This window comes from Peromyscus eremicus, chromosome X (assembly GCF_949786415.1).
Source record: "Peromyscus eremicus chromosome X, PerEre_H2_v1, whole genome shotgun sequence".
NCBI lineage: Eukaryota > Metazoa > Chordata > Mammalia > Rodentia > Cricetidae > Peromyscus > Peromyscus eremicus.
Window position 1 is genome coordinate 90,787,236 of NC_081439.1, and position 144,179 is coordinate 90,931,414.

The 144,179-nt window shown below is 37.5% G+C and overlaps 1 protein-coding gene across 1 annotated transcript; it reads right to left on the bottom strand.

Annotated features, from left to right (window-relative positions):
• Nucleotides 1-3,806: 3,806 nt before the first annotated feature.
• Ammecr1 (AMMECR nuclear protein 1) lies at nucleotides 3,807-114,448 on the bottom strand. The gene is made up of 6 exons (XM_059250543.1): nucleotides 113,976-114,448; nucleotides 59,933-60,043; nucleotides 22,354-22,468; nucleotides 8,668-8,758; nucleotides 7,252-7,348; nucleotides 3,807-5,315 (listed from the first exon to the last, which is right to left on the bottom strand). The coding sequence occupies exons 1-6, from the start codon at nucleotides 114,437-114,439 to the stop codon at nucleotides 5,201-5,203; spliced, it is 993 nt and encodes a 330-aa protein (XP_059106526.1). The 5' UTR covers nucleotides 114,440-114,448; the 3' UTR covers nucleotides 3,807-5,200.
• Nucleotides 114,449-144,179: the final 29,731 nt, after the last annotated feature.

Sequence of the window (144,179 nt, forward strand, 5' to 3'; positions counted from 1 at the left end):
TACTTTATTCTACCTGAAACTATTAATATGGTCTAAATGATGAAGAAATCTTAATGTCCCATTAAATACAAATGAAGAAAATGAATAAACCACAAGCAGAAGATACTGCCTTAATAGAGTACTAGCCCAAACCACAATAGTTCTTTAGGGCCTGAGATGGCTGTTTTCAGCTACTGTGATTGACATAAGCACATGTTATAAAATCCACATGGTCCTAGGGCTTTGGGGCAATGTAACTGAAAATTGTCCTGTTTATATTCAAGTAGCAACTAAGGCTGAAACATGCAAGATGAAAGTGAGACAGCAAAAATGGTATGACTGATAAAGAGCCAAAGGTACTGTCCACAATCTGGTTGGTAGCCTTCCCAGAGGAAATAGACACATGGCAGCCGCTGCCAGTGATCCACACTCCAAGTGCCTCCTTTCTGGATGCAAGATTTTACCTGGCCCTTGAAAGTTGTGGCACCGGTTGCCCTACCCCTAAGCCCAGGCATTTTCCTCAAGCTGGCAAGTCACAAGTAGCACTCTGGAGCTAGCAATGTTTATGGTGCTCAGTCTCGGTGTGTAGAATGCCCTTTGTGTACAGCCCTTGGCTTGCCCCCATATTAAGAACATTTTCAGGGTCCCACCTATACTCTGAAAATGGGTAGAGACCGACATTAAAAGAAACAGTCTGCACTTAATCAGGCGTTTTCACCAAAACTGACCATGTCCTCCACAGCTCATGAATGATCACCCTTGACTACAAAGTGACTTTGAGGCTGGCCTGAGGCACAGGAGACCCTGTCCCTTAAACACAGAAGTTCCAATGGCTCCAACACCTCATCGTGAGGCAAGTTCAATAAATACATCCAAAACAAAGATTTAGTTTTAACATTTTATTGGGTAAATGATTTTAAAGGTAATAACAATAGTGTCAAAACTACTACAATATCTTTCCACAGCCATACCATACAGACCCACATAAACCTTTTCATATTTTTTTCTTTTTTTGTTCATTTTTAATATTTTAAAGCCATACAGGTCATATAAAATGCCCACTTCCAATAGCTTCTTCAAACTAGTAAGCAATTCAGTGTGGAAGGAGGGAGGACCTAGTTATAATGAAGGGGTTTCAGGTAATCCGTGATGTCTCACTGTAATCAAAACACCAGGTTATAAGAAGGGAAGGAGAGCTACTCCAGGTAGCATTTTGCTCATTACAAGTCTCACCACTGCATCACCAAAAACTCTTTATGCTGGTGACCGATTCAAAGTAATTTGGGGGAACATAGAAAACACTAAAATAACTTAGAAACTAGATCCCAATATCTCAAAAGTAATCAACTTTGATATACAAAAGCAGTCAGAGGTGGTTACAAAAGTATTTTTTGTTGGTTTGTTTGTTTTGTTTTTCTCAGTGCGTCTATGTACCAGCGCAGTTACTGGGTCTGGAGCAAAATAAAAGGTTCATTTTCTTCTGAAACAGTAATAAAAAACAAGGAAAACATATCTTTGTATATAAAGGATCAATGCTGGTCTTAAGAATAATGTAATCAGAAACCCTTAAATCGAGAGGCACACAATGGGTTTCCACTTGTAAAAAATAAAAGGAAAGTCACCAGTTTATTTAAATGGAGGAGGTGCTTACACTCCTCAAATAAACTTAATTCATTTTAACGTCACTAGCAAAAAATCACTTAGAAACTGTACAAAAATAAAAAAGTTAACACATTTAATCCTGCAAGGTTTTTGTAAGGACCGGAAGGCAGGCTTTTGGAGCAGCATTTGGGCATGGCTGGGGGCTTCTTTGGTTTGATCTAACACACATAAGAGATGGAACCTATTCCAGATGACAGTTTCGAATTCTTGCACATTTGAAGACAGGAAAAGAGGCCAGTATACAAACTTCCGGTGTGCTGGATGTGCAATGGAACCATCTGCATTGGACTGGACATCCTAGGTGAGGTTTGGGGGAGGGGAAAGAGCAAGCCTTGCACTTCCTCCATTGCTTTCACTGACCTCCTCTGGGTGGGGGCGATTAGAGAGATTAGAGAGGGTAGCTGCACATTCGTGCAGTCAGAAGGCCACTTGAGGGGGGGGGGGGCAATTGTTCTTATAGAATCTGGTACCTGGCTGACCTTGTTTAAGAACAATAAAACCTTCCAGAAGTGGAAGCCTTTTGCTACATACCAAAATAAAATACACACAGTTTTCCAAGAAAATACCCAGTTGCATTTGAAAAAAAAAACAAAAACAAAAACAAAAGAAAGAAAGAAAGAAAAAACAACCAAAAAAACCGGAAAACTTAACTTGGAACTAATTAACATTTAAAAGGGGATCTGTAAACTTTGTGCTACTCAAATGAAGTTCAAGTATTACTTCTGAGCTGTTTAAAGATCACGGAACTTATACAATATTCTGGTGATAAAGAGTGCAATTCACATTTGTGTTTCTGAACAAATAAACCACAACTGGCTGGAACACAACTTGTGCAATTAGAATCTTTGTCCGAGTTAAAGACACATGCTACATATTTCCACGTATTCAAAGTGATTTCAAACCACATATTTAACAGCTTTGTAATATACATCAAAAGTGAAAGGGCCTAGCATCTGTTTGTCTGAAGCACACCATTAGAGTTTGTATAACACCCTTTACACTACAAAGTCTTTTAGTCAACAGCTACTTAGACACGAAAATGCACTGTGCATCAACTTGAATACAAAAGGAGACAAAACTACCCTTTTTCCCCAAGCCATGGTGGGAAATATTGCTGACCTCGTCCTTTGAAGCCTGCAGGATGGTTATTCTTCAGTATAACATTATTACACTGGTAAGAAAATCTGTATAACATCTGCATATATCAAGGATTTTAAAAACTCTGATATGATTTTTAGAGTCCGCATGACCAGTCACGTGACCTGCTCAAGATTGATTAGCACCGTTAAATACATAAACACACATATATGCATGTATGCATGTGTAAGTATATGTATACATACATGCATATATGTATGTGATAGATCTTCTCTTTAAAAACAATAAGAACAGAAAAAAAACTAGCCATAAGCTCACCCCGGACGAGGAGCTGTTGAAATGATGAGATGATGGATAAGATGGATTTCACAACGATATTGGTCTATTCTGTCTCTCTTCAATTTGTATGTTTCTTACTTTTATCTTTCTCTTTTTCTTTCTTTTATTTACTTATTTATTTATTTTTTGCAGCAGACAATACCATTCAGCTTGTGCTCACTTTCCCTATAAGGGCAAGAAAATGTCAGGTAGCCGCTTGCTTTTATAACGAAAGACTAATCTATCCCAACATGCTTCCAAGCAGAAACAACAGGACTTAAAAGCCCATTCTAAAGCCCAGAAGCTTACGTTTTTCTGACGAATGCATTCAGTAGAATTGGCTACTGAGATTGCCTTTCAGGCTAGCAATTGGCTTCTTAGTTAAGGCATCATAACTGAAAATGGTAACTTCAACAATGGATGCTGTGGATGAAGGAATACCAAACTTCGAAGAACTCTCATCAAAAACTGAAACTGCGTACTTTGAGCGAATTCATCCAATTGTCTTACAAACTAGAAAATGATTTTCTGAACTACCAGTCTGTCATTTATCACAGCAATTAAATGTATAAGCTTGACCATTTCATTAATCAGCGGCATGTCATAGTTTTAGAATATACATTCTACAACATAATTTCACTCACCACTTGTTATATTGACTTCCTATTTGAAAAAAATTATTTATTTTCCCTATATATATATATATATATATATATATATATATATATACTACCATAAACAAAGGTCATCACTTGCCAGAATCATCTGTGGTTTTCCTGGGGATAAACATAAGGGCTTCCCATTGACATCAGTAAGCTTTCTTTGTTTGTGCCATGGGAAGAATAGCCCTGCAAATGAGCTGGGCTCTAATTAATATATCTGAATGCCATCTTCACAGGTCCAACATAATATCTGTCAACATAGAAATGTGTTTCTATCAAAAGTATGTAGTGCAGAAAGAGATTCAAACTCTTTATAGTATCTCTGAAACTCAGCATTGTCTCCATAATAGACAAATTTGAAATCCTAGTATATATGAACTTTTGTTTCACTAGATTATCTTTATCATATCTTAGATAGTAGCTAAAGTTGTCTCTGACCAATTATGACTCATTGAAACCTAAAGCTAACAAATTTAAATTAATACAAAATAGACAAGCGTCTTTTTGGTTATTTGCTCAAAATAATTTTTTCACCTAAAAAAATACTTTGGAGTAAGGAATTTTTGTAATCTGTTGTTTCTTATATAGAAACAATAAAATTTTACAAGAATATTTCTCTAAATTGCCTTTTTAAAACCCCTCTTAATTTGACTTCATTACAGTCTTCTCCAAGGCACTAAGTTCTGCATCTCATCTCTTCCTAGTCTTTGCTGCCTTTCGAAATGAATTCTGCAGCCCATTTGAAAGGTAGCTTATACTTTTCTAAAAGAGCATTTTAGATTGTAAATGGATTCGATAACTCGATGAGCTGTCTCTTCTACGACAACCAGCACAGAAGGTGTCAATGGTTTTCACTCTCTGTGACAAGCCCTATCATGGACCTTTGAATGTTCATTACTTAAACTAAAGCTCATTTATTTTAACCATGGGAAAAAACATGTACTTGACCCAAATACAAAGCTGTCATAGCAAAGAGAATTTTAGGCAAATTCAAGAGTAATATACAAATACCTGAATTTGTTATGAATTAATCCCCAACTCAGCTATCAAAAAATGACTACCTTACTGAGGAATACTAAAGACAAACCTAATAAATCCTCAAAAACTGCATACTTTCTTCCATCCACAGTCAAAAGGGAGGAGGAAGCAGGAAAAAGAAAAGGGATAGAAAGACAGAAACCTGACTGAGATAGCAAAGCAAAAATATACCTAATATTGTAAGGAAAGAAAACTCCAAAAGCTGTATGTGCTGCAAAAAAAAAAATCAATGATCTAAAATAATAACAAGATCTTCTTAACAAATGCCATTTTCCTACCCGTTACCATGATGGTCTTAACTGACAATGTCGAAGCTTCACCATGGCAACGGAAACTATCATCATAAAATGGTACAGTAAAAGAGATAGCTAGACCAAGAAGGTGTAGGGTCTCCTGGGAAGAGGTCTGCAGAGAGGCCCAGTGACTGGTTGTGCGGCTCAGTGTCAGGAATAATGGTTGTATGGCGGAAGGGGATGCCCGATGCCATTTTGGAAGTGATGATGCTGGCGATGAGCAAGGTATTCAGCATAACTCAAGGTCATCTTTTCACTACGGTACCTAAAAGAGAGTCAGGGAAGAGAAAAGTTAATATCAAGAAACGCATGATATGCTATTATCGAGCTAGGAGGACCCTGGGAGATCATTTTACATAGTAGAAAACAAGAAGCCCTGAGAGACCTTTGTTCAAGGTCACAAAGTTGGTAAGTAGCAAAGCTGAGATCAGAACACAGGAATCCAAACTCTGAGTCCAGTGCTGTTTTTTCTGCTCTACTGCTTGTTTACAGTGCTCCAGGAATGGCATTGCCCCTTTCACCCAATTTGGAGCAAGAAAGAACAGGGGAGAGCCAATCATTTACCATCGTGTATATATCTCCATCATGGATACATCTCATTCATTGGACCATTTTTCTTCAGAGATCTTCCATTTCTCCCTCCTTTACCATTCCTTTCTTTGTCCACACATGTTGGGTTGGGGTTTGTTTTACTGGCACTGGAACCCTCTCCTTTGCCTGTGTCTAGTTGTCCTTCCACTGCCTTGCTTTTCTAGAGGAATCATAGTTTCTCCCTTCAGTCTTCTTCTTTTTTTCTATCCATTGCCCAGCATACCTTGGTTCTGCCACTGTTCTTTCATGGCTGTCAGCGGCTTCTTTGGATTCTCTTGGACCTTTCCATGATGGTCCCACTTACCACTTGCACAGATTCTTTGATAACAGCAATGTTTCCTCTATAATTTACCCGTTCCAATCCTATACTTCCCAAGTTGACATTTTTAGACAAGGTCTCTCTACATAGTCCTGGATGTCCTGGAACCTATTATACAGACCAAGCTGGCCTTCAAGTCATAGAGATCTACCTGCCTCTGCTTCCTAAATGCTGGGATGAAAGCACCACCATATGTGGCCTGGAGAATATTTTTTAAAACCCTCTAATGGCTATCAAATGTTTGTAGATTCAGGTAGAAATTTCTTAGTTTGGAATACCAAGCCCTTGCATGATCTGACTCAGTCTACCTTCTGGGCCACATTTTCCCTTCATGACATTTCTTATGTGCACTGAAAGACTGGCCCAATCATAGTGCTTTGTATTCCTTAAAACTGGCTTCATACTTCGCCACCTACATGCTTTGATTCACAGCACATCTTCAGGGAATCCCTTTCCTCCCTCGCTTTCTACCTGTCAAATAGTCTACCCATTTTTCAAGCCCAGCCCTAAACCCACCTCCTCTTTGAAGTCTTCTGTCACCCACTGACTTCCTGGAGTTCCTCTCCCCCGGCATTATGATCCTACACATCCATACTAGTCTGCCTTGGAGTAGTAATTATTTTTATTCATTCCCTTCTAGTCTCCTCAAACTATAAACTTGGGGAGAGCAGAAATGGGGGCATTTTCAAATTTGTAACTATGCAGAGCTGAGAAAAATCCATTTTTAAACCACAGGCATATAATGCAATTTTCTAGAATTGAAATGAATGGAAACAGTAACCCATTTTCCTAAAATGTTCGATACTTTCTTTCTTAAGTAAGTATTCCTATTATTCCATGATGAAATTTATTTAGCATTCAAGTTCAGCTCAATTGTGTTTTTCAATAAGCCTTCATAGTAGACTCCTATCACTGCCAAAATTCTAAGGTTAAATTTAAATTTTAGGACTGCTTATCAGAATCCTGGGGTTCTGCTAGGCAATGTCAAAAGCTAGTGAATAGCTAATTCTGGCACTTTCTGCAATGAGGTAGTTTAAAGTCTCAGGGGGTTGGTTGTACAAAGCCAGAATAATCACACAGAGCCAAAGATGGAAAGGATGGGCTAATATATCATGCAGTATTTACTGCCAAGCAGAGTTCTATTGTATCCACTCTCAGTATGGCCCTGCCATTTGTTTCCACTATTTTAGACAAGAGAAGCAAGTGCTGTTTGAGAGACAAAGAAATCAAAGTTCTAGGCGTACACTTGGAAGTGTACTGGTTAGTCTTGTGCTACAAAATGCCATGGTACCTGGTCAGCTTTATGGTTTTCCTGAATTCGTTAGTAATCGGAGCTTTGTATCCTCCTTTCCTCAGTAAGGAATCTATGGTCTGAATATGGTCCCATCCTGTGGGGAGACAATGAGACAAAACATGAGTCAAGCACGTATCACAAAGCACCACTGGTTAAATACAAAAATGACACTGCAGAGGTCAGCTATCACTGTGACCAAATGCCATCAACTCCTTTGGTCCTAAACAAAGTCATACAGAAGAGCTATGATTTTATCCTTGTATAGAAGCAGGTTCATCACCACACGCCTTAAATTGTCTAAGAAACCGTTCAGTCATATCTCTGCAACAAATGTGCTCTTCTTTAATGGTCATACTTTCAAAAGGGAAAGAAAGCCTAAATAAATAAAACATGACTTGTGTTAACTCAGTAGAATTTGGGGCTCCCATGACTATTTCATGGTGATTGCTGGTCTTAATGGTATCTTCTATGCTCAATAATCTATACTTATGTGAAACATTCAAGGGTATTTTATTGTTTCTGATATGAATGCTATTCTAAATAGCCTTATGAAGTCAATGATTCTGCAGTATTAAGACATTTTCTAAAGCAATCCAAACAAATCTTCACATAACTGCCTTAAAGATTAACATCTCATTTGAGGATTAACACATTAAAATTTGTTGTTATATCTTTCATATTTGTATGAGCATATACAAGGAAAGCACATTTTAAATGCTTACTGAAAAGATAAGCCCTAAAGAATTTTTGAAAAGCATTTATTTAAACTAATGTGAGACTAGAGTTTAGTAGTGGCTAGAAAGGATGAAGTACTATAGCAAAGTTGTTTGGAGTCACCATATTGGTTCATAACGATGTGTGGCATATCTGTGAAGTAAGAAAATTGTTATTGATCATGAAGTAGAGACTAAACATAAAGTGTTACTTCATGTATTCACAAAGCTCCCAATCTTAATGGGAGACTTACAGTTTCAATATTAGCAGAATGAATAATAGCAATCACCTAAGAAGAACTGTTAGATATTGACAATGAATACCACCATCAAACTACCTGGCTGTCTCTAAGCCTAAGGCCTCTTTATACCACCATGCTAAGTGCTGCATACTGGTGCATGGGAAAATTGTGTTCCAAAGTAGTAACAAACTGTTGCTTAAAATAAACCCCAACTTTGATAAATTTGTGCTATTTTGAAACTATGTATTTATGAGTATATGCTGTCAAATGTCACTGTCAAGATGCAGATTCTGTGTAATTCACCAATTTGAACCAGACATTGCAGTGGCAGTCAGTGATGAAAGGGTCGGTTATTATAATGTGATGTCGATCAATTATCAGACATATCTGCAAGGTCGGCTACTGCAATTCAGTTTACAATCTTCACTAGAGCATATGAAATAAAGTACAACAATGACCTTGCTCCTTTGCAACCTCCGGTAGGTAGGTGGCGGTGCGTTTTGATCCTTTTTCATTGATGAATTCTATTCTAATGCCATGCACACCCACCTGAAAGAAATTGGCAGTTTTATTAGTACAGACTTCTTTATGGAAACAGAAAGAAAAGGTTATAATTTAATTTTCAATGCAATTCTTTCCCCACCCTTGTTTTTACTTATTAGTATTTTTTTTTTCCAGAGCTGAGGACCAGACCCAGGGACTTGTGCTTGCTAGACAAGTATTCTATCACTGAGCTAAGTGTCCAATCCTTTCCCCTTGTTTTTAGAAGTATGTAGTAGTTTTCTGTTTTCCAACACTTTGATTTTGGATTGGAAGGCCAGTATGATATCCATAGAGACTGAGAAAATGCTGACTTATATATGTCCAACATATACCAGGCTATGCTTTTTTTGTAAATAAATCTGAAACAAACTATAGGCACAGAGTAGGATAGTTGATGGCAAGAATCCTGCCACACTTCCCAACCTGGAATAAGGAAAAGACTTCAAGGAGATAGCAAAACCCCATGCAGTCACATTCATGACTTCAGGTTATAACCCCAAACTCCCTGTACTTATGTCCTCCCATTTAGTTCCTTCAAAACCTTAACTAATCTGGAGGCAAACTACCACTGTCCGATAGGTCTGAAAAAACAGGCTGGGCTGGGTGGTACACATGGAAGACAAGACAGGAGAATCATATTTGAGGTCAACCTGTGCTACATGGCGAGCTCCTGGGCAGCTTGAACTATATAGTGAGACCCCGATTAAAAGAAAAGACCAAAAGTAATGAAAACAATCAGACTGTCCATTTCATAATATGTGTCGATTTAACAGCAATAAAGACTTCCAATTACCTTCGGACAGGGCATTTTTGTAGTTTTTTTGTTTTGTTTTGGTTTGGTTTTTTTTTTTTTTTTTTGGTTTTTCGAGACAGGGTTTCTCTGTGTGTAGTTTTGGTGCCTGTCCTAGATCTTGCTCTGTAGATCAGGTTGGCCTCAAACTCACAGAGATCCGCCTGGCTCTGCCTCCCGAGTGCTGGGATTAAAGGTGTGCAACATTACTGCCCGGCCATTTGTATAACATTTTAAAGTGTGAAATAAACTTTTAGTGATACCTGAAAAGAGAAGTCCATTGGCTGTAGGAAGACTGGTTGCTAATGTTTTGGTTTTCATTTTTTATTTCGTTTTGAAGCAAAACCAATGTGCTTTCCCTTTGATTAGCATATAATCAAAAGGAAGTGGTCCTTTCCCCTCATAGAATAGTACACAATGCTGAAGAGAAATTATTCAAAGTTCTTAACTTCTTTCAAGACACTGCTAATAAAAATGTAAATTTTAAAGTAGGACCATCCTATTCTATTCTCTCATTTTTCGAGGTACCTCAGATTAGGAGTTCCCAAGAAGAGTATAAGGCTGCCTGATGTAATGGAGGGCAGATGTAAAGGCAGGGACACACCATTCCCAGACAGAGACTTCTTTTTAGAGCAGATAAGTGAAGACAGGCATACGCTTTCCATGTGTGTATACATGCTAAGGTTTTAGAGGAAAAAGGTACCAGTGAGAATCTCTTTTGCTGTTTCTGCCCTTCGGCAGAAGTTTTCTAGTTTTTCAGGGAATGAAATGTCCCCTGGGGAATGGATTTCAACCTGTCTTAATACATGTACCCTTTGAGCCTGTTAGATCTTTTGAGCAATTACTGTTTTAATTATTATTAAAGTGTGCCCTTGTGGCTAGTCTATCTATTAGATATCAATATTCCCATGAATCTCCTCTTGCTAAAAATGCAACCAGTATAGCTGTTTAAAAACCAGTGCAGTAAGGCCTCTCAGGCACTGTGGGATATGACTGTGGACAGCTGAGGGGAAACATGAATGTTTAGTTATCAAATTATTTCCAGGATGAAGGGCATCTACCAGTCACCCCAAAGTATGACACAGCATTGAGGCAATAACAGATCTGACACTTTCTCTATACTAACGTCCTGATCAGTGACTCTGAAAGTTTAGTCTCTGACAATATCAGATGCTTCATAATTTGTTTCTTCAAAATACACAGCACAGGTAATTTATGCTCTATCATTCACTGCAGTGAATTTTGAATCGTTACCTCTATTTATCAAAAATCTGTCATGTTAAAATTGAAAATAATTTTGGTGTTATTAAGATGTCTAGTCACAACTCTGAGACGGGTTCCTTATCTGCACGATGAGCGCGTCAGGCCAAGATCAGCGATATTTAACTGTCTCGGAGAGAGGAAGGGGATGAAAACATTATCGGAATTGCAGGGTTGCTCACGTTTCAGCAAGGATGGTTTGTACCTCCTGACAATTTTTAACATGCTAAACTAGATAATCTCTACTAACCATGCAAGCTCTGGCAAACCACAAGCTCTGTGCCTACATATTGGGGGAAAATAATTACTTAGATGATGGGATAGTTTAGACATATAATCCTCTATAGGAACACATTCTCTTCAATGAGAATCTCTGACATTTTAAATCTCAGTAATTTAATAATTAAAAGAGGCTAAGACTAATTGTATGGTATATATGAATTGTTTCTTGAAAAACCTGTTTATCTGAGAGCAAAACTTGGACATGTTGAATAAAATAAAAATTACTCAACAACAGGATTGTTTATTTACTTTTTTATTGTGAAAAGCCCAGGCATCAAATTTGATTTTTTAAAAAAAGCCATTTACTTTTCTGGGTTCCTATGATTTGAAGAACTGAAAGTTCCTATAAATATGGTCATTTTAAAGTAAATGCTTTGTGAGAAGCTTTCACAGGTCAGAAAGCTATTCCACAAAGCTAGAAGCCCAAACTAGGGTGACTCGTTTTTCAACTAGCAGAACACGGAGAATGGGAATAATGTTCTCTTTGGTACTTGTTAAGCAGTGGCTTTTTTATTGTACTTGGACCACGGATGCCAACAAATAGTTACATTGAAGAAGTAACACAGGAGAGCGGAAGCAGCCAATTCTGATCAGCCTATGGAAATCGCTGGCTTTGCAACCTAAGTCTTCTTCACCAAAGTGAATGATGCCGTGGTTTGAATATGAAAAGTTCCCCCATAAGCTCCTGTGCATGAACATGCGTGTCCAGCTTGTGACCTTTTAGAAGGTGGAGCCTTGCTGGAAGAAGTAATTCAAGAAACAATTCATATATACCATACAATTAGTCTTAGCCTCTTTTAATTATTAAATTACTGAGATTTAAAATGTCAGAGATTCTCATTGAAGAGAATGTGTTCCTATAGAGGATTATATGTCTAAACTATCCCATCATCTAAGTAATTATTTTCCCCCAATATGTAGGCACAGAGCTTGTGGTTTGCCAGAGCTTGCATGGTTAGTAGAGATTATCTAGTTTAGCATGTTAAAAATTGTCAGGAGGTACAAACCATCCTTGCTGAAACGTGAGCAACCCTGCAATTCCGATAATGTTTTCATCCCCTTCCTCTCTCCAAGACAGTGGGGGCGAGTAAGGCTTCGTAGTTGGACCTACCTCTTGTTCTCTCTGCCTGTTTCTCAACTGTTGATGGATGCACTGGAAGGTGCCCGCCTCATCTCCTACCACCCTGCCTTTGGTACTACAATGGACTGTATTCCCCATATAACTGGAAGCCAGAATAAATGCTTTCTCCCATAAATGGCTTTTGCTGGGCTGTTTCATAACAGCTATGGTTGACGTTATCAATGAGATATGGGATCAGTTACATAGAGAACTGGGGTTCCATGAAGTAAGTATGCTCTAAAACTATCTTAGTAACTGTCTTAGGATGAAAAAAGAGAAAGTATCTAGGAACAGAATGGCAATCAGGCAGTAATATATCCCTACCTAATTGTACCACTCTCCCCCAACCCCCCAAAAAATTAAAAAATAAAAAAAAGGCACGTAGGCAAAACCTCGAGACTTACAAATCTAGCTTCAAGGGACTCTGCAGGTCAGTTTCAAAATGATTAGAATGTCTGAGAAAAAATGCTTTCAAGGTCCATCAGCTGCTATAATATTGTTTTAGTCAAGACTGTACTTTTGCTAAGTAGAGCTATAAATCAACTAGAATTGTAGTATATTAAATGTAGGACTCATAGCTAAGAGGATATGGAGTTAAAGGGAGCTATATCTGTATGTCAAGTGAACATTCAGACCAGTTCAACAGATTTCTATTTCATGCTAAAAAGAAAGCCATATTTATTCAGAGCCATTCCATAGCAAGTCATTTTTACTAGTGATATTATACAATCTTTCATTTTTAAACATTGTTCAGAATAATTACATATCAAAATTAGTGTTAGTTATCTTGATTATTCCCTAGTTGATTATCCAGTTTGGAGTTTATGCATCCCCAAGTCTACCAGGCCTCAGTCTCCATCATCTTTTCTCTCTTGTCCATTTCTCTATTTGTTCATTCTATCAGTGAGCATGTGTGGGCAGGGAGAAGAAATACATGCAAATTAATCAATGTTGCTTCATAGTAAAAGGTTTGGTAGAAGAGATTATAACTAATGGCTGAAATGAAGCCCTGAGACTGCAGATTTCATTTATCCTCATTATCTGGCCCCTTGTTAGAAACGTGGTTTCACTTAAAATTATTATTCTCTAATGCAGTGACCCTCAACATAAGAGTATTAAAAAAAAGTGCCCTCTCCCACTCCATTATAATACATGGTCCATATTATGTTCTCTACAGCTGCATAGTCAAAGCTTAATAAAGCCTCATCTATCTGTAAGGCGAGTATTAGTCCTATAATACACAGGCAGCACTACAAAAGGGTCCTGCTTTTACTGGTGAGCCTAATCGGTGAGCAGACAATCTGAACAGGTTAAAACATGAAAGAGAAGAAAAAAGGCATCTGGCTAAGAGTATAATTGCCTATAAAATGTGCTCTGGTGTTGAGTGGGCTCCATGAAACCTTTGACCACTGGGGTCTACAATTATGTCCCAAGTCCTGACCTTTGAAGCTAACTCTGCACCTGATAGTATTTTGGCCAAGAATATTAATCAGTTTCCTCGGGTACTATCTTATCTCAGACAGTAGTGGCAGGACCAGTTAGTTCCATTAACGCCCATTTCAGGACCTCATGCTTTTCCAACAGGATGGCCATGGCTCACCATAAAGTGAGTTCATCTTGAATAACATAAAGAAACATATAGCAGGAGGTCAGAGAATTAAAAGTTGTTTGGCATGCCTTTTTGGATAAAATCTTTTGGCAAAATATGCTTTGTAATTAACAACACAGTCAGTTACTGGCCATTCACAAAAGACTGACCTGCCAGGCTTAATATACCAGCACTATTGAAGTAAATGAAAGGACTCAGTTCTTAATGAGAGGAACAGGGATGTCTGGCACACTCCCAACTCTTTCAAGGCTTGCATTGCTGATGACATACATATGCATCCAGAAAGCAGCCTAGGATATTGTGGCCAGAAACAAATGCTGCACAGGACAGTCCAGGGATCAGACCCAGACTCTCTTACTTCTGAGTAGAAAAACTTGATACCTCTTTTCCCTGAAAATACTACAAATCCACAGTGCTATCCATTGCTCTCTCAAACTCATCACATCACAACCAATGTTTTTCCACTCTAGCTCAGCCCTATCACAATAGTGACTTTTCCTAGTGAGAGAAAATTCAACATTAAAAGATGACAGTACCTCAAATGCGGGCCTACTGACTCCCAGTTTGCAATCTGGAATAACTCTTAGGGTGGAATTATTTAATCGTAGAAGCTGATACTGATCTGTATGGATCCTACTCAGTGCTTACCCCCAAACTCAGTAGGACGAAAAAAATTAGACTGTATATTCTCTAGCTCCTTCATTCAAATTCTCAGTCCTGTGGCTGGCTGCATGTCTTTGCCCACCAGTTTGAACAGAAATTCGGGAGTTCTGAAGGTGTCTTTCTGGTTAACATGACCCCACATTATAAAATGTGGCTAAATTACCAATTTTTAAAGTCTTGCTGAAATTTGGATTTTTTTCTTTGCTTTTTCCCTTAGTAGCTTTTGATTTGTGAATTGTAGCACTGTGACCATGAATATTTTATCAATAAGAAAAAACACACATGCAACTTCTCTTTAGAAGACTATAATGGAGGAAAGGTGGTGTATTAGCCCATAACCCCTAGTATGACTAACAGGCAACTTAGTGACTTAAAAATATTTTTCTCCTCAAGTGGGCCAATAAGAAGTACATCTTAGGCTGCTTTTATCTATCATCCACCCAGTTCTTAGAACAAACTCAATACCTCTTGAGAAGTTTTGTAGAAAAAAAACCAGGAATATAAATCAAAAGTGATAACTGACTATAAATTAATCACCTAGACATTAGTAATCTTTTAACATAGTTGAATATAAAAACTTGGCTTCATCATCTACCTCAGCTAATGGATTACTTTTTCCTGTTATGTAGCAACAACTGCAAGTATCCCCTTGAATAAAATACATATATGCTGCTATAGTCTAAAATCCCTGTAAATTAGTCACCTTAGCTTAGCAATAAATTAGTGCAGTTAGACCAGTCCTTAGCTGTTGTAGTAATTGTGATTCATGTAGGAGACTCAGACATCTTGTCTATAAAGAACACAGCCTGCCAATTTAGTCACAAAGGCCCATGAACAAAAATCACATATAGCATTTATTTTACCTAATAGCTTGACACTCTAAAGTGCCTGAACTCTCTAACAATAACCCCTATGACCTTTTAAAGAATCAGTTAAGATTTTAAATAAAGCAGTATTAATGAAGTGGTGCATTAAAAAGCTATGAAGCTGAACATATTTATATATCATTTTCAATGAAAGAAAATGCTCTTACTCAAAGGTTTACAGTGAACAAGTTATAGCTCAGAGTGTAATTATGGGGAAAATCACTTCCTTATTATGACTAATTATAATAAGCATTCAGAAAATTGAATACACTGAAGCTCCCCATGCAAAGTTCAGGCAACATACCTCTAAATAAAAGGCCCACTTTTCATCAAATCTTATAAAAATTCATTCCTACCATTTTTTAAAAAGGAAATGACAAAGTAGATGAAATTAAAAATGAGGAAACTGAAGTTATTTATATTTTTCAAAAGCTAGAGCTATGAATTAATTTACTCTTCAAAGACTGGGGTACAGAGGGTATCTCTGGTCAAACCTGTTCTGTAGAAAATCTTTGCTTGGTAAGAAATTAAGAAAAATCATATCCAAGTCCTAACTGTACATTGACTATGTAACTCAATATGGGTTAGCTCAGTTTATGGAAGAGGTTTGCTTCTAAACAGTTACACGGGGGTTGAATTTATGAAAATAAATTAATCTTGAAATCACAAGGAAGACAATAAAGATACTACACTGAATCCTTCTGCAAAGCAAAGCACCACTTGTAAAATGAATAATCTCTCCCTAGTGTGACTGTTTCCCTTACATTTAAATGTAAAATGCTGACTTAAAGGAAGAAATGACACAGTAATAAAACAGAGGCATTAATGGCTTAGAATATTTTGTTACCCATGAGAATTCTTTGTGAAAATCAAATGTAGAATGCATAATTTTAAAAAATGGACTCTTTGACAATTTTTGGCCAACATTTACATTGACAATGGCCATTTCAAAAGTTAGGGAACTCTTTTTATGATTTCTAAATAGCTGATTCATTCTCTGGATGTAAAATGAACCAGAAGCCATTTTTTTTAAGGGAGTCTGCCACAGAACCACACTCTGTCAAAGAGACCTTAGTCCAACCCTTTCAACTTCCTAGTATAGAAACTGAGGTCCAGAAAGGTCACAGAACTGGGGTAGGGGCAGCTAGGAACAGAACCCAAGTCTCCTTGTTCTCAGAATTCATCACTTTAAAAAAAAAATTAAATGCTGAGGATACATGCAAACTGCCGATGAAAGAACTGTTACTGAGCCTAGGCAAGCAGAAGGAAGACAGTGTGGATTCTAGGGAAGGAAACAGAAACTTCCTCCACCAAACAATACAGACAGGAAGGCAGGAGACCTGAGGATAGACTCTGTTGCCCATTCCCTAAGGGTCCAAATGAGTAATGCAAATATTTATGGACTAAATCCCCTTCTAAGAAGTTGCTTTAACTGCTTGCCTCCTCCTTAGGCTTCTTGTTCTGCACGAGGCCTTGCTGATACCCAGCAAATCCTCCGGAGATGGCCAGTAAGTGCAAAGCATCCCAATGTTCCATGACACTGAAAACAATGCTCAAAGCAGAGCTTCGGACAAGGACTGGATTTCCATAATGGCATCTTCCACTCCATCTCAAGGTCCTTCTGAAAATAACAATGAGGTGTAATTTCCCGAGCTAGGTAGACTGATTTATTTTTGTTGTTGCTTGTCGTGTGTTCATAAAGGCAGGAATTTTAAGGCAGGAGAAAAACAGAACATAATGTGCATCATAGTTGCAGAAAAATAATCAAAGGGAAAACAGACTGTATACATGCGACTAGAAGTCATTTCACTTGGTGACTTTGTGAGTCATGCTAGCCATCTGTGTATGAATGGGGACTCTGTTTTCAGTTGTACATTAAGAGGATCTAAAAAAAAAATTGGAAACCTTTATGGGGGAAGGAAAGCAAAAAAGAGAATATTAGCTTCTAAAATATGGGGGGGGGATAATGACAGTAGCCAATTTGTCTATCTCATCTGTTTATTCTCATGAAGGATGTTACAAAAGCACGCTATTATTAACTGCAACCAGACACATCAGAAATGGAACTGGGATCGCTCGAGAGGTGTGCATTAGAGGTGCTTTTGAAAATGAAGTACAGCTCTCTCTGAGTGGCAGGAGTCCTCAAGGCTCACATACAATGACAGACGCTTTGTTATATTAGGGACAGAGTGAGACTAGAGACATGAGGTCTAGCTTTAATAGTCCAGGGACAGATTTTTGAATTACACAAGAATCATGCTGGCCAGCCCCATTAAGCATGGGATGATTCCATGTAAGTGTGATGTACTAAAAATGAACCGAAAAAAAAGCTGTCTTCGAAGCCAGATAAGGAAGAAAAAGTCCCCAAGTTTGTGCAAGCATCATTAATCTATCTAAATATGATTTGAGCTTCCACTTTAGGATACGTTAGAAAACATTTGTTCTTCATGCCTTTAAATGCTCTTCCCTCTAAAGCTCAGAAGTAAAAATGCCTGATTATAACTTAGAAAATATTTTGACTTCTGTCAGTGATGTGCTTCTGCATTACATCCCAACAAAATCAGTTAGGATGTATGCCACACAACTTCTACAAACACAAGCCTATTCATTTAGAATACCCTGAAAATGAGTGCCTGAGGTGACTATCCCGAGAATCAACCTGTCAAACTCTGCCCATTGTCATTTGTCTTACAACCTTTCATACTGTTTGAAAGGGCAACATGACTCCCGAACAGTGGAACTATACTAGTTTCAGGCTATGTGTCATTTTGGAAGGTTCCGACATGCTATGTGCCGTTCTCTTTCTTTCTAAAGTGCCGTGTCTGTCAATAATCCTGTCATTTAGAATTAGCATAATGCTGTCAATGGAAGAAAACAGAGCAGTGGTGGTGATAAGTTTTTATGTTCAAACACAAGAGAGACTGTGTTAGAATTCTCCCTGGGGGAGTAATTTTTCTCATTTAACAATTATTTTAGCCTTGCAGGTGGATATGACAACACATCAGTTAATGAATATTTTCCCCAAATTACTCATTTTTCATACGTTTAAAAGATCCCTTTAATAAGGGATTCTACTGAAGTAATACACTTCATCAACGGCCCTATTCCAACTTCTGCTTATTTCAAATGTACTCTCTTATTTTTTTAACTTTAAATTCTCTACTAAAACTCTTTAATAATTTTGTTTTCCCCTATGGCATAAGCACATGCAGGACTCTGTATCTCATGTTAAAATTAAACACAGCAAATAGGGTATTTTATTCTGGGGAAAGAGTTCGAATTACTCGACAGTGTGAAATTTCTCCAAGAGAAGGCTATAGCTTTCATAATATAGTTTGACTTCTCCAAATAAAAGATCAAAAATACATAACTGACTAATATGCAAGGATAGGCCATAAGGCCATCTTCATAATTTTCTTTTACATAATAATCACATATATAACTAGGCATGTAAATGTACTGCTACACAAAGAATGTAAAGAAACATAGTTCAGGATACTCAAGTCTAGTGACAAGAGAAATTTACATATTTGGTACAGATGTAATGTTTTTCAAACATTTTCAGTCTATAGCTGGCTAGATCTGTGCTTATAGAGGCCACAGATGCTACTAAGGCCTTGACTGTATTAAAAAAAATGAAATGGTGAGATTATAAGGAACTTATTTTTCTTTATATTCTAAATTTTTTTTAGCGTTTTCTTCAGGAAGTCAAAATTACTAAAGATTGTGCGTGTGTGTGCACGCACACATTAGTAAAATTTATTTTACTATTTTCGTTTTGGTAAAACACAAGTAAAATTTACCATTTTAGCAGCTTTTGTTTCTATCTTTTCATAATTTTACAAGCACATAATTCAGTGACATTAAATGTATTTCTCCTCTCAGATAACCACCACTGATTCCAGAACATCCCCACTGCAAATGGAAATGCTGTACCCACTAAGCAGTTACTTCCCATCCACCCTTTTTCCACGGCCTGAGAACCACTAATCCAATAATATTCCTATAGGGCTGCCTATTCTGGACATTGGAATACAAATGGAATCATACAATGTGTGGCCTATTGTGTCTGGTTTCTTTCATTTAGCATGATATTTCTGAGGTTCATCCATGCTATATCATGGATTATGGCTGATATGGATATACTATTGGTAACCAACAGTTGGGTTTTCACTTTGTGGTTATTGTAAAAAGTACTGCTATGAGCATTCTTATTTAAGTTTTTGTTTCAATATCTTTCTTAAATTAATTTGGGCATAAATCTAGAAATGGAACTGTATCAGCCTATAATTAAAAATATTTTTACTTCCACTTTGACACCCTGTTTAAAGCAGCAATGGTTTTCATAATTAGCAAAGGCAACCTTTAGACTATCCTTCCCAAAAGAACAGCATTCTATTTTTAACCACAATAGTACACTTAAAACCAACTCACATTTCTTAGTTACAAAAGTAACTGTTACTCTTTGAGAATATATTTCTTGCAAGGTTCCAGTGTCTTACTTGAAACAGCGATGAAATAACAGAAAGAGACAGTCTTTCCCTCCTAGCACAGCCATTCTAGCAGTGTGTAATTCCCTTTCAAATGCTGGTATACTAAAAGTACAAACCCCTGGGTGTTGTTTGAATTTGACAAGAGAATGTTACATAATAAGTCGGGGATTCACGCTCCCAAACAGCAAGTCGAAGGAATATAGAACCCTGTAGAAATTCAAGCTGGCAGACAGTGACCACAAAAGACAAATAGCACTTGACAGAATACATAGTGCTACTATTTCAAGTGTTGTACTTCCCATCCACCTAGCAGAACATCAAAGCCACACAGCAAGGTGAAGTTTTGCTGTTGAGAGCTCTTGATGTGAACTAAAGGGGATGTTATTAACTCTGCCTATTTATACCTATTCATCAGTTGCTGGGGTCTCAAATTTTTCTTCCCCATGAAACCTACATACATTTACTCACTATGTACACATGAACAAAACGTATTCATGTGTTTATACATGCTCAAACCATATTTCCAACTCAGTGGCTGCAAGCAAGGGTAAAAGGGCTTCTGTAGCTTGGTCATCCAAGAGAAAAGCAAGCAACAGTCCCCCAAGAGTAAAAGTAACCATCTAGATTATATGTTCATCAGTGGGGACATGAATTGGAGCCATTAAATAAAAACTACTAGGAGATAGTTCCACAATATTGGTAAACTTCTCTTCAAAAAAAAAAAAATCCAAATAGGCCTGGTGTGATGGAGCACACATGAAATCCTGCTACTCAAGAAGCAGACAGTAAGAGATCTTGAGTTCAAGGGCAGCCTGGGCAACATGGTTGCAAACAAACATAAAGGTTGACAGAGGAAAAGAAGAGAAGGAGGGAAGGAGGAAGGGAGGGGACATAAATAGGAATGTTAAACTTCAACAATAAAGAAGGAAATTTTAGTTCTATAAAAGGGTTGACACTTTTCAAATTTTCTAATATGTTACTAGATTTTTTTCATTTCTTCCTTTATAAAGGTTGTACAATGCTTTCATATTCTGATAATGATACAAAAAGCCTGTAACAAAACCCAGAAGGGATACTTTCATCCTCTTCTATTCCAAATGTTATAAAATAGCTCTGGTGTCCCCAAAATAATTCATATCCAAGATCTTCTGAGATGATTCTCCAGAATATTATTCTGTACACAGAGTAGTCACCTGCAGTGGAGTAAACCATCTGTAGTCTCCCGAGGAATCATAGAAAAACCAAAAATAAAATTCAAGTCCAGTTAACTATGAGGACAAGGATCTGGTTACAAGGCAGTCTCAGTAACACTGGGAATGATTCTTTGAAACAACAGTAGAAGGAAAAGCTCTTCTAAGGATGCAGTGGTTCTGTTCCTAAGTGGCATGTGAGAGGATGCTATTTATCAACAAATTGCCCTTGTTTTGTTCTTCTACCACTAGTTTCTTCATACTCTGCATATAAATTTCTCTCTGCATCCTGGTAGAGACCCTATCTTGCCATTTCTGTACATGTAGAACACTGCCTGGAACACAGCTGCTATTCAGGAATACAGGCATGACCTGCACTCAACTATTTCAAGTGCCAAAGAAAATCACCATGAGAACCTCTGAATCCCACATAGTAAAGAAGAAAAATATAATTAATATAGGTTTCTCTCCTAATGACAAGGCACAGACATACTCTAGGTAGAACAACAGTATTCTCAGTGTAATTTCAAGTGTGTGTATTAATGTAGCTAAGAATGAATTCACACTTTTTTTTTCAAGACAGGGTTTCTCTGTGTAGCATTGGCACCTATCCTGGAACTTACTCTGTAGCCCAGCCTGGCCTTGAACTCACAGAGATCCGCCTGCCTCTGCCTCCCGAGTGCTGGGATTAATGGCGTGCACCACCACCGCCCAGCTGAACTCACACTATTGAATTCTAGCTCCTGTCACAAACTGCTTTCCCCCAAGTGGTATATTTTGCTAACTCTTGCTGCTTCTTCCTGATATGTGTATTCTGACTGCCTAATCATTCAGTGGTGGTTACAGCACACCACCCTGGAATGAAAATACAGGGAGAAACAGACTCCAGCTAGTCTTTCTCACTACTTATTAACAGCCTTATTGGGTACTTAAGTGATGTAGGAGAACAAAAGTAACACCACATTCAACTGGAGATTTTAACACCACAGGATATTTGGCCGTTAAAAAAATCCTCCAGCCCAGTGGTGGTGATGCACACCTTTAATCCCAGCACTTGGGAGGCAGAGGCAGGTGGATCTCTGTGAGTTTGAGGCTAGCCTGGCCTACACAGTGAGTTCCAGGACAGGTGCAAAGCTACACAGAGAAACGGTCTCCAAAAACCGAAAACAAACAAACAAACAAACAAACAAACAACCTTCACTCATATCTCATTGTTCAATGGGGAGCTTTATTTCAGTGTTAGAATGGACAGGAAGCCTTATATTCTGGGCTCAGTTGGTAGCATCTACTCAGGAGTTACCGTCATGTAAAGTATCTTATAATCTTACCTCCCAATCCAAATAGTCACAGACATCCTCAAAGTTAGTGAGCAGAGACACCGAACAGAAAAGCCGTGGCAGCTCATCCCTTGTCATTGGTGGAAAACGGCTGTCTTTAAGGGCACTGTGGAAGACAGAGCAGAGATTAAAGCCATCTATTGATATGAAGGTTCCTAAGCTCAAATACTGACCATCATTTGAAATAGGTAAATAATTAAGAATCGGAAATGTATCAAAGGTGCAAGTGACTGTCCAAGGCCTTTTCAGAAACCTAGAGATTTTAGAAGTCACTATTTTTCATTGAATAGATTCTGTTTACTGGCTAATCCTGTGGCTACTTCAACTGTAAAGAATGAATGTTCAATTCACTCTCCTAAGCAATTTTTGATGTCTCTCCATGTTATTTTTAAAAGCAGAACATGCTTTATTTTACATTTGAGGAGAATAAAAGCTGGAGGAGTAGAAACATGCTGGAAGGCCTCTGAATCAACGATTGGAAGAGAAAATGTATATATGATCACACATAGCTCTCTTTCTATATAGAAAATCACACTGTAAAACTAAAAAAGTTAATACAAGCTGCAACAGTTACCACAGAACATTAAATAACTCAAAAAGATGAATTTTTTTCATCAAGGAAATAAAATCAAAGAAAATGAAAATAATCATTCAAATCATAGACTAAAAACACAAGGATTTCATGTACCCACTAAAGGACAACTGAAGACAGGACTCAAAAACCATGGAACTACAAGAAAGAGGGCTCATCTGTGCGACAGAGGTCTGATTAGGAGATTGCGAGGTCATTAATCCCATCAGTGGAGTTCTGAGTTTCTGCATACATCAACTCTGATTAGACCCTTTAATCACACTCCACTGTGCCAAACTCTAGAGACCCTTGTAAAGGATAAAAATGGTCTTCTTCCTAGAGTAGAAGAGATAAATCAATGGTGCCCCTCCCACACACCACCTTACTTTCTCTCTGCCTGTCACACACACACACACACACACACACACACACACACACACACACACACCCACCATGTTCCTTGTACTTTGTAAAGAAATCATTTCCTGGTCAAGCAGAACACACCTCTGATTATCTAACACATAAATGCAACTGTTGACACAGCATCCATAATCAAACAGCCTAGGTAGCAGCCAGGCATGGAACACGTTTTCACTGTTTCCTTCTCACAGATTACAAACTCAGAAACATAACAAAGTCCCACAGCCTTTGGAAATAATTGAATTCCCTTTTAAGTGACTCATTCCCAAATCCACTATTCTTCAACTTTTGTATTTTTGAAACAGGCTCTTATATGAACTTTTTTTTTTTTTTTTTTACTTTTCCCTCCCTTCTTGACATTCTAAAACTCACTGCATTTATATTTTCAGTGATTCTGGTGCTACTGCCATCCCACTATACGAAAGAAAATGCTCTTAGGAAGATACAGATGTAAAAATTTATAAAGAACAAATGTTCATGTCATTCAAGAGGCCGCGATCAACCAAGAAAACCAGGAAATTGCAAACGCATACTCTGAAGGCAGCATTTCACTATCTTACAATTTAACAACATAAGTTTCCTATGGTTTGGCTTTATTTTCCTCCTGACAAATAAAATTCTTAAAACACTCTCAAGCTCTCATCCAAAGGCAAGCTGAAGACACACTTACATTTAACCACCTCTTTTGCACACAAATACTGGAACCAAATGCTAACACATTGTGTAAAGTGTCCCTGGCATAATTAAAAGGCCAATCCCATGTTTTAGTTTTCCTGTTAAAAGGAACCAAAAGAAAGAAAAAGCCCTTTATACATTAGAATCATGTGAAATACAAATTTTGTAGTTAGGGAGTGGGTTTTACTGTGATAAAATATGCATAAAACTTAACATTTTAATCATTTTTAAATAGCTCTATTTGGGGAGAATAAGTATATTCACAGCCATTACTACCATCTATCCCCAGAAATTCAGAGGTTCCCCAAGTGAAACACTATACCAGTTAAACACTAACCTCCCATTCCTCTCTTGCCTCCAGTTCCTGGCATAAAATATAAATTAAGTATACTATGATTTCAAATAGTTGTGCTAGAATAGAATACACTTACTATTGTTTTTATTACAGCAGTCACATAGCACTAAATTCACCCATTTAAAGTACACAATTTGATGAGTTTTAATATAGTCAGAGTTGTACAGTTATCAGTCTTACTCAATATTAGAGTATTCTATAACTTTATAAAGAAATTCTGTATTTGTCAGCAATGAATCCAAGTTTTCCCTATTCCCACTTTCCTGGTAATTATAAATCTACTTTTTGCCTTCATGGATTTGCCTATTCTGGCCATTTTATGCATGTAGATTTAGACTTACAAAAAAGTAAAAATTATATTTAAAAATAAAAATATTGCCTTTTGTGTTTGGCTTCTCTCACTGAGCATAATGTTTTGGGGATTTCATCTGTGCAGCAGCACTTTATCCCTTCTATTATCTAATAATGTTTCATTATATAAATAAACCGTATTTTGTTTTTATTCATGGGTGGATGGATATTTAGACTTTTTCTTTTTGCTATGCATTATGAATTATGCTGCTGTGACTATCTACAAAATTTTTAGTAATGGCATAATTTTTCATTTCTTTTGGATACATACCTACGAGGAGAATTACTGGTCATTAAGGTAATTCTGTTGAGCTGGAGAGATGGCTCAGCAGTTAACAGCACTGTGTACTCTTCCTAGAAAACAAGTGTTTGATTCCCAGCACCTATCTGACGGCTCATAACCACATGTAACTCCGGTTCCAGGGGATCCAATGCCCTCTTCTGACCTCTAAAGGACACAAGGCACACATGTGGTATGTAGACATACATGCAAGGAAAACACACACATCAAATAAGCAAATCTTTAAAATAAAAAAAAAAAGTATTTCTGTCTTTAACTTTGTGTGGAACTGGAATTCTCCCCAAAACAGGCTGAATAATTGTACATTCCCACCTGCAATATATTAAGGCTCCCACGTGTTTACATCCTCAACAACACTTGTTGTCATCTGTTGTCTGGTTTTTTGTTATTTTGTATAATTTGGGACCTGCTTTAAGGGAGATACATTTTTGCATTCAGCTCTATCTTTTTACTAAAAAACAATGCATGCGATGCAGTTATCATACACTTAATGTCTCAATACTTTGTGGTAAGTTATGTTGTGTGCCATATTTCCTAAACTGACCAATGACAGCATAATTCAAGCCCACTAAAATTCAATCTATTTCAAATGGATGAATATTTCAAGTACCTAAAATGGAACAAGTTTTTCTCATGCTGTGGAGCCTTGCTGTTCAGTCACTCTAGAACTTAAGGGAAAAAAAGTATTTAGAACAATGAGTGAGTCATGATGGAAATAGTCTGATTGTATCAAAGAATTCAAAGAAAAATTTTGGTATTCGCATTTTTCTTCCATCTCCAAGTAACTTTTTGTTAAACTTGTGAGCCGAGAAACATCAATGGATCTCTATGCAAATTCCTAGAGAAATACACTGGCAATGAAAGCCTAGCAAGGATTTAAGGGATCCTAAAGAGATAAAAATTCAGCTGGAGACTCACCTCCAAGCTGCCAGGCCAGTGTGGATAACTGATACACAAGAGAATTCAGCTTATCTCAACCAAGCTCTTTTTAGAATACACCATACACACTGTTAAACCTAGGGCTTTGGAGCGGATGCTGCATTTTGAAGTCGGGCAATGACTTATATGAGGTGTCCCAGCTAAGCCCAAAATTGAGGTATGTCTATAATCCAGATTTTTAGGCTCAAGTCCAAAAATTAGTATTCACACATTAGTCTTCACCTTTGAATAGATTATACTTTTAAATTTGAAAATGAAATATTTGTCTGACTTGGCATTTTGATCTCAAACCTGTAGTGTCTCTGCCTAAAAGAAGATATGTAATCATTCAGTAGCATTCTTTAGTAGTCAAATGGAAAGCATTCCTAGACTTCTTGGCTACTGGAAATCTGCAAGAATAAATTAGTAATATTGTCCACTAAAAATATTTTCTACCCAACAAGTATCTGCCAATTGAAATTCTAGGGAGTTTAAGAAGCTGACAGGGGGATCTTGTAGTAAACCGATCATGAAATTTCTCTTTGAAATGATAGAAAGCCATTTTCAAATGTTTAAATAGTACTAGGGAAAATAACCAAAACGTTTATGCCCAAAATCAGCTGGCTGCTCCATCAACCATATGATGGACAGGAAAGGTTTAAACATAATTTAGTTCACATACCAAATTCAAATGTATTCAGTTCAATCTGGCACCTTCCCAAGTAGACATTTCACCTAATTGAGAAACAGCATTAACATCTGTCAAAGTTAATATCTAATGTTAAATGGCACTCCAATGGATATATTAAGAAAATAAGACTTCGGCTATTGAGGAATCAAGGTTTGTGAGAGTAGCTGCTGAAAAGAAAGCAAACATAGCTGGAAGGAGCCACAACATTAGCTATTACAGGGCTCATCCTAAACAATATTATTACCTGCAACGGAAATGACGGAAGTGCACCTGTCGCGCTTCCTGAAACCGAGCCCATTAATCAGTTAAGTAGTGGGAAGTTACCAAAGTGACAGGGCTTCCCATTACAGACAATCACTCTGCAGCACAAATAATTAAATCCACAATTAAGCACTGCTATTGGAATAGATAAAGAGAAATGAATGAAGTGTGCATGATTTTTTTAAAAATCTTGCTGAAAAGTTTACACCATTAGGAAATTGCTTGTTCTGCCATTCCTAGGCATCAGGACCCCAGGACCAGTAATGCTCATGTGGTACATTTGCACCACACAAACTTAGAAAACTAGAATCTTAAACCCACATCTGAAAATTTATACACCGCTTATCTTTCTTATTGAATAGCGTATTTTAGCTTTTACAAATTCGAGAAACAATGGGACACAATCCAAAATTCAAACATGTAACTCTTGTTCAAACTTAAGCATACTGCTGGCAGGGGAGAAGAAAGAGACCCCGGTTTTGGTAAGGGCTGTGCAGGGCAAGGAAATTTCCAACTCTGTCATAGGTACACTGTTGCCTGACTGCGAAGTGTTATTTCTTTAACAGTTATACAGGCAACTTACTTGCTGCTAAAGAAACATTTCTGTTGGTAAATTTTGATGTCCATTTTAGTGTGGTATAATAATGGGCAATTCATGAGGAATAGAGAAAAGAACAGAGCTGGGACAAAAGGAAGAGGGCTGAAAGAAAGGAAAGAAAAGAAAAAGTGAGGAAAGGTAAATGGGAGGCAAAAAAAAAAGATACAAGGAAGATACCTAGGAAAGTGTCCAGCAGAGATACACATCAAAGGAAACAGAGAAAACACAGCAGGGAGAATTATACTGGTGAGGGAGATAAAGGGTAGTAGCTTCTGTAGGGTTTGCTACACATTTGGCCCCTATGAAATTCATTTAGCCTTCAAGAGTGCTATCGCCCATTGGCCTTCTATTGGAGTTCTTGGATTCTTCAAATGCCTACACATAAGCCGGGCAGTGGTGGCACACACCTTTAATCCCAGCACTCGGGAGGCAGAGCCAGGCGGATCTCTGTGAGTTCGAGGCCAGCCTGGGGTACAGAGTGAGTTCCAGGAAAGGAGCAAAGTTACATAGAGAAACCCTGTCTCGAAAAACCAAAAAAGTCTGCATGTATTTATATTATAATCTCAAAAAGCGAAAGAAGAAATACCTGTTTTAAAAACCTGTGCTCTTTAGCCGGGCAGTGGTGGCGCACGCCTTTAATCCCAGCACTCGGGAGGCAGAGCCAGGCGGATCTCGGTGAGTTCGAAGCCAGCCTGGGCTACCAAGTGAGTTCTAGGAAAAGGCACAAAGCTACACAGAGAAACCCTGTCTCGGAAAAAAAAAAACAAAAAAAACAAAAAAAAAAAAACAAAAAAAAAAACCTGTGCTCTTTGACACAGCCATGGCTATGCACTGGAAATTTCCTCTTTAGGCAAGAGTATCATCAGAATCTGCCTCTATAGGCTTGCAAGCTTCTCCCTTATAAATCAGACGAACTGATTGCAATTTTGATTTAATGGAGCAAGATAAAAACTGCCAAATACATGATACCTAAAGAAACAGATGGCTATATGGCAAATATGTCTCATTTCCTCCCGTGCAATGTCCACGCAATGCTTTCTCTGTGGAGTTTCTCTACCTTGGTTTTGGAAATAAACAACTTAAAAACCATTTTTTTTTCTGATGAAAGTCTTTAAAATATACTCTGCCAGAGTAAATGGTAATTTAATTTTCACTTTATGAGTCAGGTTCATTTTTAAGACTCGAAATGAGTTTGAGTCATCCATTACTACACACGATAAGAAAAGTACTCTCAGCATATTGAAAAGGAAAAGCTGTGTGGGTTTGGAAAACAGACCATAATATGGCCATGAACAATTTCCATTTTGGCAAATTTAAAAACAAGATTATTTCTGATTTCAAGTGACTGAAATACAATAATAAACTGATACAGACTAAAATCTTCCAAGGAGCTCACCCTCATTTAAATTAGGGCACTATAAAACTAAATGAACTTTTTTATTTTTTTTGAGATAGGGTTTCACTATGTAGCCTTGGCTAGCCTGGAACTCGCTATGTAGACAAGGCTGACTCTGAACTTAGAGGTCTATCTGCCTCTGCCTAGGATTAAAGGTGTGCTGGGATTAAAGGCATTCACCACCACACCCAGCTTGTTAAATTTCTTGAGACAAGGTCTCACTATGCAGCCCAGGCTGGCTACCAATTCACAATATTCCTGCTTTAGCCTTCCAAATGCTGAGATTACAAGCAAGTACCTTCACACTTGGCTCTGAATGAATTACTTCTTAAAATACTTAGAATTAAAACACTCTGTCTATATCCCTGAATGAATTATCTCTTTGCAGCCATGGAATGCATGTTTCAATGGTGGAGTCACTAAATACAGCACCGAAAATGAAAACTGAAGTCACAGTTAACAAATAAGCACTATTTCACAATTGTATAGAATCTAATATATTAACATGGTCAAGTGGGGCCCCGGAATCACAAATCCTTGCACGTGGATATTGGCTCCACTGCATACTAGCTATGTAATGTCTTAATCTGTGGAAGTTCCATTTATAAAACGAAGATAATAATAGTACCTCTGTAGTCCTCATAAATGACAGATAGTAAGTGCTTATTAAGTATTTTGAAAATGAGGGAAAATGAAACAAAGGCTTTTCAAAGATACTTGTTAAAATCTTCCCATAGTGTGACTAAAGGGCCAAGCTTAGTCCTAGAGCTCCCTTGCTTTCACCAAACCAGTCCCTGGCCTCATAGAGTTACTATGACAATAAAAGAATAAATAATATAAGTCCAGAAGTGACTTGCATACACTAGGTGCTTAATAAATAGTGCCTGTTGAAGAACTCTGACAGTGGGTGTATTTGATAAGTTTATACCCAGCGACTGGTCTGGTGAAAGGAAGGGAGCTCCAGGTCTAAGCTTGGCCCTTTAGTCACATTAGGCAAAGATTTTAACAAGTATCTTTAAAAATCCTTTGTTTCATTTTCGAAATACTTACTGAGCACTTACTATCTGTCATTTTTGAGAAGGACTACAGAGGCTATATAATAGTAATGGCTGACCATCCTAATGGGAACACCTAAAGTCCAAAATGCTCCAAAAACCAAAACCTTTTGAGCATCAACAGAGATTCAAAATGTTTCAGATTTTAGAGCATTTGAGATTTCAGATTCAGATTAGGTATGGTAAATACCCCATCACTGGAAAACCACCCAAAATAAGAAGCACATCTGGTCCTAAGCACTTCAGATACAGGATACTCAGCTTACAGTAAGTGGATTACTAAATAACACATGGATATGTGTAAAACACCCATTAAAATAATAAATTATAAAATGCTGAAGAGGAATAATCAGACTGGGGTTAACTCCCTTTTTGGAAAGATCTAACTACTAGTTTGCTAGTTTCCAAATGACCTAGAATTGTAGGTAACTTTACAGAAATGAACCTGTTTCATTAAGTAAGGTATGCCTTCTTCAAGAATTATATTACCACAGAAGAATGCAGTCATATATTATGTAATATTTTCTTGAGTTCCTGAACTAGATTTTTTTCCTAACTCTCTAGGGCAGATTTTACTTCTGTGCAAGGGATGTTCTCAAGCAATGAAGTTTGTACATACACTAACGAATACAAAGAAATACTGCTCAAGGAATTATAATCACTCTATTATTTTCTATCGTACTGGTTGCATTCTAAGAAAATGATCAGAAAAAAAAGACAACTCCCTAAGAGGCAGGAGATGGGGAGAGACAGAGACCAAAAGAGGCAGAGAGAGAGAAAGGGGACAGAAAAGCAGAGAGAAGCATGTGGGGGATAGGGGGAGTCAGACACCCCAAGGGCAATAGCTTCTTTCCTTATCTTTTCCAGTGATTTCCAAACTACTTGGACTGTGCATTTAAATAGGAGGGAAAAAAAAGGTTGAGCACACATTCCAATACTCTTATTCATTCTGTTGTAGACATCTTAAGCCATGTCATTTTGCTTAGGTTAGCTTCTCTAGCTTTGGATAAACTGGTTGAACAGCTTTAAGAAGATTGCTACAAAGGAACTGCAAGGTGAAGAATCTACCTAAGCAGCCATGTGTAAACTGAAATACACTGTAGGGTGCTAAATGTGGATGAAACAATGTGTTCCACTACCACACCACACCAAATGGTGGGTGACACCTTTCTTCTGAGTTCCTCAATTAGTGTTATGGTAACCCTCCAATGTGGAATGAATGAGAGTACTAAGGTCAACCCAATTACCAAATATTTTCACATATTCTAGATAAAACGATCCTGAAAAGAATTTCTAATATTTCCTTCCCATTCCTCACTTGGGCCCATCCGTCTTTGAAGCTGCTAACTGACTTTTCCTATCACGTGTAAAAGACTAGTCCTAATATACTTTCATGAAACTTTGAGCAAAAGCAGCTTTAACCACTAAAGAGTCGAGATTTATTGAGCATTTACTGTGAGCCAGGCACTATGCATGGAGAAGTCTGTTTAGTCCTTACAATAATCCCATTATGGATGTGAAGAAACAGAAGTTGACATTAAGCAACTTGCCTAGGTCCCAAAACGGGTGAGAAACTTGCTGCCTGAAGTTGACACTGCCCGTTTCAAAAGCCCATTCTCTTCTGAGAACCAACATGATTATGTGGCCAATAACCATAAGTATACATGCACTCCATCAGTTTCAAGAATTTCCTCTCACTGGAGGCTTCCTTTCAGGGAGTTTGGCTAGAAGCTCTAAGTACAAGTAAGAGCACGTTCCGAAAGTGCTGCAGCAAAAGCACTCACTTGTTTTCCTTCTCCTCTTCCTTCTCCCATTTTGATCCTGGTGATTCAGAGCTGTTGCCATTGAAAAACATCTGTTTTGTCTAAACTTAATAAGTCTTATTAGTGGGATACTAAGCCTTGCCTTATTCTGAAACCTTTCCACAGCTTGAAATTTAATCTGCTGGAAGTCATAATAGAGTTACCAAAGTACTAGGATTTGGACCTATCTAAGCTGGTGGGCCTGTTTCTGATTTTTATCTGCTATTTGGGCCTGAATAAGTTGTCTCATATTTGCCACAAATGTCATGTTATTTTTCTTCCTTTTTTCCATGACAATCAAATCTATAATTTGAATTTCATAAACCACAAGACATGTGTTATTACTCTAACTTGTGTGCCATGTTGGAGCCATTCAGTCTTACCTACTGATTTACTGTCCTTTCTAACATTATTGCCAGCCCTTGATGCTGGGGCTGGTGACAGAGAGCATGATGGTTTGTATTGTGTGGCCTGTTGGTAATTTTTATAGTTACCGCTGGCAAGGGGCAAAAGGTAACTAAGGGAAGAAGTAATGCTAACTAAAAAGATCAGATGCAAAGTGAGCTTGTGTGCTCTATCCTAACTAAGAAATAACGAGAAGGAGGTGAACCCCGCCTACTATTTCATCGTAATGTTTTCCATCTTGATTCTTCTTCCACTGTGCCATTCTAGATGTTTCCCTATCTTGCTTGCTTGCTTACCCTAGTAAGGTAAGGAAGGAAGAATAGTAAAATGCTAGAAAGAAGCCATGAAAGAAAACATTGGATATGGGAGAAGAGAAGAGGTGACTACCAGACAAAGATACACAGTGGCCACCTATAACAATATTCCATGTGCCTGTGAATACAGGTGGAAGAAGCGTCTGCGCAACAGGCTTGTGGTCCCACATTTTCCCACTGGGTCAAGATGACCTTTTCCCTTCTGAACAGGTTTCCATGTTCTAGCTCATTCTTTTAGGAGACAGGTGATAGTGACAGAGAAAAGTGAGTGATCCCCTGTCTACTTCTCTAGGGTTTTAGAGAAACCATGATTAAGTAGAAAGGGGCTTGGGAAGAAAAGTAGCATACCTCATCCCCACAGCCTACCTGTTTAACCAACCAATGGTAGGTGGTGCCTACTACACAGTTCATCTGTACTTTTTACATGGCCTGTTTCTCTACAATACGTATAAGTACACACAAGTTCTTAAGACCACTGTAATTTACCATACATCCATTTTAATTTAACTATTTTAATGTTGGCTACTACATCATATCTTTGGGGTGAGGCATTCTTTAATCCATCATCTTTCTCATTTTCCATGGTATTTCACTGTTTCCAAAGTATATTTACCTCTTTTATCATAGCTGAGCCTCAATGCAGCCTCATGAGGTAGACAAAGCTAATCATACATTTTGTCAGAAACTATAATAGGAGTCCTCTAAGAACAAGTCCCTTATAGTCATGGGTTCAACCAAAAGGTACTGCTAGAAATCCTTAGAACATGTAGTCTTCACGGGACAATTGACTTCATGTATCCAAAGTTACTTGGCTACCTGGCAGCAGGACCAAGGCTCTACACTCCTCTACATACATCTCCTGACTTCTTCCTGTTTCCACTGAGCGTTCCATTATTCTGCCACATACTACTTGATCAGCTCCACCCTGATCCAATAACACTCCATAGCAGATGTTTAAGAAGCAAAGAGGAAACCGGTGCCTTTGGCACCAGGAAGTAGCTAGAACAATAAAACAGTGAGTGCTGCTCAGCATAACTCAACACTGTTGGGCACCTGGTACTCGTTACCCTGCTGAGGCCAAGGACAACCTAGAAATTGAGCAGATGAGGGCATGGGAGCAGCAGGGCACCAAGTGGCCAATACAGTCTTAACTACTGCCCTCCTGCATTTCGTACCCACTCCTTTCTCTCCTGCTCTATGCTCTTATAGATAGAGTCCTTACACAGTCTTACACAGGGGGGCTCTCTCCCCCTCCTGTTCTTACACAGTGGGACTCTCTCCCTGTCTCCTGTTCTTACACAGTGGGGCTCTCCCTGTCTCCTGTTCTTACACAGTGGGGCTCTCTCCCTGTCTCCTGTTCTTACACAGTGGGGCTCTCTCCCTGTCTCCTGTTCTTACACAGTGGGGCTCTCTCCCTCTCCTGTTCTTACACAGTGGGGCTCTCTCCCTGTCTCCTGTTCTTACACAGTGGGGCTCTCTCCCTGTCTCCTGTTCTTACACAGTAGGACTCTCTCCCTGTCTCCTGTTCTTACACAGTGGGGCTCTCTCCTTGTCTCCTGTTCTTACACAGTGGGGCTCTCTCCCTGTCTCCTGTTCTTACACAGTGGGGCTCTCCCTGTCTCCTGTTCTTACACAGTGGGGCTCTCTCCCTGTCTCCTGTTCTTACACAGTGGGGCTCTCCCTGTCTCCTGTTCTTACACAGTGGGACTCTCTCCCTGTCTCCTGTTCTTACACAGTGGGGCTCTCTCCCTGTCTCCTGTTCTTACACAGTGGGGCTCTCTCCCTGTCTCCTGTTCTTACACAGTGGGACTCTCTCCCTGTCTCCTGTTCTTACACAGTGGGGCTCTCTCCTTGTCTCCTGTTCTTACACAGGGGGGCTCTCTCCCTCTCCTGTTCTTACACAGTAGGACTCTCTCCCTCTCCTGATCTTGTCCACTCCTTACACAGTCTTATACAATGGGGTTCTTTTCCTCTCCTGCTTTTCCCTTGCTCATCTTGTCCTGCATTCCATCTAGTCTGACGAATCATTTCTCCTTAGCTACTTAGTTACATAAAGGACCATTCAACAGCAAAAGTTACATATTTTTAAAATAAGACATTTAATTCCCTTTTATTAAAGTCTAACAACTGGAGTCTTGTCCCCATGGTAAAAGCCACTGTATGTTCTGATTGTGTGTGCACAACTATGTCAGACTATACGCTGGTCAGGGCAAGATAACCTCAGTGCTCATTTTCAAGTAAATAGCACAACGCCACATGTAGATTCAGTACAGGGGAAATATGTGGTGCTCGATGTACTAAAGCTCTCTCGGACTTTCATCCATCCTATCCCCAATCTCTTAAACTGGAACAGACTTTACTTCACTCCCTCTAATATGTTTAAACTGAGCCTGATAAATAGAAAAGGACATTTTAAGTCTTTGTTTCTTTTTTGGTTATAGCTTAAGAAACCTAATTTTCAAAGGCAAAGACAAATTTTGCTAGTATAGTTTTCCATTCTTTTACCATCAAAAATGGAATAACTCAACAAAAGGTACTCCTACTTTGATTTTGTTTCCATGAGAAAAGCACATGGGCTAATAAAATATATTGAAAAGGCTTCATAATATGCAGCTAAAATAACAGTTGCTGATTCTGTCCTATGATGCATTTTGGTAAAACCACAGCTGATACTGAAAGGGGCAGCATCATTTAAGGATAGGAAAAATGCAACAGATAAAAGCCATGCAACTTAAATCATAGTCATGTGACAGTAGCGGTATCACCCGGAGCAGAACTTGCCATAAACAGGTGGTAGCTATAATGACTATGGGAAGCAGGGAACATCAAGTGAACATGACTTATTTTAGCAGACATTCATGAGTGCCTGCTACAGGAAAAATGCAAGTATGTATCTAGGGTCATTCAATGTTCTTCTTAGTTTTGAGGAACACCTTGCTTTGTGGAGGTTTCACTACACTGCAGTAACATGACTAGATTTGAAAGGAGTTGAAATTTGAAAGGAGTTCTATTTGTATCTATGTACATATTATAATTTAGTTACACCCAAGGTGAATGGACATTATTCTTACTTTTGTTCACTGCTGTATATTTGCTACCTAAAATACTATAGCTGATAAGTAGATATTTAATGAATGAAATAAAAAATATAGGAAAAGCAGTCTCATATAGTTTCATTTTAATACACATTTATTGGTAATATAATAAGCATTAAAATAATTGTGCTGCATATACTTTATTAAATGGTTAATGGTCCCTTAAATTCTTTTGTTCTTATATTTTATGTATATCTTTTATTGCTCAGTTTAAAAACTATGCCATTAAAGTGTATCTTCCTTTTTTTTATAACCATTAAATGATGTTCATTTAGAATGTGGCAACTGGTCTTTCTAGTTTTTATTTAGATTAGTGTGCATTCACAATGCCACTGTTTGGCAATATTTTTCTATCTGAAACTCACATACTGCTATAAATAGATAATAATCTCCCATGATAGAGTCACAGAGTGGCTTTGATCTCACAAGCCTTTTTCCCCTTGAGGAAAACATGAATGTTCTCATCCTGACGGAGCTCAACAGCATCTTATGTTTATGTTGCTATTATTACCATTTTGTTGTAGCACGAAACATACAGGGACCCATGTTACTAACCTATTTTATGCTTTTCACACCTTCTTATAAAGGGACATATTATGAACTGAATGAATCCTAAGACATCAAGGGTAGGCACAGATGATAAAAGAAGCACAATAGTCTCTTTAAATGAACACAGACCTGGAGGAAATTGGCTAACAATTCACATAGACACACACTGTAAAAAAAAAAAAAATCCTGTGGCCACTTCCTGTTCTCTGGACATTGGACAATTACTAACCTGAAATTCATCAAAGGGAGAAAAGGCCTTGTTGAAAATCAAGCCTCTGAAGCCGTAAGGATTATTTAGCAGGAGAAAGCAGATTCTGTGGAAGATGTGTGTACACCGGGCAGGACTATGAAAATGTTGACTTCGAAGGTCTTACAACTCACCAGACTCATTCGGGTTAAAGTATTAGCATGCACTGGCATGCACTCTATCAATCACATTAGACTTTAACATTCCAAGGTCTCGTTTGCTTTTTATATGGAATAATATTGGCTTAGAATGCTGCTCAGAGCCTGCTCCACGAGTACGAGACCAGGTTATAGCACATCATTTTCATCGGCCGCTGCCATGTCCTCTCTGTAGCCCCATGAAACTAAAAGCCATTTCTTTCGGGTTTTTTTTTTTTTTTTTTTTTTTTTTTTTTTTTTTTTTTTGGTTTTTCGAGACAGGGTTTCTCTGTGTAGTTCCCCTTTGGTAAACAACATTAAGGAATCTGAGGGAATATTTTCTGTGGATTTAACTTTTCTGGAAATAATTATCAATGATGGAAAACAAACTCTCCAAACAGAATAAAGCCTCATTAATTTCAACTCTACTATTTCAAAAAATTGGCCTAATTCAAACAGACCTTGGCTGAAGGTTTCCTTTAGCAAGTCTGGAAAATAAGGATCAGCTAAGCAAATCAAGTCTGTAATTAAGGTTGTAAGGAGAATATAGAACTTGCTCAAAGAGAACAAATTATTTTCCTGACTTTACTCATCTACAAGCAAGATAACATCCTAGTTACAAGTCTTCTGTGGAGGTTAAAAAGGCAGGTCTCTGGCAAACTTGCTAGACAACACAACCTATTTTAAGACATCTGTGTCACTAAACCAAGCACAACTAATTTTAAAATAAATATTTCGTTCATTCTTTTTTGGTATGAATTTTTTTATTAGTTAATTTTTTTCATTTATTTTATATCCCGATCACAGTCATCCATTCTTTTTTGATTACTCTGGTCTTCCTGCAACTGTTTTGAATTTGGGAGCTTTTACTCACATGGTAATATTACTAGTCCCTTGCTTACTGTGGCAATGGCTACTAAGTTTATGGTTTACAACAGATCACTAATAACTCAAACAGAAAATAAAACTAAAACATGTGGACCGAGTTGGATTACTTGCTCACTATCCGAACCAATCCAGTTTCATATGTGAGATAGCTCTATCCATAAAAGGGAAAACAGAGGGTAAGAAGAGATTGTATTCCCTAGGTTAGAGATCCACATACCAAAACCAACAAAATAAAAAGCCAAAACAATGAATAAAATCCTTTGGAACACTGTATGTTAAGTACTAAATATCTAGTCATTATGAAATAAATACCAAGTAAAAACCCAATGAAATATCACTCCTGTCCAAAGGAAGCATTCCTGGAAGTTGTTACTCCTCATGCAGCTACACTGGCTCTCACTTCACCAGCACAGGGCAGTCTTCCAGCTCTCTACAACACTCCCTCTGCAAGTATGGCTCACTGCCTAGGAAGCTCTGTTACCCTGACAAAAATATACGTCTGGCTACCCTAACTATATTGCTAGCTCTTGGATTTATACAGGTTTCCCTAAAGCACAAGACAAACTTAACCAGCACATCATGGATATTCTACTAGTTTTGCTTGGTTGGCCAGGATAAGATGCCTCCTTTTCATATACAGAACTGTAAACCACAGCGATTTAAAAAGAAAAAAAAAAAAAAAGGCAACAAGATGTCCTGTTTCTATGGAAACCTTGAAAACACCAGAAACACCAAATGTGTTTGCTTAAGAAAATTTGGGACACTAAAATTGATAGGTATCCTTTTAAAGGCCTATATGGGAATACTGAATAAAATAATCACAGGTCAATGTTCCAACAAAAGTAAAATGCTAACCAGTACATTTTATACAGGGGAAAAGTCAAAACGGTTTTGGCCAGGAGAGTCACAAAGAGTCTCTGTTTTAAATGGAAGCATCTTTATGCTTTGAGTTAATCATTTAGGTCTGCTCTGTATTATCAGTCCAAAAATCATCTACAGCAGGACATCATAAGCTTGTGAACCTCGAGAAAGGAGACTTTTTCTTGGAACAATGTTTCTAAGCTAGTCAACATATGCAGGGCACAAACCAGCTGTTCCATTTAGAGATGGCTTTGCTACAGAGCATTATAAAAATCAGGAAAATTAAATGTGGACTACTACATAAATGTTAAAAATAAACTGAGCTATAAAATAATTGGGGCGCTTGTTTGAAGTTGTTTTACTATTCAGTGCTAATCTACTACAACATATCAGCATTAAATTAAGTAATCTGTTACTTGGAAATGGATCTGTTTAACAATGTGTATAGTACATCCACCCTCTCTTGTCACTAAATTTTAGGAATTTCCCTTTAGAATATGTGTCAATATCTGCACCTAATGAACCATCTAAATTTTTTTGTGGAACCAGCTATTCATTTGTCCTATATTTCAGGATCATTATTCAAAACTTAGAGACCCCAGCTGATTTCTGGAAATATTATTTTATTTGTTAATGTACATTACTACAAGGAGGGCTGAACTCTGCCTCCAAGAAACTCTCCCCATCTTGCACTCAAGAAGACTTGAAAGTCAAAGTCAAGAAGTCCACAGTGTCACAGGACATTACTCTAAAAACTGCAAAGGACCCAATTCTTTGGATAGAATTTTACCTCATCTAAAAGTTTCATCTTAGGACATCACTCAGCTACAATATACAAACAGATCTTCTAAATTTGAATCATAGTCACAAAACATCTAGAAAGTTCCCCAATGGAGAACAGATTACTCAAAAGTATTGCTAAATAAATGGAGCAGAAGACACTGACTTTTATAACAATCAAACTTTAGTCTCCATTGTACTACTCAAAGGATGTGCTGTTTACCTTTAAGGAAGCCTAGAATCTATTTTAATTCAGCCACAAACCTTGGACATACTTAAGTAATAAATATAGATATTAAATTACATAACAACCATCCACTATTTACAAATATTTATTTTCTTACAGATTTCTCATCCACAAATGTATTTTTGGTTAGAAATTTTTCTTCAGGGTTCTATTGTATTTTAACAAATGTCATAACATGTGGAGGTCAGAGAACAACTTTGTGGAATGTTTTCTCTCTTCCCACATTTACATCGGTTCTGGGCATCAAGCTCAAGTTGTCAGGCTTGCATGACAAGTGACTCTGCACAATGGGCCATCTTATCAGCTTCCCCCCTTTACAAACGTAATTTCATCTATAATCGGGAAACTAATTGTGTTTTTAAATTACTTATTATTTTTTAGATTATAATGTAAATTTTATTATTTCCCCCTTCCCTTTCTTTCAAATCCCTTCCATATACTCCTCTTTGTCTTCCAAAGTCACAGACTCTTCTTTTGTTAATTCTTGTTTATATACATACACACACACACACACACACACACACACACGTAAAAAACCTGTTCAGTCTGTATAATGTTACTCATATGTATTTTTTTCAGGGTTGATCATTTGGTGTGCTCTTCCCTGGGGCAAACTATTAAGAGACTCTTAAAAAGTCTCACACATGGGGAGGGGGCAGATGGGAGGTAGGGGGAGGGAGCAGGAAGAGAGGAGGGAAGGGAAACTGTGGTTGATACATAAAATAAATGAAAAATAATTTAATAAAAAAAAAGAGCCGGGCGGTGGTGGCGCACGCCTTTAATCCCAGCACTCGGGAGGCAGAGCCAGGCGGATCTCTGTGAGTTCGAGGCCAGCCTGGGCTACCAAGTGAGTTCCAGGAAAGGCGCAAAGCTACACAGAGAAACCCTGTCTCGAAAAACCAAAAAAAAAAAAAAAAAAAAAAATCACACACGTAGGTGCACAATACACATAAAAAGTAAATGTTGGGTATCCAGAGAGATGGCTCAGCAAGTACTTGCTTCTCTTTTAGATGACCTGAGTTCAGTCCTAGCACTCACACAAGGAAGCTCACAATGGTCTATAACTCCAACTCCAGAGGATCCAATGCCTTTTTCTAGCCTAAGCGCACCTGCATACATATGCATGAACATACATACACACACACACACACACACACACACACACACACACACACTCTTAAATTTGAAAAAAAAGATAGCTCAAGACAAATTCAAAATGTCTTTGACATTAGAAGATAAAGTAGACTTGTATCACTGTGCCCATCTTTGTTACTAATATCTGTCCTTTCCAATACATCTTATATGTGAGTAACCAGAGATATATCCCTGATAACCTTGTTCTTCTGCTAACATCTTCCAATGGCAATTCAATGCCTTTACAGTCTATCACTGTATCTCCCCCTGTTTCCACTAGAGGCCAAATCATGCAGCATTACTTACAATTCTTCCTCAAATAACATATACTTCTACCTTCTTAGATCAAGGTATTTTTTGGATATAGAATGCATATCCTTTCCATATCCCCACCCTTGGATATTGAAACTGAATCGTAAAATGTCCATAGAGATTCAGCTTTAAAGTTCATTCCTTAAAGCTGTCAATCTATTGAGCCCCATCTAATTCCTCCCATTTCTGTTGGCATGGTACCTCCACCTAATGAGGACGTTTCTACTTTGTTCATCATAGATCTTGTGTATATACACAAGTACTCCTTACAAAACTGTATGCTCCTTGAAGGTGGATGTGTCCTGATGGTCACCATTAGTGCTTGTAGTACTTAGTGATGTTTTCAGAATTAAGTGTTCAACCATCGTGAAACTGAAATGAATAAAACCTTAATTCGCTCTGATGTGATTAGGAAGTAAAACCATGAGGATTTATGAAAAAGTCTATCTTTAACTACAGCTGTGTTGTTATAACTGCTGCATATTTAGAGAAAACTGAATGTATCTTTCAATCAAGCGTTGGAACTCTAGCAAGTATTCAGAGTTGGAATTACCTTATTAAGAAAAGAATGAGCAAAAGAAAAGAAGTAGGAGAGCAAGCACACTGAAATCCTTAGTAACATGATGGTGGCTGGAGAAGGATCCAGCTGGACAAGTTCAACCAATAAGCTCCACGGGCCTCTTTTTTCCAAGCCCAGAATATAAAGAGGGCAATAGTAAGCACATGAATGTAAACTAACTAGAAGACTTGTGGACAGTGTATCAGTACTAACTCATACTGCTCTGTCTTGCAGCTAGGTTTCCATCTTCTCTCATTGAAGGGCTGAGGAGACCTGATCACACTTAATTTCCAAGTCTGACAAAATCACAACTTGCATGTGCCTGGCAGTTGGCAACTGTTAAACACAGTAACTCCCTTCTCTTTCTAGATACCCCTCTCAAATGTCTTGCATTCACAACTTTTTGCACCAGATGTTTTGTTGAAATTAACCCAGTCCTTATCAAATGCACATCAGAAGGCTATTTTCCCACTGCATCTCAGCTTTATTGCATTAAGCACTCCTTTTAACCCCCAAACTGTTTACTCCTCACACCGCTATTTACTGTGTGATATTTATTCCACCGGGAATGAGGAAGAAAGTCAAGTTCAGAAAGGGGTAGGGCCCTTTTGGGAATGGATACTAATGACTGTAAACAGGAGCTCTTAGAGGCTGGATTTCAAAAGGGCTTTTTTGAACTTGCTAATTTCAATGAGAAAAAATGACTCAATCACTAGCTCAATGCTTCTTCTCTGGGAAAAAGATATTAACTAGTACTTCATTTGTTGAATTCAAGTTTTATTTCTGTACCAACACAATCTAAGTGCTTTCATACCTTAGTAAAATTAAACATAATTAGTTAGCTACTGATAAATGGCACAATATGAACTCAGGACCTTGGGTTGCTTACCTAGAACTTCGGTCCTCCCAAATTGTTCCCCTACCACAGAAAGGTCCTTCTGTAAAGCCACCTTCACCTACTCATTCAAACTCTGTAAGACAGGAACTATAAACAAAACGCCACAGAACTGGCCTTTTCAATGAATAAAATGTCCTCTGCAAAACAACTTTAATAGTGGCTTGATGGCATCTTCTCTTATAAATGTTTGTGAGCTACAACTATATGCTATAGTGTGTACACAAACACACACACACGCACACGCACACACACACACACACACACACACACACACACACACACTGCACTTACCACTTCTTTTCCACCTACTGCTCTTTCTCATTCACCTTATGTGTAGACTACATATAGGTTTTTCCTTGGGAGCAGATTTCAAACGTATTTCAATGTGCCTCATTTGTAGAATAGCACAACTTCATTACCACAACGAGAACATCCAAATGTGAAAATCCCCATCCTTTACTAAAGGGTGACTGATGCTATTACAACACAAGGTAGAATGTCCATGATTTAAAATTGTAAGTATAAAACAAAATATAGATACCTCTCAATTCCAAAGTAAATCGCTACAAATGAAAAAAAGCTTGCTTTTGCAAACTGACTTATTTTCGTATGACTTACCTAACACACATTTTCAGAGGTTTCCTTGCTTCTCACATCTCTTATATAGGAATACAGTTCCCAGTGCTTTAATTGCCTTAACCACCTTATAAACAGATATTTCAATATACTGAGACAACTGGCTCTTAGTCAAACACTTATTTTGGTCTATACCTAACTCCTAACAGTTACCAAGGGAATGTAAAGGTGTGAAATATTTGAAATATTTGGTCTTGGGAGGAGATAATCAACCTAACTAGGGAACACAAGCAAGCAAGAAATGAAGCAGGCAAGAGGAAGCAAGAGCTATAACACAGGCACATGTAGTGTGATGTGAGCACACAAAGGAAGAACAGTAACTCTGGGAAGCTGGGGGAAATTTCGAAGTGAGTCCTTAGGGAAACAGAAAAGGAACTCTACACTATAAAAAGTATAAATAAAGCCACAAGCATTTACTTATTTATGTGCTTTGAGAAAGCCTGAGTTTCTTTCTAGAAATTGTGAACTGAAAATGGCATATGCCTTACACAAGAACAGAAGAGCAACAACCAACTCTGACATTCAACTATTTGGCAAAATTATCACTGTACCAGGTCTTATCACCCTTTCCTCCTACTTCTTCAGCCTATGACTTCAGGCTACAACTGACACAAAGTTGTGGGCTGGAGCACTTCAGTGGTGGGAAGGAGGTAACATGTCTGCACTGGGCCAGCACATCCTGTACAGCAAGCAGAGGCTGCGGGGGGGAATGTGGACAGTGAACCAAGCAAGGTGTTCTGGGAAGGAGAATTAAGACTCCTACTGAATCCACACACTAGCTAGCTGTTTCAGTTTCTAACTGCTACAGTTAGAGTACTGTGACTCAGCCAGGACCAGACCCATCCTAGGTCACAGAGACCTTTTAACCTGAACAAGGGAGGATGCATTTGAAGAAAGACTCCTGCAGAGTAGCTGTAGTATAATTTTGACCTTCATTTAGGCACTTGTCCTTCTATTAACTTAAAGATAGCTTGACTGGTTGTCTAGAACTTATACAACTTATAGCAAAATATCCTAAAATGCTGGGATATTGCCTACATGAAACCTAAATTAAAATTAAGAGTAGACTCCCAATCAGACAATAGGAACATACCTCATTTTGACAAGAAAGGACAACTAAGAACTAGCCACACATTGATTAATCTGTAATGTCAGAAGGGTCATAGATTAGAGGCCAGCCTATAGTACACAGTGAGACCTTGTCTCCAAAGCCAACCACAAAAATCTGAGTCACATGTCTTAGACCTTCGAAATGTAACTAGACAGAAAGCAATGGAGAAGAAGATTTTATATATAGTTACATGGACCATATGTCTAACTGGATGTCTAATTTATACTACTACTTGTATTCTGCTCATGGGGTATCCTTCAGTTGCAGGAACGTGGCTCTTTTATACCTACATGTTTCAGGAGCCACTTCCAGAATCTACATACCCATCAGCAATAGATGGCACAACACCCCAAATTCCTGAAGGTTGAAGAATGGACAAAACAAAGGGACTCTAAAGAGGGTCCAAAAGATTTATTTCAGGAAATTTCACAATGGGGATGAGTATAGGCCACTCAAGGGAATGTTGGTGACAGCAAAGAATTTTCTCACAGAGAAAGACTCATCTCCCAGTCCCAGCAGGCTGCCCTCATAGCTATATCTACAGATGAAAATTCTTACTTTTTGGTTCATCTTTTCTATAAATTGCAACTCTGCTACAGGCAAGGTCAAAACAAATTGAGAGTTTCTTTCACTCTGGTTCTGGCTAAAATTGTAAATAAATTCAGTTTTCCATCTTTCTTTATAACAAAGTGACATCTTACTGCTATCCTAAAAGAACAAAATGTTACCAGGTTCTGGGCTAGCATCTCCAGCCACTTGCTGCTTTTGCATTCGCTGCAGCATTAATTTGCCATATTACCATGAGCAAGTATGTAGGCCCTAAATATGTGGAATGACAGTATCTTACACTGGTGAAAGTCTTTGAAATTCTAAGAGATATGTAACATGGATAATACCCCAAATACTGCTATCAATTTCATTATAATTAACAGGCAATATGTGAATAAAAATAAAAAATATGTTTTCGCCGGGCGGTGGTGGCGCACGCCTTTAATCCCAGCACTCGGGAGGCAGAGCCAGGCGGATCTCTGTGAGTTCGAGGCCAGCCTGGTCTCCAAAGCGAGTTCCAGGAAAGGCGCAAAGCTACACAGAGAAACCCTGTCTCGAAAAAAAAAAAAAAATGTTTTCACTGCCAAATTTAAAAAATACTTAACCTGACAACAGGAGTCCAGATAATTTATTATTTGTCTCAGACATAAAAAAAAGTTCTTACATGGATCAGGAGAAAACCCAAAGGACACTCAATAATGCCTATATTTCTAAAGTTTCCATAATTCTTTAACTCAAAAATTTAAAGACAATCCATATATAAAACTACGACTATAATTTCAAAGTATTTTCCTTTCTTTTCTCTTACTCCTCAAATCTCTGCTACAAAAAACAAAAGACATATTCTAGATGATTTAATTACTTTAAAAATTGATTCTTGTAAATCCAAATATGGCAAAAGAGGCATAGCTTGTTACCACATACACACACTTCCTTCCTAAAATCCATTTTTTATTTTTCTGTGAGGAAAATGTCAGGCATAGGTACATTTATGTTCTACTTATATAACTGTTTCTTCTTTTATGCTAACTTTTCTTAAGGGACTTAAATTATAAGGGGAAAAAAGGAAGAAGAAAAGAAAATGAAAGCAATGTTTGACCTAAATTATCTAGAAATCTGGGCTATTTACCTAATTATAATTTCTAAGGAATAGACTAACTTCTTACTCCCCAAATGATGCCTCCTATATGAGCAAGTTGTAGAGAAGAGCAGAATCGGGATGACTCTGCAGTCCCCCTGTGGGAAACATTTCCCCAAGCCCTCAAAGTCATAGTAGATTGCAGAGCTGTAGAACTTGAGGACTGAACTAGTATTCCATGTAAATCTGTTGAGATTGGCTGCACACATTACACAGGCAGAGAAATCAAAACCTTCAGACTGCATATCCCCCAAATGAGAAGCTCTGATTGGAGTATGGGAGTTCCTAAGACCCAACTGCACTAAGAAGGTCACCGTGAACAAAAAAGCATGCCTCAGGATTCTAAAAGAAAAGACAACACAGGAGAGGCTAAATTACACAGGAATAAACAAACTGGGGATATAAGGGAAGTTGTGAGAAACTGAGAGTTGAGGAATTGAATGCCCAAAGGATCAGAATGCTCAAAGATTTGTTTTCATCTGACACAAGACCAAATTAGTTGAGTGAATGAAGCAAGTCTCTGTACAAAGAGGAGGGAGTGAAGTTACTGGGAGAAGAGCAGTGTAGGAATATGGTTTGGAATGCGAGTCAAATCCAGGTACTGCTGTGTATTTGCTGTCATTCAGTAAAGTTGAACTTTCCTAAGCCTTGGATTTCCCTAACTATATATAACATAAGCGAAATGACTTCAACTTGATAGGGTTGCCGAAGAGATTAAATGAAGCAATGTGTAAAACACTTAGTAAAGGTCCAGTACACAGAAAATAAAGGTTATTACTATGATTAGAAAACATAAATACTACTATGTTTGAGACATTGTTTTTATCATGTATTTTTATGAATACAATGTATATTGATCATATTCATGCCCCCAGTCCTCTTGCCCATATACCACTGGCTGTGGGACCACACACTGGAGTGTGGTTGACCTACTAGGAGCCATGCCCTTAACAGAAACTGACTCTCCCTCCCTCAGAAGCCAGCAACTGTCTAGTGGAAGAGTGGAAGTTTGTATATCTTTCCCACTACTGAAGATATTTTTGATAAAAAGGAAACCTACCACAATAAACAAGGTTTTGTTTCAAGTTCCTATAATAGCTTCTACTACTGCAGGTTTAAACGATGATTACATTTATTTATTTAGTGTGTGTATATACACACATGGCTGTAGAGGTCAGAGGATAAATTACGGTGGTCAGTTCTCTCCTTCTACCAAGTAGGTCCAAGGAATCAAATTCAGGTCACGCAGCTTGGAAGCAAGTGTCTTTACTCACTGAGCTATCTTGCTGGCCCAGTCTCTACAGTTTATGGAAATAGTGTCAAAAATGTGATGCACAGCATGTAGCTTGAGAGTTAGTCTTTACATTATGAAATGATTCTTTTATTATAGGATTCCTTGAAATCACATACATGTTAATATAAAACTAAAATACATAAATTTGCATACTCGTATGCCCTCCATCATGTACATTGAGTGGCAGTCCAAGACAGTGTCAAGAGGCTGTGTTCTAATGCTAGTTCCAATTCTATATCATAAAGTATTAGGGCAACTGAAAGATCTAATTCTTGTTCTAGCTTGAAATCTCAGGATTCTCTTGCCCATCTGACTCTAAAAGTTTAAGACAGACAGTGAAAAAAGTTGTGATGGCAGTAGCTTCAAAGGTTTCAATAATAAGGGGCCAGTTCAAATCCTTATGGGTGGGTAGAAGGAACTCAATTGTAAAACTTTGCCTCTTACCACTCCTAAACTTCTGAAGATGAGGATATTACTCAGAGGTTAAGTTTGACCACTGCTGGTTAATGTGGCTTTCATGAAGAAGAAGGTGCTAAATGCAGGCAGTCTGTAGCTTCTGGCATTCAAACTAACTGGTGCCCCATGAAAGAATAACTGGAGTAAATAAGGGTAGTGAGGTTAGAGGTGTCCAAAAATGAAATGGTCTGCTGAGCTGGTAGTGAGTTCCAAGTCAATGAAAATAATTGAGACAGAAACTAAATGCTCATTTCTTGGAAGATTTAAAGGCAAATCAAATAAGGGCTGGCCCAGAAGACTTCTAAGGGTCTCTTCCAGCTCTGTGGTCCTACAGCAAGCATCAGCTTACATGGAGCTTCTTCCATCACTTATGGCTATTAAAAGGTGGTACTAGTCTCGTGTTAATCTGTTCTGTAAAATGTTCCGCACCCAGTTCCTGTCCTACAGTTCAATCAAACTGCAACTGGCCTTAAACCAACTCCTATCAATCAACTTCAACATCTCTTATAAGTTGGCAGCAATGAAAGGTAACAAAAGCCAACAGAGGCAGATAGAAAGGAGGAGAGTAGACATGGCTATCAGGACCAAGTAAGGTTGCTACCAAGCAATAAGACTGGTTTCTGTTTATTGGCTCTGCCATGGCTTGGTAAACTACCATTAAGGGCAATTTTATACCAGAGACAAACATATAAAGTCAATAATGATAATCTGGCGAGTTAAATATTTACAACAGAGGCCCGAACAGAGTGCTGTGGGAACACAAACGACTAACCAGCTTTGCTGGGGAGTGTCAAAGAAATTTTGTAGAGGAAGTAACAAGCAAGCTGGGGCTTGAATAATGAGTAGGAGTTGACTGGGTGGAAATGGGGCAAGGCATGGCTGGCCGAGGAAAACAAATGTTCAAAACCAGAAAGACATGAAAGAATCTACATAGGAATTGGTGAATAAGCATGCATGGCTAGATTGTGAGGCTGGGGCTTTGTAGGGTAGGCTGCTTACAAGACTGGGCCTTCCTCTGTGCAGACAGAGGAAGAGTAGCTCCTCGAAGCAGTGCCATACATTGTCTGAACTGGTTTTGATGGGAAGTTAATGAACCTCATGAGTCAACATCAGAGCCTTGAGTAAAAAAGTGGCCTAAATGTTTGAGATCGAGAATCAGCTGAGGACATAGTGTAGAACGACCTGTGAATACTGACTGGTGGTGTTTTGTTCAATGGTCACATTGTGTGTGTGTGTGTGTGTGGGTGCATGCATGTGTTTAAAGGATTTCATAAACAAAAGTGAGATGGTGACAGATTATATTGTCATTGATTTATTTTTTAACGATGGTCCTGTCTTTTCATACAAAAAGAACTCCTGCTAATTTACATGTGCAAGAGATAAAAGAAAACTTCAATTCCTACAAGTATATTTAAATTTTTATTTGTTTATTATTCTTACTATTTAATTTCTGAAGTAGAAAAACTGCATAATCAGAACGTGCTGATACTTTATATCAATATGCCTCTTAATTTTCACAAGAAATCTACCACATTGGTATCATCTCTATTTTACAATTGAAGAAAGTAAGATTCCATAAAAGTTCCTTAGCGTCTCTAATTTCACAAAGTTAAAGACTTGGGGTAACCAGCACGCAACGCAGCTACTGCTTACTCTAAAGCTCAGGCTCTTGATATGCTCACACAGCCTCTTTTCTTAAAAATTAAGCATCAAACCCCTGTAAATTAGGAGGCAAATATTGCTATTATCAAAAAGACTAACACCAGACTATTCTATGTCATTTGAATTGAGACAGATAGAGAGAATGGGAGGCAAGTACATTGGTATCCGGGAGAAGATTAGTTGACAAAATGGCATGTGCAAAAGCTTTTAACAGGTTTAAAGGAAAACAAAGAAGCCAGCCGGGCTAAGGGCTAAGGCTAGCTAGGGGGGCGGATATGAAAAGCAAAGCAGAAGACTAAGAGAAGGGGAAGCAAGCAGAGCACTGGAACATTGTAGGATATTAATTTTACTCTGAGTAAAATGTAGACTTTATAATGAGATTGGCTTTTACTCTAGGCAAAGAGAGGTAGATGGAAATCTTGTCTCAGAGGGAGAGAGGTTAGCTATGCCAGTGAGTGTCTGTGGCTACACTGGCTAATGGGTGAAGTGTGCTGTTCTGAGCAATAATAAAACCTATGAAGTGGAAGAGGCAATTGCACAGGAGGGCACACAGTTAGAGACCACAGATAACCACTTTAGTGAGCTGCTACCTGAGGCACAGGAACATCTCCACCCACAACAGACCAGCACTTCAACATGGAGCCTTTTAAGATGTACTTTGAAATGAGAAGCAATTGTACTTGATGGAGTTTTCACACTGGTAAATTTAATCTAGTCATCTTTTCCCACTGAAATATTTAGCAGTGGCAGCAGCAGCGTACATCTACTATTCTCTGAGAGGACTCTCACTAATTCTAGCCACTACTCTCTACATTAAAGGTGGGGACGTAGCAGAAGGGAAGTAATAAACAATTTGTTCCTGAGGTTTTGAGTGCAGATTTTCTTTTCTTCCATAGTATTTTCAGGCTTGCTGAAGGTCAACCTATGTTCTCTGTTTTCCCTTCTACTCCAAAGAGCTAAACACTTCCCCCATCCCAAAGCCATATTGACTCTCTTAAGAGAGCTTTTGAAAATAAATCACCAATTTTTAATATGTGCACCTTTTCTTACAGAGTCAAAGCAATTATTAACTCTTCCCAGGATGGCTCGGTGTTAGAAGTCTTAATGTGGCCTGTCTGATATCATGTTTGGGTTTTATACTTGACCGTGCACAATCTCTGCCTGAGCTTTACCATGTCAACTACCTGGGGCACAGGCTGCTATGTGGAACAAACAAAGCGAACTGGCCCAAACTGGGCCTTGAACCAGCGACCTCATTAGTAGCATAAGCCTAGCCTAGTGAACAGTTTATTCCTTTTCATATGCAACCCTGCCCACTATTCCAAAGGCTTAGAATAGTTCTCTGGATCTAGCTAAGGAAATCAGGTCCTCTTATCTAGGAAGCAACAAAAGGTCTTAAGAATGTCTCAGGTTAAAAGCAGCCTGAAAAGTGGAAAGAAATCCTCTGCCCTGTCATTGCCAACGAAGCAGGTACAGTTGGAACCTTTTAAACTGAGTTTGTGGAACACAGAAAACAGGCCCGAGGGGAGCTGGGTATAGCAACAGGAGGTTGAGCTCTCAGCAATCCTTATAACTAAAGCTTCTGGAGGATTTTCTATATGGATTTTTCTTAGTTTTTTTCTCTAAGGAAGGACACAAATTAGTATTTCAATGTGGAAATGTTAAAAAAAAAAGTGGGTGGTGGTGGAAATGGGGACAATAATATGCTAATCTCATTTAAACGATGTTCCTACAGTGTGAGGGTGGATATACAGGTTAATTCTGTGAGCTGAAGTAAGGTTATACAATTAATAAAACGGGCTGGAAAGATGGCTTAGTTGCTAATAGTACGTGTTGCTCTTGCAAAGCACCTGGACTCGGCACCCAGCACCCCCATGGTAGCTCACAACTGCCTATAATTCCAGTTCCAGAGGATCCAGTGCCTATTTCTGGTCTCCCCAGGCACCAGGCACACATGTGGTGCGCATACATACATGCAGGCAAAACATTCATACACATAAAATAAAATACATAAATCTAAAAAAAAGCAATACTTATGTTTTCTGATCATAACACCAATTATTAGGCTGCATTTTTATATTCTTTGTGTTAAAGATTTTAAATATACTAAGAAGTGTGCTACATAATCTCTTTCCACATATATATGTATGTGAATACATGTATATAATTTATTTTGTTAACTAGAAGCAGTTCAAACAATGCAGCTCTTTGGTTCCCTCATTTTATATCCAGTATTTGTGATTTGTTTAAAAAGGCAGAAAAAAAATGTAAAACCATCTGGAAGTTGTTTCTAAGAAAAATATATTCTTGATGCAACATGAAAGGCTAACACAGTGTTTGGCCTTAGAAGGGCAACAAACTGTTATCAGCAATAAAATGAGAATTTTCTTCCAGTGACGGCTACTTTGAATATACACATATGAAACACTTTACAGTCTGAGAGAAGGACAAGGATCACAGAGAAAGACTTTCTTATTGCCTTTTAAGGAAATCTTTTTAAAAGCATTTCTCAGGCTAAAAAAAAAAACATAGCTAAAAATTTAATATGAAATTGCCACACCCAAACCTCAACATTCATTATTTTAAACCACTCAGATCACTAGTGGCATCTCCCCTGCCCCATCCCCAAATGTGGCAAAAGTGTATATCGTTTGTGTCAGATTCTAGAATAATCACTTTGAGCTTAAATCAACCTGATTATTTTATTCTTCCCGAATATCAAGACACAAATCTGTTTTCTGGTTGACTCAGGTCCTGCTGACTCAAAAACACTTTAGACATTTAAAAGTAGAACCAATATTTATCACTGAAATGTTCAGACCAAAAGAAATACGCTTTTAAAGCCAGCCATGGAGGCACAGGCCTGTAATTCCAGATACTCCAGAGACTGTGGCAGGAATATCATGAGTTTGAGGCTGGATTGCATGCATAATAAGACTCTGTACTTCCCCCTAAAAAAAACCAATATACATAGTAAGTACCTGAGTATAATTTTAAGCCTCATTTAATACAATAATGCCAGATAATATTTCTATTCTAACACTGCTTTATCAATTCAATATTTCATCAAAAGAAATGATAAGTATCTCAGGATTCTTAGAAAAGGAGGTGGATATCAGCTTATACTACAACAAAACGTGAATTAACTTTAATGTAGATGGAGCAGAGAAAAATCCGTTAACTTTTGTCATCATTTGCCAAACAACAGGCTTAATTCAAGTTGGTTCTAGATATTTTTAGTAGTAGTGTTTGTGTTTGCGTGTGTGTGTGTGTGTGTGTGTGTGTGTGTGTGTGTGTACACATACCTATGTGTGCATATACACACTTTTTGAAATAAATTATTTAATTTTTAAAAATTTTATGTGTATGAGTGTTTTGTCTGCATATATATCTGGTGCCTGTGGAGGCTAGAAGAGGACTTCTCTAGAACTGGATTTACAGATGATTGGAAGCCACCATGTAGGGGTTGGGAATTGAACCTGGGTCATTTCTCTTAACTGCTGAGCCATCTCTCTAGCCCAATACACATACACACACACACACACACACACACACACACACACACACACACACACACTTTTACAAGTTCTTTTATTCCAAAAGATTTTTCCATACTAAGTTCATTTCCCTTGACAGTGTTGCCATTAATCCCAGCTCTTAGAAGGCAGAGGAAAGTGACTCTTTGTGAGTTCCAGACCAGCCTGGTCTATATACCACATTTCATGGTTGTCAAGGCCACATATTGAGATCTGGTCTCAAAGAAACAAACAAAAAATATTAAATACTATTAATCTCTTGAAATATCCAAAATCTTATAAGGTTACTTGGTTGACAACAATTTGAATATATCCTTGTAGAAAAAAACTCATGTACAATAATTTATGGCCAGTAAAACAACTGGCTAGTTGAAATAATGTATGAATTGCATTAAATGTGTTTCAGTTTTATCACAATGCAAAGAATCTGTGTTCATCTTTTTTGTCTCTTTGGCAAAAATCTATTCTGCCTAGTACTGTAATTATTTATTTATTTACCTTCTTTCTCCTATGATGTCATAAATTCCTAAGGCAAAACACAGACAGATTTCAGGAAGAATTATTTAAACCTGATTAAAAGGGGGAAATATCAGTATCAGAGGAGCAAACAGGTTAAGTTCCTTGACGTATGTATGAATACAGTCAATTTCTTGTACTTCACTCTCTGCCTGTCAAACTCAAGAATCAAGAGGCCTGCCATTGAAAAAGCTCCATTTGCAGCTTCCCTCACAGCTTTTTTACAGATGGTCCTTTCTGCCTTTCTGCCCTAAGGCATTGTGCCTGTGGCACTTAATCAAAGCAGCAGGGGAATTCCAAGTGGAGACTCCAGAGATCTGAAAGATGTGATAGGGAATTAGAATCGGATACACTCAGTGCATTTAATTCCTATGGCAGGAGGTGCTACATGAGTTCAGACAATTCTCTCTAATTCAGGAGCCATTAGCCATACAGGGAAGGGTTTGTGCATTTTCCTTTTTCTTTCCACATTCCGCTAGCCAATGTTTTTGGACACATCTCTGCACATTAGCACAAACTTGGGATAATGAAAAGGGTACATTAACCCAGCAGCTAAAATGAAGATCTCAGATTTCTGCAGCTAAGTATCTTCATCATGCTTTTCTAAGGGTAATATTGAATAAAAAGCACATGACAATCTAGGTTCCAAATGGTACCTTAAGTTAAATACTTTATAAAATCTGAACAAATTTTCATTTGGTAATTGAGCTGAAATGACTACAGCAGCTGTAAGTTTTAGAACTTGGGCCATACTCCTTTTTGCAAAGAGTAAAGCATAGATTGTAAATTAAGGTAATTATTTTTGCATTGTATTTCTAATAAATCTACTTTTCCCAAAGCATACTTGAGCCAGGAGTCTTGCCATAGACACTTACCAAAAATAGTCTGTCCTCAACATCTCAGGAATGAGCTGCCATGACAATAATGTACAGTCAGAAGTGACTCATTGATTTTTCATAAGAAAAATCAATCTGGGTGATGCTAACATAAGGACCAATATTACATGAAAAGGAAGAATAACTTGTTTAATTTAATTATTCACAATGAGCCATGTGTATTACTAAAATAATCAATCATGAGAATTAGCACATAATAGTCTATTATGTCTGAGTGGAAAAAACATAATCACGGTGCTTACAATGGCTGTAAATGCTACAAAAATGAGAGATTATGCTACCAAATACAAAAGAAAATTCAGTTTACAACGCATCTAGTCACCCAGAAGTACCCAATCTGAATAAGACCTTTCAAAGAAAAGTAAAAAACAAAGCTTGTTTGGAATTTTCAATATCTCAAACAATCTAATCAAAAGCAAACACATTTGTAATGTGCAAACAATCCCTTGCTTGCTTTTCTTGTTATTCCATTTCAGCACAGACACACATATGTATGTGTACACTCCAGTCAGGCGCACAGAATCAAAGAAAAGAAAACTCTAAATCAAAACAAACTCTTCTCCGCCTTTTATATGGTCACTCCATTTCTTGGAAAGAACTAAAGCTCTACTGCTAATTTCTCAGAATTCAGAGCACAACAAAAGCAGTGTAGTGAAGACTCAAGCTCCAGGTCTGGCCGGCCACAACCTACATAATTACTTCCCTGCTCAGAGGAGACTCTGTGGACAATGAAATAGAGAAGAAAAAAAGATAGTCATCTTGTAAGTGTGCTGACTGGCCACATCCCTGTCCTCACAAAGTATCAGTCACTTCTGTATTCTAAAATACCATGCTATCATTATGAATTTATATAAAGAATTAGAGCTGTGCTTTCAAGAGCAATTTATAAGCCACCTTCATTGACTGAGATGATTGCATTCCTCTCTTAATCCTAATTCTCCTTCATACAAAAGTATGTTTTTTTTTTTTTTTTTTTTGGTTTTTCGAGACAGAGTTTCTCTGTGTAGCTTTGTGCCTTTCCTGGGACTCACTTGGTAGCCCAGGCTGGCCTTGAACTCACAGAGATCCGCCTGGCTCTGCCTCCCGAGTGCTGGGATTAAAGGCGTGCGCCACCACCGCCCGGCAAAAGTATGTTTTTAAGTAGCAAAAAAGAGAAGTCTTTTTATTGTCCAGCTTACAAAAGCTATACATCTACATAAATACTATAAGTTATTGGTTTTGAAAATGGTAAATAATAGAGACTACTCTTATTCACTGAGACAAAGGACTATTTCTACTTCAAAGTATAGGCACTGAAAAAGAACTAACTCCCATACTTCACCATCAGCCTGTAATTTATGAATGTTTATCTGTGACTCTCAGCTCTACATCCTGCTTCTTGTTCACTAGACTCTTTCCTGCTTTTGTCTAAAAGAGCCTCCCAGGAGAAAGGAAAGGTAGTCTTCTTCAGAGTCCCATATTGTAATTGTCACAAAGTTTTCAGTCTTTTTTTTTTTAATTTTTTTATTTTTAGTTTTTCAAGACAGGGTTTCTCTCCTGGAACTCACTCTGTAGCCCAGATTAGCCTCGAACTCACAGAGATCCGCCTGCCTCTGCCTCCCTTAGTGCTGGGATTAAAGGCGTGCGCCACCACCGCCCGGCAGTTTTCAGACTTTCTAATTATGTATTTCTATAATTGGGAGAAAATCACCAATTTATAAAGTCTTATTTCAATCTAAAATAAATCAAAATTTCAATTAAGCAAACACTTTGATGATGAAAAATATCAATTAAAAACTTAATTTATGAATCAAAACTTAATCCAGGGTAGATGTTTCATTAAAAAAAACCTGGTAATTTTTAAAGAAATATTTTAAAAGATTAATGGACTATAAACAAGCTATGTGACCGTCATCTAAAAAAGAGAGTATTCAGGTATTCGCATGCCCATTTTTAATGCAGCATTATTATTATTATTACTATTATTATTATTATTATTATTCATGATAGCCAAAAGGTAGACACTAAGCAAAGGGAAGATGAAAAAGTTCTGGAGATAAACAGTGGTGATAGTTACACAGCAACACGAGATGATTTAAGATCACAGAAGTGTACGTTTAAAAATGATTAAAATGATAAGATATGATTTTATTTATTTATATTTTATCAGAATAAGACAGGGTACAACTGAGTAGCATTCTGAAAAACTGAATCTCTACCTAATCACAGATGAAGATAACAAATAAGTAGATACTCTAATTTTTAACCCATCTGTTACTGAAGAGTGATTCATTCTACCGCTCTACTTGCTCCCTGGTTACCACCTCCCCAGGTCCCTAAGTTTATCTGATTCTATTAGTTCATTTTAGTTACAGACTTTATGATGGGAACACCAGACTCCAAAAAAGAATCACTACTTATTATGTTTAGAAATTCTGAATTCTTCTTGATGTCTAGACTATACAACCAAAAATTACAATTTCCTACCTCCAAGTAGTATTTTTATATAAGCATTTTCTTTTATATAATAGAAATTCAAATCAACTTTATTCGTAACTCTTCACTAGAATTTTTGAAGAATTATTGATCACCAACTCATTAAATTCATAGTAATCTTTTGAGTTCATTATTTTCATGATGAAGCTACAAATAAAATCAGAATAATAACTTGACTTCTGTTTATAAGGTCTTATTTTAATCTAACTTAATCAAAGTTTCCATTAAGGGAACATATGACAGAGAGTTGTGTATATATGTCACAATAAAAAAATATGTTCTTTGCAGTCCATGGCCTAAATTTGAATCTGAGTTCTACCACTTACTAGAAGCATGACTGAGTAAATTATTCTCGAATCTCCATTTCCTCACTAAAAATGTAGCTATCCATACCTAAGAGTTATTATGAGGAAGGCACAAAGCACCTCACAGATGTCTAACACAGCACTAGCCTGACTATTGTGGGAAAGAAAGGTACTGCTGGAGGCAGGCAAGGACGAGAGAAGGGCCCATAGGGCCCCAGCACCTCACTGCTGAAGCACTTCTGCCCGGGGATGGATGCTAGGGAAGGAGAAGTTATTGTCTTCTGTTGTGTACCCACTGGTGAGACCAGCAAGCTTCAACACACAGTTCCAAACTCACGGTCATACAGACAACCCAGGTTAAACTCATTGGGTCATAAACAAAACAGAGACATGGATGTGGGAAAGGGACCTGCAGGGAGGGTGGGGGTTGACAGTGATGAGAAGGAGATAAAAGAAAGTGGGGTAAGGATCAGGATGCATTATATAAGACTGTCAGATAACCAATTTAATTAATCAAAAATTATTGCCTTTAAAAACCCTAATTGAAAATACATTTCTCTAGACACTCACACATTGAAATACACACACACACACAGAGGGGTGGGTAAGCACAAGGGACTGAAAAGCATTATTATATTAAAACTTCTAAATATGCATTAAAATGAATTAAAATATTGCTTAAATTTCATAAAATTTCTTTTGTTTATATCTTTCAAGTAACAAGATTTATAATATGCTAATTAGATTATATTGCACAGAAAAATGGGAAACAAACCAGATGCATGTATGCGTATATAGAAAACACAAAGTAAGTATATATACATGCATTCTTTTGTAATGTGCTATATACAATTTAAGGAAGCTGTATAGAAATACAAGGAAAGGGTTGAAAAGTAAACAGGATGTTCCCATCCACAGAACACAATGCAATGAGAGTAAAAAGGTCCATAAATACAGGCAAATTTTAATTGTGGGAAAAACTCACTCAGTTCACATTGTCAAAAAAATTCATAAGCTCAGAAAAGTTGGACATTCTCATCTCCTAGGCAAAAGAATTTCCCTAAACAGGTTACTACTGCCACCACCACCCAAGATTTTTAAAGTATGGAATATCTGATAATGGAATTTCTTCCACAATTTCACTTCAAAGCACAAAGAACCTCTATACTATAAATAGTGTGTATAAACCTAAAGAAAAAGCATAATTTATAACATTTGTAAAATTTCATCACAGGCTCATGTTTACAAAGATGTATTCCTTGGAATCCTAGTGGCACAAGACACCAGAGTAGAAGGATAAAGGGGATCTATAGTCAAATAAACTGTAGTCTAGAAAATGCTGCATTATACAGTTTTCCAGATTTATAACAATACTTCCTCACAAGGGCCTGAAACTTGCTGCAATCAAGGAGAGCTTTCTACATTTATCAACTGGTGCTGGTGTTTCCCAAGTTCACCAAGCACAGAACTCTTTCTCAGGAAATGTCAAGGAGCCAGTATTCCTCATAGCAAGTTACTTTGGAGAAAGTGTAATACATTTTCCATTATATGTAGTCAACAAGCAATTTCATATGTATCTGTTTCCTCAAAAAGTAGTCACTTAAAGAATTTGATTAAGTCTTCAAGTGAATCTTATTTCATGTTTAAAATATTTATTTCAAGGGTAGCATTTATACTCTTTAGTGAGTTTGAGTTCTTTTCAGAAGATAGGTAGATAGGTAAGTAGGTAGATAAATGTTAGAAAGAAAGGAAGGAAGGAAGGAAAAAGGAAGAAAGAAAGAGAGAAAGAAAGAAAGAAAGAAAGAAAAAAAGAAAGAAAGAAAGAAAGAGAGAAAGAAAGGCAGACAGATAGATGATTAGTATGATAGATAGATAGATAGATAGACAGACAGATAGATGATAGAAAGATAGATAAGTAGATAGATAGAAAGGTAGATATATAGATACATAGATATATAGACTGATGATGGCTGGATGTAGAGATATAGATATTTGACTTCTCCCGAGCTTTGTGCTGTCTAATCAAGTCCAAGGACCCTGTTTCTCATAGTTGGGAAGAGACAACAATAGATATGTCCCCCCAAGCTATTGCATATTTTTTTCTTGTAATTCACTATAGATGGGGAAAACCTTGCAGCTATGAGATATTACATATCTTCAAACACAAGAATATTAAACTTAATTTTTTTATTAACTTGTGTCATAAGTCTGAATTTACACAATTCTACAACAAGATAATTAACTGTCACATTAATCCTGTGGTAAAATAATGATTATTTCTTTCTAACACCTATATTGAGTATATAGAAAAATACTTGAATTATTACTTTACCTATGGAAGTTATGCAACTTCCCCCAAGTACCAACAGTTAGTTAGCAAGGACCAATTTCATATTGTACTAATACTGTGTGGATTACAACTATGTGTCAAATAGCCACACTAACAATTGAACAAAACCAGGAAATACCTTTACTAACAGCTCATTACTTAAAGACATTTTCTTCTTATGAAATAATTTTGGAACACAACTTGCTAGAAGTTGTGTTTTTAAAAAATTAGATGGCATGTTAGATAGCTTGTTGTGACTAGAGAAATTAAGAGCAAAGTCTTAGTAAGTGTAATGGGGCGCTCATTACTTTCTCATTGTTAGAGGAAACAAAATCAAGAAGCTACAATGAACTTGAGGGTGAAGTGTGAATGGGAATGATTATGCTGCCGGGCTGTGACATCACTTTCTTCCTAGGATTTCTTTTCAAATTTTAAAGCACATAAAAGTGTAGCAAAATGCATAAATGAAGGAAAAAACAACTCTTTTTGAAAGGTCTAAAGGGGAACCAGTAAAGGCTGTTAAGATAGAAATAATACTTTTGGTAATTCATGGACATTTAGTCATTCGTTTTCAAGTTATACAAAATAAGCTGCCCACTGGAAGAAAAAAAAGATCATGTTCACAATCTATGGCAAGATATATGTCACCACAGCATTTTATATAATAATACATAGCAATAATACATTATAAGAGAAGTTAACTGGATACCAAGAAGAAAAAAAACTAACAAGAAAGGAGAGAGGAATGTCAATAATTTAGTAAATGAAAACAAATTAAAGTATTAGGTTCAAGTATTGTAAGATTTTTTTATAAGTAGACGTAAATGAAACAAAAATTGGTCTTCACCTGGTAAGTGTGTACTCCCTGAGTCCTGAATGCAAATTCATGGCAGAAAAAGTACCTATGCATCCACGCAATCTTTTGTCTCGACCAATCTTCCATGTTACAAACAGTGGGCTGTAACAGAACATAAAATAGGGGAAATCAATCAGTTGAACCAGCCAGCGTTTATTGAGTATATACCATATGCTAGGTTAGTTGACTGAGATAGAAAGACCAAGGACAAGCCTTCAAGGGGCTCAAGGTTTAGGTTAGGTGACTGAGATAGAAAGACCAAGGACAAGCCTTCAAGGGGCTCAAGGTTTAGCTCAGTAACAGTGTTCGTACATTGTATTGAATGTCTTCTATACATTAGGCACCAAAATTAACGTTTTAATGAAGTATTTTTGTTAATCTTCATCAACAATTCTTGCAGACTGAAGATATTAATTTCCTGTTTACAGACCAAACATAGTAAAATAAACACTCAAACTTGGTAAAGTTGAACACAGAACTTTAACTCATCATTGATGTCTGCCGGATTCCCTGTTTAAACCTAGGATCACTGACTGATTTGTAAGTCTGATTTAGAAAACTGGGAATGGGTAATCAACAACTTTAACAAGCACACTTTCTGAAAATACAGGGGCTATGAAACACTAAAAGGCAGTCATTAGTTTGTAGGAAGCCAGAACAGAGGCAGACACAGTCACAGCTAACTAACACAAGGCAGACAAAAACAAGCATTATAGGGGGCTGGAGAGATGGCTCAGCGGTTACGAGACCTGGGTTCAATTCCCAGTACCCACATGGCAGCTCACAACTGTCTGTATTTCAGTTCCAGGGGATCGGTCACCTTCACACCAATGCACATAAAATAAAGTGAAATAAATTTTGAAAAAAAAAAAAAAACCCAAGCATTATAAACCATGTCCAAAATGCCATAATTTAAACTATAGGGATAGGAAAACACTTCATCAGACCTGATAATCTTCAGTTTGCCCTAGTAAAATCAGGATGGTTTGGGTACATAAAGTGGCTGCAAACATTAACTAGCAAATATCCTTAAACAATTGAGTCTGAAAACAATTATGTTGTAATTGCAAATAACTTTATATAATCTATACATTTTAGGACATTCTGCAAAAATATAAATACACCACAGGTAAGGTGGTATGTATTACTATGAATATTCACAATACTAGAGGTATAATATATTTTTGTTTTCTAAAATATTTACATTTATGGGGTTATACCATATTTTATATATTTCTCATTAATCAGTAGTGAGTTAAAAAAGAACATTCTCTCCTTAAAATGTTCTTTGGAAACAAGATAGTCCCCTAAAACAGTTTAATCATCCACCTCAAACATTTAAATTATGACGAGTTCTGACAGATAGGCACAATGGCAGACTGGGTCCCAAACCAACCCCATAGGCAAACCAGGACGCACTATGAAAAGTTCCCTTCTTCCACAAACTCAATGTTCAGTAGCACTGAAAAAAAACATGACTGCAGTATCGAGGGAAAAATGACACTGAGGCACCAGATGACCTACACTAAAGTAAAAACAAAAAGGACAACCCAACTTTTCTGCTTTTTAGCTCTTATGTGCTAAATATAAATAACTTGAGATTATAATCATCCATTTGAAAATTTTCCTCTAAATGCTCTTGATTAGCAGTTCATAAGAAGACAAAAATTAGATGGGAATTACACTATCATGATCTCTTTTCATTACTCAGAGAAACACTAATATCAAAAGATTTATGCATTCTTTAGAATAAATTTCATCTCTTTATTTTTCCATCTTCCAACTTAGTGTAGTCCACATCTGCAACAATTCCTATGGACAGCAAGATCATCAACCCTTTCTTAACCTCTGAGCCATCTCTCCAGCCCCATCAATCCTTTCTAATCACACTAACTAGACAATATCCCTACATAACACAGGTCCTTTGACAGCTTTGACAGCTTCAGAGTGAAGTGAGTCATCCTGTAATCTATATAAAGCCATGTATTCAAAGTACCTTGACGACTTTTCAGTAACAGACCAACATTGTATATTCTTATCTCCAGTGACTTAAGAAACTTAAAAAGTGGGAATGAATTCACTTCTTACTAAAACACTTGAAATGAAAGTCATTTAAACGTGCTATACTTTCAATTATTTACCCCACTAGAATACATACATATGTCATTCTTACAATAATGTAACATCCTTTCCAGTAAATACTTAAAATATATAGGATAAATAGAACTACACATACTGATCACTGTACTGAATGATCAAATATGTTGGAAGGGATTCAACCACATGGTAGGGGAAATTACATGTCATTTTTTATAATGCTATGCTCATTCTTTGGGGAATTGTTCATATATGGCTAAGGGTGCTACAGGACTGCATTTCTGCAAGGCAGCCTGGGAAGCAAAGGCACTTCATAATAAATAACCCAGGGCATGGGGATGTAAAAAACTGCATAGGGAATGGGTTGTCTGATAATAGCCTTTAGAACTTGCTGTGGTCTCTTTCAGATTTAACATTCTTTGGATTTTTTGACATTACTGAAAATGTGTTCGTAAGCGTCCTCATAACCGGCAAAATAGATGATGCAAAATTATTTATGTTATTTCCTATTCTTTCCCTACCCTAACCAATACCCACTTTGGGAGTTAAGATTGCAGTAAAGCAGCTGTCAAGAATGGGAGGGAATGCCGACCCTACTAAGACAGATGTCTGAAGATGTAAGAAGTCAGACTTTTAGTAAACGGTATAAAGTTTTTCCATAAACGTCTGGGTCTCACAATTGTCATTTACAAACGTACATCCAATACCTTTTATCTTTAAAAAAAAAGTATTCACAGACTTAAAAATAAAGTGTCTAAAAGCATCACTTAATAGGGAAAAAGGAATCTAGGCAGTTGAGCATTTTAAAGTGAATTGACACACAACAAACCACTGAGCCCAAAAGATAGCATCATGTGCATAATAATGACTCTGCACAGGGCAATGGCTGCAAGAATATTCAATGCATATTATCTAAAAATAGTAACAACATATTTTCACTCCAAACAGAGGAAAGGAATAGGTGATTTCATTCTTAAATACGGTATTGAAACATGTATGAGTCCGCCAAAGTACATAAGCTAAGCCATCAGCATGAGCAGAATCAGATCAAAGGGAAAAGGGGTTTTGGAGCTTGCTGAGAGGAGCTATTCAATGACAAGGGAAAAAAGGAAAACAGTTCATAGTAAGACAAAGATTGAACGTTTTTGGAAAACGCTTTTGCCGTATGGTTTAAGGCCACCTACATACATTGAAAAAAATACTACAAACTACAAGAAGGATCAAAATGAGTTGAAATATTAATGGAAATATTTATCTGAGGGTAACCAGATGTAGCTTTTAAAGGAATTATCCTACTTCTGAACATTTTGTACCGGTATGTTCTGAGAAACAGTTGGAGAAAAGTAAACCCCATTTCCCCAAGCCTGTGCATAGAAACAGGAAACAACCACCTAATCTAGGTGAATCCTCTCTGCCAACTGGCAGCCAATACTGTCAGATCAAAAGTGGCTCTCCGAAATGTAGCTGTTATGGAACAATAATGGAACACAGAGCAATATAAATCTGCACAGGATTCTTCCCCTTTCATGCCACTTCTAATGCCCTCTTCTGAGACAGTCTATTGATTTAAGCCACAAGACATTAGAAATGTGTTTGTAGGACTGGAATACAATTACAGGAGACAATGAAAAAGATGTATTTACTTAACAATGGTGTCACTCAAAGCCTTTCTTTCTGCAACAGCATAAAATGGGAAGTCTAAAACCACAGTCCATGGTGAGCTTCTCCCTCTCCTGTTTAGAATGAAGCTTACCGGTAACAACATTAACACGATAATAGAAACCATACCTATTTGCTACAGGAATTCAACAAGATTATTTATTTCACAGAGAGATAAAAAGAACAAGAGAGAAGCCTTGTATCTCAGTTTGTTTCTTACACCACCAAATAATGGCTGTCAAGTGTCCTTGGTCTCATCAGCAACTTAGCTCAAAGATCCAATTATGCTCATTACACCATGCAACTAAACTCCAGGATCTAGGAAGCTTAAGTAAAAGCAAGAACGATGGCACCTTCTTTCCACCACCAAGCTAAGACATTTCTCTTCATATTTCAATGAAAAGAGGTTGTGTGTTTCCTTTCCAAGCTATATAAACTACAGTTTTCATGAATACAAAATATGCCCAATATCATTACATTCTGCATTAGTCAGCACGGGCTGCTATAATAATTCTCCTAGGCTGGACAGCTTAAAGAAACTTTACTTATAACTTTAGGAGCTCCAAATCTCATGATGCAGGTTATAATAGAGTTTAGTTCTTAGAACCCTCGTCCGGCATATAGAAAACTACTTTGCCCTCACATGCCATTTTCTGTGAGCGTGGCAGGGCAGTATCTCCAGGATAGGAAGTACAGCTGTCATGTAAATTACCATGTAGGAAAATTCTATGCATACTACACAGTTAACCATATAGATAGATGAGCAGAAGGGCCAGTCTCCTCCCATTCCTCCATCTCCTCTTCTAAGGACTGAAAAGATTAGCTGAAAAGATGACAGGATGCAGTACAAATGGCAGACCATCTAGAGCAGTGCTTCTCAACCTTCCTGATGCTGTGACCCTTTAATACAGTTCCTCATGTTGTGGTGACCCCTAACTATAAAATTATTTTCATTGCTACTTCATAACTATAAATTTGCTAGTTATGAATTGTAATGTAAACATCTGTGTTTTCCAATGATCTCAGGTGATCCTTGTGAAAAGGTCATTTGACCCCAACAGGACACAACCACAGATTGAGAACCACTGATCTAGAAAGACCAGCACCAATTTACAAGTTCTTATACTGTTCCTATTAGAAACCCACAGCAAAGCCTACTGTTTAATCCTCAATGGCTTACCAACACAAGGATGGCTTACCAACACCCTTTCTACCTCCCCCCTCCCCCCACCTTCTCATTTCATGTTCTCCTGTTATCGAGGCAGCCTTCATGAAATCCAGGTCTTTTGTCTATTCTCTACAAACTGTCCATCAAATGAAAATTTCCACTTACCCTTGTTTAATGATTATTCAGCTAGGGATGGGATCTGATCATTTAATTATGCAATTTATGTTATGGAATGAATAATGCTTAGGTTCCAGATAATCTGAACCTCAGAGAAGTTGGAAATGAGAGAAAATAGGCTAAACTGGAAGAGACAGGGGAGAGAAGGTAAAGTTCAAATGCATTCAACACTTTTTTGTTCACACCATTGTTTTCCTATAGATGAAAATATATTAAACAACAAACAAAAAACATCATAACTTTATACTACATCCCTCCCTTCAACCTCCGTATGTAGCCTGTACCTCATGGTACCTGGGAAACCAAAGCCATAAGGCTAGATAGCATGTATAGTATAGAAGATAATAAATATCTAAAGTTGAGAATCAAGAATTACCTTATTCTAACACTTTTTTGGTTTGGTATTCACAGAAATGAAATAATAACAGCATTATACGCTTTCCCCCCATGTTTATATTTCTAATTTAGTTGGTGAATGCCAGATGAAGGAGAGGCAAAGTCTACCAGAGCTGAAAATTCTGAATTCTCTTTATAATCAAGTCTAATCACACTGACATACAGTCACCCCAACCAAATGCATGCTATAGGAGATTACCATGATTCTGCCAATTTTTGAACTGAAGGAACCATTTCTTCCCCTTAGCAAGACTAAATCAACCATTTTCAGCAAACTTCTTTAATAATTCAGTTTCAGGTCGACAGGGTCTTATTTTTTATTACAGTCCAATTTAGATAAGAATGATTACCTAGACTGGAAAAAATAACATATCTGTGCATATTTTCTTTCCCTAATTTATGCTGCAGTGGGCATTGAATTTAATCCATGGCAACATTCTGAAAATGGACTAGCTAAGGCTTCTTTCCTGACAAGAAAAACACACCACAAATTTTTATCTAACTCGCTAATTTTAGGTGACAATTTACTACAGATTTCAAAAATGAAATGATTTCCATTTGAATTTCCTACTCTGAAAACCATTTTTCTCAAAGAGCTTTAAATCTTGCAACTCAGCTTTTGCTATGAAAAGGGTTATTTTAATATGTAACAGACTGAGCAAAAAGAGACTTTATTATTGACGTCTGAAGATTCCTTGACATGAACAAAATTAAGAAAATGAAAATTAGGTCCAGAAGTTTTAGGACGAATATTAATGGATACAATTGATGGATATAGTCTCCTCTTATTTTTCTTGATCACTAAGGATTTTGATGGGACTTTGCTTTGGCATTTTCTTGGGACTGAGTATGTAGCACAATCAGGGAACAGAAACAACTAAGGACTTGGAACTGGCAGTTATATTCTGCCTCCTCCGTTAATGATCTATACTTTACCATCTTGTCCTTGCTGTGGAGCCCACCCAGGAGAAGTGAAGTAGATAGAAAACAAATAAATATGCTGATTGATTTAAACACTAATGTAAAAGGAGCTGGAAAATCATTTTAGCTTCTTCATCCTAGATTTTATCTTGTTTCTCATTCCATGGAGATCTGATGAAATGTGCCAGCTTAATAAGTAAGAGCCACAATAAAACTGATGCATTTGTTTTTCACGTGCTTTCTGGATTTAGCAAGGTTAACTCTATGGATGTTAAGGTCTTTTCTTGGATTGCATGCTCTCATGGAAGAAAAAAACTGGAAAGACATAGCTTTAGAGCAGAAACTCAGCAAGACTGTCTCATTTCAGAGGGAAGAAAAGCAGATTCCAGCGACAAAGCAGACAAGTGGCACTATAGTTGTCCTCTCCTGCTTTCACCTTTCACCTTTCAGAGAACAGTTGAAATGTCCTAAAACCTCTACCATGAAATATATAAGAGGTTGAATGTGTGTGTGTGTGTGTGTGTGTGTGTGTGTGTGTGTGTAAGCACGCATGCATGTATGTATGTATATGTATATGTGTGTGTGTGTGTGTCTGTGTGGAGTTGAGGATTGAAACAAGGGGTATGTGTGCCTCTGTATGTGTGTCTATGTGTGTGTGTCTATATGTGTGTGTGTGTGTGTATGTGTGTGTGTGTGTGTGTGTGTGTGTGTGTGTGTGTGTGTTGTATTGAGGACTGAACCCAAGGTAGGTGTGTATGTGTGTATGCATTGGGGATTGAACCAAAGCCCTCATACAAGTTAGGTAAGCACTCTACCACTGGGCTATACTTACTGGGCCTGCAGGGTTTCTATAGGTAGAATAGATATCTTTCTTCCAAACTGCCTCTTAAACATCACCTTTACCAAAACATAATTTGCATACAAAAAATTACCAGGGTCAAATGTAACATTCAACAAACTGTGGCAAATGTACACATACAGGTAAGCTGAATCACAGTCAAGGTCTGGAACTCTTACTATTATCCCAAAAAGTTCCCTCATGCCCTTTAGTAATAGCTTCCTTCCTTGCAATCCTAGACCTTGGCAAACACCAATCTACTATCTATCACTGTAGTTTTGCCTTTCCTAGAAGTCCACACAAACCCATCTGTGGTGATATTGTATCCCCCAATATACTGTGCACCCTAATAAACTTATCTGGGTTCAGAGAACAGAACAGCCACTAGATAGACATAGAGGTCAGAAAATGGTGTCACACACACCTTTAATCCTATCACTTGGGAGGCAGAGATTCATAGGATCTCTGTGAGTTCAAGGCCACACTGGAAACAGCCAGGCATGGTGGCACACACCTTTAATCCCAGCATTTGAGATCTCATGTCTTGCTTGGGAAAGACACATGCCTTTAATCCCAGGAAGGAAGCAGAAAGGTATATAAAGCATGAGGACCAGGAACTTTAGTTTTTTAAGCTTTTAGGCTTTTAGTATCAGTTCTGCTGACATCCATTCCGATGAGGACTTAGAGGCTTCCAGTTTAAGGGAACAGGATCAGCTGAGAAGCTGGCAAGGTGAGGTTAGCTGTGGTTTGTTCTGCTTCTCTGATCTTTCAGGATTCACCCCAATATCTGGCCCCCTTTTTTTTTTATTAATAAGACCATTTAGCAATTTGTGTTACATCCATCATTCTATCATCCATTATGTCAGTATTCTTTCACCTAACATGCTGCTCTGAGTAGCTAAACATCTTGGGTGCACATTATTATTGCTTAGAATTCCACTGAACAAATACACCCAAAAAATGTATCCAGTAAACTGCTGATAGATACGTAGGTTGCCTCTAGTTTGGTGATCAATATGTAAGTTACTTCCAGTTTGGTGATGTACTGGTATGCAGGTGCCTTCCAGTTTGGGACTGTTACAAATAAGGACACTGAGATTATTTCTCTTCAAGTTTTTAACAGCGTTAGTTTGTGTGTGTGTGTGTGTGTGTGTGTGTGTGTGTGTACACATATATGCCTCTTTTTTAAGATAGGGTTTTTACTTAGCACTATGCTACTCAGACTTATGGTTGAATTTGAGATCCTGCAGGCTAAGACTTCCAAATAGCTGGGATTATAGGCACATAGCTCCTAGTCCAACAAAACTAAACACATTTAATACACACAATTTAATGAGTTTGTATAGTTGCAAACAACTATGATACCATCATCACAATCAAGGTAATAGACATATTCATCAGCTCCCCCCAAATAGCATCCTTTTTTTTGTAGTAGGGATACTTAACATGATCTCATAAATTTTGATATATATTAACTATAAGGCTACATTGCATAGATCTTTACAGCTTATCTCAACTGTAACTATAACCTAACACACACTGAACAACCCTCCAGCCCTGTAGTAAGCTTCCAGTAAGCACTATTACAGACTTCTCACATAAGCATCATCATGCGGTGTTTATAATCGTGGTGTTTGTCCTCCTGTGGCTGCTTTATTTCACTTAGCATAATGGTCTCCAGATTAATCCACATTGTTGTAAATACCAGGATTTCTCCCATTTTGAAAACTGTCTAACATTTCCTTTATTCACTTGATTGTTAGGAATTATTTCCATACCTTGGCTATTGTGACTAATGAGACAAGGCATACTAGACTCGGGATAAGCCCTGTTTTCAATTCTTTTGAATATGTACTCAAACGTGGGACTGTTGGAGCACTGCGGCAGTTTTGAATTAAAAATTGTCAGCAATTCCTACACTGTTTTCCATGGCTGCTGCACGTTCTCACCAACAGGTTCCAACATCATCTGCCTTGTGGCACGAATTAGGAATTATTCTATTGTCCTCTAGATTCCGAGTTTGGTTTATTTGTTCTTTAAACATTTGATAGGATTTACCATTAAATATATCAGAGGCTAAAGTTATAATTGTGGGATGATTCTTTAATTGTAAAGTTAATGTCTTTGACAGATGTCAAGCTCTTCAGATTTTCTGAGTCCATTTTGGTCAATTGTACCTTTCAATGAATCTTTTCATTTATCTACGTTGTAAAAATCCCTGGCATAATATTCAGAATATTCTCTTATTCTTTTAATGGCTCTAAGAGCTGTAGTAGGATCTATTACATTGTCTCCAACATTGGGCATTTATGTTAACGGGTCTTTTTTCCCTTTTAATTTTTGTAAGTCTAACCATAAGGTTCTCCTTTTAAAGTTGTTTCTATCCAAGCACTGTGGTACCTGCATCTCATAAATTTGCATATGTTATATTTCATTATTATTTATCTAAGATAATAATGACTTAAGACTTTGGCTCATTATCTTTTTAGATGTATATTAAAAGCCAAGTATGGCAGCTCATGACCATAATCCCAACACTTGAGAGGCTAAGGCAGGAGGATCATCATAGGTTCAAGGCCAACTTTGGTTACATAGTAAATTCTAGAGTAGCCTGGATTACACTGTGAGACTGTCTCAAAACAACAATAACAACAAACAAATACACTGTATAATAGTGGGAACTTAAATTGGGAAATTAAAGATATTTTTATTACTTCTAATTTCATTTTGGTCAAAGAACACACATTATGAATTCCTTGTTAAATGTACTGAAAGTTTATTTTATGGTTCATAGTGAATGTAACATGAACTGGAGAAGAAAATATATTCTGGTAGTGTTGTGTCCAATGCTTTATAAATGTCAATTAGATTCAGTTAGTTGTTATCTACCTTCCATCGACTCAATGAAGTTTTATTCATTAGTTCTAGTTCTACCAAGCACCAAGCTAAGACAGTTAAAATATCCAATTCTGATGATAATTTTGTCTATTTAGCTTATCAGAATATGCTTATTTTCTGTGTATTTTGAGGTTCTGTTAGGGGCATATTTCTGGTCATCAACTTCTTGTTGAATTGATCACTTATCATTACAAAATGGCCAGCCTTATTTCTGGTAATACCACTCTAACTGAAGACTACTTCATCTTGTATTAATATGGGCATTCTGGCTTCCTCGTGGTAACTGTTCACATTATCTTCTTCCATATTCTTGCTTTTAATCCGTGTTTATTCTTAAAGTTTGTTCTTATCTATATAGTATATTATTAGGTCTTGCATTTTTTCAACCTTTAATAACAGTGGTTGCATTACTTATATTTAACTATTGGTATGTTTACATTTAAGTCCACCGCACCTATATTTGTGTGTGCATGTGTATATGTTATTATATGCATATATATGTGAGAAGTGTGGGTGCCTGCATGTCTGGTGGCTAGTGGCTGAAACTATACGTCACCAAATCTGGAGCTCACCATTTTGGTTAGACTGACTGGCCAGCCAGCCCCAGGACCTACCTGTCTCTGCTCCCATCTGGCATTCTTCTCCTTCTAGCTAAAGAATGCCATTAATATTTCTCCCTCATTTCTTGTTCTCCTTCCTTTTGAAGATCCTTTCATGACTTGTGGATTTTACAGTCAGAAGTACTATTTGTTTTCTGTTTCCTCAATTTAAGTACTTTAAGGGATGTCAGTGTATCATCCTCAGTCACTGTTTTTGATGAGAAGTAAACGGCCCTCCCTGCACTTAATATGTTTTTGTTTTTCTCCAGCAGCATTTAAAATGCAATCACTGGTTTTTATCAAGTTGATTATAATTGCTCTACTCTGGTTTTTGCTGTAGTTTTTCTGTTTCTGGTTGCTAAATTTCTCAGATCTATGGAGAAAGTCTCCAAACCTTCAACGTATTTAGAAATTTTATAGTCATTACTTCACTATTTTCTGCTTATTCTTCTTTCATTGACTCCAGTTACATGGCATATAAGTCTGCTTGATATTGCCTCACCATTGGAATCTTCCCCCAAACTGGGCTATTCCCATTATGTCTGAGATTGGTCAATTTCCACTCATCTATTGAAATTCATCAGTCCTTTTCCCCCTGTAATGTTTCATTTGCTATTTATCTCATCTAGTAAATTTTCAATTCATGTGGTACACCTTTCACCTTCAGAAGTTCCTTTTGGTTCACTACAGTCTTTAATTTCTTTGTTATATTTATGCTTTTCTTTCAATCATTCATGTATTTTCAGAGTTGCTTTAAAATCTTCTGTTAATTCTCTTGCCGTCATCTCTGGTTCTATTTCTATTGACTAACTTTCTCCTAGCTACAGCTCATATTTCACTGATTCTTGGAAGATCTAATAATCTGGGGCGGAGTACTAGATCTTTTAAATATTACACTGCTGAGTATCTGGATTTTGCCCTATTCCCTTGGGGAGTATTAAAGTTTTACACACAGTTAAATTATGTTAGAGTCATTTGTCAAGGTGTGGTTTTGTTTTGTTCATTTGGGATCAGAGTGGCCTTGCTATAGGGTTAATTTAAGTCTGCTAATATTCTAAGAGCACTCTTGGGTCTCTATTGTATGCACATGATATTAGACATAACTCCTGGTATAGGAGCTCAGAAGTCCTTTATGACACATGCTCAGATTTACACAGATGCGGAATTTTAGAGTTATTCCTGTAAGTGGCTCCCCATCTCTAATAATCTCCTCCACCAATTCCTGCTATCTACTCCTCCCTGTCTCTGACGTTCAGCAAGATCACAGGCTCACAGATCTTAAAAACTGTCATTTTGTAGACAAAAAGTCAGGACGACTGAAACACTCATTTCATTTATTCGTTCTCTTTCTTTTAGAGATTGCCGCCGTGAGGAATGTCTGAACACATTTTTTTTCATATATTTTGTCTAGTTTCCAGTTGTTATGGGAGATAAGACTTGAAAAATAACCAGTCATGTACCAGTTACTCTTTCATGAACAGAAGTGGAAGTCTCGAAGCCTTTGAACCCTGAGTCACTTTAAGGATCAAACTCTGGTAGGTTTCACATCAGAAATGTGGAAAAACTTGCCACACATAATAGAAGATTACTACCAGCAGGAAAATGGTTCAGGAAGCAGAAGGGGAAAGGGACAGCTCTCTTCAGCTTTGACAGGTGGTGAAAAATATTAAGTGACTCAACCAATTTCAGGGGCAACGCACTGCTCAGACCTAAAGGTTAGAGATGTCACTGTTACAAATTTCACTTTGAAAACTCTAATGTCCAAAGTAATGAAAGAAAGAAAGAAAGAAAAAAAGCCAAAGCACTCAGGTAGAAATTGAACTTGACAAAAGTGTCAGTTAACAGTCACACTGATATTCCCTTAAGTCTCTACCAAAAATAGATCACTTTTTATTCTCCTTTCGTAAGTTAAAAAAAAAAAAAAATTCAAACAATCATATTTACAAGACCTGACATACTTGAAGATGTTCTTGGTAATCATGAACAATGTCTGAGGTATATGTCTCTTTTATTTCTATTTTTAAATGGCTATGTTAGCTGGGACTATTTAAACAGTCTTACATCACAGCTACTTACCTCATTGTGTCCAGAGACAACACTAAATGTATCAATTTTACTAGTACAAATCCTTCAATACCAATGTCATATCTATAAAGGAACAGTTACCTAAGGACAGGAACTACATATGAAGGGAAACAGATATGCAAAGCCCTTTATCATAAAAAAAGCAGAATGAGATAATATCGTTAAATTATTATATCCAAAAATTCATTTAAGAAGTACCCTACTAACACATCAGGCAACATTATGATAGTTCAATATTCATAGAATAACATGAACTATTTTCTAATTTGGGAGACAAAGAACAAAGTAAATTTCTACAGAAAATTAGGACAGCAATAAGAAAGTCAATGCAGACATGTGAGAAGAAAGTAAAATCCATGAATGACAATGGCTGAGAAGTCCAGGCGGTAAGATGGTAAAATGAGGATACATACCTGTTTACGTATAAAGCAGCCTTTTTGCTTCACCCTTCTCTCTAATGGTCCTATATAACTGTCTACTTCAAAGCCTGCATCTTTGTAAACAAATCAAATAGAAGCCCAACAAAGGGGCCAAGTCCCCTGGGAAGATAATAGAGAACAAAAACGAAAAAACTAGTTCTACCAACAACCTCTAATACAACAACTTCCTGCGTGTATTTAAATGCTTGGGTTTAAAAAGTCTCCACTTGAACTGCTAGGTACATGGTAAAATAGAGATTAGTATATGGTCTAGGAATGAAAGCAACCTACTTTGATTAATCACAGCAATAACAGAAGAAAGCACAATTTGTCAGTCCTGGTGGCACAGGCCTATCACTTCAGCTATTCAAAAGGCTAAGGCAGAAGGATTGCAAGTTCAAGGCCTGCCTGGGCTCCGGTGAGTTCAAGAGCAGCCTGGGTAACTTAGTGAAAACCTTTCTTAAACTAGAAGGTAACAGGAGAGCGAGCTGGGAATGCAATTCTGTGGAGAGTGCTGGTGTCCAGTATCGAAGAGGCAGGAGGCAGGCAAGAAAGAAGGGAAGAGCAGAGGCCATAAAAGAACCTCTTCTTCACTGGAAGGCAACAAAGCAACGGCCAAATTAATTAGCTATGAAGAACTAATTATTCAGTACAAATAAACCGTTCGAATTACGTTAAATTCAATTGTTTTCTGTAGGAACACATTTGTAATTTTCTAATGGAAGAGTACAATTTCCAAATGATTGTTTTACTTAAAATAGTTCTTGTAGTAGACTGCAAAACTGTAAGACATAAAAAGTCTAGCCCAATGACTGATTCAATGAAAGGTAACTTTCTTTACACTATCAATATGTCTGGGGAGAAGAGATTACTTTAGAGAAATTAAGATTGTAGCATTTTAAAAGAAACAAATATAGTTCTTCTGGAATATACTGACATCTGACCTTCTTCACTTTTCCCACTAAAGTAGGACTTTAATGTATAAGATGAATAATAGATTAGAATAGCTGGTATTGTATGGGGGGGGATGGTACTGTGTACTGAATCCAAGGCCTTGCATGTGCTGGGAAGCACTTTTTGGCTGAAAAATAGTCTTCCAATGTGGAACTGAACTGTTGTTCCTTAAGGAGACTACTTAGAAACTGGAACTAACAAAGATAAAGCCATATCAAAAAAATCAAACATTAGAATATTAAAAACTCACTACAAAGAAAATGTTCTAAAGATAAAAATGTAGAAAACATTTGATTACAGTAACAGAAATTGATTGGATAGTAATAAAAATTGTCTCACTGAGGGTAAGGCCAGAATGCTTATAGAACATGTTCACTCACTATGAATTTAATCCATGCTGGGTATCAAAAACTAGATAGACAAAATAATAAATCTTCTAACACAAAGAACAGGAAAATTTATAATGGAAATACTATCTACAGAAGCAGGCTGGAGGTACAGGTCAGTGTGGTAAAGTGTCTGCCGAGCACATGTGAGACCCTGCGTTTCATTCCCAGCACTGGTTTTATATAGCTTTTTTTTTCAGTTGAATTGTATAAACAAGTTCCTGCATGGTTAATATTCTTTAAAAATATTTGAAGGGCTCTGTGATATTTCATTACACAAGTTTTCCAGACCTTAGCTAATCATTTCCCCCTTGTTAAACTGTTGGGCAAAGCATCTGTGCATTATGGTTTATCAGGATTTCAGATTTATTTTCTCAGTACAGATTGCAAAAGGAACGGAATTACCAGATCAAAGTCTGAAAATATTTTACCATTCTACGCATTTTATCAAATGTCTTTATCAGTGCTTTCCAGAAAGACACCAGCACTAAAGAGACAGGCTTTAATGAGTTAAAATTTCAAGTGTATTTTTTTTATGACCAGCACTTATGGATCAGCTGAATCAATGGCAGTTGTGTTAAATGTTTTTCTCATTGTTAAAGAGGCTGTCTTAATTAATGGTCAAACCACAGCTATAGTTTAAAAATTAAACTCAAGTATATCTACTCCATGGTAAAAATGGCTTCTTTCCAACTTATGGGCTCCCTCTTCTTCAGAACCTATATCAAAAAGAATTTATTCTATGGTCCTAATGCCACAAAACTAAAAGCATCCAAGCAGAATGCTTTTTATAGGATCTTTTTTTTTCTCTTTTTCTTTTTTTTGTTTTTTCAAGACAGTGTTTTTCTGTGTAGCCCTGGCTGTCCTGGAACATGCTCTGTAGATCAGGCTGGCCTTGAACTCAGAGACCCGCCTGCCTCTGCCTCCTGAATGCTGGGATTAAAGGCGTGCGCCACCACTACCAGGCTTTATATGATCTTCTTAAATATAGCAGAGCTAAACAGGTATTTTGAAATATGTCAATTTTCATTGTTCTTAGTATAAGACACTACAAAGAATAAAGAATAAAATAACTCTGAAATGATATGAAGCTGCTTCTCCAAAACTGTTTCACTCCTAACTTCCTTTCTCAACGACCTGCCTGGCCAGCCCTTTAACTCCAATTGGATCAAGGTTGTCACTATACAAGGAGTAGCCCAAAGGACAGAAAAGAAAGGGAGCCCTGCAGAGAGCTCTCACAGACAACAATGCTCCTCCTCTAAGGCCATTTTCCCAGGGTTAACTTTGTAAAAAGGGGTTACCAGAGGCAGCTGCTATAATTTAGTAAGATCCTAACATAAGCAAAATTTGAAGTGCTTCATTTTTCTTTACAATAATTATCATTTTTTATCATCTATCTTGCTAGATTGTAAGTCTCAAGAGGACAGAGAGCCCACCTTTTAAATGGATATAACCATAGCCCTGGTACATAATAAGGACTAAATATGTTTGTTGAAAGAAAAAGAGATGAAATAAATTAATCTAACAGTTCTAACAAGAGTCTGTGACACTAAAAATCACTTCTGTTACAAATCTAATTCCAACAAATACTGCTTTTGAATGTACAGTGCATGTCTATCTGTAGCACACAGATGCACACCAAAGGCACAAGTAGCATTTACTGAATTTCTGAGTCCCACACTTTAGACTATCTTAGGGAGAGAAGCATCGCAGGGATCAAATTGAGAGGAAGCAAGGAAATACTTTATTCTTAGAAATCCAGTAATTATATAATGTACCAGAACCTCACAGTTCAAATCACTATGGCTTAGTAAGACAAAGTTGATGGAACAGGGCAGGAAGGAGAGAGTTATCAGAAGATATGTGCTTAAGGTTCACATTCAGTCAGAAGAGTATAAGGATCAACTCTCTTGATCCTCAGACATGGCTATTCAAGATGGAGGCCACACATCTGCTCAATTGTTGTAGGGATCAGTTATTGTTTGAATGTAAGATGTCTCCTGTGGGCTCGTATGTCTCAACACCTGGCTCCTAGCTAGTGGCACTGTTTTAGGAGGCTGTGGAACCTCTGGCAGTGAGGCCTGGCTGTAGGAAGCAGGTCACTGGAGTCGGCTTTGATGTTTATAGTCACATCTCACTTCCTTTTCTCTCTGCTTCCTGGTCCTCAGAAATGTGAGCACAATATCTCCATAGCTAAGCTGGTTCTAGCTCCCTGTCTTCCCAGCCATTGTGGACTTAGATCACTTGAAACCATGAGCCAAAAGAAGCCCGTCTTCCCTTAAGTTGGTATTTGCTCATAGGGATGTGAAAAATAACTAATACATAATCCAAGGACATTACTGATTAAAGGGATTTTGCAAATTGCCATGTAGGTAAATCCACATCAATAATGGTGTAACTCTAAATGTTACTATCATTTTGGGCCAATGAGACATCGACTAAGTTGGTAACCTCTCAATTTCCTTGTGTAGATACCTGGGAGAATAAGGGGTGTTCTAAGTACTGTGATTAATCATAATAAAAATAACTTAGCAAGTAGTTCATGAAAGGATTCCATATCTAGAAAATATAAGCTTTTGGAGCCAATATGAATGCAATACAAGGGAATGCACCTTGATCAGTCAAATGGTTCAGAGTTAAGAACATCAAGAAGGAAAATAAGAGTAAGCAATGAGTAAGAGCACACTAGGTTTAAGTACTATTGAATACTTTCATATGTGTTTTAACCTCCATAGCAAGACTGGTTTATGTATGTACAACTGTTACATTTTTATATAAAAGATAAAATAAGTTTCATTTAAATTTTAAAGAGACTAGTTTAGTTACCAAAGACATAATATAGAACAGACATAATATGACCAACCAAGGCTATTTGACTTCAAAGACCCAGAAAAGGCTTCTCATTTCCAGATATGAGAAAGCTTGCACATAATTTCTCCTTCTGTTATTTCACTCAAATCAGTTAAGATATGGGTTCAAATATATGTGCACACTCTATGCCACCAGGACCCAAATTATTCAAAGGAAACTCTGAATTCATGGTAAACACTGCTTCTCAATCTGGGTAAAGTAGTTAAGTCTGGCCCCTTGGTGCTGGTGGATGGAAGACAGTCTACAAAATATGCATGAGAAGTCTTTTCAAACTTGAAATATCTTTGTCAACCAGAAACGTCCATTTCCAGTATTTTCCATCTGATAATATTTTTTGGTTTAGGGATTTATAGACTGCTGATTAAGTAAGTACTCTTCTTAGAAATACCTAAAGAAAAGCCTAGTCCCTTAGTTCATTTGGATTGCCACAATAAAATAACACAAAGTAGGTACCTAATAAATAAGACAAATGGATTTCTCACAGTTCTGTACACTGAATTTGAAGATAAAGTCACCAGCGGAAAAGTTGCCTGGTAAGGATCAGTTGCTCATAGGCAGCAACTTCTCACTGTATCTTCAAAAGGCAGAAGAGACAAATAAGCAATCCTTGGGCCTTCTTTCTATAAGGGCACCAAGTCCTACTCATGAAGCTCACAAGAAAGAACTTCCAATCATCTCACAAGATCCTACTCCTTAATTCCACCAACTTGAGAGGAAATAAATATTTATGTCATAGTGCTTGGTGAGAGACCCCTTTCCTGCATAGGGACAGCATACCAAAGAAACTTTAATCAAAACAAAATAAAACTGGACAGCAAGAAAATAGTTCCAGAGACAGAATGTTCTAAACAAAAGCCAATTAACTCAAAGCACGGAAGGTCCAGAGCAAGGGGAAAAAGAATATATCATCAAACTTCAGAGCTAAAAATCTGCCATCAAAAGATAAGAGCAGGTGGGTAGAAAATATCCCTAAATTAGATCACAATGTAATGAAAATAAAAATTATTAACAGAATCTTGGAAAACACACATAGAGTGGGACATTAAACAAATGTTCTTAAACAACAAATGGGCCACAGAAGAAATTTTAAAAGAAATAAAAATGTTTTAGTCAGAAGAAAATGGAAGCCAGGCATGGTGCCATAAACACCTACAATCCCAGCACCTAGAAGGCTGAGGTTGGAGGACTGCCAGGAATTCAAGGACAGCCTGACTCTATAGAAGACTCTAACTCCAGGGGAAAAAACGGAAAAACAACATACCAAAACCACATTGAAAAAAACAACCCTATGAGTGAAACTAATAGCTGTCAAATATATCAATAAAGAACAAAGATCACACGCGAGAAGCAGCATATATACAACAGATCTTCCACAACATACACTTCGAACATCTAGAAAAGTAGAACAAACCCCTCAAAACTTCGTAGAAGACTCAAGATCAGACTGGCAACAAAGGAAACATTCTAAAAAAAAAATCAAATCAAATAGAGCATAAACAAGGAGAAGACTCTGGTTTTGGAGAGATAACAGACAAACCCCTAGCTCACCTAAGGAAGAGAAGGGCTGCTGAAGGGCGAGCAAGAATGAAAAACGGCACTACTGACAGCACTGAAAACCAGAGGCTCCAAAGAGCTTTCCATGGACTATTCTACGTTAACAAACTGGATGGTGTCCAAGCAGCTTAATTCCTAAAGACATAAAGCAAACCAAGAACCAATTATGAAGGGATAGAAAATCGGAACACATCAGTAATAAGCAAAAAGATTAACACAATAATAAAAATCCCCCACAGAAAAATAGTCAAAGACGGGTGTATATATCGCCATGACCTAGGAAACCACAAGAAAATCATAAGGCAATGTTTCTATGAAATATAAGTTCAAAAATCTTCAGAAAAATATTGGTCAAACCAAATTCAGGAACACATGAAAAGAGTCAGGGCTGGAGAGATGGTTCAGCAGTTAAGAGCACAGGTTGCTCTTGCAGAGGACGTGAGCTTGATTCCCAGCACCCACATGATGGCTCATAACCAGCTTTAAATTCAGTCCCAGGGGCTCTGACGCCCTGCCGTCTTTTGACCTCTGCAGGCACCAGGCATGCATGTGGTGCACAGACATACATATAGGCAAAGCACACATATACATCAAAAAATACAATAAAATAAAATTTTAAATATATTTTTTAGCATTTTTAAAGAAAACCTCACTTTAATAGCAACAAATTTTTTTTAAAGATTTATTTATTTATTATGTATACAGAAGAGGGTGCCAGATCTCATTACAGATGGTTGTGAGCCACCTTGTGGGTGCTGGGAATTGAACTCAGGACCTCTGGAAAAGCAGTCAGTGAAGAGAGTCAGCCATCTCTCCAGCCCAATAGTAACAAAATTTAAAATATTTATGCACAAATTTAAACAAGGAGATAAAAGGCTGTGTATTAGTTATAGTTCCTCTTGCTGTGAAAAAGGTCACTAACCAAAGTCCATGAAGGGGCTATTGTGACTCACAGTTTGCTGGTGCAGCCGTCCTAGTGGAAGCATGGTGGTGAGAGCAGCTCTAGCTGTGGGGCAGATGTGTGAGGAACCTGGCCACATTGTGTCTGCAGTCAGGAAGCAGAGCAATGACTGCTGGAGCTCAGCTCACTTGTTCCTTCTTACGCAGCCCAATACCCTTGCCCATGGAATGATGTCCCCACACTTATGGTAGGTCTTCCTCCTCAGTTAAACTTAGCAAAAATCCCGAAACACTCCGAAGTGATTCTAAATCCACTCACACGTTTATGCTCAGCTGATTATTTGTTTCTTTGTCTCTTTTACAAGGGGGCTAAGAGTAAGCAATGAGGAGTGGATAGTAGTCTTCAAAAATAGTTTAAAGAAAATTGGATGTCCATGTGCAAAAGAATGAAATTAGATCTTCACTACATGCAACATACAAAAATTCCCCCGACCAAGGCTCAGGGAACAAACGCAAGAGGGGCTAAAAGAATGTAAGAGCTGGGGCTGGAGAGATGGCTCAGTGGTTAAAAGTACTTTGCTGCTCTTCCAGAGGACCTGGATTCAATTCCCAGTACCCACACGGTAGCTCACAACTGTCTGTAACTATAGTTCACGGGGATCTAACACCCTCACACAGACATACATGCAGACAAAGTTGGTTGGTTTTCCAAGACAGGTTTGTGCTACCTGTCCTGGAACTAGCTCTGTAGACCAGGCTGGCCTCAAACTCACGGAAATTCTCCTGCCTCTGCCTCCCGAGTGCTGGGATTAAAGATGTGTGGCCCCATTGTCCGGCTTTTTCTTTTTGAATATGATCCTGAAAGCACAGGAAATCCAAGCAAAAATAGACAAATAGGAGGACAGCAAGCTAAAAATGTGCTGCACAACAACAAAGTTCAATTCTTTCCTTATTTCATTTTAATGTTAGTTGGTTCTTCAAATTGTGATATGTAAAAAATGAGCAGAGTAAAAGGCCAACACATAGAATGGAAGAAAATATGTACAAACTATGCGACTGATAAGGAACTAATAAATGTCCAAAATATAAGAAATTAAAGAAACTTTCATGACTCAATAGCAAAAAAACCTGAGTTTTAAATGGGAAAAGAATAGAAACATTTTTCAAATGAAGAGGTACAAATAGCCAAGGGATTCATGAGAAAATGATTAGTATCATTGATTACTGGTAAAGTGTATCAAAACCACAATGAGATACTACCTTGTGTCTGTTAGAATGGATACAAATGTGACACAGGGTATACCAATACTCAAATATTGTCAATAAAAATGTAAATAGGGCAGCCATTGTGAAAAACAGTAGAGAAGGTTTTTTTGTTTGGTTTGCTTTGTTATTTGAATTGAAAAAAAAAATAAAACTTACTATATGGGGCTGTGGGTCTAGATAGCTCAATGGTAGAGAGATGCCTAGAATACATAAACACACTGGCTACATTTCCCAGCACTGCAAAGACAAAACAAAACCAACCTACAGTACAAAACAGTATTCCCATGGCTGGGTCTACATCCAAAGGAACTGAAATCAGGGTGTTTAAGGGATGTCTACCTTTCTGTATTCCTTAAAAAACTATTTATAACAGCCAAGAAATAGAAACATCCTAATTGTTCATCAATGGATAGATGGATGGATGAAAATATACATGTTCCATGCACATGTTGGAATACCATTCAGCCTTAAAAAGGTGGTATAGAACCTTGTCTTTTGCTACAACATGGATAAATCTGGAGGATATGCTATGTAAGATAAGTTTTTCACAGAACTATAAATACCTCATAATCTCATCTCATATGTGAAATCTAATATATATAGTTGAACTCATGCAAGAAAAAAGTGTAAAACGATGGCTACTGGAGGCTGGAGGGAGGGAGGGAATATAGATTTGAACACAGAGTACAAAGGGAAATAGGTTCTGCAATCTATGGTGCAGCAGGCTGGCTGTCTACAGTCTATAACAATGTATTATACACTTCCCCATTACTAAGAGACTAAATTTCAGTCATCTAGTGTGACTGGGAGCTACAAGGAGTCACTAAAACAAAGGCTCTTTCCCCTCCAGACCTAGCTCACTAAGAAGTGTCAAGCAGTTCCAGTTTCTTCTCCAATTTTGAAAAAAAAAAAAAGGTCACCCTGTTGCTATGAGAGAAAGGACACCTGGCTATCAGTATGCCAGTCACAACAGTGATAAAAGCTGGTATGACTTATTCTAATTTCTACCTGAAGCAGTTGATTCCTTGTTGGATGACTAGGAGGATCCTTGGTTCCCGAGTTACATTCTTCTGGGGACAGAAATGATTGTATATCCTGCTGCTCTGAATTCCTTGCCTCAATCACTACTTGCACTTCAATCTATATGCACCATCTTGTACATGGTGGGTTACATCCATGGAGGATTAGTGTGTTACTTGGAAACAAGTCACAAGTATTTCAGACATAGGTTGCCTAGATTAAGATAGACTCCAAAGAAGCCTAAGGAGTTTTTCTTTATAGGCAGACTTGGTTCGAGTATGCAGATAATCCCTTAACACAAACAAGATGAAATTCCAGGTTGCAGTTGATAGGGTCAATTTAATATAAGAAAGCATTATGGGCTAGAGAGATGGCTCAGCACCTAAGCACAGGTACTGCTCTTGCACAGGACCTGAGTTTAGTTTCTAGCACCCACACCAGGTGATTCACAACCACTTGTAACTCCAGTTCCAGGAGATCTGATGCCCCCTTCTAGCCTCCACAAACACTGCATTCATGTGCATATAAATACACAGAAACATATATGCATAATTGAAAGTAAAAATTAATCTAAGAACGAAACCATTATGAAGCATTTTCTCTATCATGTGCCATGTGCTAGTCAGGAATCAAAAATTAAAAGGTCATCCACCATCCCTAGTTTTTAGGAACCAGTACAGGATGGGAGAAAAAATAAACAGAACTTTGGTATGAAAGCAATACATAGTAAGAATATAGCTATGAGCTGGGCGGTAGTGGTGCATGCCTTTAAGCCCAGCACTTAGAAGACAGAGGCAGATGTATCTCTGGGAGTTCTAGGCTAGCCTGGCCTATAGAGTCAGTTCCAGGGCAGCCAGAGCTGTTATACCAAGAAAGCCTGTCTCGAAAAACCAAAAATTAAATATATATATATATTGAGAGAGAGAGAGAGAGAGAGAGAGAGAGAGAGAGAGAGAGAGAGAGAGAGAGAGAGAGAGAGAGAACACTATGAATGAGGAATGTGAAGAAGGCCACTTACCCAATTTTCCAGTTCAGGTAACTAAGGAAAGAGAGGATTACTAAGGAGGAAGTATATTATATCTTTATTTATGTGTTTGAGCCATCAGAAACCACAAATCAATAGAGGAAAAGGGGAAAAAAGGGCCAGAGTACTTAACATTTTTAGAAGATAGAGGACTTGATAGAATGGGCAGTTTTCTTTCAATGAAGTGTCCACTCACTAACACATGCCCTCATATGTATTGGCTTAGTGGAGAAAAATAAAAATAGGTATGTGAAACATCCAGCCAGGCACACATCATACATTATATTCTCATCCAGCAGCATTCATTTCTTTTGATTTAGCTTCATAAGCTGCATGAGAACTTCAGAGGTTAGTTTGTACACTGTCAAGAATTGATAGAAAAGAATTGATAGAAAACTAGAGATCTGCAAGATATACCTGGCAGCAAATTACAAACCATGTTGTACAGGGCTTCAATAGTGTGTGGCTGGCCAAGCTCTCCAAACTCTCTACTTGAAAATGGCACAGCCCTTCTCTTTGGAAGAACAGAGCTAGCCTATCAGGAACCACCAAACTATCACCTACATTATTCAATTCAATTCCAAATGATGGCCTTCCTTTCTTGTTCTTCTCAAATCTAATTTCACAACTAAGTCTTATGTAGACCAGAGTCATCTCTGGGCTGTACACTTCCCATGTCTTTAACAACAAGCTGGTTTTATATATGACTTTTCCTCACTCTGATTCAACCATATAACTCTTATAGCATTTCCCAGTAAGTCAGAAAACAAAGTAAACATGAATAAACAAATGCTGTAATTTCAAGTCATTCCAATAAGAATATCAGAAGTCACTTGATTCAAGAATAATCAAACTGGACGGTGGTGGTGCATACCTTTAATCATAGCACTCAGGAGGCTGAGGTAGGCGGATCTCTGTGAGTTTGAGTACAGAGCGAGTTCCAGGACAGCCAGGGCTACCCAGAGAAACCGTCTCAACAAACAAAAACAACAACCCCCCCCAAAAAAAACCCAACAAATTCTTAAACATCCCCAGTACCCTATAGTTTTCTGAACAAAACTAGTCATTCAGCCCTGTCCATGATCCTCAATGACTGGAATGTCTAGTCATCTTCCTCACAATAAAATGCTAATCACTATGACTTGAGCCATAATTCAAACCCATCCCTGAATCCTTCCTTAACAAATAAGTTCATGAACTATAAAATACCACTATGTACACTGCCATTCCCATGGTCTATCAAATTTATTCAATTCACCATTTCCCGTCTATGAGTTTCCTACTTCTAATGCAACCCACTCCACTGAAAGCAACGGAGCAAGATTCAAAAGGCACACAAAGGTACAGGTCAAGAAAAGGAGGCAAAATCATAGTTATGTAGCACTGTTACCTAAGAGGCCCTCACAAAAGTCAGGATAAAGGCAAATGACAATCAGCTCTCTATGTATTAAGTCTGAACTGTCATAATTAAATTGTACTTTTACACATATGTATATATATATAGAACTGCAGATATGTGGATATGTGACATCAATTTTTATCTAAAATTGACATATACCACAGTCATAGAAATAGTCAATCACTCAGTTCCATAGAAGAGATAGCATGTTTCCCTATACTCTACTCTAAGACTAATGGGTAAATTTGATGGATATGCCAAGCCCACAAACAAAGATCACAAATATGTATGCATAAAAACATATAGTCACAGCACAAATATACCCATCCTAGTCACTACTACAAAAGTTTGTGACACAAAAAAGATACTGTTCTATTCTCTAAATTCTGATTAGTCTGCAATAAGCTGTCAAATACATACATGGCATTTGAACAGTAGTTGACAGGAATAATTCAAATGCAGGAGAAAATTAATGTTTAATCATAAAAATTCTTAAAAAAAGCATCCTGCATGTTAAAGCCTTCTTATAATTATACTGAAAGTTATACTGTAATTTACTTAGTATAGCCAAGAAATTATAGAATAATGATTCAGAGTTGCAAACAATCTGATTTTAGCACTAATGCTGAAAAATAAACTTACTGGAACCAACCCAACTTGCTGTATTTCCTGGACCACTGGTAAAAGCCTGTTATAATTAAGAGCAGGTTAACAGAGCTTCTATGCAACAATGCGTAGTCTCACACTGAACCCACAATCTTTTGTTGCTTTGGTTTAAAGAAAACTGTTTATAGAAAATAATCAGGAAAAACAAATGTTTTCTCCAATTCTCTTTAATAATCATCCTTTATAATGAAAAATATTTATGCACTGCTAGCTAAGCATTTCTCACTTGAGAATTCACTGTGATAATTACAAATGAAGAGCAACCTCTCTCACAGCCTTCCAACACAACTTCTACTATGATCTCATTAACTATTACACGTAACTGCCCATTATGGATGTCAAGTAACTCCTTCCCTCATTTTAGGCTTACTTTTCAAGTCATGCCATTTTTACAACTATGTTACCTCTATTAACTATTGTTACCTGTTATGTCACTTGTGTAAGATATGCTGATCAGAGCCGGGCGGTGGTGGCGCACGCCTTTAATCCCAGCACTCGGGAGGCAGAGCCAGGCGGATCTCTGTGAGTTCAAGGCCAGCCTGGTCTCCAAAGCGAGTTCCAGGAAAGGCGCAAAGCTACACAGAGAAACCCTGTCTCGAAAAACCACAAAAAAAAAAAAAAAAAAAAAAAAAAAAAAAAAAAAAGATATGCTGATCAGGCTGAACAGTCAATCTACTGATTTTATTTACTAATATGAAGTTTATATAGAAGATATCTTTAACAAAACATTAGTTTCCATTCTTCCTTGTCTGTTTACAGCAATCATATATATAAACATATATGTGTATCATGTGATTCCAGTGATGTTTTAATGAAATATTTAATATAAATTCATAAAACATTTCTAGTGCTTAACAGTAATGATAAATCCAGTCTTAAAAATACAGCTTCCTTCCTAAATCAATGTCAAAATTAAGAACTGATAGAATTGGGTATTTTTATGGCATAAACTTGATGCACTATCTCAGAATCACACTTAACATAAGCATACAATGCATGTAATAGACGTTAGATTTGTTCTGAAAAAGCTTGATATGCTTTCCTTGACCTATAACAATATACAATTCTTTCGCATACATCAAGCTCTTAACACACTCTTGTGAAAAATTCTTCTTCCAATGGTATAACATTCAGTGGAACCAAAACTCAACAACCTGCTTACAAACTCAGAAGGAGTGCTGTTCCTCTGGTTTGTATTGCCAAAGCTATAATCCTTCATGCTTTTGAAACTGTAGTACCCCATCATTAGCTGCTTGATTTCTCAGCATACCCTTTTACTCCCTTGCAAAAATGGTATGTGTGGGCATTTTAATTCAAATAATTTGAGTTTTCAAATTTCAAGACACTTTCTTGAAGTATTGAGAAGCAGACTTAAAATTCATTGCTCATGGCTTACTGAAGAAAAATGTCAACAAGAATTCTTTTAGCACCTTTATTTGAAAATAATATTCAGAGAGGAGAGGAGAGGAGAGAGGAAAGGAGAGCAAAGCTAAAGACATAAGGTCTCTGGTGTCAAAGAAGCTCACAATCCAATGGACAGACACGTACAGGGTAGAAAATATACAACACCTGAAGTCCAAGTGAGGAAGACATGTGTGCTAAGTCTTCAAAGTTTTAAACTGAAACACTAATATCAAGTTGAAGAATTTCAAATTATACTCCATTATCAGATTTGGGTTCTCGCATAGATCCACAGAAATACCCATGTAGAACTGCTAAATGTAATTGCTCTGATTTTATTTCACTTTCCAATATATGTGCTTATAGGACTACATACATTGAGAGCATTTTTTTCTAATTGACACAGGTAACATATGTTAGTAGTGGCTGTGAATACACAGATGTGTCTTGTTTCTTGCCCTTCCTTGTGCCAGCAACACTACAATATAAATGCACATCAATAAAGAACTGATTACATTATGTTACACCATATAATGGAATATGTTGAGGGCATTAAGATGAGAGACACAGGGTAGAATAGTTAATTAGATACTTAAAATTAATATCTTGGTACTGATAATGTATTATATTTCTGTAAGATATCACCAATGATGGAAGCTGTGATGAGTACATAGGATCTATTTACAATTTTTACAGTTTCTTGTGAGTATATAATTATTTCAAAATAAAAAGTAAAAGTAAACAGAGAAGAACTGGGCATTGGTAAGAACACTGATAACATACGTATGTACAAGATCTGGAGTAACAACTCTCACTCATTACTGGGTGGTGGGAGGGGAGAGAATGGTCCAGCCAACTTTGGAAGAATTTGGCTGTTACTTGAAAGTTTACATATGGGTCTACATAAAAGCCATACACTGATGTTTAAAAGTGGCTTTATGCCTAATTGCCAAAATCTGGAAACAGCTAAGAGGTCTTTCAGCAGACAAATGGATAAAGACAGTGTGTTACATCCAGATAATGAGGTAATATTCAGCACTTGATAAGAAATGAACTCTTGAGCCCCAGAAAGACATGGATGAAACTTAATTACAATTACTAACTGAAAGGTGGCAACTATATGTAATTCTGGAAAAGACCAAAGTATGGAAACATCAAAAAAATCAATGATTTCTGGGGAGGTAAAGATCAGAGGAGTTTTAAGACAGAGAAACTATTCTACATGAGCCTATGATGGGATGTTCAAGTCTGTAAAATTTATACCCCTAAAATTGAGCCCCACAATAACTGAATTGGAGATGATGATTTGTCAATGCAAGGTAATACAATTTTTAAGAAATGTACTCTTGATAATTGACTTCATGTATACTGGGACAGAGAATAGGATATGTGGTATCTCTCCACGTCTCTCTCTTTTTTTTTTCCGCTGTAAAATGAAACTGCCCCCAAAATAAAATTTTATAAAAGTAACCCCCAAACCAACTCTTAACTGCTGAGAAGAATGCATAGAAGAGTATGTATATAATATGCTACTTTTCAAGTAAAACACAGTAAGTATATGTACTAATCTACACATAGAAACTCTCTGTAAAGACACATGAACAATCGGCAGTAATGATAGTTGCCTCTGGAGAGGGAAACTAGGTGGCTGAGAGCTGGGGTTGGGGAGGGGAGGTTACACTGAATTTTCTTCTTACAATATCTGAATATACTACGTTTCCATAATGAGCATATACTATTTGCTCAAAAAAGAAGTCCTTTCTGTGGGCACATTTGTTTTTCCTGTTACAGACTTCTTAGGTATCCCCTCCATCTGGCACATTGTCTTTTTTACCCAACTGAGAAGGTCTGGAGCTCACGGGATGGGATTTGCGGATAGGTTTTCCCACGGATCCGGCATTCTGAGTTCTGCTACCCTATGAGCTACTCCAGTGTAATGTACCACTCACTGTATGAGCTGTTCTTGTCCCAACAACTGACACAGTAATAGACACAGATCTTCAGCAATTAATTCAACCTATTAGCATTAACGTTCCATTTGACCTGCTCTTAGAACCCCAGGTCCAGAAAAATTCCTTACCAATGGTGCTGTCCGTGGGATGGCATTGTTAAAAACTTAAGTTCTCCCTAGCATAAGTCATTCCCCAGTCAACAACTGCCTAACCTTAACCATCAATACTAGCAAAGATGTAAGCTTTTATCGTGAAGGCAGAACTTCATGTGGAAGTGAGTTACTTATACATTTCTTTATGTTAACATTCTGTATGTTGGTGAAGCATTTGGCACCTTAGCCAAAATTCCCCAAACTTTATTTGGACCTCTATAAGGCACTCATTGGTTTGCTGAGCTTATAGCTTAGTTCTTGTGCCAGAGAATAACCTTCTTAAAGGCAGTGAAGCTTTAGTATCCATTACAACATTCTTCACAGCAACTATTATGTGTAGTTCATTTGTCTTTGAGGATAGTTCATTTAACATTACAAACCTTAAGAATTAAGTAACTTTAAACATAGAATTTAAAACCAAACTAATTTGTTGAAAATACAACAGTGGTATTATTGTAAAGACAATGAAAATGATTCTAGAAGTACATTATAGAAAGAAATGACGTGCTCATAACTAACAGGCTTTATCCCTTGAGGATGCTGTTTTGACTTTGTGGGTGGGAGACCAGCATTTTGTGCATTAATGAAAACTGTTTCCCTTCTCCTGCCATTCACCATGCAGAGCTTGCTTCTCAGCTGAAACATTACTACAAAATTGCTAAACTCCTCTCTTTAAACTCGGTAAACAAATGCTACATAAGGAGATTAAGATCCCTGGAGACAGGTGGAAGATGGTAGTCCCTTCTGAGAGCACAACTTCTATAGCGTCCTACTAGCAAGGAATCTTGCTTTGTCTGCTTACATCCCAGATCATGAAGGCCCCAGAAGCATGCAGTCCTTATTTGGTGTTACTTGCATATAATGTTATAAGATAACATTCAAAATTATTCAGTTTTCACTCATTTTGTCACATTTTCCCCCTTAAGAACTGAAAACAAGCCAAAGGAGACCAGACTTTCTTCCCATAGGAACAAATCAACAATATTGTTATTTAAATATTAATATTACTTATGATACGAACTTTGTTTGTATATTCTGTAATTAAGTTATATAAATTTGTGTAAGTTCCAAGCAGGCAAAGATTAAATTCTCCTCAACAGAGCTTTATCAACTTCACATTACAAGAACTCATAATTCACTTTAATGTTCTGAGAATTAATTGTTGTGAATTTTTAAGTATTTTATTAAAGTTTATCCAGAAAGAAACTATTCCATTTGGGTAAAATATTTGTACATAGTTATAAGAGATGAAATAAATTGTCAAAGATTAATTTTGGAAATACCATTTATTATTTTACTCTCAGAATCTAGATTCTGAGGATATGCCAAAACACTGAGATTCTAATGCTAAATACCAATTCTTAAGTCATTTTCTTAAGGGTTACCATGGTTAGGACAATATCTTAAACCCATCCATTTTAGATTAACACAAACAACATCAGTAATGTACTCTTCCTCTATATCTGCTCATTACCTCCTCCTTTATTTGTACTCTCCTGCCATTCAGGTTCCCTTTTTTCTAAGATAGGATCCCAGGCTGGCTTGGAACTCACTATATAACCCAGACTGTTTTGGGAGATATGATCCTCTTGCCTGAGCCACTCAAATGGTGAGATCACAGGTGTATACCATCATAACTGACTTTAAATAGTGTATCTATAAGTGATAATCCCATCAATAGTTTTATGATCAGTGTGTTATGCAGCTTCTGTCTTTTAAATCAGAGAAAGCAACTGTAATCAAAACAAAATATTTTTATTTTTACATTATAGTTAATTTTACCAGTTCTTTGTGTGCACATAAGTTTATATCTACAGATACTCAACTTATGTGGTGTTAACATCCAAATAAACCTATCATAAATTAAAACATACCATAAGTTAAAAATATACTTCATACAACTAGCCTGCCCAAACATCATAGCTGAGCAACAGAGAACATGGTAGAGTCTCAGTTGATCACATGGATCAGTGGGAGCTGGGATTGACTATTACTGCTTGGTATCCTGAGACAGCATAATACCTCATATCCTTAGCCTGGTAAAAGTTACAAATTCAAAATTCCAACTAGGGTTTCTACTAAGTATGTATCACTTTGATATCAGCATAATGACTAATAAAAACAAAACCAAGAAGTAAAACTCAAGTTGACCTACTGTAAACTGAGGAATGCATGAGTTTCCTATTATTTCAGTCTAAAGGATTCCTCCCCACTTCAATAACTTCTTAGAGGACATATAGCAACAAATTCTCAGTTTTTAGTTAGTTGAGAATGTTCTTATTCTCTTATTTTTTAAATAAAATATATTCTTATTAGACATAGAATTTCTGGCTTAAAATCAATTTCTTTCAAGGTTTGACTATTTTATCCCACTGCTCTTCTGGGTCAAAAATTTCTGATGTGAAATCATCTGTTAATCTCATTGAGAGGCCTCATCTATCATCAGTTTCTTATCCCTTACAAGACTTATTTTGATTTTGTCTTTCAAGAATCTGAATATGCTTTGGGTTTACCTGATTTGAATTCACTGGACTTCTTGGACATTGAGGAGTATTTTTTATCTGTTATTCCTTGAAATATTCTTTCTGTCCATATCCCCAGTTCAGGGATATTATGTATATATTGGGACCCATGTTACAACACAGGTCTCATAGACGGCCAATTTTCTTCATTCTATTTTTTTTTGTTCCTTAAATATAATCATCTAAATTAACTTATTTTCTTAACTTATTTTCAATTTTCTTGATTCTGCCTGGCGTGGTGGGTCATACCTTTAATTCTAGCACTCTAGAGGCAAAGACAGGTGCGTCTCTGTGAGTTCAAGGCCATCCCGGTCTACATAGTGAGTTCCAAGCCAGCCAGGGTTACATAACAAGGTTCGTTTAAAAAAAAAAAAAACTAAAAAGTGGGGACTGGAGAGGTAGCTCAGGGGTTAAGAGCACTGGTTGCTCTTCCAGAGGACCCGTGTTCAATTCTCAAAACTCACGTAGTAGCTTACAACTTGCTGTAACCTGACACCCTCACACAGACATACATGCAGGCAAAATACCAATGCACATAAAAATAAGTATTTAAAAAAACTAAAATAAAATGTATTGATTCTTCTTCCTGTTATATAATTTTAGTGACATTTTCATTTCAGTTATTGTACTTTTTAAAGTACATTTATCGTACTTTTTAAATCCAGATATTTGTTTCATCATAATTTATTTTTCTCTACTCTATTAGTCAAGACATCATTCTTATAATTCTTTGGATATGGTTTCTTTTAAAGGAGTTTGTTTATAATATCTAAATTAAAGTATTGTCTAATAAGCACAATATCTGGGCTTCCTCAGAGACAATTTCTTACTAGCTGCTTATTTACTTGTGTATGTGTCCTGCTTAGGAAAATTAAACATTTAAATAATATGATGTAGAATGTTTGAAAATCATATTTCTTCTGTCGTCATAAGTTTTTCTGTGTCCTGGCTGGCTGGTGGTTGGGACAAATCTATCCCACTCTCATCCTGCAGCCTTTTATAAAATAATCACACAGAGACTTAATATTATTTATAACTGATCGACCATTAGCTCAGGCTTATTACTGATTAGCTCTTACACTTAAAAATTAACCTATAATTCTTATCTATGTTTAGCCATGTGGCTTGGTACCTTTTCTCAGTTCTGCCTTGTCATCTTGCTTCCTCTGTGTTTGGCTGGCAACTCCTGACTCTGATCTTCCTCTTCCCAGCATTCCTTTAGTCTGCTCGCCCCACCTATACTTCCAGCCAGGCTACTGGCCAATCAGTTTTATTAAACCAATGTACAAAAGCATTATCCCATAGCATTTCCCCTTTTCTGTCTAAACAAAAAGGAAGGCTCTAACTTTAACATAGTAAAATTGCATATAATAGAACAGTTATCAAGCAAGAATTACAGTTACAATATCTAGGCTATTTGTATTTAGCAATATTAAAGAAAATACTCTATCCTATATTTGTGAGTCTAAAGTTTCATATCTAACTTATCTTTTATCATAACCAAGGAAAATTATAATCATAACTATCTAACCTTCAACTACATCAAAGACCCCAGAAGGATATAATATTACCTAAGTAAACAAGAAATGCATTGAAAGCAACTTCCAAAATTCTGGAAATGACAGAGACAGCTGCCTGCCTAGACACTCATCCAAAGTTCCTCTGTAACGTTGGGGCATCCAACTTCAGCCTATTGGCCTTGAGTTTTTTAATCACTTCTCCATGTGGCCTGTAGAACATCTGGCAGTCTCCTCTGCAAAGCAGGAACCTGAAGGACCATCTCGTCTTGCAGAGTCCAGTGGTCACCTTCCTATGGGTCCTGCATGTCCAGTCAATACAACATTTTGTCAAGCAGTCCAGGTAAGAACAGTTTCTTGTCCAAATGGCTATTTTTGCCAAGAAGAAGATAAACTCCATATAGAGTGTCTTCAATGCCCATCTTTCTCTATGAAGTAAATAGTGCTGCCAGGAGCAGATGTGTCTCGTAGTCCAGAAAAGTCTAAGTTTTTAAAACATTTTAAATGCCATATTCTGTAGGTCTTTGAAGTGCTTGAAGATTACCTAATTAACTGAAATATATCTATGTATACCTAGAAAACTTAACTAATATGACTATAAGTTTGACTATCATGGATGACTACTAATCTGTATTTTTTAACTATACATTACAATTTCAAGTGAGCTGTACAAACATAATACCTTAAACAAGAGTAGAAATATATATAAAGTAAAACAAAATTAACTTTAAATTTGTATCAATAAACTAAAATCCATAGCATTATAAAACATTTTTGAACAAGTTGTTGCTCTTTAAAAGTAGATTCAATAATCTATCCTTTTATCCTATCATATCTATATTATCCCCCTTTCTTTTTTAGAAAGAGATTGCATTTGTAATCAAACCCCTTGAAATAAAAATAAACATTTGTAAACAATATTTTGGGAATCTGGGCATAGCTTCTCATACTACTTCCTGTTATATGAGGGAGCTGGCAATCTTTGGGGATCCTGAGAAAAGTAAGTCTTGACTCGAATAGTCTGTGAGGCTGCATTCTCTGAGCCAGTTACTTTGAAGCTGATTTTGGATGCTGGATCATCTGGAGACCTCTCAAGGGGTCTTCCTTGATCAAACCATATGAGCTTGGAAGCAATCCACAGGTTCTCATCTTCTGTGGAAACAAAAGCAGAACCTCTTTTCCAAAGCAACATATCCTTAGACATAAATTTTGAAGTCAAGGTACTTTTAAAATATATATATTGGCTTAATTCAGCAGCTTTTACAATCAAATGTCTTTCTGTAGTTAAAAATACCAAAGACAACATAATTCAGACTCTGTGTGTGATTTCCATCTTTGCATGGCTTTTTTTTTATATTTTACTGTCTCTTTAAAGACTTCATTTTAAAAACTATTTCTTTATATAACTGTCTATATTCATTTTCTTCTCTCTTCCAAACCTATGTACATTTTTACATACACTGTAAACTGTTTAGGGTTTATCCCATCTGAATCTGTTTTATTGTTAATCAATTGCTTTAAATTGCAGCATGACTAGGGCTGAAATGGCAGCTTTGGCTGCTGGCTCTGCCCACCTCAGCTTTCCAACATGGCGGAACTACGTTTACTGCCAGCTCTGGAGGAATCATGCTCATCGCTGACTATATGAAGCAGTGGGTCTATTCTTCCATCCAGCAGCATGTAGCCCAAAAATCTTTTCTTTCTTTCCTTTTTTTTCTTGTCTGTACTGGCAAAAGCTATATCTACCATGCACCATGCTGTGCGGCTTGTAGATGCCTCTGTACTGCAGTGGGAATTCACAGCCATGCTGCTTAGCTCATGGCCACTGGCGGCCAGCTCAATCTTGTAGCAGCTGTTGGCATGAGACTGTGAGACTAGAAAGCCTAGTGTGGCTTCATTTCTGTACATTCAGAATCTTTAAGCTTTCTTAGGTCTATATGGCTCAATGCCCGATGGTGAGCACCAAATGTAGTCGGAAGTTTTCCTGTGTCCCAGCTGGATGGCACTTGGGACAAATCTCTCCCACTCATGTCCCACAGCTTTTTACAAAATAATCACATAGAGGCTTAATATTATTTATAACTGCTCGACCATTAGCTCAGGCTTATTACTGATTAGCTCTTACACTTAAATTAACCCATAATTCTTATCTATGTTTAGCCATGTGGCTTGGTACCTTTTCTCAGTTCTGCCTTGTCATCTTGCCTCCTCTGTGTTTGGCTGGCGACTCCTGACTCTGCTCTTCCTCTTTCCAGCATTCCTTTAGTCTGCTCGCCCCGCCTACACTTCCTGCCTGGCTACTGGCCAATCAATGTTTTATTAAACCATATACAAAAGCATTATCGCACAGCATTCCTCCCTCCTTTGTTATTGTTGTTTGTTTAGACTTTTCTGGACTAAATCTATAAAGCCTGCATTCTCTGTCATGTCTGGCCACTGAACTCTCCCTTCTGTTACCTTACTAGTCAGTTAGTGATGAGGATAGGGTTTGTTTGTTTGTGTTTTTTTTAAATCAAAAGATGTTCACACTCCATCCAGGTGTCCTGTACAGGGATGTACCTTCAATAGTGTGGGAGATAAAATCCTGTCTTAGCTTTTGCTTCCTCCTTACACAAAGGTCTCAAAGTCAACCACTTCAGAAGATTCAGGGGGTTAGAGTACTGTCCCCTGATGATTTTCAACAAATGCCCTGGGCTTTTCCCAATGAGTGAGGATGAGAAAGATAAACGCAAATCAGACAAATACAGCCTTTTTGTGGTGCTATCATATAGGTCAAATAAAGAAAATGATTTGAAGACAGGGATACTACAGAGATTTCCCCTTGAGGTGACTACATACTTCCAGTTACCATGTTTGTGAGGTTGCTGGCTTTCAAGGCTATCATGGAAATGGAGACAGAAGACACAATTACGAGAGATTAAAACACAACAGGGGCCAGGCGTCAGTGGTGCATGCCTTTAATCCCAGCACTTGGGAGGCAGAGCCAGGTGGATCTCTGTGAGTTCTGTGGTCTACAGAGTGAAATCCAGGTCAAGCACCAAAACTACACGGAGAAACCCTGTCTCAAAAAAAAAAAAAAAAAAAAAAAAAAAAAAAAAAAAAAAAAAAAAAACCAGGGCTTACTGTTCTAATATTAGCTATTTTATAGAGTAGATGTTCTTGCATGCTGCTAGAAGCATTTGATTAATTTTTTAAAACCATAAAATATTTTAATTACACTCTGTATATATGTGTGCATATGCACGCCATGGACTATGTGTAGAGGCCTGAGGACAATTTGTGGGAGTTGGTTCTCCTCTTCCACCATGTAGGTCCCAAGGACCAAACTCTGATCATCAGGCTTTTCAGTAAGCACCTGATAAGTCATCTTGCTGACCCAAACAAAGTTGTCGTTGACAACTGTTGTCAATAGTCACATTGATTTTATAAAGGAGTAAATTTTCTAAGGTCTTTATTCCTTGAGTTTGAAAATCATACTGGTAATGGGATCTTTTAAAAATTACCCTTGCCGGGCGGTAGTGGCGCACGCCTTTAATCTCAGCACTCGGGAGGCAGAGCCAGGCAGATCTCTGTGAGTTCGAGGCCAGCCTGGGCTACCAAGTGAGTTCCAGGAAAGGCGCAAAGCTACACAGAGAAACCCTGTCTCGAAAAACCAAAATAAATAAATAAATAAATAAATAAATAAATAAATAAATAAATAAATAAAATTACCCTCAGCTCTTAAAATTACACAGCAAAATATGTAGGGTTCCAGGTGATATCACCACCTAAACTGCTATTTGAAGGTATTCTTTGACTGTCCATAAAACCAGTAGAGGAAAAAAATAGGACCTGCCTTGATTGCTATTCTTTTTCACCTTTGGTGACTACAAAGAAATAAATGTGGCATCCAGTAAAAGATATAGTAAAAGAGTATGTTTTATTATCAGCATTCTGCTATGGTTTTAAAGATTCACATATGTCAATTTTATATAAAAGAACATGATAAAAAATAACCGATGCTAGCCAGTCAGACTAATTACACAATACTTAGTTCAATGCCTAACACTGTAACTCAAGAGATGAAAGGTTTCCAAGAGGAATCAATGCATTTCTCTGATGAAATGAAGAACACAGTAATTATAAGCTCTAAGTCTTGATTTTTATCAACAATCAAAAATCTTTAAAAATTCAATACAGAAGTTACTGTTTTATCCACTACAATTGACTATTCATGAAGTCGCCAAAACATATTTGACTATGAAAGTTTGACAACAGTAACATCATCTTAATGCTACATCAGGAGATATAAAACATAAAAGTGACTCTCCACTTGGATAGCTTTGAGGTTATGTTTAATAACATAAATACAATAATGTGTATGTGCATTCATATGTGCAGAGAAGGAGAGGTGGGGAGGGGAAGAGGGTGAGAGAGGTGGCGATACTGAGAGGCAGGAAGAGGAAGAAGAAATAATGGGATTGGAAGGCAGGCAAATATGTAACATTTTTTACCCCCATGAAAATAGCACCTGGAATTATACATGAGAATAGTTGGGAACTCATGTGGCGGTGTACAGATTTCTGCTGCAGGCAGAAAAATGTTGAAAATCAGTGGCAATGTATTAGTGATTACAAAGTCCAAGACCTTTTCTGGGAAGCCAATTTAAAAGAACAGATACTGAATATAAGAAATCATTCAGAAAATCAGCAATAGCAATCTCCTGGGAAGCCAATTTAAAAGAACAGATACTGAATAAAAGAAATCATTCAGAAAATCAGCAATAGCAGTCTCGATACTTATGATGCTGTCACCTTTTCAGTGCTTCATTGTTGTATTCCATATGGACTTTACAAAAAATCCATGGACACACAATGCATGATGCACAACATATATTTTCATTACTAAACCTTGAGGAGCTATGGAATTAAAATATGCAATTCTAAAAACTTATGAGCAAAAACATTTATGGATAGCCATTAAGGTCCTTGATTAAATAATTTTTTTCACTTAACTGGGGCATTAATTTGAAGAATGTAAATCTTACTGTTTACAGCTAATATGTGTGAATGAGTTGTTTAGTGAGTCTGTCATATCATCTGACCAGACTTGGCTGTTTTCTTTGCCTTGTAAATTATATAATAACTCACAATGTGATAAAATTTTCTTTTTACAAACACTTTTCCCAAATACCGAGTACAGGCGATAAACATCAGCAGTCATTTAAAGGTTGTAAATTATTGCTGGTTCTCAGCCAAAAGATTAATTTTGGATAAGTTAAAGACTAATGCATTGAATTCATTTTTGATTCAGACCTATGAAATAAACAAGTCAGCCATAAAACATTTTTGAGGGAGATTACATATGAAAATAGTATTTGTGCTTTCAAAGATACCTTATAATCCCTTGGATGAGGCTTCCTCAAATCTGTTTTTCTACATTTTATTAATGTGAGTACAGACACATCAAGACTTTTTATGTAAACAAGGTTGGGTAATGTTTAGGTAAAGAGCTTGCCTTGAAAGCCTGGGTGCCCAGAACCCTCCAAAAACAAACAAAAAACAAAAACCAGAACAGTGTTACATGCCTGTAATTCCAGAGATGGTGAGATGGAAGGCAGAAACAAGATCCTTGGGAGCTTGCTGGCCAGTTAGCCTGGCACAGTTGGCAAAATTCCATGTCAACGACAGACCTTTTCTCAAAACAAAAGGTGGGAGAGAACCAGAGAAATGATGCCCAAGGTTGTCCAATGACCTCCACACACACACACACACACACACACACACACACACACACACACACATATACACACACACATATATATATATACACATGCCCCCCCACACGAACATACACAAAATAATTTATACAAAACCAAAGGCATATGTTTTTAAAACATTCAATTAAAAATACGGTATAGCCGGGCGGTGGTGGCGCATGCCTTTAATCCCAGCACTCAGGAGGCAGAGGCAGGTGGATCTCTGTGAGTTCGAGGCAAGCCTGGGCTACCAAGTGAGTTCCAGGAAAGGCGCAAAGCTACACAGAGAAACCCTGTCTCGAAAACCAATATATATATATATATATATATATATATATATATATATATATATGGTATAAACCTGACATAGCGGCTCACACCTTTAATCCTAGTACTCATGAGACAGAGGCAGGCGCATCTCTGTGACTTCAAAGGCAGCTTAGTCTACATAGCAAGTTCCAGGATAGCCAGGGCTACACAGTAAGAACCTGTATCAAAAAATAGAGTATACATTCATGGTATACAGTGATTATTTATGTATATGTTATATAATTGTTATGATAATCAAATTAACATATCCATCACCATCCATGCTGTACATCAGATCCCTAAAACTTATAACTAAGTTTATATTCTTCAATCAACATTCCTCTCATCCCTCCCCTCGACCTTGACATTCTACTCTATATTCATGGTTTACTACATGTTTGGTTCTACATAACATGGCATTTTTGTGTGTGTCTGGCTTATTTCACTTAGCATAATCTTCTCCAGTTCCATCTATGTTGTTAAAATAGAAAGATTTCCTTCTTTTATGCCTAGATACCGTTCCAAAGTATGTTTGAGTCTGTATGTGCATCAATTTCCTTATCCATTTTGTCTGTACACACTTAGTTCATTAGGTTGAGTACTGTCAATTATCTTGACTATTGTCAATAATGTAACAACCTACTATTTTTGTTCTCTTCAAATGTATACCTGAAAGTACTTTAGCTGAATCATATGGAAACTATATTTAAGAATTTCTATATACTACTTTCATGATGGTAATTGACTGACATTGATTCCAAAAGTATGTAAGAATTTCTTTAATCCACATCTTTGTCAATATTTGTCAACATCTTTTTTATAGTAGCTATCTTAGTAGGTATGAGGTAATATATATTATAATGGCTCTGATTTGCATTTCCTTGATAGCTATACTGAACATCTTTCAATTACTTGGTAGCTATCTGTGTATCTAGTTAGGAGAAATGTCTATTCAGGCTGAATTTTTCTCACAAAATGCCGGCTATCCCAAATGTGGCAATAATATAATGACAAATGAATGAATATGAGTATATGGTAGAAATCAGTTTTCTATACAGAGCCTTGTTTTTTTTTTCTGACAAAGGATTCTTACTAGTCTATAATCACTAGGCCAACATATCATAAATCTTTTAAAACTATTCAATTTAAGTACCATGATGTAGAGAAAGGATGAAAAGTCTAAACAGGTCAGATATGGTGAGAGCTGCAGTGAGTAGCATTGGTCAACTTTGGGTTAGGTGACAAAATGCCTGAGCTCATCAACTTAAGCAGAGGAAAGGCTTGCTTTTGGCTCACAGTTTTAAAGGTTTTAGTCAACAGTCTTCTGCGTCTGTTGTTTTAGGCCTGTGACAACAAAATATATTGTGATGGGGAACACGTGGAGCAAAGCTACTCACCTGATGGCAGCCAGGAAGCAGAGAAAAGGAATAAAGGGGCCATGACCCCAATACCCCCCTTTTAAGGGTCTGTCTCAAACAACCTAACTTCCTCTTCTAAGATCTATGTCTTCAAGGTTCCACCACCTCTCAATATCACCAAGATGAGGAATAAACTGCCTTTGGGAAAAATTCCATGTCCTAACAATAATAGTGGCCCATTACAATGGCAATTTTCTTTGTATCCTCGTGCATTATTTTTGTGAATGTATACGATATACTTGTTCCTGTGTTTGTTTTAGTATCAAATTTGTGTACTGAATTTTAACTCTAGAAAGCTGTGTCTTCATTGATCTTCTCACATGTGTTGTTTATCTTTTACTTGGTAGTTATGGGTATCAATATGTTCAGACAAATGCTTGTGTCTTAAGGTTTCTACAGTCAGGAAGTTGTAATCTAGAATCCAAACATAGAGTCTAAGTATTCATGTTTGGATAAATGCTCCATTCTTTCCTAATATGTCTATATTCAGGTATCCTTAGTGTCTAAAAGTAGATTTCAGAGGTTTGGCAAACATAATGAAAGCTTATGCAATATAGGGCATCTCATTCATTCTCTGCTTTAAATACTGTCTAGAAAAAATATCTACAAACTTTTCATAATTATATTATCACTAACTCAAAACTGATCCCATTAAACAGTGTATACACAGTGCTTTATATATTCAAATCCTTTATTTGAAACAACTTGACAGTCAAAAGTTTTTAATCCCTTCCACTCATTACTCCTCTAGGTTCCACAAATGGAGGAAAGAGTAATCCCAGGAAATAACTTTCCATATGCTATAAAGGGGTAAACATTGCTAGACTTAAAGTCATAAAAACTGTATAATGCAGGTGTTACCAGGCTTCTAGACATTAAGACTACTACTCTTGAAGTTGGTGAAACAACAGAGGAACTATGCAGTGGAAGGGGAAAAGGCTCTTCCTAAATTTATATCTCAAATTTAAGGCGAGACAAACTGGGAGAGGAAAGTTATTAACATAGCAATTCTGAGTACATGAAGGCTGCAGAGGCCATCTTGGGTTGATGAAAAATTATTTAAGTTAGCAAATGGTTGTAACTCTTCATGAATGTGAAAGAAAGCTTCAAGAGCAAATGACAACTCTCCTATAAAAGCTGACATGCATGTTGCTATACTGAGGTGCAATAAACACGAGTCAAGGTTTTAGGAGCAGCCCAGTCAAAACCGGAATGAGGACCCACGAGACCCAAGCCCACTTTTCCATTTTAATACAGAATTTACTTGTTTTACTACTATATTCAAAAATAACTCTTTCTTCACTACTATGTCTAACCTATGAAGGCCACTGACAAATAAAAATGCACATTCTCTGAAACCTGGGAAAAATAAAATTAGCTTGTATATGATTCAACCCTGTACAAACAGTATTATCTCCCACTTTCCTGGGCTGGGGATGAAGTTTGGGTGACAAGAGTTCTTGCCTAGCATGCACCAAGTCCTGGGTTTGAATCTCCAGTGCCACATAAACCAATCGTGATGGCACATGCATGAAATCCAACACTTGGAAGGTAGAGGCAGAAAAATCAGGAAATCAAGGTCATCCTCTACTCCATAGCTAGAAGCCAGTCTAGAATATATAAGACTGTCTCAAAAAAGCACAAAGGAATGAAAGTTGTCATTTAACTGTGATCACTTTTTGTGTCTTAAATATAAGACTGTCTCAAAAAAGCACAAAGGAATGAAAGTTGTCATTTAACTGTGATCACTTTTTGTGTCTTAAATTTGTGTCTTAATATAAAGATAAACCTTTAGCTAACAGATGGAAAGTTTTGCTTTCTTTCAAAGAGTAATCATTCTTCATTATGAAATAAAGTATTGTTCTATTTTAAGAAACAATTCTAAAATTTTGTTCTAGAATAATGGGTATAGAGCCTTTATAAAGTTTGCTTATATGGACTGTCTCAGAATTGAAACATTTTAGAGTGTTAAGAACTACAATGAGCCCAAGCATTAGACTGATATTTAAACCAATTTCAAAAATATTATTCAATAATTAGTATACAGTCCTCCTATAGTTGATGCAATTCTCAGTACTTTCATTATATTAAATTTTGAATATTCAAGCAATATTTCATTATGGAAGAAAAAAGTGGTTTGAACTATTTAATTCTATAACTGCAGTGGTTTATTTTTTTAATTACATAACCTTTGTAGCAAGTCAGTTTTTCCAACTTCACATTTAAGATGTGGACGTTTAAAAGAAAAGAATACTGGACACAGAAAGCACTCAATCAGAGTATGCCCAATGTTCTAATTGACTTATGCTGAATATGTATTGATGAATGAAAGAAAGCACGTTGTCACTTTGTCTACACAGCGGACTCCTGCTTGTGTTACTTCCCCATGTGTCTTATCCAGAGCTGGTGAAGCATAATTAACTGAACAAAAGGGAAGCTTTAGCAAGAAAGGGGGAATTCCTAGGACCATTACTAGCTTAAAACTGTCAACTGGTAGACTATCATATCCCAATGCCTGAATTACAACTAACTCCTTTCGTGCCTAGGTTCTCCATAACTTCAATCTACCTTTGATTGGTATCCAATGACAACTGCATAATACTCACTCTGATCTGTTTCTTTGTTTCCCCACCTAGAATGCTTTTCTACTGCTTTTTTTTTTTTTTTTGGTTTTTGGTTTTTCGAGACAGGGTTTCTCTGTGTAATTCTGCGCCTTTCCTGGATCTTGCTCTGTAGACCAAGCTGGCCTCGAACTCACAGAGATCTGCCTGGCTCTGCCTCCCAAGTGCTGGGATTAAAGGCGTGCGCCACCACCACCCTAGAATGCTTTTTCTGTGTATGAAATTTTACCCAGATTTGATTCCACCTTGTCTGTGAAGCCCTCCTATACAATTCCAGCCCACATCAGTCAGTCCAAATTCCTATGCACCTCATTGTCTCTAACATTTATTCAGTCACTGAAGGATATGTAACTTCATTATGCATTTCATGAACCTCAACTCCTCAATATGACTACAAGTTTTTTTAAGGACAGGAATGCCTTTTTATAGACCTCTCACATCCACTCAAAAAAACCACACTAGTACAGTTTTCTGCCCACAACAACTATACTGTTTAAACTGAATGTAGTATTACAACTAACCATAACATAAAGAATATACTACCCTAAAATAGCATTGGCCAATGCATCTTAAGGTTTGAAGAATACTCATTTTTAAAAGTCTGTTAGAAAAAGGATAATCATGGTGGAAATTCTATTTTTTTTAATTTAGAACTGAAAGCCATCATTAAATGGAAGAAAAAATGTTTCCATATTCAAACCTACACTTTATAATTCAACAGTAATGCTTTAAAGTATCTGCATATCCCCACTAATGATAATCTCATGTTGGCTGGGTAGCAACAACAGGGGGAAAATAAAACTTTCAAGATCCATGGCTTGATCGCATTTATTATTTCATAGGTGCTACTCCCACATTTAAATGACATTTTCCCTAGAAACAAGTGTGTATAGTGTAAGAAGCAATCTCACGAAGTACCTTAATTTAAAGTGGCCTACAGTACACATATGGACTTAAAGGCCCTACTTATAATACTCATTATGCAATTTATCTTCCAATTCTCCATCTCTCTAGAAAGCACATTTTCTCAGACAGATTTCTTAGAAACTGTCAAAAATAATTTTCTCCTTTAATGCCTTAGTCCTTGTACCTTTGAAAGTGGGTGAACAAAGGCAAAGCTTCTACCTGTCAAAGACATTTCTGTATATTATTATTAGCAGATTCATCATAAAACCCTAAAGGACAGAGAGGAGAAAAATAATCTAAAAGAAAGCTATAAAATCAAGTTTTTCTCAAATACAAGCACTTAGAATTAAGTATAGCAATAAAGCAAGTGATAATTATGAAGCCAATTTGGAAATTCTAGTAGTTTAAAATATTTCAAATGTCTACTTGTGGTTATTATACTTTTAACCTAGTTTAGTCATAATTATCAGTAAGTTTAGAAAAATATCTTAAACCCTAAATTGAGCTATACTGTAAATATCTCTGAACCCTCTACTATATGTTTATAAGTTTAATTTTTTAAAGTATTCCCAAAATTCTTATGAAAAAGATGAGTTGCTTTTAGGTAGAACCTCTATCATGTATCATTGGACAATAAGTACTCTTTAATATTTGTTAGAGATCAATCTTGTTATGTCTTTACTACAACAAAAATTTTAAAGTAGCCAGGCATGGTGGTTCATGTCCATACACATGTCATCTTGAGAGTCTGAGGTAGGTGGATCACCATGAATTTGAGGCCAACCTTGGCCTACAGAGTGAGTTCAGGTCAGCTTGGACTAGAGCAAGACTCTGAATCCTAAGGAAAACAAAAATTAGGCTGGGTGGACAGCTCAGGAAGTAAAGCCCTTGGCACAAGTGTGAGGGCTGGAGTTTGGACCCCCTACACCATGGAAATGTGTATGGTGGATCGACTGTAATTTCTATGTTTGGAAAGTCGAGATAGAGGATCGCTGAAGCAAACTGGCTCGTTACACTAGTCAGAATTAGGAAACTACAAGTTCAACTGAGAGATTCTGCCTCAATGGATTAAGGTGGAAATCAACCAAGAATGTCTCCCAACGTCAGCATTGGGCCTCCATAGGCACATGTACACATAAACACAGACCACACATACACATGTGCACACACAATCCACACAGATGCTAAAAATGAAGAAATTTTATAAAAACCAGAAAATAGGCACCTCCTTGCCACAGCAGGCAGAGCTTCAGTCTCATATATGTAAAATAAACTAAAATCAGCAACTTGATTATGATTAAAGATGGTTGACATATGGGAATGTTATGTGAAAATTAGCTTAAGGCTCATAGAAAAAAATGTAGAAGACATAGGGATGAGTCTTCACATAGCTTTATTATACAGCTGTACAATCAGAAATTATAGTTTAGGGGTAGGGATGCCCTACATTCAGTCCCCAGTACTATGAAAAGGAGGGAGGGGTGAAAGAGAAAAATTACAGTCGGCTCTATCCTTTAATATTACCTGTCCCATAATCTCTGTTATAAATAATAAGTAGGGGCAAACTAAATAAAAGAAACATCACACACATCCAGTAGAGGCTATTACTTTATAAATATATAGACATAAAAATAAGATATAGCTGAATACTCAAGAATCTATAACTATATTCACAGCAGAATAAAAAATAAGGGTAATGATCAGAGACATTTATAACTAGGGTAAAGTTATTTGTCTTATGGCTTTCAAATATTTGCAGAAGCATCAGTCTGATAAATCAATGCTAATGGTTTTCACTGTGGTCTACTAAAAATACACAGAGGACCAATAGTAGGCACTCTTATACTCGTTTCTGATAGAAATAATTATTTTTTTTTAACAGCAGTGCCATGGTCACTGGTTCTTAAGGAGAAACATCTCAGTTTCTATACTATAAAACATGTGCCAGGAGGTGGTGGCGCACGCCTTTAATTCTAGCACCGGGAGGCAGAGCCAGTCGGATCTCTATGAGTTCAAGGCCAGCCTGGGCTAGAGTGAGTTCCAGAACAGGCTCTAAAACTACACAGAGAAACCCTGTCTCGAACAACCAAACCAAACCAAAGCAAAACATGCTAAAACATGCTTTTTAGCTGGGAGGTGGTGGTGTACACCTTTAATCCCAGTATTCAGGAGGCAGATATCTGCGAGTCTGAGGCCAGCCTGGTTTACAGAGCTAGTTCTGGGACAGCTAGGGCTGTTACACAGACAAACTCTGTCTCAAAAAAACAAAACAAAGAAACAAAGAAAGAAAAAAAGAACAGCAACAATAAAAAAAAATACATTCTTGGAGCTCTCCTCTCCAGACAATGTGTTCAGCCTCCTGTTTTGGCCCCAAATCCAGGTTAGCTTGCTTACTACAATTCATTTTCACCCTCCTTGATTCCCGTGAGCCTTGTATTCCTGCCTCCAGCTAGCTCTATGTGACTCTCTTTCTGCAGATACCCAATGTTTTCAGTGCGGACGAGAGAGAAAGTGAGACAGGGCAATGGTTGGTACTAGACGCTAGTCCTTCTAGCCCTTCCTAGTGCTTCCAAATTTTCCTTTAACGGAAGTTCTGAAACTATTACATTCCTTGGATAGTCCTCCAGGAGACAATTTTGATGAAGGCTGTATTACTGTACATAACAAAGAAAACATAAGAATCACTGACTGCTTTACAAATTGGCAAGCCTCAAGACTGAATGTAAAACTCTACAATTTTTGGCCAGTTATTTTTACAAGCAGTACAAAGCTGAAAACTATCTCAGATCTCTGACCATCTGAGCAGTTCAAAATCACCATGTGGCTGGAGGAGCAGAAGTGATGCCAAGAGACTAACCAAAACATCCCAAGAGCTCTGTGGCTGCTCTGTGGTTTTGATAATTCAAAAAGCAATGGCTTGGGCAAAGGTGCTTGCCATGCAAGCCTGGTGACCCAAGATCAATCCCCAAAGCCCGTGGAAAGGCAGGAGAACCACTCCACCAAAAGAAATGACATTTAATAAGGGCTAACATGTGGAACTATACATACCAAGAACTACCATTTCACCCGTGGGACCACTTGTTTCTTCCCATTTTCTCTGGCGCCTCCTGCCACAAGCTCGGAATCACGTTCAAACCCTCTCCTCCTCTAATTCTCCTATCCCAGCAACTGGAATTCTGAAGAGTGCACTGTCTCTTTCTCATTTTTGTTGACTCACATGCAGTCACCTGGCTTAGGATCTTCTTCCAAAAGCTAGCCTACCTTTAGACTTGATCCAAATTCTATAAACCAACGCCTTCTTTCTCCTAGGACGTGCTCGTGAGCAAATTCACAGCATTTCCAACGGAGTTGCTTAACAAACTTTTTTGAGCACGAGAATAGCTAGGCAATGATGGAAGCTGAAAAACAGGTGAGCTGCGATCTTCCCACTCCTACACAAAACCTGGCCTGAGAGTAGGAATGGCTGAAATACTGATACCTTCTTCCAATTCTTCAGTTTGCAACATTCCCACAATCACAATCTCGGCTCAGTGTCAACTTTCCCACTTTCCAATACCATTTTCCTACTACCAGATCATCTTAAATTAACTCTAGCTGGTCTCTCCCACCTGAAGACTCATCCTCCAATTCCTCTTAATCTACAAGACTCTCGTATGTTCCTGATCTCTAATACAAAAAAAAAAAAAAAAAAAAAAAAAAAAAAAAAAATGATCATCTAATTCTAATTCAAAACCTCTTATCCTGACTTCCCTGGGAACTTCCAACACAAAGTACAATTTCTTTGAAGTTTTATGAATTAAAAGAGACCACAGCAAAGCGGAATGGTGGGAGAATGCTCAAGAGTGCAAGTTGCTGACTGAAGACAGCTGCTGGGAATCCCCGAGTACTGTGGAAAGGGTGTGGTGCTAACAGCAACTGGTTTGAGAACACCCAAGTTAGAGTTCAAAATCTGTTGGCCATAAAAGCTCTTCACCAGTAATCCATGGACTTTTTCCACTGAAAAAAGCGATTTGGAAAGTCACTCCTTTCCAAGTATCTTTTTCCTGGTCACTCTTTTATGCCATGACTTTTAATTTTGCTTGTGTCTTATGGATTATGTATGCATAATAATTTTAAGCAACTTTCTTATTTGTATCATTGCATGAATAAGATAGGAAGCTTGGAGGGGATGGGCCCATTTCTTCCATTTCACTGGTATCTAACCACAGACCTCAGCAGAATGTATATTGCTTAACACACACACACACACACACACACACACACACACACACACACTTTTCCTCCAGTGACACAGAATTTCCAGTCAGCTACTCAACACTAACATATTTTAAGGTTGAGCAAGTTTTAAAATATGATACATTAAGAAATGTAGAAAATATGCCCACATTTGATACAAAAGATGCCACTTACAGTTGGACCAAACAGAATCTTCCTGCACCCAACCAACAATATACTATTAAACCATACATATTCTGTAGGATTTTTTTTTCTTTATACTACATAAGCTCTGGTTCATTTTTGCTCTTAGCAACAATAACTACAGAAGCTCAACTCTAAATAAGTTTACTGTTGGGAATCTAGTCTTCCCACCTACACAACCACTGGCTTCCCACAGTCTCCAGTGTCTTGTGAGCAACCGCCCAATTACTGAATGTGGAAAGACAGCAAGGTCCATTCTTGACAGCCACTGGTTTTGACTGGTAGTCCTCACTTACTTAGCTTAATTGATTCAGAACAGTATAAAAAGAGACATGATTACACAAGTTTGAAACAGAAACTACTTACAAAATGTAAATGTAAAAGCTCTGCTCATTGTACTGCTTTAAAACAGGCAAGCATGTGTGACATGGAAAGCACAGAATAATGCCTATTGAAATCAAGGAAACCTGGGAACTCTGACTAATCTCATTACACAAGTTTAGTGTTCCATACGTATACATTCTCAAAAAGTGAATTTATCCATAGAAAGGGGAAACACAACTGACTTCAAAATACAATCCATTGTAGCAGAAGGGTTTTGTGTCTGACACAACTTCAGTCTCAGAAAGTGTAGTTTTCAAAAGAGAGAAGCATACTTTGAAAAGCAGCCCATACATGTGTTAACAAAGTACCTTTCACTTTACTGTTTATGATCTTCCCATCGTATTGAAAGATCTTAGCAGAGATTCCTTCTGGCCTGCTACGTATGAACTGGAATGTAAACTCAAGCACAATTTATAAGTAGGAAAAAAATTATGGGCTAAATTATTACTCCTTTTAGCCATATGGGGAAGAATGAAAAATAAACACAGCTCTACTTTTTTAACTAAATATACTTAGGTGTACATACACCTGTATGTACAGATATAAAAATAATTTTGTAATTATGTTTATATATCTTTCTGCGTCAACCACTGATGGTTTTGTGGTACAAGCAATAACTGAAAATATGCCTATCTTCTCTATCAGTAAGAAAAGACATTAAGTTGTTCTCCAATGTACACCAACATTGGTGAAAAGAACCATATTATACCTTCAAAAGGCTCAATAACTGTCAGAAATGTTTTTCTTTTACAAGAAAAACTATACAATATGGTCAGAGAAAGGAAGTTAGTACCATTATGTTAGCATGGATAAGGAAATCTGTCATGGTCCAGTTGTATCGTCTGCAGTAGAGATACACTTTCTACTTATTTTAGTCACTCTTCATTCAAAAAAGACAATAGGAATGAAATAGCTTGTGTTTAAAATGCTAATTCACTATCATTTGAACCTGAATTGCATTATCAAATCAATCATCTTCTTGATAGCTCAATAAACAGGATTGCTGCTATTCTGGTAGAACAAAATTCCTACATCTCTACCACAATCCACTGCCTCACAAGCATGATGAAAACAATAATTTTATCATTCTGGTAAGACAAGAGTTAATGCTCAGTCCTCTGACTTGAGCCTTACAAGATCTGCATGTCTAAGAGTGGATTTAAAAAAAAAGTTTTATTCCTTGCAATAGAAAATAACACTGATATTTAAAAGCAAAATATCCATGTGCAATTGTCAACACAAATTCTAGTATTAATTTTCTAGATGGTAAGGTAATTAAAAGGTTCATGAGATATAATACACACCACAGCATTAAAAATCTAAGACTGTACAATCTTAGTTTTAACCAGGACCCTTTTCATATTTCTTTACTAATGAGGGAGATTCTTTAAATGAGTTTCAGCAAACGTAAGTATAAATGAGGGCTTTGAAAAATCTTATCACATCCTGTTATTTAGGGAGCCAATCATAATAGTACTTTTCATGAAAACAAGAGGGGTCTTTACTTAAACTCATGTTAAGATATTCTCTTTGTGCTGCTTTTAACTCCTGAAATACACCCTTCACATGAAACAATTTATTTTAAAAACCATATAACCAGTTTCCTAGAGTAATCCCATCCCCAGAATCTGACTCCTCCTCTTGGTAGCATTTAGTTTCCCTAGTGTTATGTGAGAGTGCCAAAGGACAGAAAAACAGAATGAGGATCATGCCAGTCCAAAATGCCTCTGACAGTCCCTCAAGCATCCATATAGGCCCTCATTTCTCTCTAGCCCACAGTTACTCAGTGTGTGACCCTGGGAACTGTAGCATCAGCATCACCAGGGAGCTTGTTAGAAATGCAAATGTACAGCTCCACCCCAGAGCAACTGGATCAAACTCTGGGAAAGTGCCCAGCAACTTGCAGTTTTAACAAGCACAACAGAAAACTACAATGTATGCTAAAGTCAGAGAACAAGTCCGCCACAAACTTTAATGTGCTTGAGAATCACCTGGGGAGCTTGTTAAAATGCAGATTCTAATTCAGGGGGGTTGAGGTGGGGCTTGGGAGCGTACATTTCTAATAAGTTCCCAGGTGATGTCTTTTATGGGCCACATTACAAGTGTTTCCTAAATCGGTTCTTTGCCAAAATTACTCGATGCTTATAAAATATGGAGAGTGGCACTACCCCAGATCAAATTAATCCAAATCTCACGAGAAAAAGCTAGAAAGTATCCAGCAGTTCTCCATTCCAACTACACATTAAAATTACCTGGGGAGATTTGAGTAACTCTGATTCCCAGGTCCCATCCATGGTCGACTAAATCAGGATCTCTGGGGATAGAGTGCAGGTTTCCACATTTTGAATACCTTCCCAGTGATTCCGATGGGCAGCCATGGTAGAGAAGGAATGTTCTGGAGTCTAACTGGTTCAACACCTGCCACAGTGGAACCTTTATAGCAGCCAACGTATTCGTCTAAAGTGGCTTATGTGAGCTTCCTCACCTATAAGTGCTTTGATTGTTGAACAGGAAAATGTACCTAAAATTATGGTTTCCTTGTGTCTTGAATCTTATTTTTTGAGGAAAAAAATGTGCTCTCTGCAATGGTTAGTATTCAAAAGCCAGGAGCAACCTTGAAGTATTTGTGTCTACGCGGCCTTTCATACGATGACCTCTTTCTTCCCCAACCCTGAAACACATAAATAATTGAAATTTCTGATGACCTTTCAGAGTGGCAGGGTAACAGATGTATCTGTAACTTCTAAACCTATAAAAGTCAGATTCCACCAGTTATAGGCATTCTAACTGAAAGGTCTAGACGGAGATGACAACACTGTGCTTTTACATATGACAATTTGAAATTGTCAAAAGCACGTCTTCGGGTAGACAGGAAAATTAAAAAAAGACCTTAAACACACTGTCCATAAAATGATACCCATACATCAGTGGGGATGGGGCCATACAATGCCACACTAATAAGCACACAATATCATCAAATAGGTAAAATGGAGAAAAGTGTGGTGTTACCAAGGCACTGTGAAATAATCAGTTATTTCCTTCCCACAATTAAGAGTTTCTTGAATTTGACATCGTACACCTTAAAATTAGTTTAAATGAAAATGAGACGCAGTCCTTCATCCTCTGGTTGCTCAGGTTCAGCGCCTTCTATAAACTAGTTCGTCTACAGAAATGTGACATACTGAAAGCCTACTAACCATTCATACCACCATCTCAACACATTCACAGTGGTCAGATGGGTGTCTTATTTATCTGCTTAATAACTTGAGAGGCAGAAAATCAGCGACTAGAGTATGAAAAAAAGAGAAACAACCTATGTATGTGTGCAAAGTGGCCACTGTTTAAACCATTTTTTAAAGGATTTCCTTTATGAACTGGTCAAGCTCATTTTCCTCTTAACTGTTGCTATAGTCATTCAGTGAACCCAAACTCACTTTAAAATGTGCGAAAATAGCACCTCCTGAAAGTGTGTTCTCATATGCTTTGGAGCAATGGAGCGTGAATGCTAAAACAGCCTTTGCCAAACTCAAGTAATAGCTCAAGAACTGAACAGGAGTAAATTTTTACAGTCCCATGACTTTACAAAGCCAACCTAAGAATTACCCCAGGTCTAGCTTTTACTACATCACAGCCATCCAAGAGAAGGCAAAAAAGAAAAAAAAAAGTCACAAATAAGTGACTTGAACTAGTGAGTATTTCATAGATTTTTTTTTAACATGGCAATCTTTTTAAAATGAATTTTACTTCTTAATGAAAAAATAAATAGGCCAAATAAAGGTGTAGACTTAGGATTTAAGCTCCTAGAATGAACACTAGGAAATTTACAGAAGTACTTAATTCACTTGACAGTGTCCACCTGGACGCCTTTTCATACATTTCTCATGAACTGATGCCCAAAGATGAACCAAATCTAAAGAAATGCACAGAGCATAGCAGAGTCATAGAAAATTAAAAACATTTAAAGAATGAAAGCAAAGAAAACAAACAATACAAAGGCACAATTTCCAGGACACTTTATTGTAATTTTCACTTTACATATTAATTTAATATTTTAGTAGAGTCAGGCGTGTTTATAATCATCCAGTGGTAGTTCATTCCTCTAATCTCACAAAATGAAAAGCAGCAAGTTAAAAGGAACATCAATTCAGGTATTTACGCTGTGGGAAACAAGGGGCCCTTAGGCAGAAGGGAGGGGGGCGTTGATGGTTTTCAGTTTGAGGGTACTGAAATTTGTTTCTGTATTTTTCTTGTGGATGTTAGTAGTCATAATAAAAACAATCGTCCTTTTCCCCATTCTGCCTTCTTGTGGACTTTACATTCTGTCTAGCATTTAACTCAAAGTCAGTTTACACTCAGTTTACACATTTTTAAAGAAAAGCCATATGCCCCATCTCCCACACATCCAAATGGACAGAGATTAGAAAGTAACCTGGCTTTTAGCTTGTAACAGTGCTAGTTTAAACAATTTCAACCATATACTTGAAGGGTAAAATAACGTAAAGTACAAAAACCAAAGGAAATTGTAAAAGTGCCTACACATTTACTGGATTGTTTAACTGTTCCCCCAATCATTGAGTTTAACATAGGTTGCTTAAATTGAAATCTACACAAAAGCGCATGCACGCTTAGTACAAATTGACAGTGCCTTCTGGGGGGGGACAACGTTCTTTGAATGTGCTATACCAGACACTGGAAGGAAGAAGAAAAAAGGTCTCCCTCACTCTTCAAATGTGAGGAAGCTGGTGGTGCGCTAGCTTCACTAGAAACACGTTTTAATGGGTACGTTCAGTTAAAAATAGGTAGGAAGCCAAAAGGTGTTTTAAGAAACCTCTCCCCTCCCCAAGGAACAGGGAAACCTGGAGGAAAAGATGGGCAACCTCCCTGGAGCTCAGGAGCTAAGTTCCATCACTAGCTGAATAGAAGTTAGATCACTGCTATTTTTCACCCCGCAATGGGATAGTAGCTCTCCATGTGCAAGGTACGCGGGGCGGGAATACTCGCGGGGCTTTCACGTGGGGTAATGGCGAGCAAAGTGAGGAGAGGTCGGTACCAACAGTGATCCAGAGCTCCCAAAACGCTGGTGGGGTGGAGGGTGAGGGGTAGAAAGGATCGAAGGAAAGGGTCAAAACTCCTGGAAGTTAGCGCAAAGAGGAAGCGGAGCAGTCTGGAAGCCAGGGGGCCATGTCTGGCAAGCAGCCCCCTGCTCCAAGTGTGGGGTGCTCGCCTCGTGGAGCAGAGGAGCGCCGAGTGCCCCTCGGGTCGGGCGGCTCTGGGGACCCGAGCGGCGAGAGGGGCTGAGGGGCACCCGCGAGCAGGAGGCGGAGGACTTGCACTTTGCCTCAACTCTGAGCCCCATCCCGAGCCCGGGGGAAGAGGGCGACGGGGAGCGCGGTACTCACTAGGGCTCGTTGGTGAACCGGGGGGTCCGGGGCTGCTGATATCCATACAGGTGACAGTAGAGCACATCGAAGCAAAAGCAGCACATCTCCGCTGACACCACCATCTTCCGGGAGCCCGGGGATGAGGACGAGGAGGACGGCGAGGAGGCGGTGGCGGCGGCCGGAGTAGAAAGTAGGGTTCCCACTCCGCAGCTCAGAGGTGGAGACAGCGAGATGCCCCCGCCGCCGCCGCCGCCGCAGCCCTGGGGGGGAGAGAGGGTACAGCCGCCGCCGCCGCCGCCGCCGCTCAGCCCGCCCAGCCCGTTGAGCCGCGTCCCGGCGCCTCCTAGTCCCAGCTCCCCGGCTCGGCACTGGCTCTCCCCGCTGCAGTGGGAGGAGGAGGAGGCGCCACCACCGCCGCCCGAGCCAGAGGGGGGCGAACTGGACAGTTTCTGCTTCTTCACCCCACAGCAACCCGCCGCCATCTTGGAACAGTCTCCCCCACGCAGCGCTTCCGACCCATAAGTGAGGCGAGCTGGCGGCGGGGGCGAGCACGCTGCGGCCCCGGCCGCCGGGGGCGCGCCGGGGGCTCGCGGTCTGCGCGCGCGCGCGGCTCGGCGGCCAGGCTGCCCGGCCCGCCGCGGCTCGGGCGTGCGCGCGCGCCTCCTCCCCCCCCCCCCCCCCCCCCCGCCTGCGGCGCGCGCCACGAGCTTTCGTGGCTTGGCGCCTACGGTGGGTCCCGCCCGACTCGCGCCTCTCGGGAGCTTGGCTCCTGGAGAGGGAGGATGGAAGACGGAAAAGCAAAGGGGAAGGAAAAAAGAGAACAAGCCAGGGAGGAGTGGGAGGAAAGAGAGGAGGTGGGCAAGCTCCAAGAGGAAGCAGAGAGACAGAAACTAGTGGAGGGGGGAAAAGAAAGAAAAAGTCTGAAATAAGCATCCAAGTTCCAAAGCACACCTTGATGATACCCCATTGCATGTAGGGTTAGTGACACTGGAGCCCAGTTAGGTGAAACCTGAGCCACCGGCCTCAGATACACTGGTTCTGAACTGTTGGGAGTGTGAGCAAGCAGGTGCTCCCTGGAGCTCCACACCTGAGACAGCCACTGTAAAGAATGTACAAAGCAGTCCGGGAAATGGCCACGCTGTGGTGTTTTTAATGCTAACCTAACCAGACACCACGGTTGTTCTGAGATTATGTTAGAAATGCAGTATTTTTCTCTTTCCTAATGCACAAATAGTAAAGCCCAATTCAATCAGCATATCTTGTACTTGTTCCCGCCATCTTCTCCTCGTAGTAGTCCAGGAAGAACATTTAAAAGCAAAAGTAAATATATAAATAACTGCCTCACGAACACCTCACAGATTCAAATATGTTCGTTGTGTTTTCAGACTTGTAGCTGTGGGCTTTTCAGATTTGATGTTTGGGACATGAGAATAAAGAAATTAGAAATATATCTGTAATGTCCAGACCTTACAGATAAATATATTGGTCAGGTAGTGTACTTATTTATAAGTTAGAAGATTTTGTTCAGATGTATAATGAGATAGTTCTTAATTCTCATTTTAAAAATTGTCTCAAAACTGCTTGAATGAATGAGAAGGTGTATGATTGAGTCAATCCCATTCCGGGCGCTTAAGAAGGGGCTATAAAATGGCAATATTCAGGGGGAAATATTCATTTAAAAAACGAACCTGATAAAAAAAATTAGTGATATCCATTGTGTCTACACCATGTCAAAATAGCCCCACAAAGTCAGGAGTCTGTCTGTATGTAAACTGTAGAAGATTGGTTTTGGCGCCTTTAGTCTAAATGTGTGGGACCTTACAAACAGCTGAGAGCATTTCATTCCACTCGAGGGGGAGAAAAGAGAGGTTTATTTGCATACCAAACATTGAGCCTCTATGCACATCCTCGTGCACTTCTGTTAAAAACTGACATGTGCAGAAAATATGTATATTTTCCACTCTTACACTTATAAATTAAGTCAGGTCTGTCTATATGATCAGAAAAATTGCAACTATTTATTAAGCACTTTTTAGGTGTCAGTGTTATACCTATCTTACACCATCAATCTAGAAAATAGTGTATCACCTCATTTGATCTTCACAGGAAGAATTTAAAATTTACTTAAGAGTTAAAACTCTTAAGTACCTTGCCCAACATTAGACACCTGGAAAGGGACAGAATCAGGATTTAAACACAAGCATGTCCCATTCTAAAACCTATGTCACAGGGCTGGAGGTGTAAATGGTCAGTGGTAGATTGCTTGCCTAGCACGTGCATTGACCTGGGTTTGATCCCCAACATCAGGAAATAAACAACTAAAAAACTATGATGTTATGCTACACTATGTTATGTTATAGTTTTATGTTATAAAACACTATGATGTTATGCTCAGCCACAGTACATAATAAAAAAAATTAGTAAGAAAAGAAAGTGACATTAAACTCTAATAGAGTAGTACCAGGGTTAAACAGAAAGAACTTTGTTTTTATGGATTGAAAGATTGAAAAACACTGAAATATGTAACCGAGAAGGAAATGCATTCCAAAAAAATACTGTATGAAATGGACAGGCAACTGGAATGGTTAAATGCTGTCTACACCCCCCCCCCCAACACACACTATTTAAGTTGCATAGAGTGGCAAATACTTGTAATCCCAGTACTCAGAAGACTAAAGCAGGAAAAAAATCACAAGTTCAAGGTCAACACAAGCTACATAGCAAAGACATTGTGTCAAAAAAAATCAGATGAAGGAGAAGAAGGAGAGGGAGTATGGGGTGAGGCAGGGGAGAAAGAGGAGGAAGATTTAACTGGTTTCTGATAAAGAAGGCAAAAAATAGTGTCAGCTACTATCAGAGTCAAAGTGTGTCAATTTTTTTGCCATGTTGAAAAAGAGAAAACAAAGTACTTTAAAAATTAAGAGAACTATAACTGATACACTGTGTCTTTTGTTTTGCTTTGTACTTTATCCTACATATGAGCCTACTTTTTGGAACTGAATCATCATTACTCCTTGGATACATGTACTGAATCCCTTAAATAAGTACAAATACTGCATCCTTTAATTAAGTACAAATATTATACTTCAATTAAACAAATTATTTTTAAAAGAAAAAAATAAAATCACTGGTATGAAAAAATGACTATGTTACCTAGCGTGCCTATGGTGATTATTTCATAATATATACATATTTTAGGAGACATCAAGTTTCAGACCTGAAATAAATACACTTTGCTTGTCAACTATACTTCAGTAAAAGTGGGGGAGCTATATTAAATACAATATTATACTGCAGATGTCAATTTACTCCCCACACCCCCCAAAATGAGTGTACTTGTGGAGTAGAAAACCTGAACCATTTAGTGGCATCACACCACAAAGTAGGGTACCATGGGCGTTGCTTCTGCTGAGGGAATTTAAGAAAGCAGAATGTAATCTCCCAATTTAGAATTTGGCCAGTAGACAAGAGTCTAACGCCCCTACTCTTGTGAAAATAGCAAGGAATCTTTAATAAGCACCAGTAGTCAGGTCCTCAGTTCTGCATTTCATCTAAAAGATAAAACACTATCGTGGCTCTCTTGCCAGGCTAAGGGACTGACTGATGCAATGGGAAACCCAACAACAAGGACACTCCAGCTGAATTACAAAAATAGCTTTTCCCCCAAGGATTTTTACTTCCAACCTCGAGTGTCACCATCACAAGGAAAACAGACAAACACAAATGTGATCATTGCAGAAAATACATCATTACCTGACCACTAGGGCTTACTCGTCTGGAGTCCTTTGTTGTACTGGTTTGTTGAAATGAGGGGAAAATAAATTGTAAACTTTTTCTGTGTGTTAACCTCGAGCTTAGCTAGCTCATGGTCCAAACTCACCTTGCAAAGTCACTAGCACAGAAACAAACACATATAGATAGATATAGATATGTACATGGATATCATTCAAACATGGAATCTACAAAATAAATTCTGTATCTCTATATAAATTGCATACTGGTTAGGAAAATGACCATGATCAGAATTCTCTTGACTCAAAGTACAAATGTCAAAGTAAGATAGTGTGGTGTTTCTACCCTCTGCTGATCCTGGAGTGCAGTGATAATACTTTCCAGAGGAACCTTTTGCTCATTGTAACTCACTGAGAGCTAAAGATTCCACATTTCTCTTAAGTAATAAAAAGAAAGTAAATAAGCCACTGACTGTCACCATTCAAACTGGTCATTCGAATGGAAACCATCTCCGCTTCTGCAGGCATCTGCCTCCAAATTGCTATTGACCAACTTGTCAAACATTTTGTTTTTACAACAGTGGAAAAACTGCTCAGAGAATATGCACACCGCTTACTATGTGGTAAACTAAAATGAATTAAACTCTATGGCTACTGATTATTTTACTGTTACCTCAATTTATTCTCATATTTATAAGGTGTTTTTTACTTTAGAAAACAAGAGTAATTGTAATTTGATGCGATAGTGAACTTCATAATGTTGCAAAAATTACTTTTAGGTTTCTGGAGTTTATGGTAAGCTGAGAAGCACTCGCAATTGTTGAATTAAAAACAAAACACCATTTATGCCCAAACAAGTGTTATTTTTATCCTCTGCTATCCAACTTTCTCAACTGTCATCCTTGAACAACTGCAGAATGGAATATTCTTAGCTGCCACTTTGATCTAACCTTGTACACATGTAATCCAGGGTTGTAGTGGTAAAACTGGAGACATTAAGCATTTCATGTTTAATGAATATGTGAGATAATACTAAAATTCTTTATCTGATTTCAAATTCAGATAGATGAATCTGTTTTTGTTTTCCTGGCTACAAAACATATCCTTGTTTCTTAAATCCTTGCTGTATCTCCAGAATGGGTTTAGAAGTGGAAACACCAAGCTCTCCCTTGAACTGTTTTTCCAGTTACAGTTCCTATAGTCTACTGGAGTACAAACTGGTTGAACAGTGTTTTGCTACCTACTTCCTTGAGACAGAGTTACATGAATTTTTTAATGAGACTTAGATATGCTTCTATGGACACTGTGTGTTGAACAAATAATAGAGCTAGCTCACTGTAGAGTAAAAAGGAAACCTTTGCAGGGAGGAGACGATGAAAGCTTTTATATGGGGGCTAGTTACAGCAACCAAAACATGAAGGTATTAAATGCAGCTTAGACAATCTTAATTTGATTCTTTCTTTCTCTTTTAAGGCATTTATCTATACATTCATTGAAGATTGGACATGTATATATTACAGTATCCAGCCTCCAAGTTTAATTGCTAATATATAGTTGTTTTCTATAACTAATCCCATCACATTCTAGGAAACCTATTCCAGTATGTTAGAGGCACAGGTTGGGCAAAGTGAGGATTAACTTTGTTAATTAAAAAGTAAAAGCCTATTTGAGTGCAACTCTCTTTTGTGCAAATACACAATATAGTTCGAACTCACTTGTGGAACTGAGTAGTAGAAATCTGAGCCCCATAATTTCTACAGAATCCTGACTGAAACATAATTCATTTCATTTTACTATATCCCTTGTTTAAAGGTCCATAATTTATATCTCATTCTCTCAGCAATGCACCATGATGATGGTGTTTGGGACGGCTGCCGTCTCTGGGTGCTTAATCTCCTGAAGTCCTACCCCCAACTCCTAGTGGTGCGGGTAAGGCAATTTCTGTCCAACTAGCTTTGGCTGTTCATACCACGACTCTTCTTTTGGACAGTTCACCCCCATGCTAAAAAAACTGCTTGGCAAGTCAGCTGCTACTAAATCCTCAGCTGTCTTCTGTATCCACAAGGAATTCTTCACAGAATTCCACCAGGAGTTCTGGATTTCTTTCATGGGCTTCTCTAACTAAAACCCAAGCTGCCATTTCTACTACAAATGCTTCATAAGAGCACGTGGCTTTTCAAAAGCACTTGAAATTTTTCATGCTCTACCCTGTTCTGGATTTCTTCCACACGTTTTTAGTTGTTTCCTCTTTTTTATTGAGATACAACCCACAATGCATACAAACCACCAATTTAAGTTTTAGAATTGACCATATTTCAGAATATCCATGTAGTTGTACAACTATCAATTTTGAAACAAATTCACCCAAAATAAAACCCTGTGCCAATTGCCAGTTATTGCCCATATCTTCTCACTGCTTCCTGCCTCAGACAACCACTAACATACTTCCTATCTCTATGGATTCACTTTCTCATTTTCACAAATTGAATTACGAAGTGTTTGCCCCCTTAGGTCTGACTTGTTTCATTTAGCACAATATTTTCAAGATTTGTCCACATGACAGCCTCTACCAGTAATTTATTCCTTTTTTATAACTAAACAGTATTCCATTATATGGGTGGGCCAAATTTTGTTTGCCAATTCATGCATCCCACGATATTCTGGAGTTTGCACATATTGATTGTCATGAATAATGCTGCCATGAAGATTTATTTATACAACATTTTAAATGTATTCTTTGAGAATTTTATACATACAATGTATTTTTTATCATATGCCCCTCTCCTCTACCAGATGCCACACCCCTGAAAGCAACTAGCTTTCCCTTCCCCAGCAGTAATCAACTGCCAATAGCTCTCAGCTAGGGGTGGGGCCTTGTAAGCCTCTCCCCTATCATGGCTGGAATGTTGCCTGGCTTGATCTTGTGCTGGTAACCACAACGCTTTGAGTTCCTAAATATATCAGCCCTATCATAGCAAGAAGACAATGGTTTGCAGGACTACTCCCCAGCCTCTAGCTTTCATAATCTTTCTATAATATTTCTCGGGCCTTGGGGTTATACATGTGATAGGGATATCCCATTTGGGCCTGTGCACTCCACAGTCCCTTACTCTTTGCATTCTGACTAGTTGTGAGTCGCTGGATTAACCAGCACCCACAGCAAAAAAGAAGGTTCTCTTATGAGAGCTGAAAGCTGCACTAATCTATGGGTATGCAGATAAACATTTAGAATGTAGCTTGATACTATGTCCATTTAGCAAAGTAATGACAGACTTTTTTGTGTAAATATATGTCTTCATTTTGTGTAGATATATGTTCTCTTGATTATATATTTAGTAGTGAAATGGCTAGATTATATGTTTAACCACTGAACCTTTACAGGAAGTGGGAGATTTTTTTTTTCCAAACTGGCTACAACATTTTACAATCCTATTTGAAAATATGTCAGGATTCCAATTTTCCACATCTTTATGACCCCTCATTATTGTTATTATTATTTTTACAAAGTCCAATTTACTGTTTTCTTTTATAAGCACAACTCACTACCACTTGCTCTTATTGGCTATACTCTTGATGTTACATACAAACTGTAGGCAAATACAAGACCATGAAGATTTACACCCATACCTGCTCTTAATATTTGTATAGTTTTAGCACTTACATTTGGATTATTTATTTATCCATGTTGAGTTTAAATAAACGTAGAAGAATATGGAGAGATCGTTGAGCAGGTAAAGAACTTGCCTCATTTGTATTAGGTCCACAATTTGCATCCCTAAAACCTGAGGAAAAGTTAGGTGTGCTTGGTGACCTACATATAATGCCAGTATGCAGGAGGCAGAGATCGGGAATGAATGCCTGGAGGAGCAAGATTGCCAGCCAGAGTAGCCAAATAAGTGAAATCTGGTTTAGTTAAAAAACTTGCCTCAACATACAAGGTGGAGAGTGAACGATGAAGACCCTATATTCACCTCATGCTTCCACATGTGTGCAAACACGTAAAACACACACACACACACACACACACACACACACACACACACACCACGCCAATATAAGACTAAGATTGAACACTAAACCAAGAGTTCACCTTTAATTAATAATTTTAAATGAAAGCAAGAAGTTTCACCAGTGACAAAGGAGAAAAACTAGCAGATTATTATGCTGTGCTACCCACTCCCCCAAACAAATATTTTAAGAAGCATGAAATGATTAACAATGTAAAATACCATGAGTAATTCAAATAAAACAAAAGGGAGGAGAATCTATTGGATCTGGCAAGATAGAGGTTGCTTGCTACAATAACATGAATAGTTTCTTTAAGTGCTGGGGCCAGAAGCCTGACTGGAGTGAATTGAAAAAGGGTGATGAGGAACACATAGACAATTCTGTCAAAAATATTTGGTTCTGAAAAGAAACAGAGACATGATACAGTAGTTAGAGAGGAATGATGGATCAAAGGAGGGCTGTTATTTAATTAGGGATACTTTTTAGAGCTCTTATTACTAGTTATGATTACCTTTATTAGAATTATGCCTTTGATGGCCATCATTAAAGTCTTCTATGAATTCTATCTACAAGCAGTTGTTGAACAGAAACACTTCTATCCTGAAAATCACAAATACTTAAATCTTAAAATTATCAATTACTCTTTTCTAGTCTCATAAATAGGGACATCAATAAGACAGAACAATCCAAGCAAAAGAAAGACTGGTCTAGATGATCTGACCAGAGTCCGAAAAGTTCATAGTCAAAGATGACATGTGTCTTCCTCCTGGTTCAGCAAACTTTTGTTCTCCAGAATCCCAACAGATCCTAGTGGTTGCTTTGCACATAGCATGAATGTGGCTACAGGAAGCATCATCTACGGCACAACTTTAAACATGTTATTTAACCTCACCTTCTTTATAACTTCAGCTGTACGTTAGTCTATGCTTCATAAAATAGTTGTTATGATTTAAATAAAAGAATATCATACAGGTGTTGCATACCCATACATGCATAAAGACAAACACTCATACACATAAAATATAAATAAATCAATCTTTTTTGAAAGAAAAGAGAGCATGCCTAAATTGCTCAGCACGGTGTTTGTATTGATTTAGATTTCGTGCTCTAACAAGTAGATTCAAAGAAGTAAGAACTCAATAAGGGACTTCTGTTTCTTACTTAGCAATTTCGAGTATTCCTCTTAGTAAATGGCTCTCTTAATAGGGTCATTCAGAGACCTAGTCTAATTCCATTTTGTAGCTTTGTTATCCTTATGAGCCTTGTCATCTAATGGGTAGAAATGAATTCAGAATGTAGGAAGATATTTACTCTTTTAAAAAGCTGTAACTAAAAGAGTTCACACATACACATAAAAAATCATTCACTTTCGTTGTCTAAAATGTAGTCATATAGCCACATATAACTTTAATCTAGTGTCTGCCTAGTCAAAGAAAAGAATAACAGAACATGAGTATTGGGAGTTGGGGAGGTCATGAAGTAATGCATGCTACCACTGTGTATCTTGGTATCCTTATCTATTAAATTTAAATGATGCTATTTTCTCTGATTATCTTTTGTTGTTGAATTTGATTGATTGTTTGACTGACTGGTTGATTTTATACAGGGTCTCATGTAGTACAGGCTGGTTTCAGACTTGCTGTGTAGTTGAGGACAAGCTTGAATTCTTAATTCTCCTGCTTCTACCTCAAAGGTGTTGAGATTACAAGAGTGAGCCACCACTCCTAGCTTCTTACACAGTTATCTTAAGGACTAAGTGAAGTCATGTGTATAACATCTTTATCACATCTGACACAAAGTAGGCATTCAAAACATGTTAGCTCTCATTGTTATTATTAATGATACCTTTAGATCTGGACAGATTCTCCCACGAAATGGAGCCTTACTGAAGTAGCACTTAAAATTTAAAAAACTAACCATTATTTGGAGTTTACTATATGCTAGAAAGCACTGTGTTAAGGTCTTTGGGATAGTCTATCATTTAGGCCTCAAGACAGCTCTCTGATATTGAGGTCGTTATCATCATCACAGTTCTATAGATAAGAAAAACTTAAATAGTCTAACTTACCCGAGACCACATTGAGAACTTCATTGCTGATTGATGGACTATGGGAAATGACTGGATCCTTAGAGATCTGGCTGAATCAACAGTGTAATCTCCTGGTAGATTCACAATAAGATGACTTTATCAAAAGACTGAGAAAAGTAAAAAGTGGGGTCTTTTGGGAGGAAATAGGTTGCTGATATCATGTTTTCCTGGAGCTACATTTCTCCATGGACTCTTCCTGTATTCCCTTCCTTTACTTTCTGTCTTCCCCAAGGTAAGCAGCTTCTTCTGCATGTTTCTTGATAGTTTGACAGTCTGCTTTCCCATGGGCCTAGAATCAACAGAACTAAAGAATATGGACTGAAACCTCTGAAGCCATGAGTCAAAATAAACCCTTCTTCATTTAATCATTTCTCTCCAATGTTCAGTCACAGTAAAAAAAAAAAAAGTGAACACACAATTTGGCATAAACTCATAATATACCATGACAAATCCAAAGGGTTTCCAAAAGGAAGTTGTGGACATCATCTAGATTTGGTAGGAGAATGGAGCCACTTATACCTCCTTCTTCTAGGATAAGGACAATGCTGTGGGTCTTTTCTTCTGCTCTCACAATCAAACTTTAGGTGGAGCTCAGAGAATCCCACAGAAGAGGGGGAGGAAGGATTATGGGAGCTAGAGGGGTCAAGGACAGCACAAGAAAATGGCCCACAGAATCAACTAAGCAAGATTCACGGGGGTTAATAGAGACTGAATGGGCCTGCACTAGTTCCTCTGCATATACATTATGGTTGAGTAGGTTGGTGTTCTTGTGAGACTCCTAATGGTTTGAGTGGGGGTGTCTCTGACTCTTTTGCCTGCACTTGGGACCCTTTTCCTCCTACTGGATTGCCTCATTCAGCCTTGATATGAGGGTTTGTGCCTAGTCTTATTGTAACTTGTTACGCCATGTTCAGCTGATATCTCTGGGAAGCCTGCTCTTTTCTGAAGGGAAATGGAAGAGGAATGGATGTAGGGGAGAGGAGAGGTGTGAGGGGATTGGGAGGAGTGGAAACTGCAGTAGGGATGTAATATATGAGAGAAAAAATTTTAAAACAATAAGGATAATGTAGTTGCAAGCAGCTTCTGTTTAGGCAGGTCATGAGAGAGGCAGACTTGTCAAGTGAGAAACTGATTCTATGAGGACAGTATTGCAGATAATTAGAACATCTTTGGCAGAACAGGCAAAACCGGCTCTGTACACTTGGGCGAGTTAAACTCTATTGTGATTTCTTCCTTGAACCATGGTTTATTTCAAAGTATATTTATAAAAGTTCAGATGTCTTTTCTATTTATAATTTTGTGTTGATTTCTGGCTTCATTACACTGTGATCACAGAGTGTCATTTTTACTATACGAGTCCTTTGTTTTATGAACCTGTACGTGGCTAATTTGGATGAATATTGTTTGCATATTTGAAAAGAATAGTTCCGTATGCTGTTAGATCAGTTTCATTAATGTGTTATTGAAATCTTCTATACACTTAATAATTTATTTTTGGTCTATTTCTTCTGGAAATTACTGAGAGAGTTTAAAATTTTTCATGATCATGAACTTGTCTATTTCTCCTTTTAGTTTTGTTAATCTTTCATTTTATTTTGAAGTTTAAGGCCAGCCTGGACTACATACTGAAAGTCAATCTCAAATATACAGACCATAAAACTTCACATATTAATGGTCTACCCTGTGATGTTTTAATACTTATACATGTTGCATAGTTGGGTTACACATATCTATCTCAAAATTATTACCTTTTTTGAAAAATATTGAAAACTTTTTCTTTTAGCATATATGTACATATGTACTTACACACATGTATTTGTGTATATGTATATATACATACATACATGCACACATCTGTAGTCATTCTCCCACGCAGTAACACACCGGAACATCAACTAGAAAGTAATTAATACAGAGCATTAAATTGTTCCTAATTCTTGGCTATTGTGAATAGTACTGCAATAAGCATAGGAGCTTAGATAACTATCTTTTAACGCAAGCATTTAGTCTACTTGTATTTAAGTATAATTACTTATTTGTATTCAAATGTATCTTATTTTGAACTGATTATTTGTCTTAATTATGGTATCTTTTTTCATTGTATGCTTGGTGAGGTTTTTTGTTTTTTGTTTGTTTGTTTGTTTGTTTTTGAGACAGTGTTTCTCTGTGTAGTCCTGACTGTCCTGGAACTCACTCTGTAGGACCAGGCTGGCCTTGAACTCATAGAAGTCTGCCTTTCTTTGCCCTCCAAGTGCTTGGATTAAAGGCATGTGCCGCCACCACCCGGCTGCTTGTTGATTTTTAAGTAAGTAAGATCTCATTTCTTTGGGAACTTACTTGTGAGGATATTTAGAATTCTAGGATAAGAATAAGTTCCAGCAATGAGTATTTCCATTCTGGCAGGTGCCTGATGATACTACAGTCTGGGCTTGTTTTTAACTTAGTTCAGGGATTGAGCGACTTGAGAGTACTAGGAAATATAAATGTGTGTTATACATTTTTATTAGATGAGATTATATAAACTCTCGGAAGTAGATGACTCATCCCTTCCACTTAATATCAGGTCTACTTTCTTCTTCAAAGTCCCCATGTATGTATGAGTGTAGCATTATTTCCAGTTCACCAATATTCTGGTCATTTCAATTCTTCTCATTTCAGTTTTACCTGGGAAAGAATCTTATTAAGCTCCTCACTTTAGATAGGTTTATCTTCGTTTTTATGTCCCTTATAGCTCAGTCTCTAAAGCTAGAGCTTGGCATCAGGGAGTGTTCTAAGAAGTATCTTCCTCCCTCTGCCTTCTCCTAGGTCTGGGTTTAGAGAGATTTACTATCTTTCTGGCTCTTTGACAACTTTCAGGAGATGCTTGTTTCACGTCATCTGGCATTTTTGGTTGTTTTCCGTGGGAGAGTAAGTTTGCATGCTACATTACTGGAACACCACTCTCTGTCTTCCCCACTCCTGCCCTGTGGCTGCAGAGTCACAACATTGAAACGATTGGCTCCATAACAAGTTTACCATTTGTAGTCTAAGCTGCACCTTCTAGATGATGACTTGTTTTACAACTCTTTGATTTCCCTCACCTCTGCTCCATATCTCATTTCCGACAACAGCTGTTTTAGCCAGTAACTCCACTCCTCCAGTGCTCCCACCCCAGCTCCTTCCTCTTCACTCAGTTCAGAAAATCAAACTTCCTACTTCAGTACAAACAGTGCCTTCCATTTTTAGAGTTCCCTCAACTCTCTGTTATTCTATTCCAAAGTTCCCTCCCTTTTCCCATCCTTCCTTGCTTGCCTCCCCCCCCCTTTTTTTAGAGTATTCTTTCTTTCTGCTTTTCCAGGGCCGTCTACTAAAGGTTCTAGGCTAGTACTCTTCAGAGTGTGACATTGGATCCCTTCCCATCCATACTCAACCTGTTTTATGTGGATCCACAACATCCTAAGCACTGAAACAGAGCAAGAATTGAGAGACCTTGACAGTAACTTGATAACTGTCATTATTGAATCTTGTAATGAAAATCAGGAGATGATAGTCTAAACATCTTTGTTTTTACATTGCATATTTTCTAGTAATTAATTTGTAGTGTATTTTATAAAAGCACAAATATAAAACAGATTGGCAATTTCAAAGTACTGACCCTTTATAAGAGATAAATTTAGGAGACTGCACTAAAACCCATTCTCTCTCTTTTTTATTTTTTAAAATTATTTATTTTTATTTACTCATCCTGTCTTTCTTGTATACATTTTTAATTAAAATATAATTATATCACTTTCCCCTTCCCTTTTCTCCTTACAGTCTCTCCCAAGTTCCCTCCCTCCAACTCCTTCCATGTACCTTCACCATTTAATTGACAGCCTCTTTTTCTTTGATTATTGCTACAAATACATATATGTATAAATATATAAATACAACCTACTGAGTCAGTCTTTGCTGTTTGGAAGTATATGGTAGCAAGGCTGGCCCCTTTGTATAGGATAACCAATTAGGGGCTCATTCTCCTCTCCCACCTTGTCTGAGACTCAAGTTGCCTTAATTAACTCTTGCCTCTCTTGTGCCTCACTCTGCACAGACATTCTCCCAGATTAAACAATCTTTCTTTTAACTTTAAAAGAACAATTCTCAGTGCTGTTTCCTTCTTTTCAATTTGGCACCCAAACTACAGTAATCTGCCTTATACCTTCATGACATTTCCAACAAAAGGGACCAATGATTGCCATCTGTTCCAGTCCTGAAAGTTATGATGCTGTTTTGTTTTGTTTTGCTAGGACCACTAATAACTATGAGTGAGACTGAATTTTGAGACAGCTGGAAAGGTGAAGGGCTCATTCAGACTGAATCTGTTGTTATGATATAAAGAAATATGACACTTTTGGACCATGGTGGTATGGACCAAGTTTTACTGCCCAAATTGTAATTTCTTACCCATTTTAGCTTAAATTTCTACTTTTGTAAGCAAAGATAATAATTTTCCCTTTTCTACCTTCAAGATTTTAAGAGACAAAAATGATAAAAGTTAAGAAAAATTGGTTTGAAAAGGTAATAAAAAATAGGTTCAGTAAAATTCAGAATAAGAACAGAACATTGTATAGCTTTGAGTTCTATATTGAACCTAGAAGATATATTGTGATAACTCTGGTAGCACAATATATTTGTTATCATAATTTGGGTTGCCTGTATTGAGATATGGCTTTAATATTTCTCTACAAATACACTAGCTGTTTTCCTCAGCTTCTAATTGCTTTGTGTTTAATCATTTTCAAATGAAAAAAAAGTACAAATATATACTGTTTTCTTTTTAAAGTGTATCTTCAATACACTAGAACATCTTTATCTGAGGTTTTACTTACCATAATTTCAGTTATTTGAGGTCAACTATAGTCTAAAAATATTAAGCGGAAAATTCCAGAAATAATTAATAAGAAGTTTTAAATTACTGGATGTTCTAAATAACATAATGAAATTTTATAAGATCATTCTAGAAAGAATCATCCTTTTGTCCAGTATATCCACACTGTATATACTGCTTTCCCATTAGTCACTTATTAGCTATCTTAGTTATCGTATCCATATCACATTTATGTTCAAATAACTCTTAATTTACTTACTATGGTAACTGATAAAACTGTTCCATAACATTAGTCTGCTGGTGCATCGTGTTCTGGACCATGCAGGAACCCCTTTGCCTACTTCATTGCCTGAGAGTGTCTGAGCTGCCAGTCTTGGCAGAGTCCTATGTTCTCTTTGAAGGCAGAGCATATGCAGTGCGTAAGAGGCACCATTGCATATTCTGCCACAAGAAAGAAGTACATGGTATTGGGCAATCCATTTGATCTCAGTGAGCTCTTGTATCCTTCTCTGGAAAATGGGGCGATAATGGTATCTTCATGAAGTTATTGGGAATAGTTACTTATTCTTATTGAAGGACAAGAATGGTGTCCTGATTATTCCTATCTCCCAGGAAAGAAAAATGTTTGGCCTGTAGTCACTCAGTAAACATGAGTAAAATGAATGAAACTGTAGGTTACCAATGGAATTGGCCCCAAAGCTCAATAACAAGCAGTTCACAAATGGACAGCTTAGCATAATGCCTTGAATATAGTAATTGTTCAAGAAAGAAAAAAATGATGTTATATACCTCAGTTATGCACCTTTCCATATCTGTATCCATTTTACCTTATTTGGATGCATTCCACTATCCTTATTTGGATGCTTTCCTTGAGTTGACTCCTTTTTATCAGCTGTATGTCTCCACCTTGACTTTAGAATTCCTACTTCATCATGGATATTTATTTGACAAATGCTTTACTAAATAACTACATGTTAGGTATTATGCTAGATTCCAGGAAATTTTAAAGGTTTATTTATTTTTATGTGCATTGGTGTTTTGCCTGCATGTATGTCTATGTGAAGGTGTTGGATCTCTCGGAACTGGAGTTACAGACATTAGTGAGCTGCCATGTGGGGGCTGGGAATTGAACCTGGATCCTCTAGAAGAGCAGCCAGTGTGCTCTTAACCCCTGAGCCATCTCTCCAGCCCCCAGATTCCAGAAATTTTGAGGGGCTTATCATCCAGCAGAAAGATTTGCAGTGTATAAATAAACAAATAAGATGATTTCAACTAGTGAGCAGTGAGTGCTATAAGAAAAGTAAAAGGATAACTGTGGGAGCCCACAGAGGTTTCCTAGTGAGATCTGAGCTTTCTTTACCCAGCAGGGCTGCACTAGAGGATTGCTTGACCATGTGTGTGGTTACCAGGTGATTGGAAGGGTTTGCACTTGGCTGTGCGAGGGGGAGGCCTTTTGCTCTACCCCTTGGTATTCCTATAAATAGCCCTTTAGAAGAGACAGAAAGGGCCGGTGGATTAGGATCCAGGCCCTCCCGAGCTATCCTGTGTTTCTGTCTGTCTCTCTCCCCTCCATATTTCTATCTAAATATTTCTCACTTTCCCTCCTCAAGAATACCTTGGGGTATAAGTGGGAGTGGGTCTCCCACAAATAACAGTGTGTGTGTGTGTGTGTGTGTGTGTGTGTGTGTGTGTGTGTGTGGTTACTTTAGGTTGAGTGGTCACACAAACTTTCCCCAAGGATGTGACGCTTGAGCCCAAGTTTTAAGAACAGTAATTGTGGAAATAGAAACAGCTTGCTGTATGGAAGTGGCCAATTTCTTCTGAAAAGCTGTGAAATTTTTCTTTGAGAAAATGAACAGTTAAGCAGACACTAGAGATGGCACAAGGGGAAAATGAAAAAGGACTGGCAAATTGCCATCCTGCCCAAACCAGTCTCATTGTTTACTGTAAAACTATTTTTACAGGTTCTTTCTTTGAATGTCAAGGTTAGAAAGTCACTGGCAGGTCATCCAGATCAGTGCTTGTTATATGTGGTATATACACAACTGTAGGAGGGCATGAGGTGATTTTCATCGCTCACAGATGAACAATTTTTAAAATGCTTTGAAAACTACATCTAGAGTGGAGTATGGTGGTGCACACCTGTATTTCCAGTACTCGTGATGTGGAAGCAGGAAGATCAGGAATTTGAAGCTAGGGTAGCTACATAACATAGGGCGTTTCAGGTCACTTTCAGCTACACAATGAGATCCTGTCTCCAAAAACTAAAGTCATAATAACAGCAACTCTATCTAATGTGCAATGTATATTTCTGTTGAAAATTGTTTCTTGAAATGAGAATAGCATGAGGCATTGAAGTTTAATTTTCAGAAGCTAACCTGGCTAGATAGGAATGGGTAGGAGATAGATGGGATGGGCATCCCTCCCCCAGGAAACAAAAGTGAGAATGCCCAACTGTCTCTGATTAACACTGTCCTTGGACATGCCAAAATTTGTGCAGTTTATGCACACATGAAAACATTTAGGTAGATGTCACTTTTTTTTCCTTTATAAAAATTGTGTACATTTTCTGAGAACTTCTTAAGTAAGTATTGTATGTATCTATATTATTTTCAGTCCTTCTGTCCCCCACCAACTTCTTTCATGTCTCCTCTCTACTTCCTCTACGGCCTCTTCTTTACTTATTGGCACACACACACATGTTTCATATATAGACACACACGTGTATATAAATGCAGCTTTTGACCCCAGTTAGTGTCACTCATAGGCATATGTGTTTAGGGCTTATCTCTTAGGATTGGCTAACCTATCAGGGCTGGCTCCTCCCTGGAGAAGACTGATTCTCCCCCTCTCAGCAGTCATTAATTGCCTATAGCTCTGTATATAGGGGTGGGGCCTTCTGAGATTTCCCTCACCCATGTTGACATGTCAACTGGGATTGCGATTCTCCAAGTCTTGTTTAGAAAATCATGCTGTTAAGATTTCATGGGTGTGCTGGGCACAGTTGGTGCATAACTTTCATCCCAGCATTTGGGAGGCAGAGAAGTTCAAGGCCAACTTGGTCTACAGAGTGAGTTCAGGAAAGCCAGGGCTACACAGAAACCCTGTCTTGAAAAAGAGAGAGAGAGAGATTTGGTGGGTGCAGCTCCCTGTCATATACAGAAGTTATTTCTAGGCAGCATACATGCTGGTCCTCTGGCACTTACAGTCTTTTCATTCCTCTTCCATGATGATCCCTGAGCCTTAGATGTAGGGATTGTGTTGTAGATTTATCAGTTGATATGGGTACCCTAGAGTCAATTGTTCTCTGCAGTTTGACTAGTTGTGGCTTTCTGTAATGGTCCTCATCTACTTTGAAAATAAACTTTTTGATGAGTGGTGAGAGTTCCACTTATCTGTGAGCAGAAGGATATGTATTTAGAATGTAGTGATAAGTTATACTGTTTTAGGAAAGTGGTAACAGTAGGTTCTCCTCTAGAGTCCATGCCCTCACCAGTGACAGGTAGCTGGCTATGTTCACAGTACCAGGCATGATTTCCCTTTTATTGGGTGGGCCTTAGGTACATCTAGGCAGCTATTGGTTGCCCCTAAGATATAAGAACCACTATCGCATCCTTGGAGAGATGTTGCCATGCTAGTCAATTGCTGTGGTTCATAGGGTTCACTGCTTGATAGGACAGTTGATTGTTTCTCTTCCTTGACAGCTTGCGTAGTACTTTCAGATACTATGAGAGCTAGTCCTCCAAGAGGAGGCTTCCAGGTCAGTTCCAACTTGATTCCTCTAAGGTGGATGATACTTGTATATGCCATCTACAAATAAACAAACATCTTAAATTTGACAGGTCGTATTGGTGATAATAGGTTCTCAGTATTAGTTAGACATGGATATGAATCCCAGATCTGACATTTAATTGCTCTGTGGCCTTGAGGAATAGTTTTAAACTCTCTTCACACTAGTTTTTTTAATCTATAGACATGGGGATTCCGGGTCCTCTTAAGGTTGTTCAAAAGTTTAAGTGAGATAATATACATGAGAAGTAATTCTCCCAGTACTTGTTATATAGTAAGTGCTCAAAATATATTATAGCTATAATTATCCAGTTTTCTGGAGCAGTCCTAATTTTAAAATATTCTGTTACATTTTCATTTCAGTCTATTTGTTATCATGCAAAAGTCCAAAATGTGATCACTGTTTTTCTTCAGAGTTTGAAGGAAGCTTTGTGGGTTTTTTTTCAAGTAGCAAGATATAAAACAGCTTCTGTCTGTACTTGATTTCAAACCCTCCACAAGTAAGAGATGTCTTATTAAGACCCAAAGCATACGATAGCTATTATCAACAAACAGAAAATAACAAGTGTTGGGAAGGGTGTGGAGAAATTGGAATACTTGCACTCCTGGTGTGAATATAAAATGGTACAGCTGCAGTGGAACACAGTATGGTGGTTCCTTGGAGATTTCAAAATAGAATTACCATATGATCCAGCAATTCCACTTCTGGATGTGCACCACAAAGAATTGAAATGAAGATCTTGCAGTGATGGCTGCACTTGAATACTCATCACTGCATTGTCCACAATAGCTAAAATGTCAAAGCAACTCGAGTTTTCATTGACAGATGAATAAAGAAAATGTGGTATGTTAATGTACAATGTATTACTTGACCTTTAAAAGGAAAAAATATTGAAATATGCAACAACATGAATTAACCTGGAGGACACTGTACTGAAAAAGCTGGACACACACACACACACACACACACACACACACACACACACAGATCCATATACTAGGGCTGGGAACATGGCTCAGTTGGTAAAGTACTTTATGTGAGAAACTGAGTTTAGATTCCCCAGCATCCTTGTGAAAAGCTAGACATGGTATCAGGCACCTGTAAACCCATGGCTGGCAAGGCAGATAACAGATTTCTGGGGCATATTGTTCAGGCAGTCTAGACAACCAGTGAAAGACCTTATATCACAAAATAAAGCAGAGACGCAATTAAAGGACATCCCACATTAATATCTGGACTCCACATGTGTGCAGACACACCCACACAAACACATACATACACTGAATACATATACACCTAACACTTGAATAAAAACAAACACTTTATTAGTCCATTTCTATGGGGACCTTAGAATGATCAAATTCATAGAGACAGAAAGTAGAGTGTTAGTTGCCAGGGACTTGCGGGGGTGGGGGGGGGGGTAGGGGTGGGGATGGCAGAAGGAATAGGAGTTACTGTTGAATAACCCTTATTGTTTCAGTTCTTAAACATGAAGAGTTCTAGAGGTGGGTGGTATAATAGCTGCACACCAGTGTAGATATAGTTAATACCCATGAGCTCTTCAATTAAAAGCAGTGAAGATGATAAATTTTATGTTGTACATATTTCAGCGCAATAAATATGTAGATAAGAAGGCCTACTGGGGAGTTGTACTTATGAAAAATGGGGTAAAGAATTGTGATCTTGATTCCAGAAGAACTCAAGGAATAAAGTTTTGAGTTTTCCTTAAAAGTACATACATGTTCCTTGAGCATACTGACTTAGAAGCCTGCGTGGGAGAGTCTGTCACTGGATGCTGCTGTTTATTTTCAGTCTGATTTAAGGTTTTGTTTAATTTAACACATAGGTGAGACTCAGATTATATATGGCCTTACACTGCTCACAATCATTTTTGTTAATTATCTAAATCTCATTATAATTTTATAAATGAAATGTCCCATATTAAAATTATATTGTAATTGAATAGTTGCAATCTATATGGCCATTAGAGTCAGCCAAGAGATATAGAAAATTATTAAAATATGTATATATTCAAATTACACTCTCAATATTCATCAACTCATAAGTTCTGGTTACTATTGTAAAATTTATTAGACCCATCTACTCCGTAGCATTTCCGAGATCATTAAGAACATTGAACAATGGGTCAGCAAGGGAGTTGCTTAAGATGACAATTTAAAGTGGGTATTTAGGGGGCTGAGGCAGGAGGATCGAAAGTTCAAGGACTGCCTGGGGTACATGTGAGACCTTGTCTCAAAATCAATTGATCAATTAATTAAAGATAAAATAGGTGTTGGAACCACAAATAAGTCATTAAAATGGTGTCATCTTGTTTTCCCCAGTATTTCTCCAAGTGTTAAGTGATGTGGTAGTTGATCAAGTGATCAACTCTTGCTAAAGAGTCTGATGCCCAGATAGGAATTGGGAGGTAGTAGCGAGATGACCAGAAGTTCAAGGTCATCCTCAGCTACACAAAGAGCTCAAAGCCAATCTAGGTTACATGAGACCCTGTCTCAAAAAAACAGTCAAACAAACTAACATGAAGCTTCAAAAAGAAAGGAAGAAAGGGAGGGAGGGAGGGAGGAAGGAAGGAAGGAAGGAAGGAAGGAAGAGAAAAGAAAAAGAGAAAAATTTGAACTCCTTAAGTCAAAAGATAGGAGTCTGAACCCCTGAAGTCAACCCTAGGAGTTGCTTAAAGAAAGAAACCCTTCATTGTCAGTTTGGATTGGGAAACAAAATACTGCACACCACAGTGCTGTGCATCAGAAATTTGGTGTTTCTATTTTTATTACATTTTATATCTTCTAATACACTTTCCTATGAGTTGCGTGGTTTATAAAACTGAAGACAAAACACCAATTACCAAGAAGTGGAAAATGGTTTGTTGTCAAGCAAACAAAACAAAATAGGGAGAGGGTTAAATGTAATTTTATAAACTACGTTCTCATGATTTAATTCATTTTACAATTATATACCTGTTAGTGCTATCACATTTAAAGTGACAAAATAAATGAAGTAAGAAATCAGTAAGTCAAAATGTCAGTTTAGGATTTCCCTGTGTTTGAAGGCAGTTAAACATAGTGTTCATGCCCATGGGCTCAGGTGTCAGCATCCAAAAACTAAAATCTTGGTTCTTCCACTTACTAGTTATGTGATAATGATGGTGGACTCACCTTGAACTTTGGGGCCTCCTATGTTAAAACAAGGAAAGAAAAAGGAGGGTGGAGGAGAAAAGAGAAGGAGAGAAGAGGAGGAGCCAACCTACAAGGATGAAATGACACAGGCATGTAAGGTGGTTAGTGTATGCAGAAACTGCTTAATACACGGTGAATGTTACTGTTATTACTGTAGGTGGTGCATTATCTGTTTTGAATATAAATAGGTATACATTTTGATCAGCAATTCTGTCTGTCTACTTTCATTAAACAGAATTTGAGCAAATATTTTCAAGGGAAGAGGCACTGGAATACAAGTCCTAAGTCAATTTAGGGAATCCACATCCCTCATATAGTGTGGTTGAGGAGACTAGCTGTGACACAATTAAAAGAATAATTGAACCAGTAAGAAGGCTCAGTGGGCTTGCTGCACACATATGGAGACCCAAGTTCCATCCCTGCAACCCGTGTAAAAGTAGGAAAGAAGCCTCTCCACAGAATTTTACTCTTGTTTCCACATACTTGCTTTGGCACATTCACCATCCCCACCAGTCATGGGTACACACACACACACACACACACACACACACACACACACACACACAATAATGAATAGTAATGAATTTTTATATTTTAGAGGAACAGTGGATTGTTAGAGTTGAAAAATCTGGCTTTGAGTCCCATCTCTGCTACGTAATGACTACTGGTGTTGTCATGTGTGTGCAACTGTGAAGAAATCATGTAACTTTGAGTTATAATATCCTCATGGAAATGAGGGTACCTACATCGTAGATCAGTGGTTAGTGCTGGGAGAAAGGTTGTCTGTTAAAGCATCCGGCATATATTAGGTATGCAGTGAAAGTTTGTTGACTCTGAATCACAGAGAAAATAATTCTGCAGAGATGTTAATACTTTATAATTGAGAATGAGGGCCCAAGTTGCTGCACAGCACCAGGATTGCCTCAAATTAGCTTCTGCCATTTCTTGTGAAAAGGTCAGTGTTGCTGTCATATCCACAAGGTTCCAGGACATAATTGTGTATGCCTGCAAGGAGTTTTTTTAAAGCAAATGATAAAGTTTGGCTTAGATGCCAGAACAGAACTTTCTCAAGAAAAAGATCTGAAATACTCCAAAGATGATACTATTAATACCAACAGCAAGAATAATGGAAAAGAATATGGAAAGCTTGAGGCAACAATAAACATCTTCTAGCGGCTTTTTGTTTATTTTGTTTTAAATCAAAATTTATAGTCCAGCTTCTTCTCTATTGATTATTGAACAATATTGCTATTCAGATTCACCCAGAATCTGTTTAACTGAAGTCTAACCTGGTTAGTGTACATAAAATAAGATCTAATGTAGAAACAGGACATGGGAACAGCATGAAAATAAGATTGATGTACACATAGATTTTATTAGATATGCTTTGTATTAACTGATATGTTTTATATTAACATTCTGACAGGTATGAAACAAATTTTTCTATCTCTAGAAGCTCTTACTCAAATGTAGCAATTTCACATAAATGGCACAGTACTATGTAAAGATCCATTACAGATCAGAATGACCAGGAAAAATGGATGAAGTATAATGCAGATTATCCTAACTACAATTAAAAATAATCAGATAGCCAGATAGCCAATGAACCCATGCAAAAGTATTCAGTATTATTAGTCTAGTCTTCCAAGAAATAAACAATTTTTCACCAATATAAGGTTCCCAAAGGTACTTTTAATAAGCTATTGGAAAGGCCCAAGAAAACCTGCAATCTTTTTTTTTCTTTTTTTTTTTTCTTTTTTTTTTTTTTTTGGTTTTTCGAGACAGGGTTTCTCTGTGTAGCTTTGCGCCTTTCCTGGAACTCACTTGGTAGCCCAGGCTGGCCTTGAACTCACAGAGATCCGCCTGACTCAGCCTCCCGAGTGCTGGGATTAAAAGCGTGCGCCACCACCGCCCGGCGAAAACCTGCAATCTTATACATTGTTAATATATATGTTTTCACATGTGTTTTGTGTATTGATATGCATCATATAGTATGATAGCAATTTATATTTATTCAATGAATGAAAAATTTTGTTTTAGCCTTTTGAATACATTTGAGACATCCAGAAAATTCTTAATGACAAAAATATATTCAAAACTTGAAGATAGAATTTACAGACTACTATTTTTGTGAAATGCACAGAAAATGCATGCAATTCATTATTGCTAGTTTTTAAATTTTATTCTAGTAACTGTTTTTGGTGACTTTCTTGGTACAGGGTTCTGAATCCATTAAAAAGAAAACTACTGGGGAATCTATATAATCTACCAATCTTATTATTATTGGTTCCCAACCTTCTGGAAGTTTATTATACCCTACTATTATTAGCTTACTTTTATGTCATTTCTTCTCTTACTTCAAATTGTGTATGGCATATATTTTTCAAACATTCAAAGACCTCATGTTTAATTTTGTTTTGAGAAGTGTTCAGACAGATCACGGTGCTCCTTAGGATAATTGTACCCACCCCGGAGGGAGGCAAATTTAAATGCCTCCTTTGAAGCATCCGTATGATATTTCTCAATAGCTTTTCACTAGTTCTGTAATACATTCTTTTCACAATGTGAACAGATCTTTTCCATCAATAAGGAAAGTGTAATTTTGTTAATGATAGGTAAGCACCTTATTATCTGTATTTGGCAGGCTTAGACATATTGCTGTCTTTTGGAGAAAGACAGCTGTTTCCAGATGTCATTAAAGCAGGCATTACTACTGACAAAGCTTTCTCACAAAGTATCTGAAAACAGTTCTGTCCGCTGTCAGAGCTGCTTGTACAAAAAATTCTGTGGGAGTTGGGGTCCTGTGATTTCTAATTGCTGACTGCTTTGATTACAACCCCCTGTTCAGAAACTATAGTGAGTGACATTTTCATCTAGTCACATGACTCCATTCATTCGTTTTCTTCTCTTATATTCATTTTGCCTCAGCATTCTCATACTCATGAACTTTGTGAATGCTTGCCTGAAATTCTCACACCCCTATCAGTAGCACACCGATAGTCTAGGCCTGTTGGAAAGGAACCCAATCTATTTTGCTTATTCTTGAATTACGAACCTTAAATGGTCCTCTGTCGGTTTCTTTATGTAAATGCAACCATTTTGAATGCATGGTTATCATATTTTGGCATTTCTCAAATGTATGGGCCAATTTCTCATCCAACAGAGTGACTTTATTGTAACTCTTCAGCATAAAAAGTTACTATAGTAGTTTCTTGATACAAAAGATCAGTTGCTATAGTGACTTATAGTGTTTTGTCCCTGGACTGAGTTACTTCTGTACTTAGTAGCTCTTTCTTGAACTTTTTATTTTCACTCCAGCTCTCTTTTTTATTTAGTCACACAATAGGAGAATTTACCAGGAAAAAATGTAAATGCTAGTAGTAATTTGGGTAACTTGTTTAGCTTGTTTAGTTTTCTTTCTTTTGTATCCCTACACCATAGAATTCAATAAACTATGTGTCATCTATGCAAATTATGAGTCTATCTTAAACTGCATGTCGATATACTATATTGTTAAATACAAGCTTGGGAAGTAAAGAGCACTATAATTGGCATTCTATAATCCTACTCATGCTACTATTCTGAGAATGATGATTGCAGATTTTTGAAAACCAAACCATAGGTATGTCTATTTTATAGATTGCTGAATAGATGCTAAGGAGAAAAAGATCATTTTTATAGATTCAAATGCAAAGATGTTAGATACACTACTGTGGCAGAACTGCAAAATCACAGAAAATTATATGGTAAGGTATAATTTATATATGAAAATATAAATGTATGTGTTCTTTTTTTTTTTTTTTTTTTTGGTTTTTCGAGACAGGGTCTCTCTGTGTAGCTTTGCGCCTTTCCTGGAACTCACTTGGTAGCCCAGGCTGGCCTCGAACTCACAGAGATCTGCCTGGCTCTGCCTCCCAAGTGCTGGGATTAAAGGTGTGTACCACCACCGCCCGGCGTATGTGTTCTTATGTATAAATTCATGTGTATGTATATGCAAAGAAAAGGTCTATGTGTATACAACAAAAACTTACTTTTATTGCTGTTATCCTTGGCAAAGGAAGAGACAAAGGGTCAGGAATGGGTATGTCAAGAGTTTTACCTTTCACTATACTGCTCTATAAAGCTTGACTTTTCTATGAGTATGTATTAATTTTATAAATATGGAAACAATCATCTTTATCTGAAGTTCCTTATGAAATTTGTCCTTCACATGCCCACTCCCAAGGCTAGATCAGGGAATTTCAGTGCAACAGCAATAATACTTGCCCAGTCATTCAGGCTTTGCATAGAAATGATCTAACTGATTACTTCTAATAACCTTGTAAAGTAGGGTCTACTCCATATTTACAATGAAAAGGCCAATGGTCTGAGAGATTCACTTGTTGGAGACCAGGGGTCTATTAGTCTGATCAGGGTATTGTAGAAAGACTACAATGGACTGGGCCATATAAAAGCCACATTTTTTTCTCTCAGCTGCAAAAGCTGAGAAGTTTAAGAGTTAAGTCAAGTTGTCCATGTGGTTAGTTTCTAATAAGAACCTCTTTCCTATTTCCTCTCTTGAAAAGTCCAATTACCTCCAAAACCCAGTTACCTTCTAAAAGGTTTGTCTCTGTGTTTGAATGTGACCATATTGGAAATTACAAACTCAATATGAACTTTTGGAAGATACAAATCCCAAGTCCATAGCAGCTAAATAGAGTTTTTTACCTGATTTATCCGGCTGGCTTTTATACCATGTTTTTGTTATTGAACATCACACCATAGCCTAGTAGTGAGTACAATATGGTTTTCTATGGTATCAGTTTTCTATCTGTCCTGTATTGTGTTGGTTAATTTTGGTGTCACCTTGATTGCATTGAGAAGCACCTAAGAGATTAGTAAAGGGTGCTCTCTGGGTGTGTCTGTGAATTAATCTAGAAATGGTTAACTGAGGGAAGAAATTCAACTGAGAATATGGGTGGTATGACCCCAAAGGCTGGAGGCCCAAAGGGAGAAACACTAGTGTAGACATACTTTTGTCTACTTCCTGGCTGCCATACTGTCGTCTTCCCTGCTCCATCACATTCCCTATATCTTTTCCAGCCACAGTATTCACTGTTTTTGTTTTTTAAATAACATTTTTATTTTGATTGTATTGACCCCTCCCCCAACAGTAGAAGAGGGGGTAGAAAGATTATTCCCTGTTTTAAGGAGAGCAGGAGAAACAGAAAAAGTCAGGGAAAACTGTGACTGCAGTCAGAAGAAAAGAAAGACTGTCTACCAATTTTAGAGAAGGACAGAGATCTCGATGTGTGGGAGGGTGGGAGGAATAGGGTCTCAGTATCTGTGATCTTTCTGCCTCAGCTCTCCAATGTATTTGGGAAATGTGGTAGTTGGAATGTAATTGGTCCCCATAAACTCATAGGGAGTGGCACTATTAGGAGGTATAGCTTTGTTAGGGTAGGTGTGGCCTTGTGGAGGAAGTGTGTCACTGGAGGTGCGGGCTTGGAGGTCTCTTTTGCTCAAGCTCAGTGTGACACCCAGTTCACTTCCTGTTGCCTGCCAGGCAAGATGAAAGACGCTCAGCTGCAGCACCATGTCTGCCTACACATTGCCATGTCCCACCATTATGATAACGGACTGAACCTCTGAAACTGTAAGCCACCTCATTAAATGTTTTCCCTTATAAGAGTTGCTGTGGTCATGGTGTTTCTTCACAGCAATAGAAACCCTAACTGAGACAGGAAACATATTTTCAATAAGGACCAAAAATACATGAAAAATTTAAGCAACTCAATCACAAGAAAACAACCCAACAAAATGGACAAATGAGCCAAACAGATATTTTTTTTCAAGAAATCTGAAAAAAATCCAACAGCATCAATCATCATGGAAATGCAGACTAATCCTACAATGACACACTACCTACACCTGTTAGAATGGCTATTAAAGATAGCAAGTGTTGAAAATGTTCAGAAATGGAAACCTCTGCACACTGTTGGTGGGAATATAAACCACTCTAGTCACTCCAGAAAATAATATAGATAGGCTTTTATAATAAAAAAAAATGGAACTGCCATATGACCTGTCATTCTTCTGTGTACATGTACAGCTATATATATAGCATATTGTATATACACATTTATGTATCTGTGTATACATATATACATATGTGCATATATGTATATGGAAAACAAAGAAATTGAAATCAATATACCAAAGAGATATATGTACACTCATGTTCATCTCAGCATTATTGCTAAAATATGTGGGCAACCTAAATGCTCATAAATGGATGAATAGATAAAGAAAACATGGTACATATACACAATGGGATACTATGTTGTAGCCTTAAGAATGGTGAGATTCTGTCATTTGTGACAATGTGAGTGGAAATAGAGTACATTGTGCTGTATGAAATAAGTTAGAAACAGAAAGACAAATATTTCATGGTCTCTCTTATATGTGAAGTCTAAAAAAATCAATCTCATAAAAACACAGAGTGGAAAAATATTATCCAAGGCTTGTGGGGACAGATAGAGAAAGGAATCAGAAGGAAAAATCAAATCAGTTCTTCTTCAATTTTGAGTCTGTAATCCCATTTATATATTAAAAGTTTGCACTAAATATTAAAATCAGGATAACATGTCTTTTAAGGACAGTTTTTTCAAAAGTTTTCATTTCTTTGACTTTGAAGGATTTTGAAAATAGAAAAATGAGAACTGGGTATGTATCTGTTAGTATATACTCATTGTCATAGGTCACACTGACATGAAATAAGTCTACTTTTGAAAGATTTAAATAAAAATCTACTTAAAAATTTGAAATATTCTCAGGAGGCAGAGGCAGGTGGATATCTGTGAGTTAGAAGTGAGCCTGGTTTACATAGTGAATTCCAGGACAGCCAAAGCTACACAGTGAGACCCATCTGAAAAACATTGATATAGTACAGGGGAAAACAGCCTATAGTTTTGGTCGACCACCAAAGTAGGAGTGTTTAAGCTATTTTACATGTGTACACAGAGTGGGGTAAAGTAGGGGCTTTATAAATTATGGATTTTTACACTCTTTTTGTTTTCCACTGTTCTTTTCAAATTTCTTTATTTTCATTTGATTTGATTAGGGCCATTTGAGAGATGGATCCTTTGATGTGAAATATAAGAACATTCATTAATGGCAGTAATCATGGCCAGTTTTTGCCAACAAACAATTAGCTTTGACAACAGACGTGGTAAACCAAAAATAATTCAATTATTTGGTAACCATTTTTCCTTGCTTCAGACTCAAATAGTAATTGATCCAGTCATTAAATATGGTTGGATTTTCAAAGAATGGAAACATTTTCATTCTTACTAAGAACAATCCTCCAATTGTTGTGTCTATGTAACCATTGGAGAGAAGCCTTTTGTGATTGATATATGGGGGAGAAACACTATGCTCTCATCTGGTGAGCATAGGTGTGTTTCCACACATCTACTTTGTGCCTCTTGGATTCTTCTTGAAGCTCACTTTCCATGGTGCTTCCTACACTCACTTTGGAAAGCAAGAGAAAACAGTTGCCTAGCCTTCCATCTCCGTATTGGAAATTTATTTCAATTGGAGGGCCAATTTAGGGAAAATGTAAGCATGTGCACTTTGAAAAGATTTATTTCTTTGACTTTTTATAAAAGCTGTATTTTTGTGTGTTGAAAAGCCATTTATTTTTAAAATTTTTATTAAATTCAAATTTACATGATGAGAACTAATGAAAGATGAAAGGCATCAAAATCAGAATGAAATGCAATGGAAATTGTTAAATGTGTAGAAATGTGCAAAAACAGAATTCCATTTAATGACAAATACATGATTTGATGTTTACTCTAGTCTTAGTGCACCCCGCCGTCTTTAAGGCATTAGCAGACATACTGAAATCTGTGGTGTACTAAGAGCTGCTGATCTTTTTTCATATTTTTTAAACATGGGCATAAACATCAAATGGAGTATAAAATGTGGAGTGTTCTCAATTTACTGGCCCTAGGAATATTTTTACACCTGTTAAGGTTAGAAAGGGCAAATTGAGAAAACAGGGGAATAGTGGATGGGCACAGTGTCCCTGGCAAAATCAAGCCCCATAATCATAGCAGTCATTAACGATAAGTGCTAACATTTTTTAAAGTGCTTACCATGTGCAAGGTCCTAAGGAAAATGCCTTACATCCATTTCCTCCTTTGATCTTGCCTGACAACTACCTGTGGGGTCTCATTTTACAGACCAGAGGAGGGTTTGTCTGTGGTCACCCAGTTGCTCTTTGACTTTCAAACTCCCTTTCACTTGATTGTAGAGATATTGCTCTTAAGTATAAGGCTATGCTGCCTGTATTTGTTTTCAGAGATTTTGGAATTTATGGCTGGCTGTCCTTACAATGCACTCTACTGAGCTCTGAAAAAGGCTAAAGAATGGGGAAGACATTTTGTAGGCTGAAAGCCCAGTGTCCTTCGAGATAATATAGGCTAGGTTAAGAAGATTTGCCTCTGGAACTTGGAAAGTTGTCACCCTGGGGAGCAACTCAGAGCTTATGTGGCTCAAAGAGGACATGCCAAGTGTGG

Bases quoted from the DNA above. Each gene is read 5' to 3' on its own strand.
- Ammecr1 (XM_059250543.1), bottom strand. From the start codon at position 114,439: ATGGCGGCGGGTTGCTGTGGGGTGAAGAAGCAGAAACTGTCCAGTTCG. The intron at 22,469-59,932 runs GTGAAGACCAAT...TGTCTTCCACAG, and splicing joins AGGGAGTACACACTTACCAG to TGCCCTTAAAGACAGCCGTT. The intron at 5,316-7,251 runs GTACCATGGCAT...ACTCTCTTTTAG, and splicing joins AAAACCATAAAGCTGACCAG to GTACCGTAGTGAAAAGATGA.